We start from the raw sequence: 144,179 nt of genomic DNA, 5'->3' as shown, positions 1-144,179 counted from the left end.
CGTTTCACTTTTGTGACTGTTCCTTTCACTCTCTGTTTAACTAGTCTCCTCATTTTTGAGGTTAAAATGCTATTGTGGTGGGCTGCTTTGGTATTTTCCCTCCTACAAGGACATTAAATTTAATTACATTATGGTCATTATTACTCTTGGACCAGATCCTGTGTGCCACTTAGGAATAAATCAAGACTTGCATCTCCCTTTGTTGGTGCCAGAACATGCTGTCTAGAAATTTTCTCTCTTCATGCTGTCCTGAGGTGTTATGTTCCCAGTCAATATGGGGATAGTTGAAATCCCCCATTATCATTGGGTTTTCTGTTTTTGTGTCCTCTCTAATCTCCCTGTGCATTTCACAATCACCTTTACCATCTTGGACAGGTGGTCAGTGGTATATTTCTACCGCTATATTCTTATTATTCAAGCATGGGATTTCTATCCATAGAGATTCTATGATAGAGTTTCACTCATTTATGATTTTTACTATATTTGACTCTATGCTTTCTTTCACATATAGTGCTGCTGCCCTCCCCGCCCATGAATGCAATATACTAGGTCATTCCTATATATTTTATACTAAGTTATTACCAGGTCCCATTGATTATCACCATTCCACCAAGTTTCTGTGATGCCTATAGTATCAATATATTATTTGATACCAGGCACTCAAATTAACCCATCTTAGTATTTAGACTTCTTGCATTTGTATATAAGTGTTTCTAAATTTTGTCACTCTTTAGTTGTCTGCCTTTATGTGATGTAATTGAATGGGACTCTTTTTCATTATACTTTTTCTCTTTAGTTCCTACCTATATTTTATCAACTCCTATTCTCTCCTCTTTATTAGGATATAGAGTATCCCCTTTAATAAAGTTCCAGAGGGGTAGCCGTGTTAGTCTGTATACAGCAAAAACAATAAGAGTCCTGTAGCACCTTAAAGACTAACAAATTTCTGTGGGCATAAGCTTTCGTGGGCTGCAACCCTTTGTCAGATGCGTGAAGTGGAAATCACAGATAGGGGGTATATATATACACATCCAAGGGTAAGGAACATAACAATGGGGAGTGCTAGTGCTAACAAAGTCAATTCAGTAGGGTAGATGAGGCTTATTCACAACCTTGATTGGAAGGTGAGAATGTGTGAACAGTGACAATTACTTCTTGTAATGAGATAACCATTCCAAGTCCCTATTCAGACTCAGTCTGACTGTGTCAAGTTTGCATATGAGTTCCAGCTCTGCAGTTTCTCACTGAAGTCTGTTTCTGAAGTTTTTTTGTTGAAGTATGGCAACTTTCAAGTCAACTACAGGGTGTCCTGGGAGATTGAAGTGATTTATGGATGTTATCATTTTTTATGCCTGATTTGTGTACATTTATTCTTTTGCGTAGTGACAGTCTGGTTTGGCCAATGTACATGGCAGAGGGGCATTCCTTACCCTTGAATATATATATATATACCCCCATCTGTGGTTTCCACTTCATGCATCTGACGAAGTGGGTTGCAGCCCATGAAAATTTATGCCCGCAGAATTCCCCCCCGCCGCCGCCGCAACCCTCCCCCCCCCCCCCCCCGCCGAAAACGTGCAGCCTACCGCCGGCTTCCCCCCGTGCTGCCGCCGAAATTCGTCTCGCCGCAAACTCTGCCACCGAAAAGCAACCCGGCCGTCTCCGCATGTTAGAAACCCTGCCGCCGAAATGTGGTTAATGGCGGGCAGGATTCGGCGGAGGGTAGTTCCCCCCCTTTTTTTACTCGAGTACTACTCGGGTCAGGATCTGCGGTACTTGACCTGACCCGACTGGTACTTGGGAAAAAAAAGTTGAGAGCCGCTGGTCTAAATAATACTTAGTCCTGCCTCAGTAGGGGGGACTGGACTAGATGACCGATCAAGATCCCTTCCAGGCTTACATTTTTTTTTTTTGATTCTGTGCTGGCAGAGTAAAGTGAGATTTGGAAATACGATCCATGCAAGTGTGCATGTAAGGATGAAGGCTCCAAAAAAATGTTCAACCAATAAAGTCTCCTCCTAGCTCTTAATACATTTCCTGTGCTCTTTTCCCTTGCCAAGTATTTGCACATAATATTGTCATTGAGATGATGATCTGAAAGCTCCCCCTGCTAACGAGATTGAAGGGATAGAGGACTATCTCCTCCCCATTCTTCTGCCTGGTAAATATTGCTTGAGTAAAGAATGTCACAGGCCCAGACAATCAACTTGTATGAGAGGATGGAGATAATTCTTTTGGCAATGAGTCTTCCTTCAGCTGTACAAGATGCTCCTTTATTTTCTTCTGTGCTAAGTTCTACTTTGGTGCTTGTATTAAAACCCCTGGTTATAGTGTCTTCCTTTTTTCAGTCATAGCCCTTTAAATCATTCTGCGATACCTGTATAGCAATGTATTCTTGCATGGCTGTCCTAAAAATAAGATATTCAAGATGCTAAACATGTGATAGTCCTGCAAGAAGCTGCTGTTGCCCCTCACTTTCTACCTGAATTTCTACCATAGGTAATGGTTTCAGTCATTCAAGAACAGAATAATTTATTCTGATGTAAGTATCTTAGTGATCTCCCTGACCATATTTTAGCTGTATTTTTCTTCTGTTTTTAGAGGATAATTTCATTTACTTTTTCTTCTCCTTTGCGCCATTATCTGTTGGCATAATTTGTGTTTATGTGTTATTTAGCTTATAAATTCTTCAGAATAAGAACCCATCGTCTTATATTTTTGTCATTACCATGCACACCTGTGGCACTATGTAACTCTTCATCCTTAAAACAGGCTAATATAGAAAAGCCACAATTGAAAAAGCAAAATTAAAAAACCCTAGACAGACTGACTGAAATAATCTAGCAAATATACATTTTTAGACGTTATTATACAATTTGATGGATGCACTTTGTGACATTACTCTAGAACTCCAGCTATTGGTATTGAGCATGTTCATTCACTCCATTTGGTTATGTTAGAAGTTGGGGGTGGGAGGAGGGAACGGACGAGGTGAACATTTCCAGTGTGATGTGTGTAGATAAAGTTTTGCAGTGTCATACTCCATTAAAACCAATTTTTGAGAATGTATGTTGGGGCAATAATTTAACACACTGAGTCTTAATGTACTCAGAGGATCCTTGAGAATATTTCCCTTTCCTGTGTCAGTTAACAGAAAAGACCATAAATGTAATTAGTTACTTCTAAAACAAAAAAGAATTATTGATTTGGTGATCTTGCATCAGCCGTAATGAATGAAACAAGTTGCTTAAGGATTTGGCAGGCTCTCAGATGGACAGTGAAATCTTTTTAATGTCTGAAATGTTAAACACTTCAGTAAAGTCTGCTGAGATAGGTCAGATATTGCACATCACTAAAGTGACTAGTAAAAGTGCAATAAGTAAAATTACTGATTAATTTAAGTCTATCACTTGTTATATGATTTTTAGCAAGTTGTATACATTTCGGTGTAGCAGATAAAATGGCTAAAATATGACTAATCATCCTGTGTTGATAGGATCATAGTGTATGTCACGAAATATTCATATGCAATCATGACTGTTTTCACATACAGGATTTTTTTAAATGTCATATTGTTTGTATCTTACAAAGGGAATTAATAATTGTATATATCTGCAAAGGACTTTGAACATAGTCTATTAGTTATGTTAATATATATTCACACAATAAAACGTTTTGCATTCATGTATTAAGCATTTTGTTAACAAAATGTAATGAGAAAATTATAACTATTTTACTATAACTGTTTCTAAATAACATTTCATCTTTGCATAATATTGTATATATAATAATGTGTATTGCATTGAAATTAACCATATTGAATATTGCAACACTTCCGCTGCCATATCTTTCTTTATAAGTATGTGATATGAACCATGACATTACAATCTTAAAGCTGTAACAAGAATGAGTTATGTTTGTACTATTTCCCATTCTCATTATATTCTTTGTCACACAATGAATTAATGTTGTGCCATTTTCTATTCTCATTACAATCTTTTCTTTATGAATGGGATATCAGAATTTTAATGTCTTTTGTAATCTATGAGTTATAGAAGGGTATTACACTACTGTGACCTTGTTAATATTTTGCATTTTGATTGGCTGGCCTTTGCTGTGTGTAACCCAAGTGGTGAGGTTACAACGACCAACCAATCAAGCGGTTTTGACAATATCTGATCCAAACTGTTCAGGTGAACTGAAGTAAAGCTTACAAAGATGAATGTTTGGCTGCTCTTCCCAAAGAAGATTGAAACCTTTTCTACACAACAAAAAATGGTGATTTCAATGCCAAATATGATTCAGATGCTGGACAGTTCAGTTACTGCAAATTAGGAAAAGCATGAAGCAATGGTAATCTTTGGTGGTAGTGTTTGTTCAATGTCCTTTCCCTCTCCCTCAGATTTTATACTCTGAAACTTTTCAGACTCAATGATGGCTATAGGCATATAGAGTGATAGCTAAGCAGGGCTCAAATCACAGTGGATGCTAACCATGCTTTCTAGCTATTGTTTTCAATGAATCTATGCACAGAGTAACATACTGCTCGTGAGTATGAATGGGAGGACAGAATCCTAAATAAATTAACAAATACACAATTCACAAATGTCATCCAGCCAAAGAGACTGGGAAAATAATACACAACATTCTTAATTATATATCAGTATGCCCTCTTCCTTTTTTGTGTGGCCTTACTTGATGCAGCCTTTCTTTTTGTTCATGAGATTTTTTTTAAAACTCTCATTCTTTTTAATGCCTATTTAAATCTATCATTTGAACCATAGAGTGCAGTACAGAAGTTTGTATGCAACTATTACATGAAAAGGGAGAATATAAAGTATAAAACATTATTTCATAGTTATCAAATACATTTTTCATGGTAGCCAGCTCTTATGGTCATTTTCCATAGCTTATCCAACTTGAATTATGTTTCTTGAGATTAGATAGACAATGATAAGGTGTAGGTCTTCATTTACTTTTCTTTTACCACTCCACCAAATGATAAATAAATAGGTTTTTCATGGCACTGAGGAGATACTATTAAGACTTGATTTACAAGAATAGTTCCAATGCATTTAGGAAAATGTTAATATTGGTATATTTGAATATGTCTGACAAGGATATTGGCATGTACCAGTCAACAGTGTTTTGGAAAATTACCACATAATTCAGTCTTTTTTATTTTTAGAATAGGTATAATTCTCTATTCAATGGCAAAATAACTATAAACAACAAATAATGTCTCACTTAGTTGCTACTGAAACCCCTAAATACTGCCTCAAATCCATGTATCATTTTGAGCTGATTACAGAAGGTTTGTTTGATTTTGAACCAAATTGTGGCATTAAAGTGTGAAGAAACACCCCTCCTGTTGGACCTCTATGAGGGATTTTGCCTTGGGGAAACATGATTCTATCAGAGCTCCAAGAAATCCAAGTGCAGGATCATTCCTACAGTGGGTTTGTAGTGTGCACTTCCCTCCACACTGTCCAGTTCTGCTTTTTGGAGTGGAGGCTAGCCAACATATTAGGAACGCTAGGCAGGAACCGTTCTTGTACTCAGGGAGACCACAGTTTGTTTATTTATTGGCCTTTTTCTGGAACTCACCACCAAAGTATCTGAGCATCTCACAGATCTTAATCAATTTATCCTTGCAGTACCCCGAGTGAGGTAGAGAAGCATGGGTATCTGAACACAGATAAAATTACTTTCCTGAGTGTGACAGTTTCAGGATATGTCTGTGTCAGATTACGAATTCCATTTTGTTTTGAGAATGCCATTTGTAATTGTAACCTTCATTTTGGTTAAGAGCATCCACTTTGTTGCAAAAACTGGACACCTAGTTGACAGACTATGTCTGAGAAGCTGTGACAGAGCAATGAAGGGCCATCACCACTGAATGACTTTTCTCTACTGGAACAATGGGTTTTCTATGAAAAAGGCTATTGACTTTGAATGTCTCTTTGCACAGAAGCTGACCGAGAAGGAAAGTGGGGGTTCTGCTTGACCCTCCCTCCAGCATGCTGCACAGGGGGACCTAGGGGACAAAACTGGTTTTAAAAGAGGTGCTTCTCGAAGCAATGGAGGCCATTCTACCGACAGAAGACAGAAGATAGTTCAAGCAGACTGCCTGGCCTAAGGACTCAAACTAAACCCAAGGCTCAAAGGGGTTGTGAGATCAGTCTGAGGGGGATTGTTTTCAACAATTTGCTGTGTTCCAGAGATCTGTAATTCTCATGCTTTTTTAAGAGTGAAGTATTTGTGGATAAGAAATCTTTTTCCTAGGTCTGTATTTTCTGTCATGTCGTCCATAAGGGTATAACTAGAAAACCAGATCTCTCACTGGCAGATGGACTCTGGGGAGAACATGTCTAAGCAAACTGGAATCAGGAGGGTTGTTCCAGGGTCCAGGCAGCCAGACTGTGGAGACTCATTGCCCAAGAAGGGTATCAGACATGGGTCTGCATCTGGGGTGTGTTTGAGAAACCCAGAGCTAGGAGAAGTGACTAGTCAAAAACCAGACCCAGACAGTGAGATGGGACCAGGTTGTGACACTGAGATCACAAACGAAGTCTGTAACTGATTTAGGATGAGCGTTCCTTAGCCCATTCCTTCCTCTCTATTAACCACAGTTGTGGCTGGTCCCTATGAAGGGCAGTGCCTAGATAATACAGTGTGACTGATGCTAAATGAATACCTTAAGATGGGGTAAGGCACTCTCTACAGTCTCTTGCTCTATTGTGCACTGCACAATGGCCAGTTATAATCTGCTCTTTTCTGTGCATTTTCTAAACTGATTGTTCTTTTCATCAATTAATTGCTCTCAGCTCAACTACTGAAGGGAGAAACATATGTGAGGTCTTAACTTCATCACTGGAGACCTGACCTAATATGACTTGCATAAAGTAGTTAGATAATATGGAATGAGTTTGAGCAGGATGGTCTCCAACAATCCTCGTTCCTGGTTGCAGGAGATCCTTTTCAATGATTGTTTTGAGTGCTGAAGCAGCACCACTATGAAAATTCTGATGAGTCAAATCTGAGCATTAACTTTGTCCCTCTGAGACAAATATTTATCATGTGTATTGTGCTAAATGCATGAATCTTGAGGTTTACGTGTGAAAGCAATTTTGATGAGTAAAAACAGCCTCATTTAGGTAATTACAAACCTTTTCTTACTCAGGAACTAAGACTGGTTGCCATAGCAATCAACAAAGTATTCACATTTGATGACACTATTTTGCTTCCAAAGACTTTGTGTTTGAAATCTGTGATGAAGATTGCACACCTGCAATGCAACCTTGATAGATATTTTTTGCCAACAGGAGAGTGCACTTCTCTTCTTCTGGTGTAAGTGAGAAGGTGTCTGATCACCCTTCACCCATATATTTCCCTTACATTAACAACTAACTATTGCTGAATCAATTTCTGGCATTGCATGTTTTTCACTGACCTGGGGTGGAGAATTCAAAATTATCTTGAACTCAACACTGCTGCATGGCATGCAGCATCTCTGCCACAAGGATATTTACATTGTTGTTTCCTGCTTGTCCTTATATATCGTATCAATTCCCTGTATAGTTAACATGATTAAGACTAAGGATTTTACAAATGCATTGTGGATATGGTATTTCAGACAAAAACGTTAAAAGAAAGTTATTAAGACTGTGAAATCAAGCACTCAGAAGTTAGGAAATGCTAGAATTAAAGTTGTCTCTGCTTTAATTCTGCCCCCTTTAGCCTCCTTGGTCTTTAATTACAGGATCACATACTATTTTTCCCATTGAACCTTTACAGCAATTGGTGAATCATCCTCTGCCCCTTTTGAATTGGAGCAGCTGAGCCTGTAGTAAGTGGAAAACTGATTGGAGACCTTCTTCATCTGGGCCTCGTGGTTTGGATCTGTCAAAATCACACCTTATTTGTACATTCCTTAATTGGCCTGATTTGGCCCTGAACAATTCTGAAAATAGTTGTGTCACACCATTCTTCAAGGCCATGCCCAGTTTACTTTGTGTCCATTTTTATACATGCAGAGGCTCTAAGTGCACCCAGCCATCTTCCATGAAAATCCTATGTAGTCCCCAAGGTGCATAATCCTAATTGGGATTTGCATGAAAGAAAGCTTTGAAAAACGGATCCTATTCTCATAGAATTGAAAAATCATAGAAATGAAGGGTTGGAGGGAACCTCAAGGGCTTATCAAGTTCAGGCCCCTGGCTGAGACAAGACCAAACAAACCTGCACCTCTCTGTGCCTCTGTTGTTATTAACTATGAGGGTAATTGACCATTGGAACAATTTACATAGGGATGTGGTGGATTATCCATCACTTGAAGCCTTTAAATCAGGATTGAGCATTTTCAAGAAGATAACCTCAAACTAAACTAGAAGTTATGGGCTTGATGCAGGAATTACTGGATGAAATTCTACCATCTGTGTTATGCAGGAGGTCAGACCAAATTGCCATAATTGTCCCCTTCTAGCCTTAATCTATGAATCTCTGCTTTGTTGATTATATGAATTTTACAATTACACCCAAACTGTAATAATATACATCTCATATTATTTGTTATTTATAAAAAATGAAATGCTTTTCATTTTTAATTTTTTTCCTTCTCCTTAGAGATTGTTTTAAATATTTATGGTACAGTGTGGGGGTAAAATCTATAACTCCTAGATCTTGTAGAAAATAAACTCGGTTCAATACATTTCATAGATAACTTGCTGTTTCATCGTTTTTGAAGCAAAAGGAAGAAACTCATTCTTTACTCAGACATAACTTTAATTGAAGTTCTTTCCAATGCCAGATTTAGATCAGGTGTCCTAATGATTGCATTGTAGTCAATGACAGTTTTGCACAAGTTGCTGCAAGTCAAATCCTGCTCCTGTTGAAATCTATGTCAAAACTCTAGAGTTGCATGAAATTCAGAATTTCTATCCCATGGGAAATCTGAACATTTGCTTTAGTCTCACTGCATTGTGAGATATATAGTCCTCACGGGAGGTCAATCCACAGGAGAGAATGATGTCTATAATTCCCAGAAGGCAATGCGCCATGACAGAGGAATACTCGTTAATAGTAAATTCTAAACAAATGTTTTGGGTGAGTTCAACAAAACAAAGTATTCCACAGTGGGTAAAACCAACCCCAAGCAATCCTGTTAGTCCCAGAAGAAAAGCAACATTTTCCCATGGAAAATTTCAATTTTGTGGAATAGGCATTATCCATAAGAATTATTTGCTGATGGAAAATTCCTTACCAGCTCTACAAAGCTCCTGTAGGCTTCAATAGAAAAAGAAATCAAGCCTAGACTATAAATAATCATAGTCATTAATTCACCTTCAAAAAGCTACTGCAAATGACATTTGTTTGAAATAAACTTGTTGCTTAAAAATAAAAGAGAGAGAGACAGAGAGAAGGGGGATGGGCTCAATCCCACTTACACTGAAATTAATTCCTACTGATTTCAGTGGGAGCCTAACTAGGCCCAGAATTATAGATAATATAATTAGCATGATTACAGATCAAACATGGGTTTTGCATGCTTTATTTTTTACAGTTTGAACATAGATGTGAACATGTTCAATCTGACATATGTATAATACTGGAAAATTCTAAGCTCAATTAGATGCACACTGCCCCATTGACTTGAATAGGTCTGTACAAATGTAACTGAGGATATTTGGCCCTGTATGTTTCTCCAAAATGCTGTATTCTGTGATAATAGAAAATAAATTTCTATTGTATTTTTTTCTAGGTATTACTTTCCCATTTTGTCTTATTGTAATTAAATCTTTTAAGAATGCTCAACCTCTGTCTTTAATCCAGAGGCCAAGGGGCACTTTTAGCAGTTAAACTGAATGAGTAGAGGGGTTCTTTCTTTTACTTATACACATCAGCATTTTCGTTGCTTTGAATTTACCTGGAAATAATAAAATCTGCTCACACATTTATAAATTGAAAATTACAGGTTGATGTCAATAACTGTAGATCACCCTGTCTGCCAGCATACCATGACTTGAACATATTTCCACCCATTTTTAACAGCATCCTTTTTTTACATCCATGTAAGAGGTCAGAATTTTGAAATTTGAATTACAAAAATTCAACTCTGAATGGGTGTAAATATCTTTATTTTGAGGAACATATTTTGTCAAACATCTAAATTAATGAAAAGAAAGTTATTGTTTGCGATATGCATATTTTTAACATACAACATGTCTTGTGGCAGATTTGTTTTAGTATAAATAATCTGGTAAAATAATCTACCACTGTTTATTTTAATTTGATTTTCCTTCCATCACTATGTTTAAATTTGTAGTGCCTTTGTATTATCTAAAACAAGCTCTTTTTGTGGGTATGCATATATACCACAGATTGTGAATTCAAATTGGAGATTTGTTCCTAAATTATTTGGGCATTGACTTCAATCGAAGTTTTGCCTGAGTGAGAACTTCAGGATTTGGACATATATATTTATTTATGTATTGCTCTAACTTCCACAAAATGTGGTCATCTTAAAATAAACATCATCTTTAAAAATACTCTCTATTTTTGCTGTCTAATAGACACATTGGTTAGTTCCAAAGACATTTTCTTCTCTCCATTTTTTAAAGTTCTCCTTAAAATTTGTATATAGTAAAAATTCACACAGTGTGTGCTGAAACCTGAAATCCTATGTCCATCAGCTTGGAAGGATTAGATTTTTACTGGCAAATATCAGTAAATGTTGATTCCACCCAATGCACACAAATTGATTAAAAATACTTCCATCAATAATAAATGAAATTTACAGGTAGGCACAGTAAAAAAAAATGCTGCTTGAGAACTTATTAGAGTTTGACTTCAGGATATTTATTTTGTGTATTTTGACTCATGTTGACGATTTGTGTTTTAACAGTAGCAGTTATAAAGCTCTAAACTTTTTGAATCTCAGCATCTGACCCCATTCTCTGACTCTCCCATAATATCTGTAACTGTAAAAATTTAAATTGGCGAAAATAAAAAAGTTTAAAACCCATAATTTTCTGCAACTGTGAATATTTAAATTGATAGCAATAAAAATGCTTAAAATAAACATTAATATTAACCATCAAAACTTTGAAAAAATAAAATTCTGCCACACCTATATATAGCACCTATATAGCTGAAATGCAGCCATCTCTGGTTAAATGTGGCAGCGCTTTAACATTACACTTCAGACAGTTTAGGGTATGAAGTGAAGAAGTGGACAAATTTATTAAGCTGAAACTGTAAGAGGAATTTAGGTAAGTAGCATATAATTCTCCAAATTGAATTAGACCAGGACACAAAGGGTGACGCCCCCTACCAGGAAATATGCAGTCATGTTGCCTGATTTTTTGCAAGGAGCACTAGAAAGGGTGATGCTAATTTTCAGTGTTCTTGTGAACAGCATTTTGCTATTAACATTATTTTCAAGACCCCTGGAAAATTCTTCATAACTGCTTTTAAGACGTTTCCCCTCGTGAAGAGATTTTTTTTTTAAAGAACATGTTCAGAAAAGCACTGACAGCCTCTTCAGCAAAAGAGCCAGGATTGTCAGCCATTGATGGAAAAACCTGAATATGCTTTGACACCCCAGAATAAGCTTCTGGCAATGTTATGTCTTGCTTAGATGTTTGGATAAATCACACAGCTCAGAAACGGCATCATACATTATGCCTAAGTTATAAACAAATGCTGCTGAGGTAAGGATATTTCTCAGTCCACTGTGTTTTGCTCTGTGTTTTGAGTCTCTAGATGTCACTTGGATACATCAGTGAAATATTTGCTCAGGACTTGGATATGCATTACAAATGGCTTTTATAGATCTTTCATGAGAATCAACCAAACAGAAGTCTATATTACTACTACTGCTGCTCTTAAGTAGCTGCATTTTTCTACCTGCAGCACAGTCTTGGAACTGCTGTCTAGCCAGTGGAAATCCATTGTGGGAGAGAAGGGACAAAAATTCTTTACCAGTTGCTGCTGCCATGCTGTCCCTAATATCACTGAGTTCTACGAAAATTTCCCAATGGCTGTCGTTAGGTAAGACCTGACCAGTTTGATTTCTTGCTGAACTTGATTCATGATCATTAGAAATGAGCCAACACTGGAATAGAAGACTCACATAGATACGCGTCATGATATTGCTGAAATATCCACAGAGAATTGCCATAGCATGGTACCTCTCTGACTAATTGTTTGTTTTGCCCTTTCATTGAATTAGGGATTTACATTATTCAGACCAGTGGCACCAGTATTCCTCTAGTCATTTGCACCCTATCGGTGGGATTTGCATAAGTGACAAAGTGATTTAGGAACACGAGTCCTACTGAAATGTGATGTGTCTTGTGGTCTTAAATCACTTAGGTGCTTTTGAAAATCCCACCCTCAGTTTATGCATGCCACTGAAGTTTTGGCATGGCGCAATAGACTCCTAAGTTAACATAATAACGTTGCTTATAATCAGCATGTCAGCTATATTTCTCTTCCATACTTTTTAAATGTACATTTTAAAAATCAAGGTACAATTTTCAGGCGATACAATCATTTCTTTTCATTACTTCACTTAGTGTGCCTTTCAGATGCACTGATCTAATTGTAATGAAAGTAATTTAGTGCATATGAAATGAAATCAGACACTGTTTTCCAGTTTTGACCTTTATTTCCCACCCTTAGTCACTCCAGTATCCTCCTTTTCTCTCCCTCACATTTCTTCTGCTGCAGCCTCACACCTGCAGCTTTCATGCTGCTTCTCATACCTTTACCTCCCTTCCTCCCCCTTTCTTCTCTTCCCTGATGTGTCCTACACCAGTTTGCTTATTAACTTCCTTTCGCCACTATTCCATATTACCCCACTCTCCAAGGCTACCTCCACACTACGAGATAGGGGTGTGAGTCCTAGTTCACATACACATACTTGTGTTAGCCGTGCCTCCACTGACTCTGCCCATGCTACCATGGCTACACTGCTGTTTATACTCCCACTAACTTAATGAAAGCCAGTGCAAGTATATGCCCATGAGCTGGGACTCACACCCCTTGCTCGTTGTGTAGACATAGCCAAATAGAAAAAAAATGTTAGCATTTAAAAACAAAAAAAAAGAAACTTAGGGAACCAGCATGGCTTTTGTTAGCAGTAATCCTGATGGATCTGCTTATATGTCACCTCACTTTCCCTTCAACTGTCTTGTCTAGATAGAGTGTAAGCACTTTTTTTGAGGGAGGGAGGCAAAGAATGTCCCTTACTTTGTGTTTGCATGGCATCTAGCATATTAAAACCCAGAACTTGCCTTGAGGCCTTTAGGTGCTACTTTAATACAATAATAAATGGTATTAATCTTAACAAAACAAATTTCAGCCATTGTGTTAAGCAGTAAATACTACAAAATCATAAACCTTGTATAAAATAAGTATGCTTATTATCTCTGGCAATTCAAAACCGCCCTTACTCATGTTTGGGTAGACTTTGGTGGAAGAGTGAATTTGGGAAGATCTTTAAGTTTGGATGTTGGCTCAATTTGTATACTTTGGATCTATTGTTAGTGTTTTGGACAGGCATCCAGAATGTTGGATGGATGCATCTTAAATAAACCTAACTAAATAAATACAAATAAAACTAGATACAGTGGTGCCTTTAAAACATTCCACCTGTTTGAAAGATCCTACCAGTTCTAATAAAATGCCCATTTTCAAGATAGGATGTATGTCTCGAGCCAGCAAAAGCTTTCAAATTGTTGGAACTGTTTCAATGTGCCCACTGAATGAGCTTAACATATGACTATTGGGGGCCAGTGGAAGGGAACTATGTGAACTTGAGCTATATCTATGAAGATATAATAAAATTAATTAGAGGAAGTATTAATCCCTCTTTTATTACAAATCTATCAATGTTTGTTTCTAATAAGGCCCCCATGACTGTCATACTTGACTGTCTCACTATCTTTAAAGTATTTATCTCTCACAACATGCCTGGAGAGGTAGAGAAGTGCTGTTATTCCCATTTTACAGATAGGCAACTGAAGCACAGAGAGTCCAAATGGCTTGCCCAACCTATACAGAAAGTTTATGACAGAACAGGGAATTGAGTCCCAGGCTAGTGCCCTCACCTCTCAACCATCCATCCCCCACCAGTGTTGATTTTATTGGATTTAGAAAAGTGCTGGCAAAACTTATTCCAGGCCTTAGTCATCAGGTTTTCAAATAAAAAACATCACAACTGGCAGCCAATGACGCCCTTGTTTCCAATTTAAACTGAAATACCAAGGACTGAACAGCCCCAAAGACTGCATTGCCTTCTCACTTCCTAAAAAGAAACAAACTAAGGGTGTCCATGACTACATAATGCATATGTGGGGAAGCCACACATGTTGTGCTGGTCATACTTAACAAGTGAAAGCAAAATGCCAATTGACTGTTCACATCTAATACGTTCTATTTTTAACACCATATGCAGTATTTTTTTATCTGAATCAGTATCTGAAGTTTCCATTTTACTGCCAGAATGTCTTGCTTCCTGGCAGCAGTTTGTGTAGGTTGCAAGTGAAATGAGAGAGAGAATTGCGAAGGTGAGTTAATGAATGTTGATGTTCGTCTGGCAGTCAGCATCATGACTGTCTACTTTTAAAACATGTCAAGTGACTGACAGTAGATTTCAGAAGCACGAGAGGGACATATTTGTATCTCATCCTGTTGAATACATTTTGCATAATATCAACTTTTAGGAAAAATAGTAGATGTATCTACAATCTGGCTCCTGCTCTGGGAGGAAAGGTTGAGGGACATGAATGGTAGCTGAAGGCTCTAAGAAAAGCAAAGGAAGCCAAAACAAACAAAGACCAAATGGGATGATAATCACCCTGAAAGTCAAGGCGGGTTGAGATTGTGAATAAAAAGAGGTAAAAAATAAGGAATGATGGAAACAATACGTGGAAATGAAGACTAGAAGACATGGGAAACCAGAAAGAAAACATGTATGGAGTCATTTAAACTTGATAACTCTAACAGGTATTCCGTCATAGACAAGATAGGAGAGATTCATACTAAGATTATATCTACTTTGCAATCAGAGGTGTGGTTGCAGTACATGCTGGTATATCTGATCTAGATTTGATCAAGCTAGCTAAAATTAACAAGTAAAAAAAAAAAAGTAAACTAAAATAATAAAAAATAAAAGCAGTGAAACCACAGCAGCATGGATGGCAGCACAGGCTAGCCACGCAAGGACGTAACTAGGGTCCCAGGCAGGTTGTATAGTCCGTGCTGCCATAGCTTCCTTGCTATTGTTATTTGAGCTAGCTAGATTTAAGCTAGTTCAGTTATGTCTACACTTGCTGGTTGGGCTTCTGAGCTCCCGTGGAATCATCTCTGATTTCAGTGTACACATACCCTAAGATAACTCCACAGGAGATCAGAAGCCCAACCATTGATCAAGGGGCAATGGAAGGGAGCCAGCAGAAAAAGAAAAGAGATATGTATCCTGACTGGTGAATCTATGGTGAAGAAGGTGTGGCCCAGACAAGGAAATGATGGTATGCTGCCCCCAGAGATAACAAAATTATACTGCTAATAATGTCGTAATAAAAGTGCTGGATGTCCTAAATAATGCTGGTGAATTTCCACTGCTTCTAATCCACATGGAAACAAATGACTACAGTAAAGGAAGAGTCAATGTAATCAAGGAAGGCTTGAAAGAGAACTGAGAATATGAATGATCCAGGAGATCACAGATTTCCTTCCAGTGCCAAGTACAAGTGGAGAAATGGGAAGAACAGTCAATAGATGCAGTGAGATATACAGAAAAGACAAATGGATTGGATGAAAACCTATTTGTATTTCCAGGGTGTGACAACTTCTTTGGCTAAATACTGGTAAATATGTTTTGGTAGTCTATAAATTAGGCATGAATGTAATTAGGGACACTTCTGCTTAACTCAGATATTCTGACATGAACATTCAACATACAAAATAAGGCAGAAGATGGAGTTCTTCTGAAACAGAAGGTGAAGAACTAAAGTGTTAATTTATCAAAGTGCTTATAAACATGTAAGAAGTGTTGAAAACAAGCAAGAAGAACAAGACATTAATAAATTACGATACTGTGGACATTGCAGTGGCAGAATGATTCTCATAATGGGAAAGTAAATAAAAGTGCACTCTGTAGAGGAAAAATTAAAACAGAAGATGGGTAGGGTAGCATTATGTGCCAAAGTTATTTACAATGCCAGTGAGGTAATAAGACCAGGGGGACCATAGTGGCAGTGAAATTCTTTGCATAAAGATACAAGGAACAAAAAAATGAAAAGAAATGATAGTGAGCATCTGTTACAGACCATCAGCATGCGAAGAGAGAAAAAAAAAATTACTGACCTATCTCTTGTGCTGAACTTCTTGAAATGTACAGAAACATGAAAAGGAAGGAGACAACTAGACAAGAATATGGAGTTGGGTCAGGTCTGCAGTGAAAATGTAAGGACAGCTAAATACCCACAATATATTAATATTAGCCAGGGGCTTTCAAAGGGCATATGAAGGCCCTTTGCAAATATGTCAGGGAAAAAGTAAGTGCTAGAGATAAAATAGACCCATTAATACATGAGGATTCTTAGGCCCTCATGCCATCCTCCATTTATGTTTGTGCTGGCAACAATATAGCATTATGGGAATAAATATCTATACAAATAGACTTTAACAGAACCATGAACAGTGGCTATTTACTGCAATTTATAAAAGACCAACATTGTTAGACACATATTGCAATTCTACGATAGGGAAAGGAGTAGATGAAATACATTTGAATTTTCATTAAACATTTGATACGTCTCAAAAATATTATTCTCAGAATTAGTTCAGCTTGGTTTGGATATGAATGTTACCATGTGCATTGCAAACTGCTTGGAGGACTAAATATAAGGCAAATAAAAAATGTCAAATTTTCAAATTTGAGGATGATCTGGAAGAGGGAGTAAATGAGAATAAACAGGAAATGCTTAATTCAGAGGGGTAGTGATCACTTGCCAGGACAGAGGAATAATATAAAAGATTCTAAAAAAGTTAGGGATAGAGATGGAAACTAGCAAAATGAGATTCATCTTGTGAAAATGGAAATTAATATAGCCGAGGAAAAATAATCTGAAACACATACATTTAGTGGGAGACAGAAACCTATCAGCATTTATGCTTAGAGCAACAGCAAATTAGACATGATATATTATGGCTGCAAAAAAGGCCAATGCAATTTGGGACTGAGGCATCTCACCCACAGAGTACAGATGTAATAGTCCATCTCTGTAAGACACTGGTGTGACTCCACCTGTAATGCTGCATTTAGTACTGGGCACCTCATTATCAGAAATGTATTGACAGATTGGACAGAGATCAGAAAGAGCACCAAACATGATTAGGAGGGTTGAAAGTATTGACTTTGGAGAAAAGATTAAAAATGCTAAATATATATATAGCTTAGGTAGCAGTGATTAAAGGGAGAACATAGTAACAAGCTAAACATGTCTAGTAAATGTCAAGGACAGAGAAGAATTGGCTAGTACAAGGCATTATAACTACTAGAATGAAACTGAAAAAAGATAAATGTAGGTGGAATAGCGCCACTGATTTCCTTTTGGCTATCTTTCTAGGGAAGTTTCTTTGCTTGGGACATTAAAAATGGACAGACCGAAACTCCAGGAAATGTATTGTGCTAAATGCCATAGTATGTGTTTTCCATCACTAATATATATGGACCAAATTCTCCAGTTATGCACAAAAGTACTGCTAATTTCAGTCAGTATTAGACACACAAATACAAGCACATAATTTGTCCCTGTAATTCTTTTATGCTATTTATCAGTGACATTGCTCTCAGCTGCATCTGAACTTCAGAATGTTTTAAATATCACATTTACAATCTCATATAGACACTTCTCTTTGATCTTTCCAATGCCATGTAACAATGGCTACAGGAATCAGAGGATAGTAATAGTTATGTGTTGCTTAGTAAAATTTTTATGAGACTTTCTAAACGAAACAATACAATATACTGCATGTTTAACTTTGCACTATTTCCTTCTGAGTGGACTTACTAGATTGTTGTTGTGAATATTATTAATCCCTTCTGTTATTATTTTTATTCACTGCAGATACAGACCATGTGCCAAGAATAGCTTGAGAGGTCTAGTTTTCTTTTCTGATAGTTTAATAATTCTCTCTCGAAAAGGAGAACTTGCTTTCAGTAAGATTTATCAGGTTAAAAAAAAGGTTTTGATTTAATATTTGAAGATGGGGTTAACCTCCTGCTGTGCTTTAAGCATTTGGAAACCTGCTGCAAAGTGGCATTTCAAAGACAGCTTAATATTAAATTCAGTTTGTAATATTCATATCTAATTGTTGTAAGCCCCGTTGTTCTGTTAATAAGTGCCAGAATAACAATGTTATTATGTTTGGCTTTCACATGCATTTTTAGACCTTTGTTAAAGGACATTGTTCTTGCAAAGGCTTTCCTCAAAGCAAAGAGAAACATTTATATATACAGTAGATAAACTCCTACAGCTTCAGAGCAGTCTGGGTAGCTATTGTCTTGTGCAGAGCTGATTTGAGTGTTATTCTGCAAAGACATTCTCAGCCTACACATTGTGTTTTCCTTTCAACATTGGCTAGTTTTATTTTTCAAATCACTGCATTACAAAAACAAAATATCCAGGAATATGAGATGAGATGAAAAGGAAAATATGCCATTTTAACAAACAGCATGCATTCTAGTCCTTTGTGTTTTCCATTACAGCAGAGGTAATGTAATAAAGTGTTTTATATGATTTCAGCACTGATGTTATTGAGCGATTTAAAACCATTTTCCCATTGTAACTTGTCTATTCTGAATTTTTAGTGATTGTTTTCACCAATATTGCTGAAAATACCAGGAGAACAGTCATAGGAGTGACAGCGGCTACTTGCTTCTGTTGAACTGCTTTTATCTGGCATAAAACTATTAAGCATACAGTCATTATGAATCATTAATAGCATGACAGCAAAGTTGACTGCAGTGGGAAAATCAAGTCAGTTTTATTATTCATTAAGACATTCCTGAAGGAGCTAACTTTTCACAGAAAGAATAGACAATAGAATTATAATATTTCACACTTATGAATGTGGTCATGTGTTAAACTACTTTGCCTTCTTAGAATCAGATTTTTTCAGTTACTTATGTTAATCATTTTGGTAACATTTTTATTGCATGCCTTCTGCTTCATTCAAAACCTGTCTTCCAGGGTTTTTAAGTATTGACTGAGTTTCTCTATAATGGTAACATTATACACCCCTTCCTATATTACATTTGATTTCCTCAATGGAATTTTATTGCCTAAAATTAGGCCAAAAATGAGTTTGGGTCTGGTCCCACACACACCTCTCCACACACAGTTTCAGGAACTTTTTCTCATTTTCTTTATGCCTCTCCCACTGCCAAAAAAAAAAAAAAAAAAAAAAAAATGGGCGGTGGGGGAGGTGGAACTAAAAAAACCCCCAAGATTTTTAAAATACTTGTAGAATGAGGATGCAGGAGGAAAAAAGAAGGGATTAATTTTAGTGGCTAGCCATACAAATTCTAATAGTGAATGCAGCACTAAGACATTTCATAGATTCTAAAGCCAGAAAGGACTGTTATGATTATGTAGTCTGTCCTCCTGTATAACACAGGCAATAGAACTTCCCCAAAACAATTCTCAGAGCATATCTTTTAAAAAAAAATCATATCTTCCTTTAAAAATTGCCAATAATGGAAAATCCCCCATAACCCTTAGTAGATTGTTCCAATGGTTAATTACTCTTAGAACACAAGAGCATAAGAGTGGCCATACTGCATCAGATCAATAGTCTATCCGAGCCCAGTATCCTGTCTTCCAACAGTGGCCAGTGTCAAGTGCTTCAGAGGAAATGAACAGAACAGGTAATCAACAAGTGATCCATCCCCTGTCATCCATTCCCAGCTTCTGACAAACAGAGGCTAAGGACACTTCAGAGCATGGTTTTGCATCTCTGCCCATCCTGGCTAACAGCCACTGATGGACCTATCCTCCATGGACTTATCTAGTTCTATTTTGAACTCTTTTATAATCTTAGCCTTCACAATATCCTCTGGCAAAGAGTTCCACAAGTTGATTGTGCGCTGTGTGAAGAAATACTTCCTTTTGTGTGTTTTAAGCCTGCTGCTTATTAATTTCATTTGGTGCCCTCCCCACCCTCCAGTTCTTGTCTTCTGAGAAAGAGTAAATAACATTTCCTTATTTATTTTCTCCACACCAGTCATAATTTTATAGAACTCCATCAGATCTCCCTTAGTTGTTTCTTATCCAAGCTAAAAAGTCCCAGTCTTTTTAATTTCTCCTCATATGGAAGTTGTTCCATACCCCTAATCATTTTTGTTGCCCTTCTCTGTATCTTTTCCAATTCCAATACATCTTTTATGAGATTAATCCGCATGCAGTATTTAATATGTGGGCATACCATGAATTTATAAAGAGACAATATGATATTTTCTGCCTTATTATCTATCCCTTTCCTAATGATTCCCAACATTTTGTTAGCTTTTTTGACTGCCGCTGCACATTGAGTGAATGTTTTCAGAGAACTATCCACAATGACTCCAAGATCTCTTTCTTGAGTGGTAACAGCTAATTTATAACCCACCATTTTATATGTACAGTTCAGATTATGTTTTCCAGTGTGCATTACTTTGTATTTATCAACACTGAATTTAATCTGCCATTTTGTTGCCCGGTCACCCAGTTTTGTGAGATCCCTTTGTAAATTTTCGCAGTCTGATTTGGACTTAACTATCTTGGGTAGTTTTGTATCATCTGCAAATTTTGCCATCTCACTGTTTACCCCTTTTTCGAGATCATTTATGAATATGTTGAACAGTACTGGTCCCAGTATAGATCCCTGGGGGACACCACTATCTCTCTCCATTCTGAAAACTGACCATTTATTCCTAACCTTTTTTCCTTTAACCAGTTACTGATCCAGGAGAGGACTTTCCCTCTTATCCCATGACAACTTACTTTGATTAAGAGCCTTTGGTGAGGGACTTTGTCAGAAGACTTTCTGAAAATGTAAGTACACTATATTCAGTAGTAGTTCTCCAATTTCACATACGCGTTCATTCTGAACTTTTGGGTGAATACCATCTGGTCCTGGTGACTTATTACTGTTTAATTTATCAATTTGTTCCAAAAACTCCTCTAATGCCACCTCCATCTGGGACAGTTCCTCAGATTTGTCATCTAAAAAGAATGGTTCATTTTTGGGATTCTCCCTCACATCATCAGCCGTGAAGACCAATATAAAGAATTAATTTAGTTTCTCTGAGATGGTCTTATCTTCCTTGAATGCTCCTTTATCATCCTGATCATTCAGTGGTCCCATTAGTTGTTTAGAAGGCTTCCTTCTTCTGATGTATTTAAAAAAAATGTTGCTGTTACTTCTTGAGTGTTTGGCTAGCTGTTCTTCAAATTCTTTTTTGGGCTTCCTAATTATATTTTTATACTTCACTTGCCAGAGTTTATGCTCCTTTCTATTTTCCTTAATAGGATTTAACTTCCACTTTTTAAAGGATGCCTTTTTGCCTCTAACTGCTTCTTTTATTTTGTTGTTTAGCCACAGTGGCATTTTTTTGTCCTCCTGCTATGTTTTTTAAGTTGGGGTATACATTAAATTGAGCCTCTATTATGGTGTCTTTTAAAACTTTCCATGTAACTCGCAGAAATTTCACTTTTGGCACTGTACCTTTTAATTTCTGTTTAACTAACTTCCTCATTTTTATGTAGTTCTCCTATCTGAAATTAAATGTTACCATGGTGGGCTGCTTTGCTGTTTTCCCCAAATGTTAAATTTTCTTATGCTTTGGTCACTATTACCAAGCGGTTTAGCTATATTCACCTCTTGAACCAGATCCTCTTAGTGTTAAAAATGTATGCCTTATTTCCAATCTGAATTTGAATTTAAGTTCCAGCCATTGGATCATGTTTATACCCCTCTCTACTAGATTGAAAGCCCATTATTAAATACTCCCCATGTAGATACTTATAGACTGTAATCAAGTCACCCCTCCCTCATCTCCCTCTTGCCCAGTAGTCTATTCTTGTCTCACTTCTCCATTTCTCCCAACAACCTGCCCCTGCCACCCTTTTCTCAGCTTCCTGTGGGAGTTTGCCTTTTCACCCACATTTGTTCTTCCCTCTTTGGTCCATCTTGTAAGACCCAAACACAGTTCCTGGTTGTAAAAATATTTTTTTCAATGTGTGGTATGGCTGCAAAGAGAACTGCTCACTTTTAAACCAGGTTATTTTTCTTACCGTGGTTTAAAAGCATGTTCAGAGCCTAAATATCTAAGCCATGAAAAAAATGAGAGATACTAATATCATGATGTGGAGGAGAATTTAAAATCTCAGCACAGGATCCCTATTTTATTACTGATGTCATCAATAGCAGCTATAAATCTGAACTTTATATCAGCAGTATATAAGTAAAATCTGGCCGGTCCTTCTTTTTAACACACCTTCATTCTAACCATTCCTTCTACTAACTGCAAGAGTTTCAAATGTGACAGCTAGTTTAACACAAGACAACAATAGAATATTTGATTTCTGTTAGTTTGCTTATCTTGTTAAAATTCATATTTTCTTGTAAAATACTGGGAAAGTCTTTTAATCATTTGCTGTCAAAATGCCAGAAAGGGTTTTTTCATCAAAAATTGGTAAAGTCAGAGATTCAAGTGTGATTTCTTCACAAAAAAACAAGATACATTTTCATACTTGACTGAAGAAAACAGCCAAATATATAATCCCAAAATGACAACAAAAGGGTTAAACCTAAAGATCCCATTTGTTCCCTGCAGATTTTATTGCATGCAGTTGGTGTGTTTGCAGTGGGAGTGGGGTTAAGCAAAATAGACATTTGTCTTTTCAGGCCAAATGAGAGAGGAGAAGAAACTGAAGGGAGAAGCTGTTTGAGATCTTCTCCTGCAGGAATCACTTCAGAGAGAGAATGTAAGTGTAATGGAAACAAGATATTCCATGAGCTTCATGTGAGGATAAAGATGAAAGATCCATGTGAAGGATTGTGTGGGAAAAACAACTAACTAATACCTAGCCCTCTTTCCTGGTAAAACATTTTCTCCCCACTATTTCTTCAAGGCACTGAGAGTTTTGATTGTCCCTCAACCCATCAGTCTGTTTGCCAGTAATGTACAGAAACACTGGTGAAACTATTCCGCTGTATCTTTATTATTAACAATAATGTGGCATTCATTTGTATTTATAGGACACACATGCCCAGGGTCCTCTGGGCACCTAACAAACTATAACTAAAACATAGCTTAATTTTAAAAAAAGCAACATGGCCCAATTAATTCCCCAGTTAATTAATTTATTCTACATTGCTTTGAATTTTGGTTTTATGTAGGACAATTTTTTAAAAATGTGTTCTACCACAAGACAGATAATTATTTTATTCAATGATATTTCTGACTGCAAAGCTATTAGTAACCAAATGACTAGTTAGGACTAAATTGTGCCATTGGTTACAACTGGTGTAAATCCAGCACAACTCCACTGACTTCAAGGGAGTTACTTTTGTAACTGAAATCAGAATTTGGCATTAAAATTATATGTACTCAGTTACCCATATAACTATACTACTGGTAAGGGCCCACAGGTTCCCAGGGAGCCCTCAGACCCTGGCCAGGCCACCATTGGGCAGCTCACCTAAAACTACTGGAACTCAGGGGCTAGCAGTACTCTGATCCCTCCCAGAGGCACCACCCATCAGGATCCTGATTGGGGACGATGACCATCTGGACCATACTACTGAAGCCAGAAGGAGGCACAGGAAGTTGTGTGAGCATCTGAGAGACTTCCTGACTGGCTGCTACCCTGGACCTGACCCTCACTTGATCCCTGGTTTCTGATTCTGGCTGTGACCCCTGTCTTGGCTCCCGAGTGATGATTCCAGCTCTGACTTCTAGGCCTGACCACACTTTCTGTGACCACTAGGTCAGACCACCCACATCCTCTGAATAATTAGAAATTCTCTTTTCCTTTTTTAAGTGCATCAGTCACCCATTAAAGATAGGTATTTGCTTTGAATCTAACATCTTCATATATTATTAATTATTAATTATTATTATTATTGTAGTAGTGCCCAAAGGTCTCAACTGAGATCAGGGCCTCTTGTTGTTAAGTGCTGTGAAAACAGAGGTTGGCAAGGTCCCTCCCACAAATAGTTCACAGTCTCAAAAGACAATTGGGTGGGAGGGAGAAGGAAATGACAACATGTGTTGAATTTTCAGATTCAAATTTGTAATTTACCAATATACACTACCCCCTGCCCCTCATGTCACCCTGGCCTGCTCATCATTGTTACCAGACTTATTGTGAGCAGCACAGCAGTGGTGTTTCATGAAGTGTTCTGGTTATGTGTGTATTGATCAAAATTTGGAGGCCCTAAAGAGGGAAGGAAGTGGGATTCGACTCTCCTTCTGAGTCAGAGTTTGGCTGGGACAGACAGGTTTTGGGTAGGAAGATTTTGGACTAGTGTGTCTGAATCCTGCCAATCTGCTGATTGGCTCACCACTCCTCTGAGGAGGGGAGGAAAGATGCTGGGATTCAAAATATTTCTGCTCCTCATCTCAGAAAGGAACTTCTGCCCACACACCCTTTTCTATTTATACGGTCAGTTTTATGATTGATATTCTGGTGAGGACACATTGTTTGGTTAGCACGGTTGCTTTTGAAATTGTTTCTGTTCTGTCTATAGTTGTAGATTGCCTGGCATTTTTAGGCTAACACTGGTCAATTAATATGGGCTTGGAAGGGAATTTTCATCTCTATCCTTCCTCTCCAGATTGGTAGCACCCTTGATTATAAAGTGAAGGAGATTAAAAGGGGGAAGGGCTCTCTTCCCCCTAAAACATCTGTTTGGTTCTGCTAGTTTTCTATTTGTTAAGCAGAAAAGTTATGTGCCAACAGATATTATGAGACCTTTCTGTCCTCATTTTCATTTGGAATGGGGAATGCTCACAGCTTCTGGGTTCTCAACAGAACATCTCTGCTTCATTGTGTTTTACTTGGTTTCTGCTCAAGACATTCATGTTCCTCTGGGTTCCTTGAAACTAACCCTCTATATGCCTGGTGCATCTTGAGTTCTTAAAGCAAAGAGAGGTAGTGTGGTGCCACTATCAACACCTTAGGAGTTGGGGAAGTGTCCCAAGCATTTTTAAATAAATATCTGTCCTTTTCTCAAGAAACCACCTTGAAGCGGGAATGTTTGCAATTACTGTCCAGTCTCAGAGTAATCTGATGTCTTTTTAAAGTATCATCATTTGGCCTTCCAGTCAAGTTGAACCTTCCAGTAACTTTTGACTGGCCATGGTTTGTTGCTTTGGCAACTAGGAAATATTGCAGATGTTTGTGAAACTGCCCTCCAGTCCCTTCCTAGAAGTTAGGAATGAACTGGTGGATAGAGAACACTCAGTTTCATTCATGAGGAATATTTCATGATGTCACTCATAAGATACATCTCGAACAAGTTGTGCATTCAGTACATGAAGCATGAGGTGGGGATAATGTCTAAACATCAGTACATCAAACGGTGGTTGCAAATGTTCATGAACTTGTTTGTGCATACAGAAGAGAATATACATTTTGTGTTTATATTTGAGCACCTTGTAGAATTTGTTTTTCTGGAGGCAATTACACTGTAAGGACAATGTTCCCAGAAGTCAAAGGGAGGAGAACTTTTGAAAATTGGGTCACTTATTTAGGTGTCTTTGTATGGATATAAGATGCTCCTATTTTGAAAATCGTGGCATAGGTGTCTAAAAACTGCTGTTTACTTATGAATAAAGCAAATAAACCAGTCAGTTTTTCAAAATCACATAACAAATTATGTGGTGTTTCAAAACATACAGTATCTAATCAAGTACCTGATCAGGCAGTGTGTAGCTAAAGTTCAGGCTGAAGATAACTTCTGTGAGGTGCACATTCTGGGTGCAAAATATGTGGCTCTAAAACTTGAAGAACAAGTTTTCATTTTTTTATTTGTGAATAACAAAGAACTAATTCACCTTTAATTTTTGAAAGATGAAAAACAAACTATGTCACCAACTCACACTCGATAAATAGAGCACTAATGATAAATTATGAAATGGATAATTTTCATTCATGAATAACCAACAACAAATGTTGCAGAATTAACCATTTCATTTTATGTTGATAGAAAATCTAACAACGAACGAAATTGTTACCTTATTTGAACAGTATAAGATGAAAAAATTCATTTCTAACTTCAGCTTCCAAAGTAACACTGACTTCTGGTTAATTTGTAGTATTCTGTGCCTGTGAAATTTGAGAAGAGGTATATTTCATTGAACTTTCTAATGCCCTATCTGAACTTGTACATTACACTTTGTGTTTATGATCAAATATTTCTCATTAACTCTTTCAGTTCTGGATATGTACGCTATATTCTTTAGGAGGTATAAGTTTATGGGAAAATTAGAAAAATACTGCATCATTTTACTGACAGGAAAACCTGGAGAATATTACTGTATGAGGAAGGAGCTAAGGAAATGAATCATTACGTAACCTTCCATTGGTTTTGTTAATATAATTTTAATATAAATAGTTAAAGCAAAGATTGCCGCTTTGCTATTAGTCTCCCCTTATTGAACTAAGGGGAGAATGCACAAGATAGTTATAATAAGTAAAAATGTGCATGTGTGATTACGCAAAAGTGGTATGTGCCTCAGTTGATTTGGTGTTATGAAGTAACTGCAAACTGTGGGTTAGGAATTTGCCCCTCTTGAAGATTTTATTTTATTTTGCAACCTGGTGGGTTGCTATTCAGCTAAAACAGCTGTCATTACAATGACTCTTGTTTCCAGACAGTGTTTATTTCGGCTCATTGCAGCATTTTGTAGGTCAGTTTTGTCACCTCATACAGTGTGCTACTGTCATAAGTAATATAGCCTGATGATATGCAGCTTAAATTCAGCATATACATGTATCCATTTCAAAACAACGCTTTGTTCAGTGAAGGAGAACATTTCTATATACATTTATAGATTTTTTTTTGACATTTTTATAGTCTTTTTCTGTGATTAATTTACTATTTATATAAATTCCAGTGGTGGTACATCTGGGAAGAAAAGCATCCTCTTCAACTTCCACTGATGACAATGAGAGTTTAGTGGCTGGCTTCATTGGGAGGATAGGAACACTAAACTTTCCATGGTTCAGCTGGATAGCTTGGTTCTATTTTCTTACTGTGTGCTATTTTCATATTAACTGCACAAGTCCCTAAGATCTTGCATATATGGTCCCTAGTCTCGACCAGAGGAGTGTGTAAATTCTAGAACACAGTAGCCCGTTGTGCACTAAAGGCCTGTATATGCTCTGCTGAGGTGCACTAAAAGTACCCTAGTGAGCATTAATGTAATCCTATTTCAAACAGCACTATATTAATCTGTACAAGAGAATTCAGTGTGAGCCAGTAAGATCCACACAGGCCAGTTAGTGCATAATACACTAGTGCATTCTAGAATTTACACTCTTTGTAGTGCAGACTAAAGTACCGTGTAGACAAGTGCTAACTTTCACAGAGCAGCTCTGGTATAGTCTATATTATGTAATGGATGCCAGAGAAATTTGTCATTTCACAAAAACTTTTTAAAAAATGTTAAAAATGCCTAGAAGGATCACAAAGCATTTTTAAACAAGAAATCAGGAGGCCTTCTCCTAGTAAAGTTAATTGCAAAACTCCCAATGACTTATTTTCAAGCAAAACTAACATAAATAGCTGGATGAGCCTAGTGAGTTTTTGCCAGATGCCTGCGCAGGACAGGACCAAAGAAAAGATGCCTCTCTCATGTTTGAAAGCCTCTGGCAGCAAACTTTATTATTTATAACATATGAATAAAACCATAGACATCACCTGATACTCAGTGGCCTAAGCCTCTGCAGTTGTCTTAAACAAAGCAGACCCAGAAGACCCACTAGCACAGCACTTAAGAAACCCAGCCACTGAAGACATAAATTGAATGAAGGTTTTCAACACCCATCCTTTCCCTGTGGAAAGAATTGAGCAGCCTGGTGTCTGAGTCACAATTGGTGCATAGAAATGAGGCTTGATTCACCTTTACAGTTGTTACCAACATCAGTTTTGTTCCAGTTCTCTCTCCAATCCCAGATGTCACCAGCCTCCCTTTCCACAGAAATCTATACAAATCATGGACCCACCAGACTGAGTTTCCTAACTGATCTTACCTGCTAAAGTATATCACAAAGAGAGGTACTCTCTCAGATGCATAGGAACCAAATCACAGAGGGTTTCAGAAGTTAAAACCATCAACTTGAATTTCATCCAGTATCAAAGTAGCCCCATATGGCTCCCACTGAGTCAATGGGAATTTTGCCATATTTCATGGGAACAGACCGGGCTTTATATCTGAGAAAAAGAAAATATAATAATTTTAACAAATTAAACTGTATTTCCCAATTTAGTTGAGTTTTATTAAATAAATTCCTGCTGATGCTAAATGAATAGATGGAGCTGTTAAAATGATATAAGTCTTGATATAAAAAGGTCGTAGGTTTCCTTAATGTGTATACTGGTGAGCCCCTACACCCAATTCCCAGTGAGTGATACACACTCTATAATACTATAGAAATGGAGTAGGATCCTGCTAAATGACAGGATTTTTCTCTTTCTCACTGCTTTGTTTTAAAATTATCTGATATATTTTCATTTTCTTTCTTAATCAGACTTTCCCCAGGTGTATAGACATGCAGGCATGCACACACACACATATGCACACACATATGTCTCTTTCAGTGCTGAATGTTGGTTTTTCATGCTCTCCTAGCTCCAGCTATGTGTGCACTTTCATTCACAGCAGTGATAATGCAGTGCTTTAAAGATCCTCAGAGTGGAGCTCAGCCACAGCCAACCAAATATTTAGTGTGAGGCACTAGCACCTTGGTACAAGGTCACTCTAATTCCCTCCCTCTGTTTTTCTCTGTCTTTTTTTTTTTTCCCCAGTGGGAATTCAACAATACAATCTTGAGTGGAGTCTTCAGACTATACCATTAGCTTATTGAGTAACTGCACCTGCTTTTAAATTTTAATGATGCATTTTTAATATGATAAATGTATTATACTTCAATGGTTTTATATGCTGGTCGAATAAACTATGAGTTTTGTTACTCTTCAAATATTACTTTCCCAAGGATAATATAATAGCTTATATAGTTTCAGATGTTCCTGGTAGCCTAAAAATGAGTGTGGTTCTGTACCACTGAACAAAAGCTGCTTGTGATAGAGAATGGAAAGTTTAGCTATTTTGTAAATTGAGGTAATTATTGCCTGGAATAGGATTCATAAAGAATCTGTAATGTTGGCCTATCTGACCTTAATCTTTGTTTAAACTGAGGCTTCTTTTTTAAAAAGTTTACCCTTTTTTTGCATGAGGTGAGCCCTTAACCTAAGTTTTCTGACTTTCCAGATGTCAGTTTGTGCTTGTCAGATATTAAGTGGCAAGCTTGAAACCTGGCTAAAACAGCATGGCTATGAGCTCTACATAAAAGTCTACTTTTAAAAAATGTATCACAAGATTTGGGTAGCTGGTTTATGAACTTATAAAGATAGTCAGTAACTAGGATTGGCCACAAAAGTGAGAGGTACCAGGATATAGAATGAAGTAATTATTTTCTTACATTTTACAGAATTATTTTATTACATTTTAAAAATTAAAATGAGTACTGTACAGTTTTTGTGAAAGGTACCAGACTCACCGTTACTGAAAGAGTTCTCTTATTCACAGAACAGACAGAGCTCAGTACAACCTTTCCTACCCTGCATTGCTATTATTCCTCATCGCTGACCCAGAATACTTCTCTAGGGGTAAAATAGGTTGTTCATTCTTCAGGCCTTTTTAGGCCTCTCAGCCTCTCTACTGAGACTATCAATATATGTGCCAGAGGGATGAAGACTCTTGTTATTGGACACCTATCCTCAAGGAATTAGACGGAGACTAGCAATTTGTTTCTAGTTTAGTTGCATAAAGTTCTAAGGCTTCTATTTTTGTATATTTTGAATAAGCTAATTAAGAATAATTATCTTTTGCACAAATAATGGACTATATTCTCTCCTTCATTCCAATGACTCAAAGGGGTTGACTAGCTAATGGATATTCTGTGCCAGATATACTCCACCAGCACGTGACATTCCCCAGCTGGCAAAGAGTTGGCATAGATGGTTCCTACACCACTGGACATTGCAGCCTCCAGTGTAGGGAGGGTGGGGTAGTGAAGGTATTCATGTGCTGCTCTAAAGCATTCCAGGGTCACTGTAGAACTGTCTTCAGAATAAAAAAGCCACAACCAGTTCCCTTCAGGTTTCCCCCTCACTCTTGCTGTGCTCAGCGGATGTTAGGTGCAACAGAGAATCTAGCTCCCTATGTTGCTTCCACTCTAGTAGGAGGACCTCAGGGCTATTGTTTTGCAAATAAACGTTTTTGGGTTTTTTTTACACAAGATACGGACAAAACGCATGCCAGAAAATATTTCACATCACTCATAGCTCTCAAGTGGTTTCTCCTTTGGCAGAGATGACTAAATTGCATTTTACTTCCCTTAAAGTGCTACAGAATTAATAATCTCCAGACCTAAAACAAAAAGGGGGCTACAATACAGCCCATTTGGTCATTATCAAGTTCTTACTATGAATATGGTCAGATCGAAATGAGGAAACTACCTGCTTAAAGCATGAATGACAGCAAGATTTCACCAAGTGCCACTGATTCACTGTGTGACTTTGGCCACATCATTCTGTCTCTTTGTCCATTCTTCCATTTGGAATGATACTTTCCTACCTCAGTTGTGAGGCTTAATTCATTAATGTTTTGGCTCTTCACATGAATGGCACCATAAAATGTAAATATCATTAAGTTGTAGCCTCATTCTGAGACACAGATTGGGTAGCTTTGAATAGCAGTAGGCTCAAATTTTGCTGTATGATATTGCTCTGCTTCCTGTACTTATGAAGAACGCATGGAAGTTGTGAAACTGGAAGACACTACAAAGACCAGAATTAGGACCCATTTTAGTCCATGAGAATAAGAAGGTGGCATTTTTCTGAAATTCTGAAAATCTAATTCTGAAATTAGATTTTGCCAGTCACTACTCTTCAGTACAAACCAGCTCCTCATGGGGATGGAGTAAACTGAATAGGGGCTAGATCATAAGATTTGCTTTATTAGTCAAAAAGCAAAAAACCAACATTTAATTTTTAAAATCTTGATCATGATCTGTGTTTCTTCTCTTCACCTACCCTTTATATTATCACACATCTCCTACAACAGCATATCATTGCCTTGGTGCAACTGTGAAGCAGAATTTCTTATCAATGACAACTTTCATTCTTATTGTGTTCTCCAGCTCACTAATACAAGTTGTTGTTAAAAATAAATACATTTTAAAACAACCTGTTACATCAATTTAGTTTTAGATTTAGTTGGGCTTGTGCAGGGAGTTGGACTAGATGTCTTCCTAAGATCCCTTCCAATATAATCCCTAATATTCTATGATTCTATAATCAAGGAGGGGCTTAATGCCCCACTGAAGTCAAACAATTACCTTCAATTTAGGAAGACTGACAATGGATCCATACTGTATCTCCTGTAATATCTGTAGGAAATAACCAACTGTGATCAACCTAACTGGTTTCTGAATGTCAACATTTCTCCACAGAAATGGAGTTGAAATAAACTTTCTTTGCCATTAAGGAAGTCTGTTTTTTCCACCAGACAATTCAGAAATGCCACTTTGGAGTAATGGGGACAATTCTGTTTTTTTGTTTGTTTGTTTGTTTTTGGTTTCATGGAAACAAAAACTTTTTGCACAGATTTGTCCCTGCAGGTTTTTGCCTTGGATATTTAAAGCTAGAAAATTCATTTTAACTTTGATTTAAGACACATATGAAATACTCTATCTAACATAAGATACCTTAGTTCCCAACTAGATTCAAATTCATTATTACTATCTGTGTTATATCAACCTTCAAAGTCCTTGGCTGTCTGTACTGTTGTAATCCTCTGCTTATAATACTACAATCCTACAATCCTTCAGTCTGTCTTGAATACTACAATCCTTCAGTCTGTCTTGAATTCTAGGAGATATACAATGGGAGCAAGTTTCCTCCTTTTTTTCATATTTGGAACCAACAGCCAAGAAACTTAGGTCTCTTTTTAAAAAAATCTGTTGTGTGGTTTTACTGGTAGTTGTTTTATTCTTTTCAATTTCTTTCTTTCTTTCTTTCTTTTGGATTTAGGGTCTCTTTTTAGCATATCGTAGAAGACTGATTGTGAGTGTGTGATGTCCTTCATCATGTACATGGGTAGCCTGGTGGTGGTTTCCCAGCTTCCTTTCAATGGTCCTTTTAGCGTTCACTAAACCTCCAAGGTTAGTGAAAGAAAATAATTAGTCACCTATGGCCAGTTCTTCAAAGTCTACCTATACATTTCATCCCATTTGACTTTAGTGGTCTACACATGAGAGGAAGTGTTTGTGGGATAGGACTAATGTTCCAAATACATTGGTTTTAAAAAACTCTTCCTCCTTACCAGACAGATAACAACATCTAGGGTTTTAGTGTACACCAGGGTTTTTGTCTTCCAAAAAAAGTGAAATTTTATCTTCTGGACTGGGTATAGAACAGCTTGAAAACACAGTTATGGCCAAATTCTGCTATCAGTTTCACTGGGGTAAACGGCGAGTTATTCTGTGGAAGTGAAGAGTTAACCCAGATTTAATTGAGGGCAGAATTTGACAGCTTAAAAGTGCTAGGTACTTGGACAGAATTGATCTTTTTTCTCTATAGTTTTGCCTCTACAGCAATATAAAAATATACTCATGTACATCCAATTGCCATGTTTTTTTTTTTGTTTTTTTTCTTGAATATCAGAAAGGTTTGAAAAAGTAGGATGGACTTGTGGGGAGAGTAGAATGTTGAGGATCTATTGCAAGTTTTGTGATGAAAATAAATGGGATAATGGGTACATTTTCACTTGTTAGTCTACTGACTGATATACAAGTTATTTTGGTCTTACTGGGACTCCTGCTAGTCTATAAGATAATTCTCTTTAAGTAAAATACTTGCATCAGCTAGTACTACCCAAAACCAATAAAATATTATTTTCTTCTCTTCTTTTCCTTTAATTTCAAGAATGAAATCCTGACCTTGTTTAAGTCAATGGCAACTCTCTCGTTGATTTTAATAGGGCCAGGAATAAGAGGCAACATCACACAAAACAAAAGAAGTGAAGCATATTTAGTCTATGCTATATCCTAGAGGGTATAGTTTGAATTTAGATCTCTTAACAGAAATAACAGTAGTATCCTCCTATCCTTTTTTATTGGACAAAAAGATGGATTTCATAGAGCTGGCAGGACCACAATATCACATTCAAGCATAGAAATATTTGTTTATTTCTGCTCCTCAAATGTACGTTGTTTCTATCTATAAAGTCAAACATCTGCTTAAATGAGTAATTGATAGAATACTATGTCTCAGGAACTGTGTTCAAATTAGTTTTATTTATCATTGCAACCCAACAATGCCTCTTTCATTTGTATATTGTGCTCAGGATGAGGCATTGTCTCCCTGATCCCTATATATTGTGACAGTAGCATATGTTGAGGGCAGACACATCACATTCCTTCATTTGCTGTTCCTTATATAGCAGACATTTGTTTCTGCAGAAGCATTCCACCATTTTAAATAACACTTCCACATTAACATTCCTCAACTCTGAAAGACCATCTCTTGTGGTAAGTAGATAGTTCACTGTCTATACCCATTCAACACTTGGATCCTTTGCTGCTGTTGGAAATGATGGTTGTTTTCTGTCTGGATAAGGACTAGACTGAAAATACCAATTTGTTTCCTTGGACTACCAAAGAGCCAAGCAAGCTAAGGTTTATTCATTACTTAGGCCTTGACCTTACCAATATTTATATGCATAAGTCAATGTGAATAGACCTTCTGATGTCAATGGGAAAACTCAGTGGCATAAATACTGTGCACATGCTTAAATGTTTTCAGGATCAGGGGTTTAGTTGGTACTCTCTTTATCTTTCTTATTTGTACTTTGAATTTCAGAAGGTAATATCATTTTTTTCCAAATATGCAATACAATCTAGTTTACTAAGCAATAACTGTTTTTGCCTCTGACTGACAATATTGCTTATTCTTGGTTAAAAAACTACTAGAAGAAAAAAGGGCTATATAATTTTCACATGAATAAGACAGATCATTTAAGTGTTGGATGATGTTTCTGCTTTTTTAATTTTCCATTCTTAAGACTGAATCAATTAAGAGTTAACAGTTTGATATAATTGTTCATATAATTCTGTGATCCATGCCATACGGCAGCCAATGTAATTCCAAGAGTAAATTAACGGCATTCTCAATAGTTTCTCTCTATGTTGGGGGGGTGCATCTCACCCTTTATCTTACATTTTTTGAAATTATGCATTAGAACTAAATTAATAGATTTTAAGGCCAGAAAGGACCATTAGATCATCTAGTTGAACCCCTTATGTCACAGGCTGTTAATTTTTTACTCACTTACTTCCTGTATTGAGCCTGATGACTTGTGTTTGACCAAAGTATACCTTATAATAGGCATCCAGTCTTTGATTTGATGACATCAAGAGAATTCACCACTTCCCTTGGTAGTTTTTTTTCAATGGTTGATCACCCTCGCTGTTAAAAAATTTCTAATTTGAATGTGTCTGGCTTCAGCTTCCAGCCACTGGTTCTTGTGACATCTTTCTCTAGCAGACTAAAGAGTTCTTTAGTACCTGGTATTTTCTCCTTGTAAAAGTAGTTATAGACTGTAATCAAGTCTCAGTTTTCTGTTTAATAAGCTAAACTGATCAAGCTCTTTATGTTTCTCATTCTAAGGTATTTTCTGCAGCCTTCAAATCATTTTTGTGGTTCTTTTCTGTATCCTCTCCAATTTTTCAACATCCTTTTTAAAATGTGAACACCAGAACTGTGTGCAAGGATGCTAGTAACTGCTGGTGTGCTGAGACCATTACCTGTGATAGTGACCAATATTGTCTCATTGTTTCCTTGTCCTCTCCTGTCTGTTTGTATCCATTTGTGTCTCTGTGGTTATATTTATATTGCAGTCTCTCGGAGCAGGGACTGTTCTTTTTGTTCTGTGTCTATACAATGGATAGTATAATGGGGTCTTAGTATATGGCCAGGGCTCCTACCTACGATTGTAATGCAAATAATAAAATAAGAATAAGAATAGTATTGGTCTCACCCATGCTGTATACAGAGGTAAAATCACCTTTCTACTTACTCATAGACTCATAGACTCTAAGGTCAGAAGGAACCAATATGATCATCTAGTCTGACCTCCTGCACAGTGCAGGTCACAGAACATCACCCACCCACTCCTGTAATGAACCTCTAACCTATGAATGAGTTATTAAAGTCCCCAAATCATGGTTTAAAGATTTTAAGGTACACAGAATCCACCAGCAAGTGAGCCGTGCCCCATGCTACAGAAGAAGGCGAAAAAACCCCAGAACCTTGCCGATCTGCCCGGGAGGGTGGGGGCAGAAATTCCTTCCCGACCCCAAATATGGTGATCAGTTAAACCCTGAGCATGTGGGCAAGACTCTCCAGCCAGACACCCAAGAAGTAATTCAGAACTCAGAACCCACCCCATCTAACATCACTTCACAGGCCATTAGCATATCTACCACCAGTAGTCAAAGATCAGTCAACTGCCAAACTAGGCTGTCCCATCATACCATCCCCTCCATAAATTTATCAAGCTCAGTTTTGAAGCCCGCTAGGATTTTGCCCCCACTGCTCCCCTTGGAATGCTATTCCAGAACTTCACTCTTCTTATGGTTAGAAACCTGAGTCTAATTTCAAGTCTAAACTTCCTGATGACCAGTTTATAGCCATTAGTTCTTGTGTCCACATTGGCACTGAACTTAAATTATTCCTCTCTCTCCCTGGTATTTATCCCTCTGTTGTATTTATAGAGAGCAATCATATCTCTCTCAACCTTCTTTGGTTAGGTGAAACAAGCCAAGCTCTCATAAGGCAGGTTTTCCAATCCACGGATCATCCTAGTAGCCCTTCTCCACACCTGCTCCAGTTTGAATTCATCTTTCTTAAACATGGGGGACCAGAACTGCACACAGTATTCCAGATGAGGTCTCACCAGCGCCTTGTGTAACGGTACTAACACCTCCCTATCTCTACTGGAAATACCTCGCCTGATGCATCCTAGGACCGCCTTAGCTTTTTTCACTGCCACATAACATTGGCTGCTCATAGTCATCCTGTGATCAATCAATATGCCCAGGTCCTTCTCCTCCTCTGTCACTTCCAACTGATGCATCCCCACCTTATAGCAGAAATTCTTGTTATTAGTCCCTAAATGCATAACCTTGCACTTTCCACTATTAAATTTCATCCTATTTCTATTACTCGAGTTTACAAGGTCATCCAGATCTTCCTGTATGATATCCCGATCCTATGCTGTATTGACAATACTTCCCAACTTTGTGTCATCTGCAAACTTTATTAGCTCATTCCCATTTTTTGTGCCAAGGTCACTAATAAAAAGGTTAAATAAGATTGGTCCCAAGACTGATCCCTGAGGAACTTCACTAGTAACCTCTCTCCAGGCTGACAGGTCACCTTTCAGTATGATCCATTGTAGTCTCCCCTTTAACCATTTCTTTATCCCCCTTTCAATTTTCATATTAATCCCCATCTTTTCCAATTTAACTAATAATTCCCCATATGAAACCAAATGCCTGAAATATAGGTAAATTTGATCCACTGCATTCCTTTTGTCTAAAAAAATCTGTTATCGTCTCAAAAAAGGAGATCAGGTTGGTCTGGCACGATCTACCTTTTGTAAAGCCATGTTGTATTTTATCCCAATTTATCCCGTTAACCTCATTGTCCTTAACTACTTTCTCTTTCAAGAGTACTTCTATGCACTACTCCCCTGTTTATATGTACAAGGATCTGATTAACTCTTTTTTATACAGCATCACACCAAGAGCTCATGTTCAATTGCTTGTTCACTATAACTCTTAAATCCTTTCCCATGAAAGGAGCCATACAATTGAGCCATACAACATATCTGACATATGCTACTTTTTTGCCATTCATAATTTTCTGCTGAAAAATAAGAGATGAAAGAGTTTTTTTTGTCTGCCAGGGCAGCTGGTAGATGTAGCTTTCTTTCTCATTTGACTTATCATTTATATTTTACATTACAAGTCAAAAAAATTAGAAGTTATTGATTTTGCCATTTTATGTTTGCTGTACTTAAATAAGATTTTCTACTTATACGGTGTCTGTCATCAGAAAACCTCAGAGCAGATATTAATTATCTTCACAACATCCTTGTAACGTTCGGTGGGCATTTGCTATTATTTTAATATATAATTATAATACCTAACATTTAGATAGTTAAACCGAGGTATAGAAAAGTATAATGAATGGCCTGTGACTACACAGTGAGCCAGCAGAAGAGCTAGGAATAGAACCTAGGAGTCCTAGTTCCTTTGTCCCTTGCTCTAAGCAGTGCTTTCTGAGCTGAAGTGATAATGGAAATGTTGCAGGATATACTAGTTTTATTGATGTGTGCAAAGAAATGGCTTTAATGTTGGGAGTTATGAACGTATGTGGAGGGGAACATAATTATAATGCTGAGTTAGAAAACCCAAAATGAATTTTCAACTTGCGTAAGAGTCTAATTTAAACACTGCTTTCCCTCTGTATCACACTGCATTACTCTATAGCTTCCTTTTTTTGTCACCCTACAACTCCCTGCCATTGAGCGGAAGCGTGCTGTATTGGTTAAGAGAAGAGGACTTGGAATCAAGACTGCTGGGATCTTTTTTCTGTGTTTTCTGTGGACTGTTTTGCTGTGTGACCTTAGGCGAGTCTCTTATCCTTTCTGGGCTTCAGGATGCCCCCTATAAAATGCGGTAATAATAATTTTTTACCTCGCAGAGATAAATAAGATGGGATGCTCAATTTACAAAGTGTTTTGAAGGCTGCAAAAGTGCACAATTTTATTATTTACTGTCTTCTTCATCACATCACTAGCTTTATTGCCACATGCTTGCTCTTTCTCACTCACTACAACTGCATTATTATGTTCTCCTTTTTGCTCTCTCATAGCAGCTCATTTTTCATAACAAAGAGCCTTCCTCAGTAATGGTTCTGGCATTTGGGCACCTGGAGCACTGCCCCTTTCAGAAGTATAAGAAAATTAAATCAGAATAAAATGCTTCAACTCAGTTCTGGGTGCAATTCACAGGAGTTAATTTAATAGAATAGTGGATGATAGGCCTGATTCTCCTGTCACTTGTACCCGTTTTAACCCTTGTAACTCTATTGAAATTACTTCTATTTCACACCAGTGTTGGAAGAGAATCCACTCTGAAAGATCTAGGCAGGAGATCCCTGTGCTGTTGCCCTAGAACCATAAAATGCATATTCCAGGAGGAGACTTGGAAGTTACTGCACCACCATCACCATTTCCAGTAAAGTACCTATATTTAATTGTACTGCCCAGCAGCCTCATTAGAGAGAAGTAATATAGTACTTTCAAAAATTACCTTTATTTAAGGCACACCGAAATGCCCCACCTAAAATTTTAAAGACATCACCAGCCTTCCTCCCTCTCTGCTACATACTCCAAGTTACTTTTCCTAGATTTAAATGTGAAAGAAAATTTGGTTAAAAAATGTCCTGCTTTAAATACAAACTGATCCTTCTAGGGCAGAGAATAAAAGTATCACACAAAGAAATATTTGCATGCTCTGCATCATGTGAAACAGTACCTAACTGTGGGAAATGAATAATTTGAATTTCTTTTGTCAGATATTACAACCTTTTATGTTTGTTTCTTTCTCCAAGATTTTAGCCTGGTTACAAAACACTGATAATGTTAAATCCACACTACAGGTTGGAGAACCATATTTAAACCAGGTTGGGAGACAACTGCATTGTACCAGATTCTCTGACCGGATTGTATTTGTAGGGCAGACTGGTTTACTATTTTAATCACTTTGGAAGATACCACTTCTCAGCTACTTGGCAGATATGAAGTGCTGTAATCCAAGAAGACTGTTAGTTCCATGTCCTCCTTTGTTCAGACAGAGGGGAGTGGGAAGAGGAGGGGAAAAAAATGCACATATTGGGCCACCACCAAGCATCTAGAAATAAAGGCAGCTGTGTTAAAAGAAGATATATCATTAGAAGGTTAGGAATCAGCTACGTAAGTCCCATTCACAACTCCCAACACAACGGTGCTTCTTTGGGATGCTGTTGTATACAAAGCCCTGAATGAAGTACATAAGAACCAGATAAAGCATTCAGCTGGAATTAATTCTGGAGAACAGAACAAAGTTCCAGGGAATGTTGCAAGACCCTTCTTGTTGACAAAGCATTAACTGGCATGATGATTATCTATATACATTTCCTATCATTCCCTTATTCAGGGAATAGAAGAACAGAAAATTCCTGAAGTCAAATAGGGAACTCACAGAGCAGATCTAATTTATCTGTGCTTTTATACTATGCCAGTGGGCATTATAGAAGATCTTAAGATTATGTTTACACTGCAGTGTAAACCTGGGCTTAGATTCACTCTCAAGCCCTAACCCACTTTCATCTACACAAAAATCTCTCAGACTAAGGCTTGGACCTGTACCCAGGGTCATGGACCCCACAAGATTGTGGGGTCTAAGCCTGACTCAAGGCAGGACCCAGGATTAGAACTCTATAGTTCTGCAGTGTAGTCACAGCCGTCCTCCCTAAACTTGGTCCTTGGAGATAGGTTAAAGTATCCGATAAGGCTATGGGCCAACTTCTTGTGTCTTCTCTCTCCCAAGAATCGCCAATTGGCTACAGGAAAATGGAAGCACTCCCCCATGTTCTAGCGCAGCAGCTGGTCATTTGGCCCTTCCATTTTATTGTGGCCACTGAGCTGCAATCACACTTTAAGAGAACCTTTGATGTTTGCAATGGACACTGAGCAGTAGAAGTCCTTTACAAAGCACGTTGCATCGCGATCAGGGGAAAACAGACAGATTTTGGTTAATCTCTGGTGCAAGGCCAGCAAAGGAATTGATTTTAACAAGACTACCAGGAATGACCCCTCGTATCAGCAAATAGCAAAGAAGCTGGCAGGATTGGATATTTACTGGACCAGTAACCAAGCAGGGAAAGGATTACGTGGCTCGGGACTGAATACCGGAAAACTAGGGACCAGAACTGCATCTCTGGCAACTTGCCAACATCATGCCCATTTTATGATGAGTTTGACTGGATGCTGGGGACTTCACTGAGCACTGAGCCACCGGCAGTGCATGATGACCTGGTCAGCTGGGATGGCAACTGGCTGGCCCCAGAAGCCAGCATGGGAACCACTGGGAGTGCACAGCAGGTGTTGAATGAGACAAATGAAGCGACTGATGAAACAAGTCCCAGAGAAGGCTTTGCCACAGGAGCAGCTGCAGCATGGTACTTGGAAGAGCTTTTTTGATGTACCTGAGCCTGGTAAGTATATGGCTCCATTTCTGTGTTTACTGATATAGGAATGGGAGGGATTTCCACTCTATGAACCAATGCAAAAGATATTATAAGCACCAGGTAGCAGCCTATATCCATTCATGGCCAATTGCATGCCAGTGCCTTGACATCCCACCTACCCTCCCACACATGGAATTCAAAATGAAGATTGGGACACGCAAAACAGTAAAACAAGCATGTAAAAGGGAATCTTTACTGGAAAGGTGCACATTTATGCTAGTACATTCTGGTTTGTTAAAATAAGAACCTTGTTTTACCTTTCCTCTACATACTCCACTCAGTACTAACCTAACAGCGTAAGGTGCTGCCTATAAAGACTGAACTGGATCAGGATGGGTGTAAGGGAGGGGGAAGAGGTTCAAATATAGTCCAATTTCAAATGTAGTCCATTTCTGTTCAAAGTAGTTCATGCATTGAATTCAGTCCAGATATTTGTCAGGGCAGAAAGGGGAAGGCAGTGGCGTTCTGTGTGTTTGCATGAGGTCCTAAAAAGCTGTATTAGAAGCTGTGGGAAGCACTAAGCTATGCAAATGCTAAAACAGCTCCTTGTTGATTCCCTCATAAATTCCTCCCAAATCCCAGGTGCTGATAGCTGCAAACTTCTCCTGTACCAGGAACTCCAGATAGGTAGTCACATTTTGGGGAAGAGTGTATTTTTCATGGCCACTTTGGTAGCTCACCATCCCACTCCACTCCTAGAAGTACTGTTCAGTCACCATACATTTGAATACTTAGGTGGCATATGCGCCTGGTTTCTCACCAGCAGCTTGGAATGACACCACTCTTTGCCAATTGGCCACCACAAGAACTGTTAGGTCCTCAAAAAAGTGCAGTGTCTGAAATGATAGAGAAAGCTAATGATGCCAGTCACAGATCACCCCCCATACTCCATTTTTCTGAGGAAAATAAAAGGTCATGATTTTTAACTTACCATTCTCTCAGCACCTTTCACTACGTTTAACCTGACTGTATCCAGGGAGTTTTTTGTGATCTGAAGCAGCTCTCTGTCAATATGCAGAAGCTGAGTTTCAAAAAGTAACATTGTCTGTCCTTGAAATTCCAAAGCAATCTTTTTCTGTGCTTCTGCAGTGAACTATTTAAGACAGTGACCCTCTGTGTCTTGTCCTGTTCCAGGCCCCTCGACCTTTACAGGCTGCAATACCTCCCCAGTTTGCCCACACTGCCTGGCTCACCCTACCAAGAGGAAATATTTCCGTGATGAACTTATGGTTGAAGTTCTGGACAAAGCCAACAAGCTGGTCAAGGACCAAAGGCAAAGGGACTTGCGGCAAGAGGAAAGATATGCCAAGAGGAAGTGGAAAGGCTCAGGCTGGCTTTGCAGCTTGAGGACAGGGACTGGTGTGGGAGCAGGCACTTGTTATGCAGCTCCTGGGACAGGAACAGCAGTTAAGGGAGGAAACTAGAGCCAAAAGAAATAACTGTTTGAGCAGCTGCTGACTCTAATGGTCACAAGAATGCAGCCCACATCATGGGCTGCATCCCCTTCACAGTACCCTGACCCTCATTCCAGGATCAACTGGGAAACTTCATGGCTGGGTGGCCAAGCAGTTGGCCCATATGAGCAGCTGGAAAGGGCAAATGAACCTCATGGAGTCTTCAGTGTTGAACCCCTCTCACATGTCGGCCTCCATCTCTCTACCCTGGTGCCACTTGAACGACGAACATGGAAGGAAGGGAAAGGAGGTGGAGGTCCAAGGGATATGCAATAGTGGCAGGGGAGCAGTGTCTTATGCATAGATTCACTGTTTGCACTTGTTTAATCACTTTGTTGTTGGTGTTTGGGTGTGCTAATGGCAGCTGACCTGCCAGACGGCAGTTTAATATTGTACTTTTGCAATAAATGTGTAAAAATAAAGGTTTTTATTTTATAAAGAAATTTTATTGCCATCATTGCAACACATCACATAATGTATATTTCAAATAATAAAAGGAGACACGTGATCAGGGACAACTGGGAGGTTGTCAGACTACTTCTATGTACCAGGTCTCAGTACCTCTGTATACATCAATCCATATAATAGTTATTTACATCAATCCAGAGTGTTTTCCCCTCCCCAACCATTTCATAAGCAGTCCTGTCATTCAAAGGTACAATGCATAGCAATCAATTCCCCCCACAACACTCAATGAATGCCCCACCGCCCCAGCACATTCATAAAGGTACTATTCTTCCTCTGCCATTAGCCCATGTAAGTCCATGATGTGGGAGCACAAAGCATCCCTGATTTCTGTCGCCTGGGTGCATTCAGCTCCAGCTGTGGTAGGTGCACTTTCTAACTGAGTGTACTGGTTCACCGGCCCCTCAATGCCATCGGTTTATTTGATGGACATGCCTCAGCTTAGGCTTCTCAATTCTGATCCATTCTCTCAAAGCCATCGGTTACTTCAGGAATATCTTTATGCCTGCCGTCTTGGGGTAAACCACACACCTGATTGCTTCAGAAACTTCTGCCACCACTTTACCCACAGTCAACTTTCCAGCACCAAGGTGGGTGGTAACACACCTATAGTAGTCTGTGATAGACAGCTTCCAGGAGAGTATAGACCAGGGGTGTCAAACTCGCTGATGGTGACAGGCCAAATTCACACAACATGCCCTTCACAGGGGCCATGTGATACCCGCCGCCGAAAAATTCGGGCTATCTTCTATTTTCGGCAGCGCGGCATGGGCCCTTTTCAGCGCCGGGATTGCTCAGGGGACCCTGTTGCCGCTTTAAGGGATTTCTGCGGAGGATGGTATTGCTGCTTTAAGACTCTCTTAAAGTGGGTCCTCCGCCAACAAATCTCTTCAAGGGGCAATGCCATAAGCAGAGAAACTTTCGGCGGCAGCATGACTCACTGAAACACTGGCCGAACGCGGGCCAGATCAAAAAAGTTTGTGAGCCAAATGCAGCTCGCGGGCCGTATGTTTGATACCTCTGGCATAGACAATGCTTCTGGATCAGCATGGCCCACTTCATGGATGTGTCTTTTTGCTGGAGAGTCCGGGCAAGCTGTTCACAAAGCTCCTGAAGTTTAGCTTTCTTCATGTAAAAGTTCTGCACCCACTGCTGGTCATCCCAGGTCTGCATGATGATATGATCCCACCAGTCTGTGCTTGTGGCCCTGCTCCAGAAGCACCAGTCGATGCAGGGGGCAGCAGAGGCTACACCAAATGCCATGAGCAGCATCAGCCCATTCGAATCTGCCATGTCTGTGTCAACCTCCTTCTGCTCTGTCATTAGCTCTGTCAGGTGCCTTCAGTGAGTCAAAAACAATGCCCAACTGCCCACCAGTGTCTCCTGGAAGCTCCGCCTGCATTCTGAAACAGGAGCAAAAGCCCAAGTAAGAGAAGTTCTTGAAATGACAACTTCTCTGTGTTGCGGGCCCCAACTGGTAGGAGCATGCAGACCAAAATGGCTGCTCAGCAGGATCTGTTGGTGTGGACAGTCAAGTTTCAACTTCTCATAATGTGTGGCGTGGACAGTAAAGTTTTCCCACACTGCACCACAAACAAAAGGATAAAGCAACCCCATTTCAGGTGCTAGGAAGTCTGGGATGCTGTTGGTTAAACAGGGCTCTGTGTACTGCAGTGTGGATGCCAGACCCTCTGGTACAGGCCTGGTTTAAAAGTTCTTAACCTAGGGTTGGCAATCAGTGTAAACACTCAAGCCCTGGGTTCTCAAACCCAGGAGCTCCTGACGCAAGCCTGGGCTTACATTGCAATGTAGACATGCCCTAAGATAGCTAATTATGGTTAGTAGCAGATCATCTCTACAAACAGTTTCTGTATTTACTGAACATATGTACAATGTTTTTATTCATGCATCTAGTTAACTATGTTCACTATAATTCAGTTTAGCTCAAGATTCCTGAGGCTTGGACACAGACAGTTATAACTTCATTATTTTTTTTAAAGTGGGTCAAGATACAAACTAGGAAACAACTGAACAGTGAGTTTAACATCAGTTTGATCAAAATTTTGAACAGCACCTTACGGTATGTGATGAAAGCCCACCTTCCAGCAAAGCAGTTTGATTAAGAGTACCCAGCAAAGATTCAGGCAAGAGAGGTCATGCTTAACTAACTTACTGAATTTTTTTAAAGATATTACTGCCATGATATAGATAAGAAGAGTTAAGTGGATGTAATATACTTAGGTTTTCAAAAGGCCTCTGACAAGGGCCCATACCAGAGATTAATGAAACAGGAGAAATAATAGGGTGCTGGTATAAGAACTGATATAAGAACAGAACACAAAAGTACCTAGAGATGAACGCTTCCAATTACAAGGAAGTAACAAGTAGAGTAAGTTCACTGATGATACATTTTAGGAACACTGGCCCAGATCCCCCAATCAGACTGAACTATGCCGGAGACAGGAAGACAAAGACAGGATTAAGCCACTGTGACAGATATGGCAATTTCCTGCATATCCTTGGGAGATATTATTAATTTTAAGTATTTTTGGTGACCAGTGTATTAAATGCAAAGTTTATGTATTAAGTGTATTATTATGTAACCTCTCTAGAGGGAAGATGTAATGTGAGCCCTGCGGAATTGAAGGACTATATTGAAATTGTGACAGACAAGAATAGACTTTTGGGATGTAGGAAGGCGCTGTGGCCTCCTCCGGGGTCAGGACCCGAGGAAAGGCCGCAGCGACTGGGATGGACAGTGGATAGCCCCACAGAGCAGCCTGGATGACAACCAAACAGCTGGACTGTGAAGGGGCTGGCAACCCAATCTGCCCGGCAACTCAAAAGCCAGGCCATGATAGGAGCTGCCACCGGAGCTGCCCAATCGGCCAAAGCAGGGCGGAGCCTCTCAAGGCACCCGCAGTATAAGAGACAGGTCTCAGAGCTCAGTGAGGAGCAGACTGCCGCTGGAGGCACATGTGCTGCCCCACTGGCTGAGACCTAGGCCGGAGTTGAGACTCCAACCAACACCAGACCAAACCGGGCCTAGAGACTGGGTAGGGCCGTCTCGTAGCTGGACCATACAACCTGGCCAGAGAGACTGGGCCGAGACTCCTGAACTGCGGGACTGGACCAAGGCACCTGAACCCCGGGACTGGACCGAGCCCCCGGCGCACTCTGGGTTGGTAGCACCCCCTGAGGCCGGAAGGGACCTGGAGGAACTGCCGGATGCTGAGCCCCCAGAGTCGGGACCAGACTTGGACCAGCTGCCTGAGGCTGCACCCTTCCCGGAACCCTGTGACCTAGAGGAACTGTCCCTCGCAGACAAGCTCCCTGCATTGTAAATGTTTGTGTACTCGCCCTGCCTAAGGGCCAAAGCAATTAACTGTTGGTGTACTCGCCCTGCCTAGAGGCTAGAGCCATTCCTGGCTTGCTCGCCCAGCCTGCTGAGACCGGGGTGATAGACTGTTTGCTTGCCCACCCTGCTGGGGCCGGGCGATAGACTACTGGAGAGCAGGAAGGCGCTGTGGCTTCCACCGGGGTCAGGACCCGAGGAAGGGCCGCAGCGACTGGGCCGGTTTGAGGAGGCCTGCCGACATGGGACAATAAATGTGAAGTGGATTTCCTTGGGAATATCTAGGCAGGGTAAAGCAAATTCCCCACCTCTGGTTATGCAAAAACCCAGACTTTTGAAGCTACACCTAGAGGAGTGGGTCACTGTTGATGATCATTAGTTTCCAAAGTTTGGAATTCAAAGGGCCAAGCTCTATAAAGAAACAGGCTGATCTGCCCTGTCTGGGTTCTGGTTCTGAATCTGAGACAGTTATAAAAGTAACTACAGGGAAAACCCAGTTGTGGATTTTGAAGGACCTTCCAGAGCCCGTGGTTGGAGTTGGGGTGGCCCTGATAAGCTTTTTAGCATGTGTGCAGGTTTTTGTATTGTTTTTAATGTTTTATCTGTAATGTTTTCACTTTAAGAATAAATGTGCTTACATAGAAAGAGTAGTAACTTATAACTGTGGGTAATACACTGGGCATAGCCTCTGGAGAGAAAGCAAAGCACAGAAGCTGGCCTTTTCTGCAGTCTGGCTTGCAGGGGATATTACAGTGTAAATCCATGGAACTGTGAAGCCTTAACACCTGGGTAAGGAGGGAAACAGATGGGAGCTCTGCCCAAGAGAAGTGACAGGAAAACCTTTAAGTGAATGTGCTTGATAGGCCATGAAGAGGGAATACAGGTGCAGTTACTCTGAACTGTGAAAGACATTTTTACAGCTTACTCCAGTCTTCATGGGATGAGGGTGGTATAGAGCTTCCAGGTATGGCCAGTGGGGTGGAATCCTCAGGAGGCCAGATCTGCCAGCAGATGGCCAAGGACCTGACCCCTGTGTCCACAATTATATATAAACTTAAATTATTTAAATGATGGAAAAGCAGCTCCTCAAATTTGCAGCTATTTTAACATCAGACAAATAACAACTAGTGCATAGGATGAGCAGGAGGATTCCAAACCCACTGCATGGAACACAACAATGGTGAGCACCAGTTCTACTCCCAGTGGCACGGAACAAGTCTGAGGTGAAGTGCAGTGGGCCAAAGAAGTGCAGATACAGCCAGTAGGACTGCAACTAAATAAAAATTAAAAAATCCCACTTAGGTATTTGTACTTTGAGAGCCGTGTCCATGGCCTGGGTGGGAGATCATAGAAGAATCGGGTTGGAAGGGACCTCAGGAGGTCATTTAGTTCAACCCCCTGCACAAAGCAGAACCAACCCCAAATAAATCATCCCAGCCAGGGTTTTGTCAAGCTGCAGCTTAAAAACCTCTAAGGATGGGGATTCCACCACTTCCCTAGATAACCCATTCCAGTGCTTCACTACCCTCCTAGTGAAAAACATTTTCCTAATATCCAACCTAGACCTCCCCCACTGCAACTTGAGACCGTTGTTCCTTGTTCTGTCATCTGCCACCACTGAGAACAGCCTAGCTCCATCCTCCCTGGAACCCCCTTTCAGGTAGTTAAAGGCTGCTATCAAATCCCCCCTCATTCTTCTCTTTTGTAGACTGAACAAGCCTAGTTCCTTCAGCCTCTCCTAATAAGTCTTGTGCTCCAGCCCCCTAATCATTTTTGTTGCCCTCCGCTGGACTCTCTCCAATTTGTCCACATCCTTTCTGTAGTGGGGGGCCCAAAACTGGACACAATACTCCAAATGTGCCTCACCAGTGCCAATAAAGGTGAATAATCACTTCCCTCGATCTTCCTGGCAATGCTTCTACTAATGCAGCTCAATATGCCGTTAGTCTTCTTGGCAATAAGGGCACACTGTTGACTCATATCCAGCTTCTTGTCCACTGTAAGATTCCATTCCATTCTACCATCATGGATCTCTTCTATGCAATGTTCTTTTATTTAGCTTTTATGCTGAGGACCAGGATCTGATCTCCTAATACAACACATTTATTTCTAATAGATTTAAGTAAGTGCAGTAACGAAGTAATAAAAGCCAAAATTTAGAAACCGGGGTCCAGTTTCTGCGCAAAGTTAGATGGGTATAATGTCCATGGCATTACAACTGTGTTAAACCGGTGTGAGAGGGGAGTTGCCTCCTAGTTACAGAGAGGTAATTCAGGCTGCATTAGTTACACATTGGGTAATAAATAGGAAATAATATACTAGGGTAAGTGATTGAAGAAAAGAGTATACATGAGTTCAAGAGACAAGTAGACTTGTTTCTAAAGGAAGAAAGATTGAGCAGTATAATAGAAGTAAGGGCCAGATCCTCAAAGGGATCTGAATGTGTGTTAGATGCCTAAGTAATTTTAGAGGATCTGGGAGTAAGGGCCAAAAGAAAAGGACAGTCATGCTGGGCTGGATAAGACTCAATGGCTTTTTCCTGTTGCTAAGTGATTTTAGACTCATAAACTTTCAGGTCATAAGGGACCATCATGATCATCTAGTCTGACCTTCTACATGTTGCAGGTCACAGAACCTCACCCGCTCACTGCTGTACTAGACCCCTAACCTCTGGCTGAGTTACTGAAGTCGTCAAATCATGGTTTAAAGACTTCAAATTACAGAGAATCCATCATTTACACTACTTCAAACCTGAAAGTGACCCATGCCCCTTGCTGCAGAAAGCAGAAAAAAGCCTTGTTGCGCAAGGTCTGACTGCATGTGAGTAACAGTGAAAATCATTCAAGGGGTATTTTAAAAGGATAAATAAATAATATAATTATTATAGATAATATGCTCAAAATCTCACCTAAAATTTTAGTAAATGCAAAAAGTTACATTAATGCAACATTAAGGGTGAGATTTTAATTGTGCAAAATCAAAGTTAAGGTTTTTTTCATCAGCCCTATCTCTTTCCCCATGAGTGTCTGCATAACAAGATTCTCTTTCATAATGTACAGGGGTTTTGCATCAGTCAGTATAATAATAATTGTTGTCTACAGTAGTTTCACCTCAGCCTACCTAGAGTTACAATAGTTCGTAGCAGAGAGTTAATTTCAACTTTATGAAAAAGGTGGCTACCAGAATAGGCAGTGAGCTACCAGCTGCTAAGAGGATAGATAGAAACATGAGGGAGGGTTCAAACTGGTGTGTAGGAGAGAAGGCCAGATGTATGAGGAACTGTCAGAAATGAGGAAAGAAGCAGCTAAAAGAAGCAGATGGATGGACAAGGCAGCAACAATATCAAACAGTAAAACACACAACAGGAAACCTAGAGAGAGAAAAAGGAAAAAATGTTTGGAGAAAACAAACCCCGGTAAATATGTAAATAACTGAAAATAATGAGGTACTCATGGGTATTTCTAAGATGTGTGTATGCAAATACAAGAAGCATAGCAAAGATAAAATCAATAATGATAATAGTTAATGCTCTGATTTTACCTGGGCCTCAACCAGGCCTCTAATATTGTTGGCACTGTATAGTACCTACAGTAACATGGGTGCAAAATTACAAGTGCAAATAATTATACCTTCAGTTGCACCCAGTTAGACACCTAGATCTTGTCAACACAGAAAGTTGTATCTATTTAAAATTAAACCAATAAATTACATGCAACCTAAACTGCCATAAGACAGGTTCAAACAGATAGGAAAGTACTCCCACACAAAGTTGCACTAGTTTACCAACAATGAGTTAACATCAGACCATTAGTTAGACTGGCACAACTTCTTTGCATAGAAAACACTAGCATCAGTTAAATGGGTACAATTGCACCCACATTTTTGCACCCACATTTAACTGAAAGTGGAGGATTGCACCGACACTATAGCAATTTTTTGGAGGGGAAATGTAAGCATGAGGACATAATTATTTCCCCATCAGACTCCAAGCAGCACCAGGGAGAGGGGAGAAAGTGCACCAGCCTAGCAGTGTTGCATGGAGACATTGGTCCTGATTCCCAACTGTATTGCATCTGTATTGATTTACTCCTGAGCAATCTGGGCATAAAAAGCTACCATTCTGACTTAGTAGCATTTTTTATACTCACTTTGCACAGATTTTATTGAATGCACGAGATACAAAGCTGTGGAGAACCAAGCCTGTCATGTCTTTGGACAGCATTATGCCTTTGGGCAAGCAAAACAAAAATGTGCTGGCCAGTGGAAACTGCAGTAACCTGGAGTAGATGGAGGACTGGAACAATTACAGAAAGAAATACAGAGAAAAACTGTATGTAAGGCAAATGGAAAGAAAGACTAGAAAAAGTAAATGTTAGGGGCCTGATCATTCCCTTGCTTACATCAGTCCTATAGCAATATAAATCCATTAATTTTAATTAAGTTATTCCTGAGTTACACTGGTGAAAGAGAGAGAAGAAACAGATATTCGGTTAGGATAAATAGACTTATAAGAAAATTAAGTACTTAAAGAATAAATGATCAGTGAAAGACACAATAAGGCCTCAGAGATAATCAGAGTAATTTATTGATAGCACTGGTAGACATTGCTAAAATTTTGAATGAATTATTTGCCTCAATGTTCACAAAGGAGGATAGGGAGCAGATGCCAGAAACAGACATACATTTTACAGCAGAGATGGAAGGCATACTGGAGACAATCAGGATCATACCCGAAGAGGTGACCTAGAAATTGGAACATTTAAAGACTGACAAATCTAAAAGACCGGAAGGTACACATCTGATGAAGGGTCCCAGAAGAGACAAGGAAACCTTTAGCAAATTTTTTTATAATCTATTTAGAATAAAAAAGGACAATGTAACACAAATTTGAAAAGTGATCAAGGTAAGATGTAGAAAGCTACAGACTTGTCCGATTAAGGGTGAACTAAACTGCTTTTTGAAAAACATTAAGGCATCAATTTAAAAGAAACCAAACGCTGATGTTCCAAACCTTTAACAAGGCTACCTGTGTAAACTTTACATTTACACAGAAATATATATTAAAAGTCACCTGCATGGCTCATTACCTGTCCAGACCTTTGTTCAGAGCTCTTTGTTTCTTCTATAATAGCTTGTGACCACCACTAGCACATATAAGCAACGGAGGGCGCTAGATTATTTGTTAAAGAGTTAAACTTTAGTAATGAGATGATACTGGGAATGCTACATCATGCCATGAGCAAAAATATGTATGCAAGGTGGCAAACTATAGAATTACCACTAAACAGGACCAAAATTTGCAAGAGGGAGGTAGGTGGGGCCTAAGAAGAAAGTTGCTTCTCTCTTTATCCAAGGGAAGCCCCTCTATGTGACTGTGATTGTGGCAGATGCGGATAAGGAGGGAGACTGGAGTACAGCTTTGCAGCACCATTATGCCTCAGCAAACTCTTTAGGAATATACAGTGTCTTAGCGTGTGAGTAAACACTGGCAGAGTCAACATTAACTTATGCTGTTCTTTCTCCAGATGTCTATGGCTGCCTGAAGCTGGTCTTGCAGTTGTAGGAGTCATCAAGGTCCCTGTCTCTGACAATGCTGTTTCTTAGGGCTGAAATTCCTGGACAGTTTGACACTGTTTATGGTTCAGAACCTCTTTCCCTGCTCTACAGACCTGCAGGCTGCATTAAGTTTCTGCCGGTTCCAGTCTTCTTGCTCTCTTGCCTCACATTCATCGTCAGTATTGTAAACCATGCTCTTCAAATAATTTGCAACATTTCTGCAAATACAAACTCACTGAATTTTCCACTTAACTCTGGCCTTTCCAGAGCATAGTCCCACAAGATAGGCTTTGAGTACCACAACAATTAACATGGCATATCCAAAAGTATTCTTAGTTTGCAAAAGCAAGACTATATCTGACAAATGGATAAAAACAGAGAGAAACTGTAGACAAATTATTTCTTAAACTTCCAGACAGCTTTTTCTACAGAACCAAATAAAAGTTTGTTGCAAGGCTGAAGATGTACGGTAGAGGCAGCTGGTTACTTTAACCTACATCCGATTCTCTGTCCATTAGAGAGATTAGTTATAAATTTTAACAGTAGTGGATGAAGGAATGAGGCAACTATAAGGCCAAAGTATCAATATTAAGACTGATTTTGTTCTTTCTATATAGTCAGCCTGGAACATAGAATGTGCAGTGAAAGAGTGATCTGATGATTGTACAAAACTGCAGAATAAGTCAATATGAAGGAGTCAGACACTATAGTAGAGAACAAGTAGGAGAGGTTAGGATCAAGGACAGATAAATGGCTTATGGAATAACAGAAAAATGTAAGAGAAAGAAACTGAAGATGAAAAGAGATATACTCTCAATTGTCAAATGATTATACAGAAAATCTAGTGATGGTGGAATATAAATCTTACACCTTTGGCCCACTCCTTAAGAGCAATTCCTAATGCCATAATAAAATGTCCTAATGTCTAATCCCATAATAAAAAAACTAAAACTTGGGCTGTATCAATAGACATGGGAATTATGTGACTGTTGTATAAATTGGGTTGGGATAATGCTGTTTTAGCTCTTATCAAAAACAAGAAGAAGGATCTACAAATATAAACAAAGGGTGCATTAGAAACTAAGGGCTAAATTATGCCATGAAATTTTCCATTGAAATCAGTGGGGTTGTGCACATGTCTTCAACTCGGCCTCATAGAAATAAGATTGCAACCCCTTGGTAGGATTTGCATGTTTGTAACTGAGCCCAAAACTAGTCCCTGCATATCAAATTTCTTTTTTAAAAACCAATCTTGCTATTTTAGCTGCTGCCTGTGAGAGTTGATTGTATTAAACAGCTCCACATACTGAAAAGTGAAAAGAAGTTTTCCAGACTTTACCTTTGGGGGAGCAAATCTTGCCCCCATGGACAGTGGGAACATTTAGCTAACCCATTTAATCACTGTGTCACTGCAGTCCAAGCTTGTCCCTATTGGCCTCTCTGTAACTGTGCAGAAGATGTTTCTGCAGAGCTGGGTGCTCCATCATCCAGAGGGAATGCACAGCTTTGTGTCTATTTTCTGATAATGGCACCCGTCATCATAACATCTGAGATGTGAGTGTCCTGCCTCCAGTCTGTGCAAAAGAGCTGCAATAATTCTGCAGCAGCCAGAGCGTCCTTAAAGATTGTGGAAGGATTTGCCCCTTAGTCCCCAAATCTCCCTTCTTCCTGAAACTGACACTAGGTAATATAGCAGTGTAACATCCCTGCCTTCATTCCTTATAGAATTGTTGTTTTCCCAACAAATTATACTTTAGTATCTTACCCTGATTTGAATGAGAGATTTAGACTTCTGTATCATTTCACTTATGTTCTTCTGTGCTTTCAATGAGACTGCACAGTGTTACTGAAGGCACAGTTTGGATCATAATACACGATGAGACAAAAAGAAAAATATGAGGCAAATCTATCCAAGAATAGGGAATAGTTTGAGAAGGACTTCCAGGCCTCTCTGTCCATCCTAAAACTTCTTATGTACATCTAATGCACTCATTGAATTACATCAGAATATAAAGCAGTTGACAATCTTGGTTTAGTTCCAAAACAGCCTGACTTACCTGCATTTATCTCGCATTTAGAAGCACATGATTTACCAGCAGGTAGCTCAGTACATCTCAATGTAACCTAATGGACAACGCAATGTCATTAGAAGCACTGAGTATTTTTAATACTTTAACTCTAATTAATGAAAGTGGTTACCAGATTATTATGAAATGTTACAGTAGATATCTGTGGGCACTGGAGAGACAAGGAATCCAAACTTTTTGAGAGATCTGCTTTTTATAGTAATGGGGATATAAACACTTAAAAATCAGGATTTTATACTAAAAGGGCAAGCTAACCTTACTAAATGGTGATTACGCACTGTATAATAGAAAAGGAAATAAAAGCTTTTTAATAAAATGTATCAAATCCTAAGAGTGCAGTTAAACTCATTAAAGAAAAAATGAAGTTAGAGAAACTGGTCTTATTTTTTTTTCACTCCCAGTAGAGTTCATTTCTACTTCAACAACTAAGCCAAGGTCACATTTAACTCACTTCAATTTCACCCAGTGCACAAGCTAATGTCAATAGTACAGCTGCCATGCAGAGCTAAAGACTGATGGTTAGACAAAGCCATTTACACAGGGCTGGGTCTTTCATCTTCTCTCAGCTAGTGACATAAGAAAGCACTGGGGTTATTCTCAACTAGAGACTATAACTGGCATATTAGAAAAAATGTTATTCTCCTTAGCTGTCACACAAAGGATCTGAAGAAATGTAGAAATGTTTTTTTCCTTGGTCATCCAGGGAGATCACAAAGTGACTCTAATAGCCTTCACTCTGAAATTTTCACATGGTTTAAGTGATTGCCAAGTCTGATATTTTCCATTTACACTTCATTGCCATCAGAAAAAGAAAAAAATCAATATACCTACCTACTCAAGTGTGTCACAGGATGAGCTTATAAAAGAAGACATCAGTCTTTTTAGGGCATGAAAAATATACTTATTCAAATATATCTTATTTAAAATGACATAAATTGCAGTGGTTAGTCAAGATTCGATTTCCTCTAAAATATAAGACTTAAAATATTCCCTGACTTGCCAAGGAATAAGAATCCTTCAAATTGTTGATATATATAAATGTACTTGTTTTCGGTTGTAAGTTATCCCACCATAGTGTACTTCTATTAGGGTCTATTTTTATGAATTTCGCAGGGGAAATCAGAATCTAACTTATTATCACAATTTTTCTGTGTTTCCACAAATAAAGGGAATTTGCCAAGACATAGGAGCCATAACTTCTTTTCATTTCTATTTTACTATGTGTAGGACTTCCAGTTCCCTTATCTTATTGGCTCTGATAAAATATCAAGTAATGTTATGCAACTTTAACAAGCTTATATATACCATATATTCCCTAACTTGCTCTTGCTGATACATTTATTGGTATACATTAAAGATGTAATTATCTCTATGCAACAATGTAAATGTCTTTGTTTTAGTCCAAGATATTGGCTCTGCTGTCTGATGGGTCTCTCAATTAACATGTCAGATTGTCAATGTAATTATTTTAGCATTTGTTTTGGGTGGACTCCAGACAACCAGGAAGTCCATCCCACTTGATCCTCATCAGGGGCACATGCCAAGTGAAAGCCAATCATGTCTGTGGTTAGCCTAATCTGTGTGAAAGTTGCAAGGTCATTATTCACCTAAGGTGTCATTTTCCCGTAAATTTCCCTCCTCATCCTCAACACCTTTTGTGCCATGTCTCAGCACATCTCTCTGACTAAGAAGGTGGACAACTTACTTCAGAGCTGAGATAACACTCCAATCTACCTGCCAGTGGTTGCTAATAACAATAGAATTTGTTCCCTTTGCCTCTTGATGTCTAAAAGTAAGGGAACAAATCCATTATTACTTAACAACCATTGACAGGTGAACTGGAGTGTCATCTCAGTTCTAAAGTACGTCATCCATCCAGATGGTCAGAGGAGTGTGCTGAAACATGGCAGATCAGTTGGTCAGTCAGCTCGAAAGGCAGAATTTCTGTGGTCACTCCTGGACCTGGGTCCCCCATGTGGTAACATAGCCCACTAGCCGTAAAGCTACTAGGCCATCCCCCATAGTTACAAGTATTTCAAGGTCAATTTATCAATTTAACAGCTTCATCTTCTTAATCACTAAACTTCTGTCTCTTTGAGCTTGTGCTGAAAGACTGTGGCTGCTAATTAAAATGGAGCTTTACTAGCAAGTACACAAATTAGATCCTGTCAGTAAGTTTATTCTAACTATTGGTCATTTCTAAATGCCTTTTTAATCCCCTAATTTTTACATTAAAATTCAAAAGCCTAACAATCTTAATCACCCCTACATCAAATTCATCATTAAGAACAGGAAGCCAGATGGTATAATTTTGATTTACCGGACTTCAGCGTGAATTAATGTACTGAGTGCCGATAATGAATACATCAAACCTGATATTGCAGAAACCTATGAATCTGGCATGTTAAATTAATAACACACTTTGCACAATGAAAGCATGTAAGCTCATATAAAACTGAGGAGTAATGGTCCCTTTTATTTTAAATGGTCTTTATTAGCCTTCCGTTTTGACTCTTAGCAAAAGATGAACATTTTGTTAAGAAAAGTTCTGTCCATCTCACAGCTACTCTTTCTAATGTAACTTCGAAACTAAAATCAAAATGAAGATGAAAATCCTTCTAATTATAGACTTTTTTAGATATGCAGATATATTTCTCGGAAAACCTACATTGAAGGGACACAGTGACACGACTGGAGTTATGCTTAGATTTATGTTGCAAATATGTGTATGAAGTCTGAATGACACCCGGAAACTCATCCACATCGAAACTTCATATCACATATTTGTTTATTATGTAGAGCATTTACTTATTGTATACATACCATAGATCTACACCTAATTATACACTGATCTTTTATTTGGCTTTTAATTCCTATAATTTTTTTTGTTTCTCATTTCACTGTGGCATCTATTGCATATTGTTCAGGGAAACTGAATAACTTTGGGTTATGGATGAGGTGGGAGTGGTTCAGCTACAATAAAGAGAATAATCATTTGTGTCATTCATGCTTTTGGGAAAGACTTTTTTCCAGGGCAATACTTAATGGATCTGACCCATGTCCACAGTATATTATAATTATGTAAATATTGTATTGTATATACCATAGTGATAGGCACCTTGGAAACACATTAGATATATAAGAATTAAAATAACAGAATATTTGAGCCAATAGCAAGCCTGTGTGCTAGCATTAAACCATTGCATAGGGCTGAATCACCTTAAATTCCTAATTTTTTAGGTTACAAACTTTTCATACACCTAGTGAGATATAAAAAGATAAATGAGACATTACAGTAATACAGAGCTCACAATAGTCTAGTCGTGCCTTTGAAAACAATGGCCCAATCCTACTTCCAGTAAAGTCAATGACAAAACTACCCATTGCCTTTGGTTAGAGCAGGATCAGGTCCAAAATACTTACGTAGAGATTTCCACCTTAAGAATCGATAGTGACTTTTTCATATACACAGTACCAACATAAATAGAAGTAGACTATTCAATGTGAGTTGTTGCTCTAAAACATTCCTATGTTATGCACCTTCCAAATGAAATACAGTTCGGAATGGTTTTGCACTGAATAACCTTATACATATAAATATAGACTCACAGGCCAAGAAGTCAGGACGAGAGCAGTCTCTGCTTTTGAAACCACAGACTATTTGCAATAAAAGCATTTAGAAAGGTAGAAAATGACTCGTCCAGCTGAGCAGCCTATAGATGCCTGAATAGGTTAACATGAGCATAAACATTTCCCCATTTTTACTCTGTCTCTCAATGTGTGTACAGTAAGTGAATATTTCAACAGTCTCGGTGTAGCTATAATAAATATAGCCAATATAATGTGGATAGGTTAATACCAGGACAAATGTTGCAAACCCTGAATTAGGTGTTACTTTCCAAATAGCTTTGCTCATTGGATCAGTGTGTCCTTGCACTTGTAAATAGAACATATAATTTGTATTGCTGAGAGATACATTGCTAAGAATGATTGCTAAACAATCCAAGAGATGCATTAGGGTTTATCTTGAGGCGATATAAAAAGCCTCTTATGCTTCTATTTTTTATATTGTAATGTTTTTATCCTTCAAAGAACTAGGGCTTGGGTTTGGCGTTCCTTTCCCCATCCTCCACATCCTCCCCCCCCCCCCAAAAAAAAAAAATGAGAAAGAAAGAAAGAATAGACCACTAAACTGTTCTAGCAACTTGAACAGAATAAGTCAGTTGTTCCTGGTGGAAAATATTTCTTACTCTTAAATCTCCAGCTGAAGCTCATTTGACAAACCTATTATAAAATGAATAAATGCAACTCTGTGTGATTTGTCCATTGTCAACATGTTAACACACTTTATTTGAAGGTAGATTGATGAAGGGTGGCTGAAGGAGTTTACCCTCCTGAGTTAAAGAATAGAAAACCCTTTTTTCTTAGCATTTTTCTTTTTTTCTTAGAAGTTCACAAGAGTAGATATACAATTATCCTCGACTTGCTGATGCAAAGGAACAGAGCATTTAGTTTCTGTCACTGTCTCTGAAATTCCTAAAGGTACAATTAGCATTTCATTTGACATAATGTTGAAAGGTTCATAGATTGATCTTCCCTAAAATGCAGCAAGAATTTTTTGAAATGCAAATTTTGACATTTATTAACTTTTATTCCAGATCTGTTTATAGACTGTAAAACTGTGCATACATTTAACTCGAAGAAGCTAAAAGGACAATGTTTAGGTGGATACTCTGTGTTATAATAAAAGTGTATTTTATTGTTTCAACAATGAAATTTTTATTATCAGAGATTTATGATATCAGCACAGCAGTTTTTACTGCATGATTCACAGTGTTTTTATAGATGTATATTCAACAAAACAAGAAGAGAAATTGTACTGCAGTGCTCTCTCTCTCAGGAGTGCATTTCCCCATTGAAATAATGTCAGCAGTTTTCTACCTTCAAAGCCCTATGTTTTCAAATCAATTAACAATTCTAATTGTGCAGGAACAGTTGTTCACTTAGCTTGGCAAATGGGACAGGAAACATTATTTCCTTTCTTTGCCTAAAACGAAGACTTTAATCTTCTGAACCATATTTAACATATAAAAAGCACACAACTGAAAAGTTAGACAGTTTTGGAACTCAGTCAGTTGTGACTGTTGTTTTTCTCAATATGGACTGCGTTTATTTTTTCAGCACATCTTATTTTCAAGCTTTGGAGGAAGGGTGAAGCAACAGTATTACAGAGTCCCATGTGTATGCCAGCAAACTACCTTAGAATTCATTTTGGTTTGTTTTTTTTTAAATCAGATTTTTATCTATCTGGATGGCTGTAAGAGTTATTGCTTTTGCAAGATGGTAAACCAAACAGTAGTACTGACATACCTAATGATACCAGAATGCAGATCTCTATCTGGCAAGCTAGTCAGAGCTGACATAGAGTAATATAATAATGTACTCAAATCAAGTCTGTTGTGTTCTCTTAAAGGTCAAATCTACATTCTACAATGTTTATTGTATGTGAATGCACATATGAACATATGCAAATATATATATGATTACTTTAACTCTATACAGTGCCTAACAGATAATTAAAACAAGAATGTCTTACACTTTTATAGGACTTTTCCTCTGTAGATCTCAATGCAGTTTGCAAAGAAAGGCAAATATTATTAACCGATTTTACAAATGGAGCACCTGAGTAATCATATACAAAATCAGAGAGTAATTCCTTAGCATAGTCAAGAATAGAACCCCATAGCCCCTCCTGCCCAATCTACTACACCACAATTGCTCTAGTTTATACTCACCAAAAACACAAAACAAAACCTGTGTGCCAAAAAACCTGTAAGGGCAAAATTTCAAGCCCATAACACAGATGCTCTTAAAACAATCGCACACATCCTGTATGTTTCAAAAACAGCACTAATGTCACTCATATGCATATCAGGAAAACTCTTCGTTACAAATAATCTGTGTAGGTGTGTAGGTCACACCCTCTGATCTCTGGGCTCCATCTCAGAACACACCTCCACAGCTCCTATCACAGAGAGTCTGCAGGGTGACATCTGCAGGTTTTGATAGAAATCTTGATTGGGACAGAAGACGGCTATTTGCTGTGCCTCACTTTTCTGATAGACACTTACATGAAGAACCTTACAAGATTTTGGCCCTACAGGAGAGGTGTACTTTGGCAATACCTGTAAATCATGGTTCATTAATTTGCATCTGTCTCCTGTTAAGGACAGATGTCCATAAGTTTGACCTTAGTCTGGGGCTGGAACTGGATATTTAGATGGTCAGAATATCATTTTTGCTTTACACAAGCAAGAGAGAACCCAAACTCCTTACGGCTGGGTGGGTAGATTGTGATGATTCTCTCTAGGAAGGTGCTGGCCTGAAATAATTTCTAACAGAAAATTAGAGAAGATTTCTTACACTGACTGTTGGTTTATTCTTGTGATGAAATGCTGGAAGAACATACTCATGTTTTCCACCATTGGTTTACTGATGAGCTGCAGGAACTGAAGCATTTGGGCAGGACGTTGGAGTGTTGATGATAGACAACCCGCTCAGAATTAGATTGGGTATAATATTTAGGGCTTGTCTAACCTGAGAAGTTAATTCAGATTGAAGGAGAGTATGAATTTAAAGCAGAACAGTTATTCCTGATTAACTCCCAGTATGGATTCTCTAACCTCTGTCATGAAAAGTCTAGGTGTACTTAATCTTTCCTCAGCATGGGGGATGGACTGGATGGCCTCTTGAGGCCCCTCCCAGTTCTCCAATTAGATGATTCTACTGCAAAATAAATATGCCTTCTTCTGAATTAGTTAAATCCACAGCTAATTTGGAATGAAGTGCTCTTATACTGGAATAAGAGCATTCACACAGGGAGTTAATCAGGAATAACTCACCATGTGGTTAAGCTCTTAGAGTCCATATTCAGATTTACTTGGAAATGCATGCCGGAGTAGAGAGTTTCTTCCACCTTTTTCATTGTGTACCACTGGCAGAACTGATTCGATTTTTTTACAGTCCTCCTATATCTGCATTGCTTATGGCTGAGAGAGACAACACGTTTTTATTGCAACATCTTTTCATTATCCATTGATGAAGAAACGTTCCATTTTTGTGTCAGTCAAAATGAGTGAATCATACAGAGATATGGGTTACAGCATCATCAGTATACTGCTGATACATAGTTTAGCCCCTGCTTCTTGGTGAATTCAATAGATAGAGAGCAGGCTGAAACTCAGACCACACAAGGATGATGCTGGTGCATAGGGAGTGATATGAAGGACTGATTGGTGGTCAGTACATATCTGCTATTCAAGAAGTAATAATTGTACTTGTCATTTATCTAGACCTTTTCATTTACCTCAATGTTACAAAGCACTTTAGATCAGTGGGCAACATTTTCCCATTTTACAGATGAGAAACTGATGGTATGTCTACACTGCAACCGGGAAGTGTGATTCTCAGTGCAGGTAGAAAGACTTGTGCTAGCTCTGCTTGAGCTAGTGCGCTAAAAATAGCAGTGTCAGTGTTGTAGCATGGGTGGAAGCTGTAAGCTTGGACCGAGAGGGCTGGGCAAGTCTGTACTTGGGCTGCTAGCCCAAGCTGCTGCCTGTGCCACAATGTCCACATTGCCATTTTTAGTGCGCTAGCTCAGGCAGAGCTAGTGTAAGTCTGTCTAGCCACACTGGGAATCATATCTCCCAGCTGTAATGTAGCACACCCAGAGCCAGAAGGGGAATGTGATTTACCCTGTCTGATGGGGTGTATCAACCCTGCAGTGGGCCAGCAAGGGCTGACCAATCACTGTGGGCCCAGGAGCTCACGCCCCCCTCAACCCTACTGCACATGCTCCTGAATGGAGGAGACAGATAAAAGGAGATAGCCAAGCTCAGTCAGGGCTGGTGAAGGAGGAGGAGGAACTGTTGGAGAAATGAGACAGGGCAGAGAAATAACAGATCCCAACACCTTCCCAGAACCGTTGGGCCTGCAACCCTCTCCACCCAAAACAAACAACAGATCCAAAATGTATATTATGATCCCCCACAGACACTTGCCTATTTTGGCATCTATCTACCAGGATTCACCTCAGAAGTAAGCAATACAGATAAAATAAACCATAAACCATGTATTAAGAAAATTAACACAGAACCAGAAATACACAGAGAGTATTAAGCTCAGGACCCAAAGGTTGGCAGTTCTGGTTAATAACAAATAATAACAGTCTTTAATTCATGCCTTCCGGCTATCTATGGTGGGGTAAAGTGAGTACACAAGGATCAGGTGAGACAAGAGATTCTGGAACAGGAACATGGGAGACAGGATAGGAATCGATGACCAGGACCACAGCAACCGATGAGGAAACCAACGATCAGGAACACAACACAGGAACCGATGAGGACAATGCAGGAGACAGGGAACCACATCAAAGACAAAGATACTAGAACCTGGGCTGAAACCATGATGAGGAGGAACAACAAAAGGTAAGTCTTTAACACGGCAAAGGAGAACACATACAGATTTCTGTGGGCTGCCACCTGGGAGGACCAAGATCACCAAAAGCCTTAAGTATGAGTTCAGCCAGAGTGTTTTCTCTTCCTGTTTTTGCACACAGCACTCTGTTTCTGTGCGCACAATACTGCAGTGTTTTCCATAAGCTACCAAACTTTGTGCACATGTCACATTACTTACTCAAAGATTCAGCTATTGCACGTAAGGCCTATTAAATTGTTAGATCATACTTACATGTGTCAATTTCAAATCAGTGGTCCACCAAACTCAGAGAGAAGGGGAAATCCTTAAAATGGGAGCTCAGGTAACAGAAGGATGTGTGCTGCAGGCTCCTGCAGAGAGACCATTGACTTTCCAGGCTGTAGGGACCATGGACCTGGACTACACAGCATCAACCAGCCAACTACAGAGACTGACTGGGACACCGAGCCACTGCCAGCTGAGGAGATTCCAGAGATGGGGTTTTTGGTAGGAAGTGACCCAAGGGATGTGTTAGGAGCCAATGCCTGAATATTTAACAGGGGTTTACCAGCTCCATCGGGCCCTGTGTCAGAACTTGATGGAGTAGGTTGGGCCCAGGTTCCCCTACCTGCCCTCTGCACTTGCCACTAGGTGTGGCTACTGGGGGCTCCAGCATTAGACTGACTGTTTGCTCTGCCCTGCCTCAAGGTCTACAGACTGGTTGTTTGCTCTACCCTGCCCAGAATTTCAAAGCCTCCTAACTGCTATTGTCTACCCCAACCAGAAGGCTAAGGGGTCATAGACTGAGTGTTTGCTCTGCCCTGCCTCAGGGTCTACAGACTAGCTGTTTGCTCTGCTCTGCCCTGAGGGTCAAAGCCCCACCTGCTATTATTTGCCCCAGCCAGGAGGCTGAGAGTTTACAGACTGATTGTTTACTCTGTCCTGCCCAGAGTGTCCAGAGTCCCCTCAACTGTTTTTGTCTGCCCCAGCCAGGAGACTCAGGGGCCACAGACTGCGTGTTTGCCTTGTTCTGCCCCGCTCTAGGGCCTATGGACCTAACTGATTGGTTGTTCTGCCCCATCAGGGATCCTGAGTCCCCCCTAATTGTGATTGTTTGACTTAACAGGGAATCCTGACAACTTTGTGATAGGGAGTATTAATCCCTCACTAGGCAAACTGGGGTGGCCTTGCTCAACACGCCGAGCCCCAATGACACCCAAGTCTTAGAGTGAGCCAAAACTGAGACTAGACTGCCACTGCAGATACAAATGCAAAATTTGTGGGTCACCCTGGGCTGTATTGAAGATCATTTTGCAACAGTGTGGCTATTACCATTTCCAGCGTATTCAGAAAGTCCATCCATTTCTCTCAGACATGCACTTCATTGTGGTCATCCAGGTCTTTGTCCCATTCACACTAGACAACTGTAATTTGCCTCCAAAATGCCCTTCTCTTGATGCTTACTAGATGCTGCAACAGTTGCAGAATGTGACTGATTTGCTCCTTCAGAGAACAAGGGATTCAGTTACTGCCACCTCTCAAGAACTGCCTAGTTTCCTATATGTCAAAGGATACAATTCAAAATCTTATTGGCATATAAAGCATTTCATAATCTAAATTCTAGGTACTTGAGTTAGCTTTGTCCCTATAAATCAGGTATAGTTAGCTGGAGAAAGCATGCTTTTGTTCAGGACTGGGCTTGGGGTAGGAGTTGGCCATTCTTAGCCATAGATCCTTAATTGTGTAATTCACTCCTGGAGGAGTGAGGTGGAAGAGTCTGCCTTTTGGGTGACATGAGAGTATGCTGCAAGGCCTATGAATTATAGTTAGAAGCTTCTTGGTGGAGAGTTGTTTTTATTTGTGTCTAAAGCACCTGTGTGTCTTGACAAGACTGTATGTGACTTGACTTTGTGGTCAGAACATGAGTCAGGTGTTAGGAGGCAGGCAGGTGACTAGGAGATCAGAGTCGGGCAGTAGGAGCAGGTATTGCAAGGGAAGCAGTCCTAAGCAGGAGAAAGCCAGTTCCACAGACAACCAGACAACTTCCTGTTCTTCTGTTTGGTTTAATAGAAATAAGGAGCTAATCAGGACCCTGGGAGTTCCACCATTCAGATTCCAGGACTGGAGTCCTTGTCCAATATAGAGCTTGTTTTTAGGCAGCTGTTAATAGGTTGCTGGGTAGCAGGTTAGAACTTAGTGTCACCTAAGTGCCTATAGAGTGAGGTTCAAGACCCATAGTCCCTGATGTCACCACCCAGAGTGATGCCTGCTGAACAATATTGGATCAGATATTTGGAGGTGATTCCTATGGAATGGTCATGCAGGGACACCTACATTTTCCATTGGCTCCCAGTGAAATACAAATGAACAAAATAGGCACATTTTCCTTGTGGCCTTTTACATGTGCTAGTAGAGGAGGGAAAGGGTTTTCCGGCTAGGGTTTAAAAAATGATACATGAAACACTGGGTGAATCTTCAGCTGAAGTTCAAAAGATACTGGGTTAACCTGTCACAGGATACTAAAAGGGCCAAGCCACTGAAAGTCCAGCTTGCAAGCAGGTCTGTCTGTGCGGAGAGTTGCATGAAGAGCCATGCCTTTTGTTCTACTAAGTAGGTCAGGCCCTGTGTAGTCCGGGGTCCTGTACGGCCTGTTCGTCGTGGCCCTTCCTCAGGCCCAGGTTCTGAGGAAGGCCACTGCACCTTCCTAAAAGGGGAATGTTAGCATCTCTGTAGGAGTCGTAGTCCGGGCTCTCAGGCAGGGCGGACTGCCAAGTAGTCTATTGCCTGGCCCTCAGGCAGGGCGGGCGAGCAAGCAGTCTATCGCCCCAGCCCTCAGGCAGGGTGGGCAAGCAAGCAGTGTATCACCCCGGCTCTCAGGCAGGGTGGGCGAGCAAGCAGTCGATAGCCCCGGCCCTTAGGCAGGGTGGGCGAGCAGTGGGTCCGCTGTTGGTAGTGGCAGGGGGGAACACGTGCTCCCCGGGGTGGCTAGGGAAGGGGAATGTAGGCCCACCCATCTCCACTGCGTCCCAGCCCAGGCCCCTAGCAGTGGTAAAGGTGTTTGCCACTGCGTCAGTGGGGCTCCCGCCTCAACATGCTGACAGTGGGGTTTCACCCTGTCTCAGCCACTGGCTATGGCTGTCCCTGGGCCACTTCCTCCCCATATCCCCAGGTACCTGTATCGTCAGGGTCCTCGGGGTTGCTGGGATACACGGCCCGCAGCAGGCTCACCAGTCCTTCCTCGTCAACTGGCAGCAAAGTGGGGAGCTCCTCTGCAGAGGCTAGCTCCTCTAGGTCACAGGGTTCCTGGGGTTCCTCTGCAGAGGGCAACTCCTCCAGATCTGGGCCGGCCTCCGAGGGTATCTCCCAGCCCTCTGGCTCAGGGAGCTCGATCCAGTCAATGGAGCCCAGAGGCCCTATCCAGTCCTTGGGGCCTGGTGGCCCAGTCCAGTCCTTGGGACCCAGAGGCCCGATCCAGTCTGTAGGACCTGTTCGCTTGGACCGTTCCCGGTGCCTCTGCTCCGGAAGGCTCTTGCTCAGGGGTCAGGTCTATGCGGCAGTCAGCGGGACGGCACATCTGCCTCCGGCGGCAGTCTGTCCCCCACTGAGCTGCTGGGCCTGTCTTTTATACCTCCTGCCCTGTCGGAAGCTTTCCCCCCACTCTGCTGCCGGATAGGCTGGTTGGGTGAACCCATCCCTGTCCGACTCCCCGGTTGCCGGGCAGACTGGTCTCCCGGCCCTTTCACTGTCTGGCCTGGTCGTCGTGGCCCTTCCTCGGGCCCAGGCTCTGAGGAAGGCCACCGCACCTTCCTACACCCTGCTGTTGATGCTTGTCTGCATACTTTTTATAGTCTGCTCTTGCCTTTTCAAGGTGATCCATCACTTTTTCTGGGGCCTAATGGATCCACTGTACTAGTCTGAGGCAGCCAGTTTGGGAGAGGATGAGGGTAATTCCATGGGGAATTGAGGTTGGTACCCATAGTTGGTAAAAAAAATGATCTTGGCTCATGGACACATGGTCTGCATCGTTGAATGTGAACTCCGCATAACGGAGGAGTGAAGACCAGTTATCCTGATGATTACTTGATGTAACATTGCAGATACTGCTCAAGGATTTGGTTGGCCCTTTCCGTTTGGCTGTTGGGTGTGGGATGGTAAGCAGAGGAAAGACGTGGGCAGACCCCTGCAGGTGCAGGGTCTCACACCAGAACCGGGCCATGAACTGAGGCCCCCGATTGGAGATGATGCGCTCCAGAAGGCCATGGAAATGGATTACGTGGTTAATATATAGCTGGGTCATCTCTTCAGCAAAAAAGAGGGGCTATCACGACCAGGACATGGGTGGTCTGACCTAATTTTCAGAGTTGGAAGCCAAGCCTGGTCAGATACCAGGACATCAAAGTCTGACATATGCCAGAGGGCAGACCGAGCGTCAGGTGTCAAAAGGCCAGTTATTGGATTATCAGGAGGTCAGAGTCAGGCAGGAGAAGCAGCAGCACAGGGGACGTAGCTGCATGGACAACGTCCTGTTGCTCTGCTTGGTTTAAATAGAAGCAGGGAACCAGTTGAAATCCCTGGAGTTCCACCAATCAGTTCCCAGGACTGGAGTCCTCTGTCAAAGTTGAGCTTGTCATTCTGGCAATCGTTAACAGGTTTGCGTGGCAGGTTGGAACTTACTGGTTCTTAATTGTCTTAGGGGCTGGGCTTTCAGACCCACAGTCCCTAATGTTATGGTCCTGTGAAAATAATAATGATTTTGCATGGTTAATTTTTGGCCTCTCCTGTGTGTGAGATAACTGCTATTCCTTTTTTCCTCATTCTTTCCCAATTCAGTGATGAAATGATCTCTTTCATGTTGGAAACAATTGATGTTGTCTTAGGGTTTGTTTACACTTACCTCGGAGATTCGGTGGCAGTTGACCAGAGTTATGCAAACTACACAAAAAACTTGCGTAACTCCCATCAACTTCTGTGCTTCTGTTCTGCGTGCCGTCTTCACTGCACTGTGCCGACAGGAACCGTGTTCCCGTCAATGCAGTGCTACGCCATATGAGAAGGTGGTGTTAATACATCGATTTCTGGATCGACTGAGCGGGTCTTCACTGACCGCTCAGTTGATCAAGATAAGTCTATCTGACAGTGGGGAATTTGCCGCCGTCAGTGAAGACATAGCCTTAGCTGGATATTTAAGCTTGTTGACTTTTATTTCACCATTTTAAATACTTTGTACTGTGGTAATTGTATGGCACTCAAATACCTTGCTACAGGTGCCTTAAAAAAAGATTAAATAAATAAAATTAAATGTGGTATGAAATGTTATATTTTCTATTTTGGGATTTATTTAATGAAAAGCTTGCATTTTACTAATAACTGATATCTATTATGAGTTCACAATAATAAATTGTGAATTTGTTTTCTAAATGTTTTAAATTTTTCTACCAATTGTAGCATGAAGCTTATTCCAACAAAGTTGATTATTTCCCCCCTCAGTTATTTGTTATGGCTTAGTGTAAGTGAAATGTGCTTTATAATGATAACATGCTTATTGATCTTATATTAATCCTAGGGTTTTATTTTAAAATGTAAGGTTAGAAAAATGATGGTTTCCCCTCTGGTACCATAGTTTATTGCCAATGAGTCTCATTTAATGAAAATCTTATATCTTGGTTTTCCACAATTTTAGACATCTCACATCAGTTTAATGATGGAATTTCTGGACCTTATGCACAAAAATGTAAGTAGCCTTTGTGCTCTGATAAAAAAAAATAGATTTGCAGGGAAATGATGCATGAAGCTTTATAGAACCTGGCCACCTTTCTGCAGAGGTTGTTCTCTCAAAGAAACTACAGTAGCTACTTGAGTGAGGGATACGTTAATTATTAGGCTGGAAATTAAGATCTAACCAACAAGAATAGAAATATCAGATTTTGCTTAGTTTTTGCTTTGATTACAATTAAAGTTAATTTGTGAAAGTCCCTAACTCAAATAGATGTGTGTAATAAACAAAGTAATGATTAAGATAGAAAATATGCTTTATAATTTATCCACGTATTGTGCCATCATGCTAGGAAAACAAGTAATAAGGCAAGTGATTTTCATATATGTATCATTGTAAGAATCTTCATATTGTATAAATGCTGCATAACCAGTTCATCAGTGCAACAAAATAGATATTCTAGTGTAGCACAGTGAATCAGGAATCGAAGCCAGAAGACCTAGATTCCAGACCTTACCTTACCCACTAAGTCTCACTGCTTCAACGTGTAACATTACGTTCAATAATTGAACATCATCTGTACAAAAATGCAATAAACAGTGCCATGTAATATTTTCATAACCTCCATTTTGCAGATGGAGAAACAGGGCCAGATTGTAGCTCTTCTGCTGTCTCAGAGGAAGTTCCTAGAGACAACAATGCCTCAGATTTGATAGCAACACATTTTCAGCAAAAATCTTTCTATTCTCCTGGGGGTTATCTCTGTATGAATCTGTCCATCTCAGAACCACAATGTGAAAGGTTTGCTCTGTGAAATAGGGATAAAATAAAAACTCCACTAACTGGTACATTCCCTCTCGTGGGTTGTTTGTAAACACCAAAGATGTTGGCCCTGTTGAAATCAATGGAAGTTTATCCTTACAGTCACTGGTAATTTGTGCATATTAGCAGATCTACTCAAATAATTTAGGATGAAACTAATGTTTTCACTGTGGGCCAAATCCTTCCTTCATTGCTGAGGCGGAGGGGTTTGACTGAATGCTGGGGAATTCTGGGAGGAATCATTATTCACAGATTGTGGAGTGGCAGGGAAGATATTTTATGTCCCCTGCTCCAGCCTGATCATTGGAATAGCTTCTATGGCTCTGACAGTCCATGTCCCTCTGTAAGGAAGGACTGCAGGGTCTACGTGATGGCAGAGTCCCACCCCTTACATAAAAGTACACAGAGAAAGCCATACAACTGAGCTCTCTGCTGCTCTGAAGGTGGAACATTTGGGCTTTAGATGAAGTTAATGACATGCTCCCAATAACTTTTTGGCATATACATGTACATTATTTTGTGATGGATCTGCAAATCAGGTGATTACACCTCTCCTGAGCCCCTCCCTACTCTACATTCCCTTCATCCTGGCTTAGCTTGCGACTACATTTCCCATCAGCCCCCTTCCCAGTGCACTTCCCCTTCATCTCTCCAGGTAAGGGGAAATATCCTAAACCAGCAGGAAGTGGCATGGTTCTGTTTGGGAGTGAGAGCTGCATGGCAGCAGGGAGCTGGAAAGAAGCCCTAGGAACTGTGGAATAGAGCCGTGTGTACAACAGGTTGTGATTGCTAGACAGCACAGCTGGGTGCAGGTCTGTGTGGGACTGCTGGGGGAGCAGCAGCAGTTTGGTAGGGAGCCAGTGCAAAGGGTCCCCAGTGAGAAACACTAACCGAGCCTGGCCTGAAAACCCACAAATGCTTATTTGCTTGAATACAGACTGGACTGGAAAGGGCACCCCAGGCTCAAGGGATGAAGAACCCTGACTCTCAACTGGACAGTAACTGTTTAAGCCTCTGTACCTAGGGTATTTGCAACCTTTCCTTTTCCTGCCAGTCCTAGTTAAAACCTTTGCCTTAGCCATGTGTCCAAGTGGTTATTGGCACCCACCAACACCTGGTCTACATTGCACGCTGGGTCGACTAGAGTATCTCACATCGACATACTTACATCTACGCAGCGCAGCATCTTTATGACGCTGTCAAGGCTGCTTTCCGCCTTTCGGGGAAGTGGACTAATTCAGTTGACGGGAGATCGCTCTCCCATCAACTGAGCGGGTCTACACAGACCACTTAATCGATGCCTCTGCATAGATGCCTGCCACCACTGCAGTGTAGACATGCCCCAAGGCTAGTGCCTAGAAGGTCTTCTAGCTGATGAAGCACTTACAGTGCTTGCTACCGAGACCCAGTACACTGGATATGGCTACTGTTACCCTAGGAATTTGAGGTACAGAGTAACCTCAATAATTACAGTGTGCATTGGAGAAAGATAGTTCCCATGGATGCATGGGCTTTCAAAAATTCCAAATGCTCACGAGGTCTGTCACGGCACCAAATGGACATAATGCACAGTCAGTATCTGAAAATAACCTGATAGTCTCTGCACACACCAGAAGCTCAGGTATCAGTCAGAGAAATTCAGATGCTGGCTTAAAATTCAGTGACCATAGCCTTATGAAATCAGTGCTCATTTAAACATACGTAGCACTGCAAATGCATATCTTTGTGCAGCAAGGGTCACTGCTTGAAGGCTGACGGATGTTTCCACATCGTAACAGTCCATGGACCACCTGTAAATGTTCTACAGATCACAGTCAAGAACTATTAATTTAGGATTAAACCCTGGGTGGCCCCCATTTTAGATCCATAAAGGGACACACCAAGGATTCCCATGACCTCCGTTCTCTATCCTTTTTTTTTTTTTTTTTGGCTATTGAACCCTCAGTCTTTGTGTTACACCAGAGTAATAAACGTAAGGAGAATAAATCTGGAGACAATTGGTGATACCATGGTCCCATTGAAGTCAATGGCAAAAATCCCATTGATTTCAGTGTGGCCAAGGTTTCACCTAGTGTTAAGAGAGATTTGGTGAATGAATTACATTTTGTTATTCGGTCCAGAAGGTGCTGAGTGCCTCCTGCAAGGTCGCAAGCACCCTGAACTCCAGTTGAAGACACCCAGGTGCTTTTCATAGAGCAAAGCATCTGCCTTCCCTGCTTGCCATAGATATGTGCAACATGGATCTAGAAGATCAAAAGTCTGTGGCGGGGGGAACAATGGACTATGTCCATTACTCACCCCAAACCCTTGTTGTCTGAGGCCCACATACATGTCAGCTACTGAAGGATATGGCTGATGATTCAGTTTCTTACATCTTTTGAGTGCATCTTACTAAGTGTCCAGCCTGTCTACTTGGTCTGTGCTCTGATTTTTAGGATGTGGGCCTGGTTTTGCTTCTCCTTATATCAAGTTGTTTTACTGAAAAAAAATTGTCATTTTCTGTAAAACTCTCAATCTTTCCCATGTGAAAAAGAGAAAATGTATTCCTAATAAAGAGAGAGACAATTATTCCATATGCAGTGAATTGTAGAATATTTTAATGGTGTTAAAAGTGTAGTGCTGAGTTATTGAATTGTGGTCTAGACTGAAATAATACAATATATGTCATCAGTCTCACTTAAAGACTGTGTATAAGAACTCCCTCTTGAAGACATTTGCTGATTAGAACTGACTTGGTTTTCTATGTCACTGCAAAGACAAAGCAAATGCTGATTAAAGCAATTAAAACTTTCCTTTGTTTGCAGAAGGAGATGTATTCATATACGGCTTTTTTGTTTGTAGACATCTTAATAAGCTCTAGCAGATTGAAATGAAATCTGTCATCAGTTATATTTTCTCTTAGACTAACTGTCTACTTCACATACATATTAAGGAAGATTTGTTACCAAAGCATCTTTATATGTTTTCTATTTGTTGTTGTAAAATGGTAACTGTAGAAATAACACTAGATCTATCAATGTGATAATATGCAATACATCTGACACAGAACACAGGAAAAAATGTAATGACTTCTACAGTATTTGGAGTAGTGCATTTTGTTGTTGTTATGGTTTTCTTCAGAACACAATTGTGCTGTTTGGTGTATGCTACCATGGAGAAATATAAAAGCATTATTGAGGATGGAGCATTCAGCTTCTGTAGAATATAAATTGACTTCTATGTAAATATAAACATCAATTAAGTTCTGTCACTTGTTAAATATTTATTTACCAAAATGATTTAAACAGGAAAGCTTGCTGAGAAGAAAATTGTTTGCTTCTATCTATATACCACCGGTACCTCTTTTGTCTCTGCGTCAGCCTGCTCTGTGTAAAGGGGCCTTCACTGCATAGATTGCCCCTTTTAAATGCTTCCACTCATCCGGATTCCAGGGGATGAGTCAGTGTTTCTCCTTACCCCCCCGCCCTTGCAACAGTTTGACCTCTCTCCCTACTCTTCCACCAGCCACCCTTCATTTGGCCAGCCAGCCAAATTCTGTCCCCTCCCCCCACCCATTTATAGGTGTGGTGCGGTCATTGTCTTACAGGCAGTAGTGTAGGTTGCTGCTTCAAGCAGCTGAAATTTTAAGGTGCATTTCCAACCGATGTGCAGGGGAATTAGGCATGTAATTCCCATTAATGTTAATGGGAATTAAGCAGATAAACACTCTCTAACATTAGTGGATAAATAGACTTCCATTTTCCAATATGACACAGATTTCATCTATACAACCAGAAGCTAGGTAATGATGCCATGATCAGAGAAATGCCTAGATACAAAGCAGAGCAACAAAACACATGCACCACATATAGCATTTTTGTTCTGATTATCTACTCGGAATTCTTAACAGCTTGCAATCGGAGGCCAGGTGAAACAAACTTACTTGGAAGATGATGAGTTATGTGGACTTTTCCCTCTCTGGATAGCTAATACTAAGGTATTCTTATACCTTTCAATTGTCCCTTGTTTTAGTCCCAAAATTAACAATGTTCCACAAAAATTGGGTGTTCCCTCACTTTTATTGTTGTAAAATATTTCCATCAGAAATAAAGAATCATGCAATTGCAGATGTAGTTATTTATACTAAGGAAATTAATTCCACATCACTTCTAGTTTCCTGAATGAATAATTTTTGTTCCCCTTAATTTAGGTCTTTGAGTCCCAGAATCCTTTGGGCCTCGCCAGGTGTATTATATCAAATATTTACCAGGTATTTTTTAAGGAATGGCCATAGAAATAAGCCTGGATAGCAAATCCACACCTCCCCAGCCTCCATTTTGGAAATCCAGATTGACAGCAAGACAACATGGTCCCAGGCAGAAAGCTTCTGGTTTACAGATTGATTTAGTTTGTGTCCTGCCACATTTACCAATTGCAAAATGCAGAATTGCTTCATCTATCCTCTAGAAATCGAGTGATATTATGTGCATTGATGCAAATAGGCATTTATAAGTATTAAAAACACTTTTCTAGTCAGGTGGAAGTTTTCAAAGACAAACTAAGTTTGTTAAGCCTTCATTGATTTCAAAAGAACTCAGGTAGCTGCCTCTAGATTTACTTTGGAGAAGGCTAGCTGGATCATTTTAAATATAATTAACCATAACTACAGTGATCCAAACAAGAAATAAGAAACCATAGTGTATACCTTAAGTCTGGGATTTGCAAACGGTAGCCAACTCCTATTGATATTGGCATCCCAACCTGAATCCTCAGTAATGGTATGAATCAAACAAACTGTTTCAAAGATCTAATCAAATACCTTTTCCATGTGCCCTCATATAATTATATGCTGACATAGTGCCTTCCATTTAACTGAGATACATTTAAACTGGGAAGTCCGCTTAATCAGGACGCCTGCTAGGTAACAATTTAAATCCAATGATAGTTAAAGGCAATGACTGCTGCTTAATAGGGATAGTGTTGCTACTTAATTTCAAATTCCTTCCAATGACTTAGTGGTTCATAACCACGCCATCTTAACAAAATTGGCACAGTGACTAATTGTGTTATATTTTATATATTACTAAATGTATTTTAAATAAATATGATAAATTTCATGGAATAGCACTTGAAAGATGTATAAGCTGTACTAGCTGTATGAAAACAGAGTATATACAATAGAAAAATCTATTCAGGGCAAACTATAAGAGGCAAAAGGAGATGTTGACAGAAAATAAGCATGCTATCTGAGACCTGGTAGGGCCAAGCAGAAGGAAAGTTTGTTATTTTCTATTTGTTTATGAGATGCAAGATTTATTTGACCACAGAAAAATAACCTAGAGCAGTTTTCTGCTCTGATCTGTATCATGACAGTTTTTGGTAGAGATAGGGCTACAGTGCAAAATACAGATCTGGATTCATTTTTTAAAAACTTTGGACATGATAATAATATTTATTTGTCCCAGTCATGGACCAGGGCCCCATTGTGCCAGGTTATATATGATATGCTATAAACAAATAAAAAGTCGGCAGTCCATGCCCTAAAGAGCTTAAAATCTCAAGAAAATACAAGAGACAAAAGGTGAATGCAGCAACAGTGAAACAATATCAGTAATCATGACAGGCAGTGGATATCATATTACCGCTGCCTAACCATTGACAAGATTTCTGGAAGCATCATGGTTTTCAGGGGGGATTTAAAGAAGGATAATGAGATGTTTTGGAGAGTGTTTATGCAGAGTTCCTCACATATGTGAGGAGCAGCATGACATAAAGCATGAAGCTGCTTGTCTGGAAATTTGACAAATAGGCAGTGAAGACTGGCATCATTGTGGAGTGAAGGTGAGGATCAATATTTCAACAGCAGATAAGAGAGGATAGGTTGGGTGTGGATAAACCAAGATGGATATTCAGATATGGGGTTCATCTGTAACCTAAAGAAAATCAAAAAATTTTAATGTGAACCTGGAGGTTTTGGTTCAAGACCAAGCTCACCTCTAAGCAAATGGAAGTAAAATGGGACATAACAAATCTATCAATATTACCAATCTAGGAGCTCTGTGGAGTGGTCCACAAGATGTATGATTGTGTCTGCATGAAATGCCTACCCATCTACATTCACTATATTAATGAAAAGGCAAGTCAGATTATCAGTGATGTGGAAATAGTTTTAGGACCTAAACCATTAATCCCTGAATAGATTAAGTTGCCTAGATAACAGTAGGTTCTCTCTGACTTTTGTACTCTATAGATTTGAGAAGTAGGGGAGTTCTAGACTCAAAGTCACATGGCATGGAATGTGAATAAGTGGAGCTTTGTTAATGAAGCTCAGATATAGCGATGCATTTGTAAAACAGGAAAGTTCAGAATGATGATTATATGAAGAAACAGACTGTTATTATGCAAGGGAATGCTGAATGGAATACAGTGCTGAAGGAGGGCTTCTGCTATGAGGAACAACTGGAGCTAAAAGTTTCAGGGAAAGATGCTCATTGTGAAAAGTCCTTTGTCCACAGTGGATTCTGTGTGTGGGGAAAATATCACACGTTTGATCCTCAGTAAGTATAATCATCTTCTCCATGTGACCTGCTTAATCCTTTTTAAAAATTTGAAAATAAATGTAGTGTTGATGAGAGCACTGGACTGACCATTAGAGGCTTGAAGAAGACTTCTTTGAAATCATTGTAATGTCAGGTTTCTTGCCAGTTTCTCTGCACACCTCTGTCCATAGAGCTCACTTCTGATCTTCAGCACCTTTGCTGGTCCAACCTCTCTTGAGCAGAAATCACTAGTCATGCCAAATTTTATGTGGTGTCTTTGTGATGTGTATTATAATAAAGAAAATTACTGTTCTCTTTTTAAAATATAGTATTATGTTTTGCTTAATGATAAAATGCCTTTTGCTACTTCCCCTTTGATAGCCACAGCACAAACTTTGAGGTGGAATTTAAAACGTGACACTCTGTCAAGGCTTGAAAAATCCTCAATAATCAGCACCAAATCAACAACTTCCATATCATCAGCAAGGGAAGGTGGTTCAGACTTGCTGAACCCTAGTTATTATAGGCTTGAACAACTCCTGATATAGAAGAGAGATATGCATGATTATGCAGGCAAGCACAAGTTAAGTAAGGTTGACTCCTGCTCACTGCAAATCTAATTGACAATTTTGTTGCCCTTCTCTGGCTATTTAAGAAGAGTAGTGAGGTCAATGATAATGACACATCTCAGGGTTAGAAAATGCCACCCACTTGGTCCCGACTGTGAATATTTTTACAAGGTGTAGATTTCAAACTTTCTAAACTGAGCTTTTTTACAGGGAAGAGAAGACTTTAAAAAAAAAAAAAAAAACAACCAAACCATGGAGTAAGCTTAGTGCTTGCAAAAAGTGACAGATTGAAAAAACTGAAGAACTCTATTTTTCCCCAGAGGTGGTATTGTGCTTTCTTGTACCACTGTGCTAGCTGCTTCTATACTCTGCCCCACCCACGTCTCAACCTTGACCTCACAGGGTCACTCCTAGAGGTAAGAGTCTCCATGTTGCCATTTGCAGTGGTATTTTTTGTGGTTTGGACATTGATCTGTTAGGAACCGAGCTGAGACAACAAGGGAGAAAGAGAGTCTGATAACATTGCTCATTCTTTAAGAAACAGAAATATAATCATTCTTTCATTAACTTCACTTGTGGATTAATAGAAACACAAGAAATAAAGTTGTCAAGTCTTCAATCTGTGCAAAGAGTTCTCAAAACCACTGCACTTCAGTGAATGAGTCTCTTCAGTCCCACAATCTGAGCAAGCTCCTGAAATAAATAAATATCAAAGTACTCATACTAAACAGGAAAAGAGACTTAAACAGCAACAGTTTCTTTGATGTCAGGAAACAAAAAACTGTACATGAGTCATTCTTCCCTCGCTGATAAAAGTGTTTGGAGAGTATACCTAAACTGATATCTGCAGGGATTTAATTAATCTTATTTACAAGTAGTTGGCTGAATTTTTTTAATCACAGGAATCAGACCATGATCAGAGAGGTATAGATGATTCCTAGTTTATTGGAAGCAAGAAGGCATATATAGGGCTAGCTCAGATGTTTGTTGCTTGTGCCACATTGTACTGTCATGTGACTGATCAGAGTTCCAGCCTAATTTAGATGCTCATACATCAGCTCCAGTAGAGATTAGGAGTGTCTAAACATGATGTACTCAGACTCCTGGAAGGCCCACAAAACTAATTAGAAAGTAGCTGTACAGACTTGTAAGAGAATATCTTGGAAGAGATTTCTACCATACATAAATATTAGAGGTGGAAAAGGCCTATTAATTCATCACGTCTGCACAGCATAGTTCTCTAAATCCTATGCCAAAATGTGTGTTGAGAGCAATGTTGGGGAAGTATGAAAGAGGACTAACTGGTGGAAAGGCATTAATGGCACAACATTAAACCTTCAAATTCATACATCCTGCTTACCCCAGACATAATTTTGGAGTCAACTGTGGGGATGTAAAAACCCCTTAGAAACACCTTTGCTGGAGGCAGGTGTATTGAGAGAGTCCAAGAACAAGTGCTTTGGATTCAACTGGTGCTGCAAGCATTAGTGAAACTTGCTGTTTAAGATCCTATTTTGAGCATTTACTGCAATTGGGTGCATAATGCTACAGTCAGTGTCATCCTGTAGCAGAGGACCCAAGTGAGTGCCAGCAGTGATGATGAAATCTTTATTTTGTTTCTCCAAGTCCATGTTTTGGATACATGGCATTTATACAATCTATCCCCTTCCTTAAACCTTTTCCTATTTGGTGGATAATTTGGAGAACATCAATAATGACAAATTAGATAAGGAGAAACCAACTTTCTGGAACTCTTGTGAATTGAATCTTGCTGATAATGGAACACCATGCATAGGGACTAACAGTGTGCATGTGCTCTTGGTAGCAATCATCAACATTTGGCAAATACCTTTATGGAACGTAGGTTGGGATGATGGTCAAGTAGCACTTTTATATTTAAATCCAGTCAAGTTCCCAAACTGAAATTTCTTCTTACTCTTTTCTTAAGATTATCCATGTAAACGAAGCTCCATGGAGCAGGAGATGTACAGTTCTCTCTGTCTAAAGTACTTAATATGACCTTCATTGTTGTATCCGAGGCCCGGCTGCACAAAAGGAGTGAGATATGGAGCAGGGATCCTGGGCTTCTTACAGCTAGGGTGAACACAAAGCACAAGGCTACAGTCATCCTCATAAACGTGCTTACTCTTGCTCTATTTCTCTTAAAGTGTAATTTGGGTGATAGACCAAGAAAGGGTACAAGAATGGGAATGATTCTGTAGCCTTGTGTGTAGAGCATATCCCAGGGTTTGAGAGACCAGTGTCCAGTCCCCCTGCTCCAATTATTCTTTCATTATTTATTCAAAATTCAACGGGTGAGATTGAGGGCCCCTTGTATCAGAATATCCCATAGCCCAATGGTTGGACAAATCACCTGAGGGGTAGTAGATCCCTATTCAAATCAGTTGTCCCCTCAAGAGAAGGGAGGTCTTGATCCAGGGGTCTCCCACATCCTAGGTAAGCACCTTAGCCACTTGGCTAAAAGTTCTAAGGGAGGTCCTCCTCCTGTCCTCACATCTTGACTATTTGCTGTGTACTTGGAAGAGAGGCAAGAGGATAGGGTAGCCTCTGGGTATGTCTACTGGATCAGGTTACGTAGGTAGCCAATGCCTGTCTTCCCTTGGTTTATGCATCACTCTAGGACTTAGGAGGGAGATAAGCACCTGGACACCTAGAGTGAGCCAGCTAGCTGTGCACATATGCAGGCACAGAAACATAGGTGCCTAGGAACTTTTACTGCAAAAATTTAGGTGCTGGGTGAACTGAGGCACTCAGCGGGAGTGCATTGCAGTGAAACCTAAAACTGGGACTTAGGTCTAGATGCATAAAAGGAGTTAAGCACCTGAGTGCCTTATGATCATTATTGTATTTTGTAGACCATGAAATTTCAGCTAGGCTGGGCCTACTTATAATATTAAACTACCAAATATTAATAAGATGCATATTGCAGAGTATGTGAAATGGTGGCTGGAGTTCCTTTTGAAAAGGGGTGATTGTTTCTCATTGCAACACACCCATGCTGTCTTTCCATTCTCAAAATACGTCTGGTATTTCATTAAGATAACTGTTTATTAATTGCATCTCTTGTCTGGACCATCTTCCCTAATGAATTTATCCTCTGGGAGTAACTCATCTATACAGTTAACAGAAATGTGTTAAATGCAGGGTGTGCTAGACCTCCATGGCTCCAGACATCTCAAAATACCTTATGATCAAAGCCCATGACTGGATGCCACCCCAGGTATTGCTCAGTTTAATCACAACAACCCCAATACCCCTTTGTTTGAAGGGTGGAACACTGAAACTAAACAACAAAGCTAGGTGGCTAGCACATTTTAACTAAGAAAAGCACATGGGTCTCTCCCTCTTGCATTCTTTTCTGAAATTCCTGTGTTTACTCATGTAAATTACCAAAATGCTTTGAAAAACATTGAATTTAAGAATATAAAAGAGAAGCAATGGAACTGGAAAAAGGCAAGCTTCAAGAGTGAAGAATCACTCTGGACAAGAAACTGACAAGACCTGCCATCTTGCCCAGCTGTCTTCTGAGAGCACGGATCCAGGCTCTCAGGGGAAGCTGCAAAGAAACCATCGCCATCTCTTGCTTGCATTGGTGAGGATAATTGCTTTTGCAGCTAAAATATACTAGACTTTTGGTTTGGGAGCTCATTTTATATGTTTATAAGTGTAGTAATTAAAACCTTTCTGTCATTATCGAATAAGAGTCGTGTCAATTCCTTAGCACACTAATAGCAGATCCCAGTCTGTGAGTTAACATATTTATCCATCACAATATCCCCATGAGGAAAGGAAGTGCTATTGTCCCAGTCTTACACGTGGAGAACTGAGGCAGGCAGTAAACAACACATCCAAGGCCATATATGAAACCTGTGAAGAAGCAGGGAAATTAAACCCCTGTCTAATGACTCCTAGGCAAGGACCTTAATTACTGACCCATCCTTCCTGTTCTGGGCATCTCTCAGCACACAACTACAAAGCAAATAGTAGTTGCAAACCACCACCTGAAATGAATAAAAGGCTAAACTGTGAATTTACTTCTTACCTTGCATAAAGATAGTTGCACTGCCCCATAAAAAATCCTGGGAAAGAACCTTGACTCTGAGTGGCACAATTGCTTCCCTGGATCCCTGACTTTGCTACTGCCTTTTACAGAGCATGGCATACTTCCCAGCTCACACTCAACCAGCTTCACCTGCTAGCAAAGCGAGGAGATGGAGTCAAGACTCCGTGCATTCCCTTTTGGTACCGACCCTGTCTGAATATTTGTGAGAGGGAGTATTAGCTCTGAGAAACCTGCTGATCCTTTTACACTCAAAAACCCAATCTCTCAGCAAGGTGCAAAGGCATTTATTCCCCATTACTTGCCTTTGCGGTGACATTAGGATCAGCAGAAATCTGGCTCACAACTGACAATATTAAAAAAAAATATATTGAACAAGGATTTTCACCCAGTTTTAGTTTTGCCTCTTAACACTGATGAAGATACTGTTTTGTGGGTATTTTTAATTGAAAGATTGCTTGGAAAGGGAAAGTGCTTATTCCAGATCTACAGCTCTGCCAATTCTTGTAGTTTTATCATGAGTCTTGTGATATTTGGTGTTTCACTTAATGCCTCCAGTTCCTTCAGTCATGTGCTTACATGCTCAGCTTTCATTTTAAAAAGTAAAAGGAAGTTTCTAGCCCTTATAGTTGAGATTAAACCTTGAAAATATGAACCATAATGGCACAAAACCCAAAACATAAATTAAAAGAACCCAAAATTTCCACTGAAAACCAATTTAAAAAAAAAATCTCATGATTATTAAACCAAACTCAAGATTTTTGTGGCCCATCTCAAGATGTTTTAATGCTTATGTAACCCATGCCTGCGTGGTGTGGCACTCTGTCCCCCTCTAGTGACATCTAGGGCATGATGAGTCTGCTATAGCTTTAGCTAATGGGGCGGGGAAGGGCTTTTAGTTCATGCAGTAGAGGCTCATATATTAAGCTTCAGAGGTTCCCAGGTTCAATCCTACCTGTTGACCCTACACTTAGGATTGACAAAACTATAGCTAGCCATTTTATTTTTTGGTATTGACTGATAAGTAGATATAATATTGCTATTCCTTGACTGATGTGCTTCTATACAAACAACAATTAAATGTTATTTTTAAAAGACTGGGAAAGTAGCCATCAAAACTGAATTTTCTAGACATTTTACATGTATTTTTTTGGTTTTACTGATATGAACATCAAAGCCTACAGGATTACCAGTATTATAAAAATAAGTTAGTTCTGAATTTCCTCTTTGGAGTCTCCTAAGAACATCATCTAACTTCAGCATATAAAACCTAGCCTGTGTATTTACTAAAATGAAAAAATATATAGTCTACACACATTATTTTATTGTTTAAATGGTTCTCATTCATGTTTCATTTCAATAATATTTCCCCAGCTTGTAAAGCTTATGTTACGTTGAGCTCCTCTTTAAATTCACAATGCATAAAACTGCCAGGTGGCCTAATAACAGAGTGCATTAACAGATTGAACTATAAATCAGATGGTTGTGTTCACATACTGTAAAAATACCACCATTTTCTTTCAGATAAGAGTTTGCATGCTGATTCCTCAGAGAGTGTGATTGCTCTCAAAGATTAGAAAAAAGAAAAAAAAACCATATACCCCAGTTTTAGGATTGGGATTGATTTTTATATTTCAAACATAAAACTGTTTTCTTTAACCCCACCAAAATGTACGAAGTCTGAACTAGTTCTGAGGCTGTTGTGTAAGAATAATAAATATACAATAAACAATAAATATAAAATAAATATTTCCATGCTAAGGTGTGTGACACCTATTAAGAATGAAAATGTTTAGAGAAATAAAGGAGTCATAATCAAGTTTAGTAAAAGAAAATAACTTATCTAGAAAGTGCAAACTATAAACCTTTACCCTAGAGACTGTCATCAAGCTGGGCTGCTTGTCAGAAGTAGGACACCAGGAAATAAATAACACTAGCTAGCTAGCTATGAAACAGAAAATCAACTAAAGGTGTTAATGTAGAGACTGATCTTGTTGAATGTGATGAGGGATCATGTTTAACTATATATTTGTGCAGGGCTTAGCACATTTTAGATGCTAATGAAATGTAAGTTAACAACAATGATTCTTGGAGAAATAGTATTTGCGGGTTTAAAAAAATGTATAGTCTCTGAGTGAAGAAGTTTGGCTACAAGTTCCCAAAGCACTCAGATGATTTAGGCTCCTAAGTCCATTTTCAAAAGTGCCTAAGTCACTCAAGCCTAAATCCCATTGACTTTCAATGACACCTAATGATTAAAGATGTCTCTTCGCATTACTGGCCGGAGAAGGGCATAGGGAGAAAGGGACAATCTTAGACTGCAAGCTTTTGGATCAGGGATTGTCTTTTTATACTGTGTTTATACAGAATCTAGCACAGTGGGGTACTGGTCCACGACTGGGACTCCTAGGTGCTACCACAACACAAATCATAAACAACAATAACAATCTTCTGACTGTGAAGTAATAACTGGAGCGCTTGTGAACAATGAATGGCACAGTATATAGGCCAATCCTATACTTCTGTAAAGCTAGAGAGATTTGTAAACCACACTGACATCACAAGCACAAGTCCGGAAGAGACATTGGGCCTGATTCACTACTCCATTACTCCAATTTCATACCAGTGTAACTCCATAGATTTCAATAGAATTTTATTAGTGTAGAACAGGAGTAATTTAGCAGCGAAGCAAGCCCAGTCCTATAATGGTCATCAATAAAAGTCAAGTTTATGAATTGTTGCAACACTGTTATTTCACTGACATATTGCATTTAATACAAAAATGCTAAGAAATAACTGCATTATCTCTGATACCATATGTGGTAAATTTTGGTAAATGTTGCCTTTTTAATGGCAAATCCATATTATTAGAAAAAGTGCCTTTATTGTTTAAAAAGGGAGAATTCCTTTGTAGGTTAAAAATGAGGATTACAAACAGCTTGCAACTCTAGATTCAACCTATGTATAGGGGGCAGCATGGAATTCCTTTCTTCTTCATAGGAGGAGAGAGCGAACTAGATGACAAGGCTGACATAATAGGCTTAGTGGATGACGATGCAAAATGATGACAAGATTGGCTGTAGAGAGGGGCAGAGTTGAGCAGGAATTTGAAGGGCTTCCCAAGAAGCTTAAACTTGATGAAGTGGAAAAGAGGGAACTAGTAAAAGTATTCAGTGTGTGGGGATGATATAGTCAATTGATGTAGTAAGAGGACTAGTGGGAAAAAACAATAACAGAAAATGTGGAAATGGCAGAAGTGGTAAATGACTTATTTGTTTCAGTTTTCACAAAAAAGTTTAGTAGCAATTGGACTTATGAACGTCAATGAAAATGAGGTAGGATCAGAGCCAAAATTGGGAAAGAACAAGTTAAAAATTATTTAGACAAGTCAGATGTCTTCAAGTCATCAAGGCCTGATGAAATACATCCTAGAATACTCAAGGAGTTGACTGAGGAGATATCTGAGCCATTAGCGATTATCTTTGAAAAGTCATGGAAGACCGGTGAGATTCCAGAGGACTGGAAAAGGCCAAATATAGCACTAATCCTTGTGACTACTCATGTCTGAGTAGTGGGCCAAACATTTTTTTAAAAGTTTTTGTAGCAACATTTTTAAAATGAATGTACTCAATTCCCTTTGTAATTTTTGGCATTGCATAAATGCACATTACAGTGCCAAAGATGGAACCTAAAAAAAAACCACACCATAAAACTACAATATTGGAAACCTCGGTGTTCCCACTATGGCAAGCTATTCCAAACAAAAGAAAATTGTTGTTTACCCTTCTTCAGAAATTGGATTACACATCAAATGTGAATAACAATTTAAAGATTGTACATTGGTTTGCCTCAGCATACACCAAACTGATTTACCCAAGAACCCATTGATGTATAAGATGAGAAAATATTGTATAATTATTTATTTAAATTACACAAATGCTTAGGAACAAGGGGGAGAGGATAGCAGGAAATAATTAAAATGAGGAGAAATAATGTGAAGGGCCAGAAAGGTTGATGTTAGGACTAGTCTTGCAACAAACTGATGATTTCTACTCTCCAAGCTCTTGAGTTTTATTTAATCAGAACTTGACAGTTCACCTAGTCCTGTATCATGTCTCTACCAGTGACTTCTTACAGCTAAGTGTGTCCAAAATCCAGTCTGATTTTAAACAAGTATTTTTAATTCCACTGTGCTGTCCCTGTTTCCACAAGTACACCAGTTTATCTAGGACAGAGGTTTTCAACTGGGGGTACGCATACCCCTGGGGTACTTCAGAGCATTGTTGGGAGTACGCAAGAGGATCAGGGTGACTGCCCCGGGCCCCACGCTTTGGGGGGCCTCATGCTTTGGGGGGACCCACTCCAGATCCAGCAGGAGGCGGGCGGCTGCAGCCTGCCTCCTGGCTGCGTGTCAGACCGGGTGGGAGGTCACATACCGAGGGGGCCAGGCTCTCAGGTGCCAGCCTGCGGGGGTGCCAGGCCAGCCCTTCATGACGCACAGCTGGGAGCCTTCTGTGCCTGCCTTCCCCACTTCACGTTGTAAAGGGCTGGCCCAGTGCTCCCTACCAAGCTGGAGGGTGAGGCTACCCCATCCGAGCCAGTGCCAAGCTGCAGGTCTGGAGCAGGAGAGCCAGGTACTGCGTGGCAGGTAAATGCGGGGGGTGGGGGAATGGCGGAGGTAAGTGGTATGTCCCACCCCGCAGATACAGCAGGTACCTCCTCTCTCCAGGGCAGCTGGGAGGTGGTGCCATCTTGTGGGAGCCGGGGACCCCTCCTGCCGTGCGTCGGGGTGGGGCGCGTGAAGCCGGGGGGGCAAATGCAGGCTTGGCCCCTTGGCGCCAGAGACCCAGAGTATGCCACTGGAGCCAGGTGGGAAAACCACGGGGTACTTCAGGTGAAACCTTGAGACTGTAGGGGTACAGTTTCTAAAAAAGATTGAAAACCTCTGATCTAGGACATTTTGCCAGTCACAGAAATTCTCAATGGCTGAGAAGAAAGAAGACATGGAGCAGAGGTTCAGTTGGATACAGGCATGTGAAGAGCAGACTATGATGTAGAAGCAGTATAGATGCAATGACATTGTTGTTAAAGTAAAAAAATCTTCATTGTCCAAGGAGGCAAATGCTAAGAGGAGGGGAAAAGACAGGTTTATTTAAGAAATAAATGCACTTGTATTGTATCCATAAATCTATTATAATAATTGAGCCTTTTTCTCTTTCCTTTCATGTATATAATTATTTGTATGTGGGACTTTTTTAAACACACAATTCAGTGGAAAAAAATGAAAGAATCCCAGTAAATGATCCCAAAGCTTGAAAATAGAATTTTGACTCAGAGTCACTGTCTCAGGTCTGGGATCTTCAATGGCTTCACACCTTAGGACCAGATTTATACCGCGTACCAGAGGGTTGTGATTTACTGTCTTTTACACTTGCAGGGTCAATTATGGTAACTTTTGCTGCTGGGGTCCTGCAGCATGGATTGGAACAGCACAAGTGAATCAGGCCCATGATACGCACACTTCAATTCTTTACCCTGATTTTTTCATTTAACAGCAAGCTGTAAGCTTTCCTCCTTGGTTTTTAACAGAGAACAATACTGACTTGCTTAATTGTCTCTAAACATTTGGGTGAAAAAGCCTAAATATAAGCAGTATATCTTAAAATGAGTGCCTTGTAGTACCAGAACTCTCTCTCTCTCTCTCACACACACACACACACACAGACCCTTTAACAACAATATTCTCCTACTTGTGTAACATTCTGTACACCTGTAGCTTTTGGTTATGATGCGGGAAACTCCCAGCTTCAAAACTAGCTCTCTAAAAATTAATTTTTTTATGTCATAACAATTCGAAAGTGAAGCCCTTTAGCCCTGCTTAAAATAATTTAAACAATTATAATAATAAAAAAAGATTAAAACAAGAAAACATCAAAGAAAAAAGTTGAGAATGAGACTCAACTGGCTAGTCAGCTGCCAGTTGCACATTATAACTTCTCCTTCTTCAACAGAGTTTTATTTATTTTAATTGCAATTCTACAATAAGAAGAGGTGCCTAACTCAGCACTCCCTGTGCCTTTGGCAATTACTTGAAAATATAGTAGATCAACAATCAAAATAAATCACCTTACACAACATATAGTACGGGATAACCATAAAACACAAAAATGAAACGAATCCACATTTTCCCTGTACATCACCCCAAGAAATAATCATTTAGTATAACCCTGTCCCTGACCTTGTCCTGTCCCTGGCGAGTCTAATGCTACTCTCTGACATAGGCAAGATCAGAGGACTTGGGACTAGGGCTTTCTCTGAATATCAGACTCTCTCTCACACACACACACAAACAGGTGTGTTTGGTTTCTTTTCAGTTAAGCATGGGATACCTGGGAATGTAGCATGCCAATCAATAAATGAGTGGCAAGTGGCTGAGTGGGTTAATCTATACCGGCTAAATCAGGGGCACCTGGCTATGCCGATAGGCGGTACCCCTGAACTCTTTTGAAAGTGCCAAATGAACAGGCTGTCCTTTAATCCCACTCCTGATCTGCCCTCTTTGAGTGCTCCGCCACCAGAGTTCATGGAACTTGAGTATAACTAACAAGCTGTTCTGAAAACATGCTGAGCCCCAAAACATATGTGGGGCACCTTTATGAGCAAGCTGATTGAATCCACACAAGCTTATAAAAATTATAACTGTATTTGGAGTGTCTATTGTTTTTTTAAAGGGATAAATGTGAATGCACAAACTCACTACATAAATAAGCACAGACTGTGTATGAAAAAATACTTATGGGTCTTGTGCAAGCCAATATCTCTCTTCATGTTTTATACTGCAGCACACGAGCCGCATAAGTAACAATACATCACTAAAAGCACATAGGGACTTCTACTGAAATATGTCTTCGCTTCTTTAGGTTATTGTTTTCAACTAATGTATTTTTGATGTCTAACATTGAATGTGGTTCTTTATTCAGCTTCATTTAATTTCTTATTATGTCCAGTGCTTTTGTCAATAGTGCATTTGGAGAGCATATTTTCAATGCTTTGCACAATAAATTTCTTATTGCTGAAGTCTTGACAGAAACTGGGATATTGATGTCAAATTGTGGGTATTGATCTGAGTTTGTTTCTTGGCTATATTCAGCCACACAGAAAGATAGCATACATGATTCTATTATTAACATTGTCTTTTGCTAAATAGGGTTGGGGCAGAGTGGCAATCTTTAGCTACTGTACCACAGCCCTAATGATCTTCTAAGACTGTCAGGAGCCAATCAGAGTTTTCATCATCCAAAATCATTTTCCTTTGGTTTAATAATGTGGTAGAAGGTCACCAATGGTAATTTCTTGAATATGTTCTGTGTTCTGTATAGCTAATACTTCCTGCATTGTTGTTATTAATATTCTGTGATTGTTTTTAAATTCCGTTGTAGCAATGATACATTGAACTCTACCTAACCATATTGCTGCCTTATTTTTATATACAAATTACTGCAGACAAAGGGTAAAATCCTCACCCCATTGGAGTCAATTGGAGTTTTGCCACTGACTTCAGCGGGACAAAGAATTCACCTAGTATTTTTTTGTCCATATTGAGACTACTTGACTTGTTCTAAGAAGCATAACACAATACTTCATTTCAGAAATATGGCATTCTATAGTCACAAAGTATATACAGGATTATCCCTGGTGGAATATCAGAATCCATATACGCTCATGACTAGCAAAGGCAAAAGTAAATTAAGAATGCCTTACATTTAAAAGTTCTTGAAAACAACAATAAGATTTCTTATAGTTCAGGTTCTGATGGAGACAGTATTGATGTGTATGACAGACAGTCTTCTTCAACTGGGAGTTAGAAGACAGCTTTCCAATTCCATCTGGGTAACATTTCTCAGCTGCATTGGATAGCCTTTGCCAACTGCAGGAACTTGCGAGTGTGGACAGTATGGCGTTTGGAACACTAGAAACATGTACCACTTTGGCTATTTAAGTGGGTTTCTATGCCAAAATAGCAACACCAAACATGACTTCATTCTCCATTACAATATAATGGATCTGGAGCAGGTATCATAGGAAGACATCTTTGTGATAAATGTCTCTTTAAATATTATTAGTTTTAGTTAAAGGAAGTGGAGAACCTAGGTAAATATAGGAAGAAGGACAGAGACAAAGGAAGCAATGGACTATATGGGATGACCACAGCCATTATAAGAAACAATTATAATTGTACTAAAATTTACATGCATGCACTAGTGTTCTCAAAGAGCTGAACAGGGTAGAGGGAATCGCTTTAGAGTATACCTCTTTATGTATCTCAGAAAGATATGAATCTGTGGTGTTAGGTAATCATTGATCTCCGGCAAATGCTCTGTGGACTACCATGAAAAATCAGCGTTAGAGCATCACGAGCCTACCCTTTGCAGAGTACCCCCTTCAGGAGCTATATGGAAAGTGCAAATGTGTGAGTCCAATTGCCCCCACCCCGACAAGCACCGCAGAGTTTGTCAGTCCATGTGAGCCAGCATTCTACCCTCCTGCCAAGGCCTTCTAATAGTTTCTTCCCTTCTCAGGGTTCCCGGTGAAAAACAAAACAATACACAGTCAGCAAACAAGGTTAAATAAAAGTATAAAGGGAAAAGAAAGAAACTCTGCAATCAGGGTCACACAGGATATTGGCATCTCTTGCTTTGGAAGGCCTTGGAAGTGTCAATGCATCCTGGAGTCCACTGGGTCTTCAGCATAATTCTTAGTCTCTTTCTCCTTCATAGTTCAGGGGATTAGTGTTCTTGCTGCAAGGGCAGTGACTTGGTTGGCTGTCAGACTCTATCTGGGAGCTCAGGAGCTCACTGGCTTGTTCCCTTTCCAGGGTTGCCCCCATCTACCCCTTTTATCACCTCCTGCAGGCCAGACATGATTGCATGCGTGGGAGGTGGGGAGCTACTCAAGCCCAAAGCAGCTCCATAGCCCAATCAGTGTTGGTGTAGCATATCTATACCCCATCACAAGCTCTTTGTATCTATGAAGTTCTTGGAGGTTTGATTTGGCTGTACACTCTGGGTTATCAATATGCTGGTGTTATTCAGCTCTATATTGTTGTCTGTCCCAATGATATTGATTCCATCCTCTCATTGTCATGCTGCTTGGCCAGTGCATATAAAACAGCTGACTGAGGTAAACCCAGGGCAAGAGGGAAGTGCTGTTGTGGACTATGGGAAAATTACAGGATTTTGTTTCTAGGTTGACAGTCCTCTCTATTGAAATGATTGCCCCAAATAGGTTAACATTAAGAAGTTTGGTATCATTTTGACTGTCAGTTGAACAGGGTAGATCATATTTCATTGTTGGTCAAATGTGGATTTTTTCTCTCTTTAATATTTTTAAATTGTGATTTAAATTGCATTATGGTAGTGGGGTAGGGCCTCATTGTGCAGGACTCTGTAAAAACATTTGACTTTGCCAACGACATTGCTTTACTAAGTAGGAAGTGGAATGGAATGACTGTCCTTACAACAAAGTTAGAATAGGAAGCAGTAACAATGAATATGAAAGTAAATGCAAAGAAGGCCAAGAGTATGAAGATAGGAAACTGGACAACAAATTCAAAGGTGGATGAAAAGTAGGTCAAGCAAGTAGAAGAGTGTTGCAACCTGGGAAGTGTGATGACATTTGAAGGTAGCAGTAATAAAAATATTTATGAGATGAGGAAAAGCAAACACCACTTTTGGAACATTGAACAACATCTGGCCAAACAGAGGTCTCCACACCATACTAAAGGTCAAATTATACCATGCACTTGTACTGAGCACACTATTGTATGGAACAGAGACTTGGCTGATGACAGAGGCTAATAAAAAGAGGTGGCCAAGGAAGATATTACACATCTCATGAAAAGACAAAACAAATGTGAGAGCAGGATGTTAGAAAATATCACCAAAGAAAGAATGCTTGGGTGGCTGGGACATGTACACAGTATGGAAGATCGGAGACATGGTAAACAAACATTAAATCGGATACATAAGGGAGGAAAGAGAAAGCAATGAAGGCCAAGGAAGAACTGGCAGAACACGGTGACAGAGGATATTTTTTGTACCGTCATCACCTGGGAAGAAGCACTACAACTATCAAGCAACCATAATCAGTGGAGGAACTGGACTTCCCAGTGTATCAGTGGCACAGGAGGAACTAAGACCTAAGGTAAGGCCCCATTGTCCTAGTAATAGTAGGCATCCTTTGGTCTCAAGAGACCATGGGCATGAACCCCTGAGAGATAAAACGTTGCCTCCTGTGTTGCGTCGACGTGCAAGGCGAAGCAGGCGTACCTCTCCAGGGCACAAGCCTAGGCAGATAATGTGGAGGTCCTGAGTTGCCCATGCATCAGGGCCCCCCTCTCCGCATTACCAGTAATGTCCAGAGGAGAGGAAGAACCAATATATCTGATACTGATCCACTGCAGGAGTGGCCAGAAAGATACTAAACTGTTAGTACCTAACCACCTTAGGGGTGACACTCCAGATTTCCTATCTGAGTTTACTCTCATAGCCCAAATTCTCCCAAATTCACCCACAAGGCAATGGAGCTTTTCTGTTGGAGGTTGCTCCCTTAGCCTTTCACCCTCTTGGGCTACCCACAAGTGTCAGGTCAGGATATGCCTGATACCATGAGAGTAGATGGTACTATCTGCAGCTCACCAAACCCTCTGCCTTGTGGGTAGCCCTAGCGTGCATAAGACTAAGGAAGCAACCCCTAACAAAAAAAGCCCACTGCCTTCTGGGTAGCCCAAGAGGGTGAAAGGCTAAGGGAGCAACCCCATTGTGCTAGACACTGTAAAAACACATAAAGACACAGTCCCTCTGCTAAAGTGTTTGCGATCTAAGATTAAGACAGGTCGATGCAATAGACAGAGAAACACAAGGTAACAATGAGGCAGAATTAGCATGAGAAGCAGCAGTCACAGAACACCAGCTGCCTAACTTGTCAAATCCTTTTTGTAGGCATTGTGGCAGCAGAGTTTTAAGGAGGTATTTGAAGGAGATTGTTTGGGTATCTTTGTGGAAGTTTACACGGACCTCCTCCCGTGCACGATAGGCAGCATGGGAGAAAGCCTAAATGTGATTGTTTGAAAATGTAACAAGTGGACAATGAAGGCTGGTATCATTTGCAGAGTAGAGGTGGGAGCCAGCATCTAGATAACACATAAGAAATAATAGATAGGATAGGGATAGGCCATGATAAGCCTTTAGTCTTTAAAGATAAGGTTTTTTGTGTTTTATGCGGTGGAGAAGGGGAGCCAATGGAGGGATGCAAAGAGAAGGGATCCCTGGAAAAAGCAGAAAGCCAGGTTGATGATCTTTGTAACAGTGTTCTGAATGGCTGAGGAGGAGGAGAATACAGTAGCTGAGACACAAAGTGCTGAACACCTGGACATGTGTTTTATGTGCTTTTCTCACCCTGAGGCTAGGCCCCTGTAATTATCTGTATTTAGATCTATCCTTGGGTCTGCAAGCAAGAGTTTATGTAGAATATGAAAATATAACCACTCAAGGGCTTATGGTTATGCTTTGAGCATTGCAATAGCTATTTGTTATACATCAAACTTGGTTCTTTTGGTATATAAATAATTTCACACCATGCTAAGGGATTGTCTCCTGCCCTAGCCATGTTATATTTGGTAGGATTAGAACCGCTAACAGAAATATCACTGCATAATATTGAGAGGACAAGAAGCAGGTCTGTAGTTTTTAGAGAAACTGAGCACCCACAACTCCCATTTGGTGATGTTAAAAAAAAAATTAACTATCTTTTCAATCTGTTTATGTTTGTGGATGTATTTATTGGTTTCCAGTGAGATGAGTAATGAGGTTTTCCCAGTATTTGTTCAATTAAGTATTTTTGTTTGTCCCTCTTGCTTGTTTCAACATGTGTGTATTTTTGTCATGTACAGTAATGTTTGCTTTACTTTTAATCTACGTTGTTTGTTTAGTTATTCTCTATATTAATGTACCGATAGTGCAATCTGTAGCATTCCATGTAGCCGTTTGGGCTACAGATTGCATGCCATTAAAAAACACTAAAATAGTACTATAAATATGTCTTACCTATGTCAGTGTGGCTGAGTTACCAATCTTTGATCTGGTAGAAGTCTAGATATAATTCTGCACAGTGGTGTTTTTCACAGCCGTCAGCTGATAGAGCGCTCTACCATACATTAGAGGCTTCCTTCGAAAGGGAGACACTAAAGTGATGAGTGTTCTGAATACACCTACATACTGTTGTTATAGAAGAAAGAATTACTGCTTTCTTAGTTAACATTCTTTCTCTATCTTTCACATAGTGTATTACAGCCATAAATAAATTAACTCTAATGCAAATGTCTATAAGAGATTGCTGAGTGTATGTTACCAACCATTATGGCCCATACTATCACATCAGTACAAGTATTTCTTCCTTTCAAAGACACTGTTAGAGAATAAAACAAAATACACTCCCTCTGAGAAAGGTCAATGCAGTGGAAAGTCACAGGAGTCAGACTAGAATAACTGCATAAACCAACCTGGCCGGACTTGTTTTGTTTGAGAGCTAATCAAATATGTATCATCATATAAACTTTTCTACTTGTTTAGCCTTGTTTTAAAAACAATACCTTCCAGCATTTGGGATCAAGTCCAATTTTGCCCAAATTAAAGATGAACTTTATAAATATTACTTAGCATGAAGATGACAAGTAGAATTACATTTCTAACACTGAGCATTTATTCCAGAATATTGCTCAATAACCTAACTGTAACGGTAATCATTTTAATTAAACATATTTTTAATCTCTGTGTTTTAGAGGAAACAGAGAAAAATCTTTTGCCACAAATATAGATGAGTGCGGAGAATAATAACTGTCTTTAGAAAGAGGATAATGCTGCTTGTTGCTGGTTATCCATGGAATTTAAGGTGTAGTGAACACCAGACTGAAACCAATTTGTTTTAATCACTTTTTAATAATTGCAATGGTCAAGATTTGCAAAAGTGCCTAGTGAGTTTAGAAGACTCCATTTTTGGATACCCAATGTTAGACAACTTAAAGGACTGATTTTCTGTCAGTCAGTACTGAGCAGACGTCTTCTGAAAATCAGATGCTTTTTCTGTCAGGTTGGACAAACAAAATCACTGGTCACTTGAAAAAATCTGGGATCCTGTCCAGAAGGTTCAGATCTGCACTATGTAGCTCAGACTCGATACATATATTTTTAAAAATATATTCTGTTAACACCATGCAGTGCAAGTTATTGTATCTTATTCTCATCAAGTCAGAATTTACATCATTCACAAATAAAATTGGGTGAAACTCCTCACACTTCATGTGAAACCACTGAAGGTTAAAAAAAAAAAAAAAAAAAAAAAAAAAAAAAACACCATAGAAATCAATTATTAAAACAGTGACCAGAATGCAAAGAACAAGTATTGGCCTGTTAGAATGGAAAGGGAAAGTAACTCTGAGTGTCTTGTCTTCCTTATTAATAATACTGAATTTAGTTCCTTTTTACCTGACCTCTTCTGAGTGTTTTACATACAGGACAAATATTTGCTCAGTCAGCCACTAAATCTGAGCTGTGATGTCAGCAGGTCAGGACTTAAAAGTCCTTCAGCTCATGAATGGAGGCCATCAGAAAAGTAATCAAGTACTAGGATGTTTGAATGGACAGTGGAAACGATTGGATTTGTACATACATCTCTATGACAGGGACTACTGCTCAGTCTTGCTGGAGCTAAATATTGTGGGCCAGATTCTACCAAAGTATTTACATTGAGTGTACTACCTTACCCCACGAGTATTCCCATATGATTTCAGTACTGCTTGGGTAAAGCACAGCTGGCTTGACCTGAAATTATGAAAGACTGAAGTGATACTGGGAGAAAGAGGAAAATATTCTGAGAAGCTAGCCGAACCTCTTTTCTCAACAAAGTATGGAAGCTTGAGGTCTTGCTGTACTCCCTAATGATGGTAGTTTAGTAGCAACAGTGTGCAGCATTTTTCCACCTCTATCTTGACCTGAAATATGCAACTTACTCTCAAATGAGGATCTGCACAGTCAGGTTGATCAGTGCATTTACCACCATTCATCTGGACTACTGTAAGTCACTATGTCTGAGGCTAAAGGTGGAGGCAATACATAAAGATAAAGGAGTGAGGAGTGCCTGGAAAAGTTTTTCAAGAACTGGCGATAAGGCATTCACCAGCAAAGTTAATGCTGAACCCAAGCCTAACCATTTTCAGATCATGTGGCAAGACCCACTTTATGCTGAAATCTTCTTGAAAATAACCAAAGACAAGGAATTACAGTAAATTTGAGAGGAACACCAAATAGTGAGCAAAGTTAACACATATAGGAGAGGCAAAGAACTGAGTCCACTCTGAGCAGCTCTGTTCAAACCTTCCTGTAGTTGCCAGATATGCTGAAGAATACTTGGGTACTATGGTGATGGATGTCCCAGAAATACCAAGATAGGGAACAATGTTCTTTCTCAGTGCCAGCCAGATGTTCTCAGATTCTAATCTGATGGCAGCATTCTACAGAAGCTCTGCAAGATTGAGAAAAACAGAGACCAGAAAATAAGAATTTACAATAATCCTGCTGGCATATGATGAAGTTTGTGATTCTGTATGGATTGCAATGATTTGAGGAGAGGGCGGGGGGGGAACAGGCAAACTGATATGGTGAGAGTTTCACAATCAGATATAGCAGCATTAGTCAATGCAAAGAATTGGTTGTACTGGTTGTTGTCCTTGTTCTTAGTTACAGTGCAACCCCAATGACTTCACTAAGGTTGAAGAAATGCAGAACAGAATTTGGTCATTGTCTTGAAGATGTTTTTTTTCTGCACCAGTCTGCTCTCTGTTGTTTTGCTTGGAGGAATGTAAAATATTTTGTTCTCCTCAACTCCCACAAGCCAATGTCTCAGAGCCAGTGTCATGTTACATAACACAGTAGCACCTTTGGAGGCAAACTGGCTAATTGCACTCACTTCCAAAACACACAACGAATACAATACAATAGGTTGAGAAAAAATGTAAAAGGAAACTAAATAAAGTATATGAAAAAAATGAAAGCCTCACACTTAAAATGAAGAACTCCAGCTTCTAGGAACCCTGAAGGAGAAACTGTTGCTCTTCCTAAGTATTCATTAGAGCTTTGTTGTTCCATAGTACATTACTTCTTTCTTATCACCTGAGAGACATGAAGTAATATCTTTTATTGGACCAACTTCTGTTGGTGGAAGATAACAAGCTTCACAGAGCTCTCTTGGTTTTTAGAGGCGTGGAGCACCTGCAATTCCCATTGAATGGGAGTTGTGGATGCTCAGCTTCTCTAAAAGTCAAGCCATTAATTTTTAAGGAGTGCCTTGCATCTTGCCTCTTCATTTGGGTAATGTCTCCACATCAATTTGCCAATGAACATGCAGGTTCCTATGTAAAACTCTGTTATCAGTGAAGGGATGGATATATAACTAGAAAAAAATCCAAGCTATTAACATATGTAGATGCCTCACATGCTTTTGTCCTTCTCTTATCTAGTTATGGCCCTTACTAATTCTGTCATGTTACTTTTAGATGCTATGCTGCTATGCTCCTTGGACCTAAGAAAATGTCATTATCTCACTCATTTAAGCACTCAAAAGCCAAATAATAATCAGCTAATGGATAGCTAATATTGTTTGTTTGTGTATGAGCAGTTCTAAGGCATGTGTGGAAGATATACTTGTAATTGTAGTTTGGTGTATGTGAGGAATGGGTCCTTGGTTTTGGCTTGCCAGTGGCTCTTGTGTTACTTCTTAGGTTCTGTTGTCTTTAGTCAACAGTTTCAAAAGTAACTAGTAATTTTTGGGTACCCCATTTTTGGAGTGTCCAGACTAAGACACCTTAAAATGGGTTGATTTTTAGACAGTGCTGAGCATCCATTCTCTGAAAACTAGGCCCCTTTAAAGTGTCAGGTTGGGCACCCAAAGTCAGTCACTTTTGACGAATGTAGACTTTGTTTTTCCAAGATCAGTTCCTACATTCAGTTTTGTGAGATGCTCCAGGAGTCTGCAGGCATGCGATGCCATAAAAATTAAAAGTAATCATTTCAAATGCCCAACACACCTCTTTGCACCAAAAAGATATAATCTGAAAAGTCGCTATTTTATATGCAATTTGTTTTTAGTTTATTTTTAATGTTTCTCTAATGATCCTTCCTATCATTGTGTGCTGCTCTGTCATCAGGTCTTGACATAATTAAATGTAACATATCCAACATTAAAAAATTCTGTTTAAACAATGATTAATCATTAATGCATGACATCACATAATTTGGTTTAATGTGATGTATCCTAATTTAATCTCTTCTGGATTCAATTAACCTGATTGAGAATTTGTCTAGTTCTACACACCAAGGGTCTGGACATATTTTTTATTATAGAGGTGTCACAATACTTGAATCTAATATTTATCCCACCCTAATGTTCTTTTTCTGATCAATTTCTAAAACAATTTAAGATGTCCTCCATCTCATAAGGTCACAAGGCCCTATTTTATCTTCAGTGTAGGGTTAGCTTTCTTTTTTAAGTTCTCCTTGATTCTTATAATACTAATAGTTTGTTTCACTCTGTAGTCCCTGGAATTCATAAAACAGCTATATTACATAGCTGCAGTGTAAGTTCTAAACCTAAGTCTCTATGTATGTTTTTGTTTTCTATGTATGATGTGTGGCATTTGTTTATGTGTGTGGGATGGATTAATCGACCCAATATTTCTCCTCCATCTCTAAAAACTTCGTGTCATTCTGTGCTTTACTTCACACTCATTTTGTTCGTCATTTTGCCATCCTACCAACCTCATCCTGAGTTATTTCAATACTATTTATATGTGTGTGTGTAGGCCTTCCTGGAGCCCTAGGCCTGGCTAATGGCACAAACCAAAGACAGTTAATCAAAGTAGGCCTGTTAGAATAGCACATCTAGGTGTCTCCTAACCAACTAAGCACTTTCCTGACCAGAGAGGTTGGTACAAGTACACCCAGAGTTCTCAAGTAACTATGTAAACAAATTCCCAGGAGATGGTACAGGAACACACCAACCCCTCAGAAGACAAGGATAGATTGACAGGTCAATGGATGAGGATGTTTTGTTTGAATTAGCAGGTACACGATAATAACAAAAAGCGTATGGAATGTAATACATAACCTATGTATCAATGTATAAAAGGAGAAAGAGATGAGGAGCATCTTTCTACTAGTATATGGGACAGCATCAAGTTATGTTGATTGAGCTGGTACCCTACTGTGGTCATACGTGTGTTAGTGTACCTTTAACAGTTTAGCCGAGGCACTAATACCATGATTTATCAACAATAAACTTGGCTGAGCACCTTCAGGACCAGACTAAGCCTGTGGTCTTTCTTTATGGATAACATCAAGGCCTGCTGAATCACCAAGATGCAAGCTACTCTGGTGCAGCTAACACCAGAGCTCCACAAACAACATAGGAGCCATGCAAAGACACACCTGACACTACTAACAACAATATATAATATTAACTTATTGAAATAAATATTACTGGTTAAATTCTGGATACTCCTCTGATTAACCATCATAAATCTTCTAGAATTACAAATAGTTTGTTCTTCTCTTAGGTTGTTATTTCTGGTAAGACGTAACAAGCAATCCTGTTCTGATAATATTGTGAATCTTAAACTTTTGATGCAGATTTCATACCCAACGAGATGCTAGCTCTGTTCTTTTTTCACATTAAAATTTGAGTCTTAATAGATTCCATTTGTTCTTTTCTCAATCTGTCACGGCTCTTCCTTGATCTTTATCAAAATTGGGTAAGAATCTCCCTCAGCTGGGCATGTGTCTATAGCCACTTCAGAGTGGGCAACTGATGAACTGGTGACTTATAAACTGGGTTGCTGCAATGTATTATTTGATTAATATGCCTTATATTTATGTACCATATTTTATCTAAAAGGATCAGAAAACATTTTACAAATCCTATAATTATTCCCTTCCAAGAAAAGTTGAGAATGTTAAAAGTGCACCATTAATCCTTCAAAAATCAGGAAATGCTGACGTTCATGCAAGCCACCCATCAGTATGGAAGAGACAGTCTTAAATTACATGATTACCCTTCTATATTTAAAGTAATATATATGACTTGTTTTTCTATAGCCTTATAGATGAATGTGTAGAATTTTCTAATAATTTTTCATTCTTTTATTAAACTTATTTTCATTATTATAACAGACCAGCACAATTTAGTGGAGGACCAAATTCTCAACTAGTGTAAATGGACATAATTCCATCTAAACCAGCTAGAAATCTGGACCATTCTTTTAAAGATAAGTTCTCTTCTCTCTACAATATTTATTGTATTAATTTATGATTCATTTCTGCAACACTTACTCAGTTCAGGAGCACTTACCCATGCTATTAGTCCCGTTGATGTCAGTGACTAAGTGCTCCTCAAAGTGAGTAAAAGTTGCAAAATCAGCCCCTTTGTTCTTGTACATACTATGTGTAAAATACAATATATATTTTCCTTTAAACCACCAGAACAACCATTTTTAGAAGAAATTCAGAGTATGAAGCAGTTAGCTAAAAATTTAACTTAGGGCTTGATATTTTCCGCACCCTTAATACACTGAGTAATAGGTCTACTTGTGCACTGAAATAGAATTGTACATGAGAAAGGCTGGCAGAATCTGGCCCTTAGTTATGAATGTAGGGGGCCTGCATGTGCTATCAAATGTTCACCATTTTTTTGTGATGGGCTCTTAATCAGCAGTATGTTGTGTGAGTAGAGTTTTCTGTGTGTTTTCCATATAAATGACTTTCATGAAGTCTTTCTCTGGCATAAGTACCCAGATAAGTACACAGTACTATAGGATGCTAAACATGTAAAACTAAGATTGTAGAAAAAAATTGTTTGCTATTACATTGACATGGGATCATGCAATTAGAAACTGTTTTGCAGCGCATACATGTAAGGGAGTTTAGTTTCTATTGCGTACACCATCTTTCACTTTTCTTATGCTTAAGTAATTAACCATGAAGTTTTTTTAACACAGGGCTGGATTCTGTCATCCTTACCTTGAGTAGCTAGGGTCAGCAACTGGGATATGGGATCAGGACCTAGCAGTTCAAGCTAGGAACCAGGAGTTAGAGCCAAGACTCAGAAGCAGAGCAAGGGAGCAGGGCAGGCACAGGTGCAATCAAAGGCGGAGGCATAAACAGTGAGCAACAAGCAACCTGCTGCTGCTGGGCTTAAGAGCAATTCTGCTGTACCTCTCCTGTATTCATTAGTCTACCTGGAGTGTGAGCTAGCTAGTTCCAGGCTCAACTGCTAGTTCCTAACTGCTGCTAGTAACTCTGTGATTAATCCCATTGATTTTTGTGGGATTACTCAAATTGTCTCAACATGAGGGAGAGGAAAAATATGGCTCTGTGTTTTGTAAGGCATTCCTTAGGTTTCTTTTTTTTAGGAGGGGAAAGCACTGATACTTTAGAGGCCAACTTTTTTGTACTAGTCTTAAAATGTGTGGCTAGATGTGATAGAAATAAAATATCTTTTTCCATTCATTGCTCCTACATGATCATCTTGACTCTTAGTAGGATGAATTACCCCACCCTATCGGAAACTCATATATGAATGAATGAAAGTTTAGTTTTGCTTCTAGATTAGACCAGACTTCTGATAGCACCAATTATCAGCATCAATTATCTGTGAATATCTATAATATGTGGACCCTAACCATGGAAGGAATAAATACTTAGCAGCAAAAGAAGGGGAGATAAATTTTATGAGGAAAAATGGGCAACATACCTGACTAACCACTTCAATTTAGAGCTATGTAAGGTCAGATTGTGATCCCCCTATGTTGCTACATCTCCCCAGGGGCTACTCTCAGAGAACAGTACTACTCAGTGTGGGTAGAACAATCACAATCCAGTAATTAATGAAGGCCATGTGATAAAGTAGAATCACATCAAAATAAATTAGGAATCTACTTCACAACACAAACATGGAATAAAATTGGACATAATACAAAAAAGCATCCATTGTTCTCCATCTAATACTCCAGAAGGTTATTTTTTGCATTCTTTGGTCTCCAAACTATGTGCTAGATTGTGCCATCTTGTTATGAAGTCATGCAGAGGAATAATCCTGATGAAATGTTTGTTTCCTTTTTTAACCTGTTTCCACTGGAATAAAAAGAAAACATCGTAACCTTTTTAGATTTTAGATATTGTAAAAGTTTATTCTTACAAAACCTACAATTCTGGACCATATTTTATCTGTAATTATCCCTTTAAGATACAAGTCATTTCTAAAGTTGTATCCAATTCAATAAGATTCTTTCTTTATTAATTTTTCAGTGTACTGTAAATCACATTGGGGTACATTCTATGAAAAGTGCTATATAAGCATAGATTTTATTGCAACGTAAGTTAGAGCAAACCCTTTTTTGGATTCAAGCAAATATTTCCATCACTCATAAATTAACAGTGTTCCTATATCACAGCTAAAGCACAGTATCTTGGATATTTTCACATATTGTGTGTGTGAAATTTCCATGAAAGAGATATTCCCTATCAATTATGACAATCCAATAATCAACAAAACTTAAATGTAGCATCAATGTAGCTCATAAACAGTTCTGAGAGATCAGGTTTGTTTTACAAAGCAAATATAAATATGTAAATTAACATGTTGGACATTCCCAGTTTGGTGCATGTATTTGTGGTAGTGCCTAAAAATGGCTTAGACTAGAATATCATCCATCAGAATATGTATTCTCAAGTATTCAGTAATTTATGTATAAATAGTCAGATTGAAAATATTCTCCTGGTATTGAGTTGTTAAAATGATACTCCAATACAGGTTGCTTTTGATTTCTCAAATAACTTTAACTGATCTTATATGATTCTTGGCTGGCATAATATTTCTCAATTATTACCAAGACATTTTCCCCGCATAATGTCACAATCTTTGCCACACATAACCTATGCTTATGAAAAGTAATTAGTCGTTAATGAAAACAACTGGTTCATTAAAGAAGGAGAAACTCCCATGAAAGGAGTTTTGAGAGCACAGTAAGACTCAAAAGTCTGTTAAGTCAATGGTGAAGTCTTATGCTAGCTACACTATACTACTTTGTGGATTACAGGTAAATGTATGATTTAATAAGTAGAATCTAGGTGTTTCTAATGCACTCATCACTTATCTTAAGCAGTACTTTCACACTGACTTAACGTGTTATAAAAAAGAACATATACATAGATATGATCAATTGTCTTTTATTATACCCCATTTTCTCTTAATATTGATCAATGAAACATTTGCTATCTGAATATTAGAACTGCAGAATAATTTAAATATGTGAAAGACAAGCTATTCTTAAGCAGTTCTCAAAATATTTGCTTTCTCTATCTGGTTCGAGTCAACACATACACAAATGAGTTGTGTCTGTTACATTACAGCAGTAATCTAAGGATATGTCTAGCACTAGCACTTTTGTCGGTAAAACTTTTGTCGGTCAGAGGGCTGAAAAAAACGACACCCCTGACCAACATAAATTTTACCGACAGATGTTCCAGTGAGGACAGGGGTATGTCAATGGGAGAGCTCTCTCTCATTAGCATAGAATGGCTACATGGGAGACTTTATAGAGGCACAGCTGTAGCAGTACATCTTTGCTGCTGTAAGATCTCTAATATAGACATAGCCTAAACCTGCTTTCTGGAGTTCCCCTCCGAATCAATAATGGACTCTCTCCAATCTGGTTTACATCCCCAGCACTCAACAGAAACAGCTCTCCTCAAAGACCCTAACGACTTCTTCCTGGCCAAAGCAGTACTCCATCTTCCTCATCCCTGCCTTATTGAATTTCTTCAGTATTTCAAACCTTGAAATCTTGTCTACCTTTGGCCTTCATGACTCAGGAGAACCAGGGAAGGACTTTCTCTCTTCAGAGTTTCATTTCAAGGATCCTCCTCATCTTCCATCCAACCTTCTGTGGAAGTCTCATAGGACTCGATCTTTGACTTGCTCCTCTTCTTCCTCTATATCCCATCTTTGGATGATCTCTTTTGAAAACATGATTTCAACTCTATATGGACTCCTCACAGATTTCTCTCTTCTCCTGACTTGATTCCTTATGTCAAACTAAAATTTAAGGATGTCTTTCTGATGTCACTCATGGATGTCAAGTTATTGGCTTGAGCTCAACATGTCCAGATTTTTCATCTTTCCTGCCCAAGCCACTTTCACCTTTCTGAGTCCCCCTTTCCATTGCTTCTTCCTTGACCTTCCTTCCCTTCTTGCCAAGGTCTTTATGGAAGTAACCTCAAATCTTCTACCTGTTTAGATCCCAAGATGTGTGGAATAACTGACAATGCAATTTCTCTTGATTACTTGACATCAGCCCACATCCAAAGGATTTATGGACTGATACAAAGCCCACTGAAGTCAATGGTAGGCTTTCTGTTGACTTTCAATGGGCATTGGATCTGGCCTTTTATGAGCAGTAATAAGTATTTTGAACCCTTATGCTTACTGTGTCCTTTTTTACATTATCAAATTTATTAACTGTATTCTTGTAACACTAATTCTTTATGCATTTCTCCAATTTTTACTCAGTCTTATTCAGCCACTGTTTTCTGGTTTTAATTTTCCTGAGTTTGTAATTTTTTTTTATTCATTTCTCTTTTATTCCTTCTGTGCTAAAATATTCTGTGTATATCTATGTTTCCACTCTTTTTCAGCTGGCTTATGACTAATTTACTTCTAGGTGCTAGAGCAGTGACAGAAGAAGATGGAGTGGTGCCTAAATACATGCCAAAAAGTACTGGAATGTCATTATTCTTGCTTGTTTTTTGTGGGATGAAGACAAAAGTGAAGTATGTATGGATTTACCTGAAGCAATTTGGAGAAATATCAATTTTATGTGCAAATGGTCTTTGTTTATAGTTAAGTTGAAATAACTTTCTATTCATTTTCTTCCATTTTTAAAAATCATGTCCATCCTATTAGTGAGTCTCCTTGCTGTGGAACTTATTCCTCAGACATTTTCAGTGGTTTGCCATTAGAGATTGTCTGTCAGGGTGGGACTGTCTTGTCCTGCTCCACATGGGAATCCCTATAATTTTTTTTAACATTAAAAAAAAACTTTTTATTAAGGCAAATTTACAATAAACTACTACATCGTACATAACTTATTTATTAATTCAGGATCAGATTAATATGCAGAAACCTGGCTAAAGAAAACATGAACTATGTACATTAAATATGGTAATAATTATTTTGAAAGTCTAGATTTTATTTTCACTTGATCAGTGTGCCCTAAAGTGGGTTGGGCGGAACAAGTTTGGATACAACAAAATATTACTGAAACCTATACCCAACACTTGAACCAAGTTTCCAGAAGGTTTGGGTGTTTCTCTTTCTCTCCAATATTTTCAGCCTCACCTGGAATGGATGCAGAAACACCAAAATACCACAAGAATGGCTGTCTTTATGTTATTTCTGGTCCAACTAGAATCTAAAAATCCCAAGAGAGTCTGTTCTCATGAGATTTCAGCTCAATTTTTCAGATCCAAAGTTTTTAGATAAACATCCTAAAATTTGTCTGCTTATCAGAACTGCTAAATCACTTGAAGTTAACCCACCACTGACAGCCAAACCCTGCAGACCTTTCTTAGTCACATTTCCCAATGGGAGATTCACCTGAGTGCACTTGGTCTTATGCATGCAAGGCTTGAAGGAAGAAGGAAATGACGAAGAAGGAGAGTACCATCAATTAGCTCATAATGGGAAAGGAATGTGTATTAATAAGTGAACAGCATCACAAACGAAATGATCATCTTGGTCTGTCATATGAAGTATCTCCAAAACACTAATGGAGGTTTTTGACACCTGGCTTCAAACTGCTATAATGAGAGAGGGCAGTCTCATGCAGATAATGTCTGCATATAGACAATTTGACTCTCAGAAGTTGTCACTAGAGATGGACACAAATTTTCCAGTTCAGCAGCTTTCTTTTGGAAAATGCTGATTTGACAGAATCAAAATATTCTGCAGGAATGCATCAGTTCCATTAAAAATTCCAATACAAACCTGGGAGGCTGGCTTGGTATGGTTTCCTGCCAGGCAGCTGGCTGGGTTGCAAGCACGCTCCCTGGGCTGCCAGGCTACCTGGGATCCCTGGCTCCTTGGTCACATACCAAGCAGCTGCAGAGCCTAGCAGCCTGGGTCCCAAGTATCCCAGACAGTCAACTCCCTGGCAGGTAAGCTTCCAAGCTGGCTGACTACCTGGGCTGCCCACGGGGCAATGGGTGGGCAGGCTACTCACTCCCTAGGTGGCCAGCTTGCCAGACAGCCTGGAATTCTTCAAAACTTTCCTTCCCATGGAAAACGTTGTATTTTTAAGTGTTTTGTTCTGATTCAGAATATGGTTTTTGGAGGGAGGGGCAATGCACAGTTTTCTGTGGAGAGGAAAGTCCAGCTCTAGTTGTCATATTGCTATCTGACAGCCACCAGAGAGAAGAACAAGCCAATACCATGCTGCAGCATCCTGGCAAATGTTTCAATATTTTATAACTCAATTAGAACCAACCTGCATTTCTGCAGTACTCAGCTAGACAAGTTTATTTTTATACCTACCTTTTATTTAATGATTTTCTAGCTCTTTAAAATTTCCATTTTAAGATGACCTGCACTGGACTCAGAACTTCTAGCTGGGGTGATTTTGGAGGAGCATGTCAAAGAGAAACTGTCTTCTCGGGAGGCAGACAAGCAGTAGACAATGGCTTAAGTACATGATCTCAGGTATGGAGAAGGCTATAACTTGCTGCTGACAAGAAACCTGAGAAGCACAAGGTGTGGTTATAACTCTCAAAGCAAGGCACTTGAAATTGACACATGGTTTAGGTTTACGGAAATCCTGGTTAGGAATGCTGCTTTTGAAAAGTATGTTATGACAGCTGTAGCAGCATGTATTTCCATTATAAGGCCCTGTGTTCAGTGGCTTATAACTTTGCTATATTTAAACCAGCCATTCAGAAATTTCCATGCTGGGTGTCTGACATAGGCTGAACTATTTTTAAGTTTCAGTTGAAGTGGTTCAGCTGTTTCCAAAATGAGATTAGGGAAAATACATTGTTTTGCCCATGTTAAAATTCTTGCAACCATTAAAGTGAGAAGCTTTAGCACCTCCGTGCTTTGGAACAGCAGGGAAGATAGGTGAAGGAAGGCCTGCAAAGGAGGGACAGGAATGGAGGGTGATAAGCTGGGGAGCACAGGGGCAGGGGACTTTATAACCACTCAAGTACAATCCCCTGAAGAACCTGGAGTTGAATCCATTATTATGGAATCACAATACTCCTTTGCTATGTAGCAAATAGCTGTGAAACTCACTAGTAAAGTGTAAGTCTCTATCTCCCTCTTGTGCAATGTCAACATAAAAATAACAGACTTTTACTGCTACCAGTTCCTCATTTAGATCAGTTAGTTAGTGGACTGGGCTGTGGATCTGCAGGTCCCAACCCAGCTAATGGTCGATATAGAGGACAACAGTATTCCATATGATAGAATTTCTGGTTTTTAAGTTTGCTTGTTAAAACATTAGGAAATTATATTAAAACAAACAAACAAACCAAAAATCTATATAAAAAGACTGTCAAGGTTGCAAAATCAAGCACTCAAAAATTAGAAAATGTCAAGCTTAAGGTTATTTGTGCACCTTGTACATGTGCATTATGATGCAGACTTTAATACATGATCATACAGTGACTTTGCAAACAGGTTTTTTTTTCTATTTATTTTTCTATTTATAGTGATCTTACTAAATATCTGGAAGAATGCATTTATCATAAATAGCATGCAAACTTTATTACAAGCTTGTGTACACATGCAAATTAATCCAGAACAAAGTCAGGTAAGATTTTATTAAAGTAGGTTAACTATTTCTGATAAATTGCACGTGTGGACGCATTTATTCTAGAATAAGCATGCCTTATTCTGAATTAGATTAATCCACTTCCAAAGAATAAACCACAATTATTCCAAAATAAGAGCATGCACACATGCAATTTATAAGGAATAGTTAACCAGGAATAACTATTCCAGAATAACTCCCCATGTAAACAAGCCCTTGTGTACAAGCAGGAAAATACCTGTCTGCTGGATATTATTAATAAATATTATTTGAATGGTGACAACAATCTGCTTGGCATTGTATAAACATAATAATAGACTGTCTCGGCTCTGTAAGAGTCAAAGAAAGATATATTAAAGACAGGAAATATAGTATTGGATAGTGCTTAGAGTATTTTCCCTTTCACTTCATTTCTTACAGGCATCATGGCAGAAATGTTTTTGTTAATTTAGGAAGTATTTGGGAATGGCAGTTAGAATGTTTTAGGGGCTAATTCTTCATGACTTTGAAACATAGAAAAGGCAAGTTTCTTTCTCCTTCTTACCCTATTAATATAAAACTATGCATAAGGCAAGGTTTCCTTTTGTATTTTGAAAGTTACATCTTGACAATTCTTAGTTTATGGTAAATATAATACAAATTTGTAAACTGAAATATAGACATGTCATAAGTGAAGAAAGAAGTTGGAGTGATATTTGAAAGAGAATAACTAGAAAAGGAAATGCCTAGCCAGGCAGACATTGGTAGCAGCTGATGAGCTCTACTGGGAAATGAATGCACATAGCAGTGAAATAATTGTACATGCACAAAGGGCCAAATTCCCAACCTTGTCTGGCTTCCAACTTTGTCCATGAAAATGCACATAATCCCTTTTATGTACATAAAATATGTATTTCCTGATACAGATTGCCAATGAGATGCACAAGTGCAGGTGGTACACATGATAAAATAGTATCCTTAAATGAGTTTGGAGGACAGTTTGACATCACCTGAAAATGTGGCCTGAAAAGTCCGAGTGCATGTTTATTTTATCTTTCACCTATTGTTTTACAAAATAGAAAACTACAGTTAAATTCAGCTAATGTACTTCAAATTCTTTATTCTTATTATCTTAGTTCTTTTAGGAAGATGTTTATTCTTCATACTGGAGTAAGAAACTTTTATTCTCATATTACACTGGGCAGTGTTGCTTTTTTAATATTGCCCTGCAAAATTCAGTTCCCTTTTTGAGGTCACTTGAGTTCAGCTTTGACTTTAGCACTGTTCCAGGTACAGTAGCCTCACCTTCTCTGAGGTAGGAGTCATCTCATTGATTGTCTTCAGTAAAAGGAAATGGCTCATGCATCTTTTGTCCATTATAACAAATGTCCTTTTGCATTATAATTGAACGGTGATTGTTGTGTTCAATCAATGAGAAAGGTTAAAGGAGCTTCTCTGCCAGCATTTTTAATGGAGAAGTCGATTAAGATTCAGTTTAATCATTCTGGCTGCCTCAGAATTAAAGCAACAAAGCCCATCAATGGCACTATAATTACCAGTCTTTCTGTAAGTTTACACTGCTATTTATGCAGCCATAAATTTTGTTATAATGCACAGCGTGACCAGGTTAACTTGCTTTGTTTGTAATGCAAAATATTTCCCTTAATTGTATTGCAGATAAGAAATTGTTATGATGAAGTATATATAATTCAGTCTAATAAGAAAAAAACTGTGTAGACTCTGACTGAGGTGAATCAGCATGATAGTTTGTGTTAAATAGTTTAAAGTCATGGCCTTAACCTTGGGACACTGGAGACATATTTCATTTTATTGAACATGGGGACTAGCATCTCTCCCAGGTGACTATAAAGGGTCAAATATATTATTCTAATCCCTGTTCCAAACAGAAAAAAGGTCATGATATAGTACCTACTGTGTGCTGCAAGGAATAAAAAATTCACATCAGGGACATAGGCGCAAATCTATTTTAGACATGGCCTTTAAAATGTTTCTAAAATTGAATGATTAAGTGGTTATGAATAAGAAAAATTTTATTTAAATTGATCTCATTTATTAATTAGTTTCAGCATATAAAGGTCTTACTATAAATATCTAAAAGACAAGAAAAATTGCTCTTGTCAAATGGGAGAGGCTATCAAATCAACTTGTTTTCTTATAATATTGATACTTGTAAGCATGTTCACCATTATTTTCCCCCATTTCATTTGTGATTGCTAAATATAGAGTGACTAGTTGTCCCAGCTTCATGAGAGGGTCCTGCTGTTCCAGCAAATTACCTAGAAATGAAGGTGTTGTCCTGGTATTTTTTTCTTCATGTGAATTTAGTTCTCATGAAAAGTACCGTTAAACAGATATCCATTGATGCTGAAGCATTTTTTTTTATCCATAGAATAGGTATAGCACAAGCAGCAGTAGATCCAGCTAGCCTATATTGCTACACCAACTTGTTTCAAACTAAACTGAAGGGCATAATCTCCAGAGATGACAAAGAGAGTCTGTTCTCTGCACTCTGCACTAGAAAGGAGATAGAAGAGATGAAGTAATAGGCCTTTTCCAAACCTAACTTCTTTGAATACTTGGCCTCTCTGAGACTGTTGACAAAGGTGTAATTTTATTCTACATGTGGTTATGACTTTTTTTGTGATATCCAGCCAAAACTATAGAAGCAGATTTGATCTCGAAGTCACCACAGAAATATGTCTTTGGAGAAGTAGGTGCAGATTTGAGGTTTCTTTTCAGGCCTACCTCTCATTACTGAGTAAAATAGGGTATGTTCTTTCCTTATAACTGTGATGTTCAGAGAACTAAATCCTAGGCCATCACAAAAACAAAGCACATGCGCCCTTTTTTCCACCAGAGATAATGTTATATGTTAATTTCTATTTGTGTATATGAAATAAAGTGGGATTATACTGTCCCTGTGGCAATTAGTTTACTAGTCATGTGACTCGTTAGAACAATCCTTCCTTTCCAGCAGATCTCAATCAGGTGATCAGCAATCTAATAGGAATTTATGAAAGGGAAGTAAAAATCATATACTACTAAAATTCCATTGATACAGAACTCTTGAATACAACACTTGCTATCATTTAGGAAATATATGAATTTAATGGAAAAACTGAAGTGAGAGATATCAGGTGTAATATAGGGGACCTGTGCATTCAAATTTTTGTCTCCTCCTGCCTGTGAATCAGACATTGCTGTGGTAGCAATACATTCAACGAAACATCTTTCATATATCAAGTTAGTTCTTTCAGTAGCAGGAAATTATGAAAACCAATAAAGCAGACATCTTAAGAATGTAATTCCCTAAATCCATCTCCAAAAAGGTAAAGAAAAACATGTGAATCAGCTATTTATAAAACATTCACATTTTAATTTATCAGGCGTATCCATATACACTGAACATAATTGATATTAAAGTCATGAGCTTAATTCTCTAAAGAAAACAAAACACATACAGTAAGCAATTTGGCATAGCTTCTTCAGATTTTAGACATAAAAGTTAAGGTGGGGAAGCTACATTTAATTTAAAAATAAGATTGACTAATCTATTGAGTGCTTACTGGCTTGTAAGCAGAGAAGAGATGAGTGTGCCAGAATGAAAATCATATGGGCCGGGAATTCCCCGTCTGTGGTCAACAGAAGGTATAGGCATAATCCATCAAGAACAGAATGCATGCCATACTTTGTTCATTAGCATTTAAAGAGGCTGTTTGGCATCAGACAACAAATACAATTCTTGCAAGAACTTGGCAGCAGAATGTTTGTCAGTTAATGACAATCCACAGCATTTTCAAGAAAATACTGAACATTCACAGTGCTACATATGAAATCATTCTACCTTTTTCCATGCAGTCTGATTCTGGGCTACCAGGCTTGCATAATGGCAACTGACAAACAGAGAAAACACATACTCACACAGAACAAAAAATTGGAACAGGCTTGTTGGCATCTTATCAACAAATTGGGGACTGATTTACAGGATTCATGAGTGTCACTTAAAATGTCTTTATGATTACATATTTCCTGAAGAACACTAGAGTGTTCATCATTTCTATAAGCTAGATTCTTGGAACAAAAGAAGCGGAACACTGAGATTATGGCAAGAGAGATAGAAACCAAATCAAAGATTCCTACTTTGTGGCTGCAAGATAATCACCAACAATTGTCCCTTATTAATGACTCTTTCACCAGAAGAGTTCTAAATCCTCTTACCTTCCCTGCATACTTCATGTGCCTTAATTTCAAATTTTAACAGTGCTCCTGATCTTTTATTAAGGAAAACGATGTAAATACTGAAAATTTTGATAAATTCTAAAATAAGACCTTCACTGCTCTAAAATCCTTTTTTCTCCCCTGCTACATTATTCTTCTGCAATTTTCTGAATATTCCTTAGTGATGCTTCATTGTTTCTGATTATAGGAGAGATGCTTGGTTTCTATGTTGAAACTGTTACACTTATGTGTTGATTAAAGATAGAACCAAGCTGTAAAGTCCAGATCCAGGGCTGAACCTGGTTTTCAAACATTCCAAAGTTTAAGGGTCTTTGGATCTGGCAGGGAAGGCAGGTTGGCTCATCCCATTATAAAAACAGGGACTATTTGCTACATTTACAACTGGATTTGGAATTTCAACCTTCCATCCTCAACATACACACACACACACACACACACCCCTCCTGCCAAATAAAAACCAACCATGGTTACTTACCATATTGGTTGGTTCTTTGAGAGTGTCACTTTGTATATTTGCACTTATAGGCTATGCAATGCTCCCAGCAATGACCTTCAAGAACCTTTTGCAAAGCACTGCTCATTGGGGCCACCCTTTCATGGCACCAGCTGATAAATCCAAGAGGCCTATGAGAGTAGAACTGTCTGGAAGAGGGGAAGATAAGGTAAGTACTTCGATTACACAGAGAATCATTTAAGTAACCATTTTTTATTTTTTTAAAGTGGCTTTTGCATGTTCCCATTTTTGGGAGTTTAGTGAGAAATAGATTCCTCAGGAAGGCTGGGCAGAGGGATTTCTAATTAAGCAAGGACTGCTCAACTGTTCTTCCAATGTGAATACCAGATGTAGATGCCAAGTTGAGAGTGTAGTGTAGTGCAAATTTGTGTACAGAATTTCAGGTAGCAGTCCTGAAGATTTCTATGATAGAAAGTTTTCAGAGGCAGGCCATTGATAAATTACATTTACATCCACTTTAATGCAACTTTACACTGTGAGAGTCATGTAAAGGGATCTTAGTGTAAATGAGGATCAGATCCAGAATCACTAAGACCTTCTATCACACGCTTCATGAAGTATGGAGATGAGTTAATAATCACATTCTAGGAACCATTATATAACCTCTGATCCTCCTTACCTAGAAAGAGAGAAAGAATATATCATCCCACTAAATCCATTCTTCTACCTACTTTTCCTCATATACTCCCTGCAATTTAAATATTGACGAGATACTGTTAGATTTAACCTTTGGAGTGACTGCAGAGTTAGCATAGATGAAAGTCTAATAAGAACTATAAGCTCCCCATTTTGCCCTCACCTCAGAATCTAAATCTGTTCAAAAGATATCAGAACAATATTGCTAACATATGAAACTCTAGTCCATTCATCAGCAAAACAGCAATAAATACAAAATGGAGCAACAATGTATTTTATAGAATTAAGACATTATATAGAGTCCATAAGTCAGTTGTCATAGAAAAAGGGAATAGTGATGAGGCATGCTGGTTTCCCAGACAGCATGAAAATATGGGGCAAGACCTGGAGGGCAGTCTGCACCCCAAAATGCCCTGTTGCAGCATTCAGCCAATGGGGCGCTTCCTTTAGGAGGATGCTCTCATTGGGCTGTCCTAGTCCCTACAACAGTCGTGGCTGAGACACAGGGAAGTTGATAATAGCAAGCAAAGCAGAAGAAGGCCCCTTCCTGCTCTGATCTCCACTGCAAAGTCCACCCTTCCTCCCCTACCTGGGTAGTTATTGGTTGACAACATTACTGAGTTGGCAGTTTGGTTTGCACGTTGTGTTTTGGGTTTCATAGGACACTGCAGTTCCAGCTGGCAATTCCCATCGTTAACCTGGCCTGCAGCTGTTATGTGGATATGTGTCCAGGTACAGACGGACTTCATCATTGATGACATGGAGATTGATAGCCCTGGAAGAATTTCATGGGCTTCCTATTGACTTTGAGGACTTCTGCAGTCAGTTGGCACAGGCATTTTGAGGTCTGTTTTAGCTATACTGTTTGTTGCATTGATATATGTTGTATTGTATGTACTGGTATGTTGTTTATTTCACAGGATCACAACTTTAGGTAGCAGGGGTGTCAAACTCCTCTCTTTAGCAGGGTAGATATTGGTGTAGTGGTTAATTCTTCCAAAACCACAGAAGGCAGATGGTTGTGAGAAAGCCCTCACCATCTTTTCTCAGAGAATTAGGCATCAACGCACCTTTCTCGGGAAAAGGGTTTGGATCCGTGGTGAAGCATGAGCCATTCTGCAATGGCAGGGGGTCTCCTAGGCAGGAGGCTCTTTGGGTTGCAGGCAATGATCAGCCTTTGTTAGTCATATGAGCTCTGGTAGGCCCTTGGTTTTAAACAGCTGTTAATACTCTGAAACTGTATTGCTCTGAATCTGAGCATCAAAACCAAGGAAGGCAGGTGATAGAAGAAGCATCTATGGCCTCTCCCCTTTCACTGTTGTCAGTAAAAGTTGTGCTGAGAAGTTATATTGGATCTCTGCAAGGGTGCTGGGGCCTTTGCTAGTGATTGCTTTGCAGGATCAGTGCCTAAGGCTGTAACTCTCTGACCTACTTGGATAGTGTGCAGGTATATTTAATCTTTTTCATTCATGCTACATATCTTAGAATAGGGTTCACATAATCCGTTCTGTTTTCATGAACAGTAGATAAAGATTCACTACTTTAAAACTTCATTAGAATGTTATTCTAATGATATCAAAGGTATAGTATAATTCAAACATCAGTTCTGGGTCTGTCTTTTGTATTTTATGTGGTTTTCTATTAATGTTTAATGTGGTTCATTACCTTATTTATTGTGTGTTGTTTCAAAAAATTCAAAGATGGTGGTATTGTGTTAACGTAAGAGTCTTCTCACACAGAAACAGGGCCTAAATATGATGCATGCACAATAATGTTGGGACTTTGTTTATAATAAACATTTTAAATGACTGGTTTTTTTCCTCGTAAATACTCTAAGTAGGATGATCTATGAGATTTCTAATTTATTCTTGTTTAAAATTTAACCATGCTTTTTTAAAGCATATCAATTTTGTTAATACCATGTAATTAAAACATGTCAGTGCACAGCAAGTTTTAGTCTAAATTAATGACTATGAGAATTATTTTAATTAAATAACCAATTATAGAAAAATCGCAAGCATGAGAGCTGACATTTAAATGAATTTCATTTAAATTGCTTCTTAACATTGTCCCATCTAGGACACTAATGCAAAATGAACTATTGTATCAACATAGATTATCACTATTTTTGTATGCACATAATGTATTCATATTCAATCACTGGAACAGAGCTGAATATTTCGTATTGATCTGAAACTTCTATTAACAAAATACAACAGAAAGATCTGAAGTACAAACAAGAAACCTTGTAGTTCTGCCACACAAAACTGCTGTATTTCCCTTGCTTAAATATGTATTTTAATGTTTCACTTAGTGTCTCATTTTTAAACTTCATCTTCAAATGGTTAAATTGTGAATTGCTAAAGCTTTTTGTAATTGAAGAGTTTTCTGTCCCTTGTTTAATTTGAGTTTACATGAAACACCAGGATGGGAAATACAATTTTCTTATATCAATCTACAAAAGATTAACTTCATTTCCTTAATTTGATACATGTGTTAAGAGAGATTTTGCTCAGTTTTAACTACAAATAGAGCCAACATGTGTAGTTAACTCAACAACTCTTCTTGCCGCATGCACAGCATTATTGTGTTTGGTATAACAGTCACGTTCAATCTTGTCGGATTCATAGTAAAAAAAAGTGCCAGGAAATTCTAAAGCTATTATCAACACAGAATAATCATATAACCCTTTTCAGAACTATCCTTCTCTATGGTAGCTTTAAAGATGAAGAAAAAGAAAAAAAGGCTCCTGCATTTTTGTTCATTGATTAACCCAGTAATGTTATGTATAAATAATGTATCTGACAGTATGGCAGCCCACTTGGGACATTATGCCATTTACTACAAAATAGGATGCAACATGCAACTGAGCAGCAAGAACAAATTAAACATCTTTTCTTGGTAACTTTAGCATTTTTATTAGGTGATAAACATCACAGTGAGGGGAAAAGCAGATGTAGATATTTCAACAATATTAACCTCAATCTAAAACTATCTGCAGAGACAACATAATATTTATATAATCTTAAGCCACACTTAATGCTATTTCCTCAAAACATTGTCCTGCTCTCCTTTTACTTTGTGGGATTTCCAAGGAGATCAATCAGTGCAAGGACTGATGTCAGGATATGGCTCTCTGTTTAGTAAATATTTCTAAATATGAAAATTAAATTTTGCCCTAATACACTGTAACTAATGTCTATGAACTATTAGACTCAATCTTGTTCTTCTACTTTGCAACACTGAGATACTGTATTGTGAAGCAATTACAATGTTAATACAGACATGTATTTAAAAGCTATTGCTTATGTGCAGTGCCTATTTTGTAACATTAATTAAATGACTAATAGATAAAGCCTCACTAAAGATTAATAGCATACAAAATTTTATTTTAAGCTGTTTTTGTTTAAGTACAAAGCTGTTTCTGAATCTGTCTCTTTTCCCCTTCCTATGAAATAGAAACAAATTATTTGTAATGTTTAATTTTTAATTTTAATAAAAATGTTCCAATGTTAAAATTATTTATCCAAGCTAAAACCCCAAATGTCTCAGTTATAGACCATTGATGATTGGTGTTTTTAATGGCCTACTGTGAGTCCCTTAATTATGCCAGTACTGGGGAAATAATTAAATGGCTGATTCTTGTTTAAAAGAGAGGAAAAGAAATTCAAATTAGTAATAAGAGAAATACTACGTTTGATCAAGGCTTTTGAAATATATTACTTATCTGCTTTACTTTGAATGACTCCAAACTACTCTCAACATTTGACTTATGATTCCTACACAAGGGATTACCTATAGGCATTGATTGCAATGTAGCAAATAGTATACATTGTTCAACCAAAGAGACATTTCCACCAATATTTACATTTTGCATAATTTACACCAATAAGAACATAACCATAAGGCTGGGATTTCTAAAGGAGTTAGGTGCCCAGATCCCATTGAAATTCAGTGGAAGTCAGGTGCCTAGCTCCCATAAACTGCTTTGCAAATCCTAGTCTGTTTTAAACTAATTAAATACTATTCTACATAATTAACTACAATACATATCGTATCTTGGTAACTTTTATCATCTCATATATGACCTTTGCTATCTCAAAAGATCTTTATGCCTGTGGAATAAAACAAGCTAAATGCACATTTAGACACTCTGTTCCTTTACATCTTGAAAAAACTACAGATTATTTCACATCTAAAGAATAATTAATCTAATATTCCCTTATATTTAATAGTTATAATGGTTAATGTTTATACCTAAGGTAATTCCCATTGCACAGTGGAGAGGATTATCCACTTGATTAAAAATAAATCTTTCCACCCCTGCACTTGATTCTGTAACTCCACTGGGGATTCTGACCCTAATTTCCTTTTCATTGACCCTCAAACTAAAGATAAGAAGCCCATTTTGTGTGTCCAAAACTGAACATAACATCCTGGTAGAGGCAGACCAACAATATGTTTGTTCTCCTACACCAAACCTAACTGGAAACCAATTTCAGTTATTTACCTTGTGCATACTATGGTAGCAATTAAAACCCAATAGTTATGAGCAGTTTCCACATCACAGCCTCGGAGACAATTGAGTTATTTCCTATTATGAGCAGAGGAAATAACAAGGAATCTGAGACATTAGCATGGTAGCAATTGGACAATGAACACCTGTATATTAAATATTTAAGCTTATATATTGCTAGGATATAATTGCTAGCCCATATAAAATGGACAAACATTAATAATATGGTTCTTCTCTGAAAAGTGACTCTAAATAGCACATTTTCTCAACAGCTAGGTTCCCAGTGTGTATTCAGAGTCATATCTGTTTGCTTCAGTGGCAAAAGTGTACAGGTATTTGAGCTGAATTCTACTCAGGCTGATGTGTTATCAACAGAGCTTTTCTAGTTCCAAAGTTCCCATTGCAATGCCAAAATTTGCCCTGATCTCATCTAGTCCTCCAGCATTATATAGATTGCAGAATTTCAGTCAGTTATTCCTGAATCCAGTTCAAAACTTCTGGTTGAACTGCTACAAATTGTCTTTTAGAAAGAGATCCATTCTTAATTTAAAGATATAAGTGATGGAGAATATAACACATCCTTAAGAAGGTTAATTATTCTTGCTGTTGAAAATGTATGCTTTATTTTTAGTCTGATTTTGTCTATCTTTAGCTTCCAATCACTGGATCTTGCTATGCATTTGTCTGCTATGCTAAAAAGCCCTCTATTACCAGGAATCTTCTCCCCACATAGATACTTGGACAGATGATCAAGTCACCTTTTAACCTTCTCTTGGAGAAATAATACAGATTGACCTTCTTAAGTGTCCCATACTTCTGAGGCAGGAGATTCCCAGACTCAAATAATTCTTGTAGCTCCTTTCTTATCCTTTTCTAATTTATCAGCACTCTTTATAAAGTGTGGACAGCAGAACAGTATTCCATAATGGTCTCACTAATGCTGGATACATAAGTAAGATCACCACCAGCCTAGTCCTACTCAGTATTCCCTCGCTTACACATCCAAGGAGCATGTTAGACACCCTAGTCAAAGTATCACACTGGGAGTTCATATTTAGCTGGGTATCCACCACAATCCCAAGTCCTTTTCAAAGTGCTGCATTCCAGGATATAGCATCCCATGTTTTAACTGTGACCTGCATTCTTTCTTTGTAGATGCTATGACCTTGCATTTTGTTATATTAAAATGCATGTTGTGTAAGAAATGATAAAATAATAATTTTAGGATGGTAACTATAGCAGATATTTATCACTAAGATAAACAATGGGAAAAGACAATGGCACAGATTTAGGATTGTACTAGTGAAACTGAGAGTGCAATTTGACCCAGTAGGTCTTTTTATTGTCCCAAAATGTTATTTTATAACTCCCACATTTATGCTAGGCCCTTCACAAGAAAGAAAAAAATACAAGTCTCTGTCCCCAAGTGCTTACAGCCAAAGAGCCGGATTCTCATACACTTATTCACATCAAACAACACCTTGATAAAGGGTGATTTCAGTGAAACTACACACAGAGCAAATTACTACTCACATTGGTCCTAAATAGCAGCCTTAACAAGAAGTGAGAATAAAAATACATCAGGAAGGACACATGGGAAGAAAATATGATTGAGGGTTTAAACATTTTAAGTATGTCCATGTAGTTCCAAAAAAAGAGTTTTACTGAGGTTTTTTTTAATTTCTTAATAAACAAATATCCTGAAATTTGATCCTGTATTTGAAAGGAAGTGACAAATATTATTTAGTAATATGAGACCAATCTTGGATGCACAAGGTAGTGCAGTTCCTGGCTTCAGTAAATAAAGTGCCCAAAATATCCACAAGATGCTGTAAGCTTCTGTTATCAATGATTTTTGACGTTCAAGATACTTGCCATATATGCAAAGCAATAAATCAGAGTTACAGTTCTTCTCATTGGTAATAAATTGTTACATAAATAATGAACGTTCATTCTATTTCCTTAGTAAAATTACCTTTTCTACTTAGATTTTTTCCAGTCAACCTGTTCTAAACCTTTTTGGAGGAAAATACAAAATGCTTCCTATGAACAAGGTAAGACTTGCAGTATCTAAAGACACTACATCTAACAGCTGAAGACTCAAGAATTGCAATATAAAGTTGTCAATTAATTTTGTTGTAACTGTATGCACCTGCGAACAACTGCTTAATTAAAGAGGCAAACAGAAATCTCTCACAATAATGCTTCAAATTACTTTCATTTATGTGACTCAATTAGTTGCAGTGGATAAATACAATTGGAAGTCTGCCATTTGGATTTCTGGAAAGAAAGAACTAGAGAAAAACAAAAGCAAAGGGGAGGATACAGGCAGATAAATAAGATAATTCTCTGTTGTTCATAGATCTACACAAACAGAGAAGATGTAAACAAAAGATTCTATGTAGATGTATATATATACAAAAGCAAACCAGTAAAAATAGGAGGTGTATGCAATCTAGGCAGCATCTCTGGAGGCACAGGTTAATTTTAAGTGCTTATTTTATGGACCAAAATTTGCCTTCAGGTATAAGCCTGCAGCTCCCTTTGACTTCGATACAGAATACATGTGCATATCTGAGGATAGAATTTGGCCCTATATGTGTGTTTTGTCATTGCTGAAAATGGTTTTGTCCCATCTGTATGGGTAGTCATACAATTTTCAGTATCTGTTGAGGAAGTCACACTGCTGGCAACAATCATCAGCAATGGGTCATTTTATAATAGCATAGAGCGAGCTGTATTGAGGATCCAGCTAAACAAGCAGGGAGGTTCTTCTTCTTTAAAGTATGTGGACTAGGGATGGCAGAACGGGGTGAAGGAAAGAGGTACTCAGAATGAAGAAGCTGTCCTTTTAAAAATGCATCCAACTGTAGTGAAAACTTCTATTTCAGCTATTATATTTCATTAAAGCTATTATGTCTCTCTGTGTGAAATCCTACACCTATGAAACAATCATACGTTTTTCAATACTTTACAACAAGTAACAAATTACCTCTCTTAATTATTGAAACCATGAATAATGCTAGGCCATATCATTAACAATAAAGATTCCTGAATGTTTATTTCTATTATCAGTTGTTGCAGATAGTTATTTAAATGATTTATTGAGCCTGCTCTTAAGTCAATTTTAATTTGTTGAACTGCAAGAGAAATCCATGGATAAGAATTAGATTTTATTTGTCGGATGTGTGCATGTAATTTACAGAGCATAGAATCACCTACATGGAAAATATCCTGTGGTATAGTTGAGATTGGGTTTTTTTTGTTTATTTGGTTTTGGTTTTTGTTGTTGTTCATCTTCCAATTTTACTTATTTTAGAGGATTAAGACTATGTGTGTGAAATATTTTCATCACCATTTTATTTTTATAACTGCAGCCTGCCGACATAATGTTCTACTTACTAAAACTACTCATTTTGGTAGCACATTAATCTTATAACTTGTGCTTGAAAAAAATTTATATAATGAGTGATACACTGCTGAGTACCACTGCCACATGCCTCCCCAGTAAGGAAACCATGCGGGAAAGGACCTAGGATGATATTCATTTCAATCTGTGAATAAAACATCTTAACCAGACATTAACCCGAACTGTGACCTGGTGGACAAAGTTCCTTGCAGTTTCCAAATAACAGCAATCATCCAGCTGACAGGCACATCTCCTTTGGAAATGGACCATTCCCTTATTCCTGAGGTGAGGGCCTGTTGTGGGTACTTCCACTGAGGACCTTGAAAATAAAAAACTTAGCCTAGTATTCAACTTGGAGCCAATGCAGTATGATACATACACGTGAGATGGGCATTTGGTAACCTGTGTTGATCTGGAAGCAGGCTGTCACCTTCTGCATCAGCTGCAGTTCTTTCAAGACTGATCATTTGCATTGCAGTAATCCAGCATGGAGGTAATGGAGGCATGAACAATCAAAGTCAAGTTGTCATAGGAAAGGATGGAACACAGCATCCTAGTTAGCTATAGATGGTAGATTCCATCTTTTTTGCAACCCATGCCATGTGGGTTTCCAGTGTCAGTAAGGAATCTAAGCTTCTAGAATGTGATCCATCTTAACACCTTTAAAGTGTTCATCTCTGCCTGTCAATATAAAAACTGATGTGCGGGGGCTTAGGTTCAGCCAACTCCTCCTGATCCATTTGGAATGTCATGGAGTTCCTCTTCTCACTGCTGGGACACCTCTTTGAGGCTGCATCATGGGAATAGCTCTGCCCTGTCTGATGTCCCACTCTCTCTCTCATTCATGCTGTGGCCCAGGAGTCACAGTGCTTCCTCTTTGTGAGTTGGGATGATCCCTCTTCATGGCCTGGCCCTCCAGCCAGGTCACTATAATTTTCTCTTTCTGGGGTATCCAAGTCACTGGACTGGTTGACCAGGTATTGTTCCTGGCAGTCCTCCAATTCAAAAGCTATGCCATTTCCCCAGTGGCTGGTGGGACCTGCCCTCTACTCCAAGTTCCAGCTCAGGGACACCAAATGTCTGCATGATCCGAAACCTTGCTGCCATTTTCCTGAGCTTTTTCCTACTATGCCTTTATCAGGCTTCTGCATCAACACACTTCTGGGAAACCCTTCGTTCATGCCCTGGGTCCCAGGGCTTCTCCTCTCCCCCTGGAGATACGTCTATACTGCAGTGAGAAACCTGATGCTGGCCTATGTCAGCTGACTTGCCTCATGGACTCAGGCTCAGGGGCTGTTTAACCACAATGTAGACATTTGGGCTCAGGCTGGAGCCTGGGCTCTGGGATCCCAGGAGTGGGGAGGATCCAAGAGTTCAGGCTCCAGCTCAAACCTGAACATTTACACCATTAAACAACCCTGTAGCCTGAACCCAACTGAGGCAGGTCAGCCGCAGGTGTTTAACCCTCACTGCCTGGCCTTATCCTGCTCCCGCCCAGCTGGGATCCATCCTCAACCAGAGCTTGCCTGTCAAACCTAACTCTCCCTCAGGTGTGGCTTATGAGGTTACTTAATCCCTTCCAAGTCACATTAACCCTTTTCAGGGTAGTGTAGGGTGAGCACCCCATCACAGGGAATAGCTGAGTGATGTTGGAGTTTGCACGTTACACTTATACACTTTTCGCCCCAGGTTCTTTAGGTGACATGCGGTATGAAATAGTGTTGTCATTGGCATATTCTTGGTATTTGAGACCACGCAATTTCACAATTTCTCACAGTGGTTACATGTAGATATTGAATGGTACCAGAGAGAGCATTGAACCTTTTAGTACTCTTTATGTGATGGCACTCATGATAGAAGAGAGAAGATAGTAGAAGCTCATCACCATTCTCAAGGCATAGCCCTCAGGGAAGTACTAAAACCAGTTCACGCACTTCCCTTGATGCCTGCCATGTCTTTTCAGCTGGATATCGGCACCCTATCATTGACCATCTACAGGAATTCTGCTGAGTGGGTTCAGTATGAATAAAGAGGCATGCCTTTTGTCCTTATGCCTGTGCTCCATTCAAGGGTTTTAAAACCTATAGGTTTCAACTCTTCTTTCCTCTGTTTTCCCAGTATATGGATCACATTTTTCCATCAGCTATATCCATATAATATACTGAAACCAAGAAGAACTATGCACACCTACTGACTACAGGATTTGGCACTAGTTAACTTTGTGGCTGTCATGGCAATCTCCAATATATCAAAAAATGACAGAAAAACTTCAGGATCTTGAATGTTCATGTCTGTGTCAGATCAACATCTAAAAATATGGATGCTTATCTGTGTCATTGAAATCTGCTAGAGTGGGTTGAAAATCTCATAACAGCAAGTTTTTTCTTGAGACTTTAAGCATTCCCACTTTTGGTAGTGATGGCAAAACTACTAGAAGATCTTTCCTGCCAGTGTTTTCGCATTTCTAGTCCTACCTGCAATCAGATAGGGACAGAAACAAGAAAAAACATTACCCCAAACCTTTCCATTCTTCCAAAGATAGCTCTATTCAGGTTCATTTGAAGTTTTGACTGACGATCCTAATTTGGGTGCACTGGGCAGTGAGATGTTATTTTATTCAAATCAGTTTGTTCATCCTAATGGCAGTGCCAATTTCTTATTTCTTACATTGTATAACTCCTTTTTACATTGTATAACTCCATTCTAAATTGTGAAATAGAGAATGGGATTTGTCAGATGGCTAGGTCAGGTCAATTGTTTATACGCTGTTCTGTGTCCAGAACACATTCATACCACAAAGACTCTTCACTATTAGTCTCACTGACTTCTTTATCTGAAAACAAACAAACAAACAAAAAGGCAAAAACTTTGATGCATTGACATGCTGTGATGGGATGTGGGTTTTGATGTCTTGCATTGCTTTATTGGTCTTTATTATTTAAATGCCTGGTTTAAATTTATATGATGAATTGAAGTCTGGGGGATATACCTGCACTTCCTGTAATCCATCCAGCGCTTTGGAGTTTGCTGCTATCCTTATTACTTTTTGATTTGTGTGGCAAACCTCCAGGTTTGAAGTTTCATTACAAGTGCCTGAAATCGGAGTAGGATGAACGTTATTTTCATTGTTTGGAAAACAAAAATGTACCTCTGATAATTTTTGTCTTTGATTACTGCTTCTTCAAAGGATTTAAAACAGAATGAAAGCCTTTGAAAATTTTAGAGATGAAGAGACATGAGAGTTATTCTGTATGCACCAGATAAACAGATGTCTTAGCTTTCAAACTAAACTCAGAAAATATAATCACAAGCTTCATCAGAAAGAGTAACAATCGAAGCGCACAGTACTTTACATTTTACTAATGTGCAAGGAAAGAAATAATAATACTACTTCCTTCACTTGTCTAAATATTTGGTTCAGACGAACAGCTCAAAAAACATGTTGGTTACAGCAAACAAAATACGATAAATTCCTTTGAGGGGAAAATATCCTTAGAATAATGTCATTATAGGCACAAGTAAACACACTTAGAAATGTATTGATAAATAACTAAGACATTTATAACACCTGAGTTCTTAAATTCTGAATTCTGAAATTCATAAATGTCAGATGTCATCAGTGCTTTTAATGAGTCTCAACCTGTAATGGGTCCACACTCAAAAGTCCCAAGAGACTTAAGTGGAAGTACTACACAAAGAACAGTTGAAAGACTGGGCCCACTGTTAATATGTGGGGAAATATCTATTTGAAAATACATGGCAAAGCTTGAGAGCAGCTGGTGGTATGAGTTACTAGACCATTCTCTTCTGCATTGTTCTCCAGCCCTATGCCTGATAAAAGATCCCGAGACAAAAATAAGATGGACTCTGAATGCTGATGTAAGTGGATGGTGGAGTGGCAACACCAGCAGGCCAACCAGCAGCAGCAATGCTAGCAGCAGATGTTGCAGCAATGGATGATCCAACAGCAGGCCCAAGCAGTGCAGCAGCAGCTGCTGAAGGAGATTGTTTCCCAGTAACAAGAACTCCAGACAGATTGCTGCCACAGCTAAGACCTCTGACCACCTCCACAGGGACTCCCAGAATGGCCCAGTTCACCATCATCTGTGCTGGTGAAGCTAACCAAGAAGGGCCACAACGACAATTTGGAGGCATTCCTCCCCACCTTTGAGGCGCCCTGGACATTCAATGGCCTCCAGAGCATTAGGTGTTGGTTTTAGCGCCATACTTGACAGGGTGGTACAGTTGGCTTACCATGCCATTGATGGGCAGGGCAGGCTAGGAACTAGAATCAGTGAAAGCTGCTATTCTAGATTACCTGGATATCAGCAAAGAGATGCATCTAAAGCTACACTTAGAACTGAGACATACCCCAAAGGGGCATGGCCCTGGGTGGTGGCACATTGCTGGAGGTGGCTTTTCCTGGAGGAGCACACTGGGCCCCAAGTAGCAGAGTTGGTCCTAAAGGACTAGTTTGTATCCATACCATCAAAAGAGGGTGGGAATGAGTGCTTGTCATTGCTCCAAGTCATTGTTGGATGCAATGCAGCTGATGGAGAATTTTCTCACAGCTGATGGGTCAGTAGAGATGGGACCCACATAGCCTATGCCTACCTGTCATCTAGAGCCACCAACATAATCAGATGCCTGCCAGCAAACATTGAGCTGTGGGCACAATGGTAAGTGTGTACAGACCCCACTCCAGGGACCCAGGCCATCTGCACAGAAGGGAGAAGATCTTGGGAAGATCAAGCTTGCATGAGCTATCAATTCGATATCCATCCAAGCTGGAGTCCTGGAGCCCAGACATGGGTCCCACACATGAATCAAACCCACTCCCCATTTGGAAGAAGCCTGGTGGAATGAGCCTTGTAACTTGCTACTCCTGTGGGCAACAGGAGCTTATGAAGACAGACTGTCCATTGATGGAATACAACTATGCCTGGGCTTGGATGGCAGAAGAGAAGGCCCACCAGCCTGGTCCCAAGTTGACAGTCCCAGTATGGATCCAAGGGAAGGAGATATTGAGACTTGTAGATTCAGCATGTAGCCAAATGGTGATGGAAGCTGCCCTAGCAGATGAAATGATCACCACAGAGAGAATGGTTGACTTGCAGTGTATACATGTAAATGTAAAGCCCTATGCCAGTAGACTAACGAAACTAACAGTGAGGATCCACACTGATTTAATTACAGCAGTGTTAGCTGGTAAATTAGCACACCCTGTGATAATTGGCTGAGATTGGCCCTCCTTTTAGCCAATTTTTAAACTGAACAATGCCACAGCTGAGAGCTATGACAGGACCTATGACAGGCTAAGGGTTTAATTGCGGTTCAGATGTTTGGGCTCAGGCTGCAGCCCAAGCTCTGGGACCCTTTCACCTTCCAGGATCCTAAAGCCTGGGCTCCAGTCCAAGCCCAACATCTACATTGTAATTAAACAGCCCCTTAGCCCAAGCCCCACAATCCTGAATTAGTTGACATGGGCCAGACGGGAGTTTTTAATTACAGTGTAGACATACCCATAGGGGTAGACTACACCACTTGCTACCCTGAAGCCATCTAGCTAAGGTAACAGGAATCACTCCCAAGCTGATGAGACTCTTTGCCCAGATAGGTTTCCCGTGGGATGTACTGACTGATCAGGGTTCCAACTTTACCTTGACAGTGATGTGTGATCTATGCTCCCTCCTTAACATCAAGGTGCTGAGAACATCAGTGTACCATCTGCAAACAGATGGCCTTTGTGGAAAGATGTAACAAGACATTGAAAGAGATTTTGAAGCAGTTTGTTGGGACTGACCCTAGGCCCTGGAACCAACTCCAGCCCTGGGGAATCTTGGATGTGTTGGGAGGATCAAGATGCAAACACACTCAACACGCCAATATATCATACACCTATGAGAAGCTCTTAAGACATTAGCACATTTGCAGAAAAAGAACTTTGTCTGATCTCAACAGAGGCAAAACTAAGGGTATCCTTGAGTACTTTCCACCTTGCAGACAAGGTTCTGTTATTACCATTCTCGGAGTCAAAATAGATGGTCTGCTTTCAGAGCCTATTCATGGTGCTTAGACAAACAGGTCCACTAGGCTATGAGATCAAACTACCCATCAGGAAGAAGAAGCAAGGTTTACTGTGTAAACTTTCTCAAGCCATGGACAACCCAGTAGGCTCTCCTGATAGACTCTCGGGCAGTGAGCCCTGAGCTAGCACCCAAGGTAGCTGCTTGACAAAAACCTGGACCCATATAGTTGAAGAAAACATTTTCATCAGATCAGAAAATCCAGTTGGAGGAAATAATCAGAGACTTTGTTCTGGTATTTTCCACAAGTCCAGGAAGAATGCACATGATACAGTATCATCTGGAAATAGTAACGAGGCAACTCTTTAGGGAGAATCCATGACCCTTACCAAAAGGGACATGGAACACAGTAAGAAGAGAAGTGCAGCAAAGCTGAGAATGAGAGTCACTGAGGAGCTAAAGAGCAACAGGAGCAGCCCTACTGTCCTAGTCCCCGAAGTAGAGGGCTCCATCCAGCAACTTGTGGTGGGACCTGGGGAGCACTGCCAGGAACCAGAGACACGTGAACTGTAATTAGACTCTAAAAGAATCCCACAACTGAGCTGAACTCCCACTGGAAACAGTGAGATTGCCCAGGAGTAGGTGCTCCCAAAGGGAAGGCGGGGGCAAGAGACACAAGGATATTTTGGCTGACTACAGTGCTGCACATATAGACATACCCAAACTAGCTTTGATCGAGCTAGCTTGAATAATAATAATAGTGAAGCTGCAGCAGCACACGTTAGTCGTTTGAGTACATACCCAAGGTATCTGGCAGGTTGTACAGGTTATTAATAGTAATAAATAAAGTGTTATAACCACACTGGTTCCTGGGACAACACAATAACAAGAATTTAAGAACATAAGAATGGCCATATTGGGTTAGACCAATGGTCCATCTAGCCCAGTATCCTGTCTTCTGACAGTAGCAAGTGCCAGATGCTTCAGAGAGTATGAACAAAACAGGGTAATTATTGAGTGATCCATCCCGTGTCATCCAGTCAGAGGTTTAGGGACATGCAGAACATGGAGTTGCGTCACTCCCATCTTGGCTATTAGTGATCAATAGACCTATCCTTTGAATTTATCTAATTCTTTTTATACCCCAGTTATAGTCTTCATAACGTGCTCTGACAAGGAGTTTCTGAGATCGGGTAATCAGAACTGTACAACGTGCATTACTTATCAATGTTGAATTTCATTTCCCATTTTTTTGCAAAGTCACCCAGTTTAGTGAGATCCCTTTGTTACACATTGCAGTCAGCTTTGGAATTAACTATCTTGAGTAATTTTGTATCCTCTTCAGATTTGCCACCTCATTGTTTACCCCCTTTTCCAGATCATTTATGAATATATTGAACAGGATTGGTCCCAATACAGATCCTTGGGGGGACTTGACTATTTACCTCTCTATATTGAGAAAACTGACCATTTTCCTACCCTTTGTTTCCTATTTTATTACTAATTATTGATCCAGGAGAGGAGCTTCCCTCTTATTCCATAACTTCTTAGTTTGCTTAAGAGCCTTTGGAGTGGGACTTATCAAAGGTTTTCTGAAAGTCCAGGTACACTCTTTCAACTGGATCACCCTTGTCCACATGCTTGTTGACTCCCTCAAAGATTTCTAATAGACTGGTGAGGCATGATTTCTCTTTACAAAAGACATGTTGACTCTTCCACAACATATCATGTTCATCTATGTCTGATCATTCTGGTTTTTTTACTATAGTTTACAATACAGTCAGACTGGAAACAATGCAACATAGCCAAAACCCACAGCACAAAGGTTTGTGAAAGTAATGAGAATCAAGGAAAGTTAACCAAACTTTTTAGAACTTTCACAAATGTTCATTTTGGGGTCAATTCTACTAATAGGCAAAAATTCAGATTCTAATTTAGCTTCTAATTTATTTCCAAATACCTTTGCCAACCCATGCTTACCACCCTGCAGGCATGGTGCAACCATGTTTTCAATTAGGCCTTTACAGGGAATCTCTTTTTGTGCTTATTAGATGTGTATCTGACCTCAGTTTACACTGCTGTACGTTAATAGAGTTACAAAGGGGTAAAATAGCCAGTGTGAGATGAGAATCAGACCTGATGTGGGCACATTATGTCTGGACCACTAAGAACCCGATTTAGACTATGGCTTTACTACAGAGCTTACAGCGATGCAGCTGCACTGATGCAGCTGTACGCTTTAGTTCTGCTAGTGCAGATGCTCTAAGTCAATGGGAGAGAGCTCTCCTGTCAACTTAATTACTCCAGCCCCCCACGAGCAGTGGTAGCTATGTCAGTGGGAGAAGCTCGCCTGCCAACATAGCACTTTGCACACCGACACTTATGTTGGTGTAACTTATGTCGCTCAGTGGGGTGGCTTATTCACACTCCTGAGCGACATATCTTATGCCAACATAAGATGTAGTGTGTACATAGCCTTAGACTCAGGATAGGAGTCAGATAATTAGATGACCAAGTTATATTTGGTGCAGGCGCAAAACTGAACGTTAAAGACCAGGTTATACTATCTCCTTGTTACATCTTTACTATATGCTCAATATTGTTTATTCCACTTTCTGTGGTTTGATGTGTTCTGATATGTTTCTGCATCCCTAAAGACACTGCTGTCCAGTTCCCTTTGACATTACTCTGGCCTAATGCCAGTTGAATATAAAACTGAAAACTTATGCAAGATCTGTTCCAGCTCTGGCAGCTCTAGAATGGCTAAACTTCATTTTGAGACTGCTTCCCCCACCCCCCAAACAAATATACAACCTCCATGTAGAGAGGAATGGAACCAAACAACCATGCATATAAATTCCTATTTATCGAAAATGAAACTATTATAGCAACATAAAAATCAATGTTTGTCCAATTATTTTCCGCAGGCAGTACAGTACATTGCAACATAGTTTCTCATTAGATTAAATCAAAACTGTTCTTAAATACCATTTTACCAGCTGTTACTGGATAAAGGGTGAAATGAACAGTTTGTAGTAGCAAATGTGTAGCATTTTTGGCACACATCTCTGCCAACATTACTACAGCTGTATATAATGTTTATAAGAAACAAATGCCCTCAGTGATTATTCTTCAGTTTTATTGAAATTTATCGTTTTCCAAAGTAATGTCCTATATCTGTGCTAGAATAAATGGTCCCATGCCAACAAAAACTCATGAAAAATCATAAACTGATTCATAGTTTCTTTGTATTTAATTATCAGTGAAATATGATGAAAATATTCCTGGCAAATGGATAAACAGTTACATTTCCTGAACTGACAAACTCTTAGAAGAATATGATGATGGTTTTCTCGCTTCCCATAGACAAATAGAACAACAGTACACACTCTCACTCACAGTATTTTTATACATATTTACATATATCTTGACTTTAGTAAGGCTTTTGTTACTATCTCGCATGACCTTCTCATAAACAAACTATGGAAATGCAACCTAAATGGAGCTACTATAAGCTGGATGCATAACTGGTTCACAGTCAAGTTGGAAGGGCATATTGAGTGGGGAGCCGCAGGGATCAGTTCAGGTCCAGTTCTGTTCAATATCTTCAATGATTTGGATAATGGCATAGAGAATACACTTATAAAGTTTGCGGATGATATCAAGCTGAGAGGGGTTGCAAGTGCTTTGGAGGGTAGGATTAAAATTCAAAATGATCAGGGTAAATTGGAGAAATGGTCTGAAGTAAACAGGATGAAATTCAATAAGGACAAAAGCAAAGTACTCCACTTAGAAAGGAACAATTAGTTGCACACTTGCAAAATGGGAAATGACTGCCTTGGAAGGAGCACTGAAGAAAACGGATCTGGGGATTATAGCAGATCAAAAACTAAATATGAGTCAACAATGTAATACGGTTGCAAAAAAACCAATCATTCTGGGATGTATTAGAAAGAATGTTGTAAGCAAGACATGAGAAATAGTTATTCTGCCTACTGCGCATGGATTAGGCTTCAGCTGGAGTATCATGTCCAGTTCCGGGCTCCACATTTCAGGAAAGATGTGGACAAATCAGAGAAAATCTAGAGAAGAGCAACAAAAATGATTAAAGGTCTAGAAAACATGAATTATGAGGGAAGTTTGAAAAAATTGGGTTTGTTTAGTCTGGAGAACAGTAGACTGAGGAGGTACATGATAAGTTTTCAAGTACATAAAAGGTTGTTACAAGGAGGAGGGAGAAAAATTGTTCTCTTTATCCTCTGAAGATAGGACAAAAATCAATGGGCTTAAATTGCAGCAAGGGCAGTTAGGTGGACATTAGGAAAAACTTCCTTACAATCAGGGTAGTTAAGCACTGCAATAATTTGCCTAGGGAGGCTATGCAATCTCCATCATTGGAGATTTTTAAGGGCAGGTTAGACAAAAACTTGTCAGAGATACTCTAGATAATGCTTGATCATGCCATAAGTGCAGGGGACTAGACCAGATGACCTTGCAAGGTGTCTTCCAGTCCTACAATTCTATGATTCTATGATACTGTACCTCTATGTACCTACCTTCTGGGCACTGTTAAGCCTGTGGCCTTGGGAGGGGAGGAAAATGCAAGAGACTATTAATTTGGGAAGAAACAAGAGTATGAACAATAGATTGGGTGAACATTAAGGAGCAGGAATGAAAGGAAAAGAGAGGCTGCTTCTCAAAGAAAGCAGCAACATTGAACAGAAAAGGGGAAGCAGTAGGCAGAAGGGAGAGAAATGAAAAAAATGATATGGAGTAGGGTAGAAAGTATTGGACATAGGAAAATGAATAAAGAAATGGAAGAAGGATATAAACAAGAAAAGACGTAACTTATGTTAGTGAGTTTATTTTATGCTCCTTATTTTACTGTATTTCTCTGGCAGACAGCCTGTGTAAGTTTGGGACAGGGCGGAAGAGAGGCATAACTACTTGGACCATTTATTTCACATTAATATTTCACCTAAAATTAACCAGAATTCACACACCACCTTTGGTGGATGGGGACCTGGAGGATTCCAGGTTTCTAGAAGCCTGATTGTGGATCTCCTTTCAGAATTACTTGGAAGGCTTAGATATTGTCTTTAACTGTAAATTTAAACCTACTCTTCCCTCCCCTGGGAGGGAGGATGGTCTGAGACAGCAGAAAGGTACGTTTCATAAGTAGAATTAGCTGTGTCGTTTTACCTTATGGTCTTCGGTAGTGTCGGAGTTAAAAAAAAGAATTCTTGAAATATTTTATATGCCTATAAATGTGTTCTGACTTGTCTTAAAGTTAATAACAAATAAAATATATATAATAAATTATTCCCACAGAAAAATCTTTATATTTTAAAAGCTTATTAATTATTCCATGGTTCATATCTACTGGAATTAGATATCGCCTCGTGATCAGGTCAAACACCACACTACAGCACTGAAACTAGGTCTCTGGCAGAACTTTCATTGACATCAATGGAGCTAAGATTTCACCCTATAAACGTAAAAATATTCATCGGAAAAACAGCTGGTTAAGATAAACCAGAGGAAATGAAACATTCAGCAGGCAAAGGGTAGGTTTTTGAATATTCATGAAAAGAAAAAATATTCAATTTGGCATCAAGGCCAGGATCATGATGTGAGTTTATAGTGTGATTTGTGTATCATTCATGTTCACCCTTATAATGTAACTGTGTATTGTCTAATGCAAAGGATGTCATTTAAGGTGTTTTTGGAATGCTCATGCCATATTGAACATTATTGTTGAGGTAGAATGTTTCCTGTCATATATATGTAAAGATATGAAACTCTGCTATGTCATATCCCCAAATGTGTGTCTCACAGGGCTTGAATAGATACAGACAAACACAAAGCTGTGGTTCCACACCCAGCAGAGGCATGCATACAGGAACAATGGACTGGCCTAAGCATCTGTGAGCACTTTGGCTCAGGTGGAAGAAATCATGCCAATTGCCGGACATGCTCGATCACCTGACCCCAGGGGGTGTTGGCGGAAACTTGTTAAAAGCTAAAATGTCTTTGTCTCAGGAATCTCTCTTGGAATCTATCTTCCAAGCAACATCAAAAACTGGCAACTACCAATGGAGGGGCGACTCTGGTTGCAAGACGCATGTTAACCAGCCTGTGTGGTAAGCTAACGTCATAGATTGAAAGTCACTGAAAGATTAATTTTAGTTTAGGATACGAGTTCTCTTTTAGTTAATTGTAATTAACTCTTTATCTCATTATTTATCTTTTGATTTATATTAATCTGACTTAAATTCACTTAAAATTTTGCTGTAGTCAATAAACTTTTTGTTTGTTGTATTTAAAACAGTGCATGTGGATTGAGTGTGTGCAGAGACCACACTTAGAGTGACAGAGCTGGTGCATATCAATTTCTTTGATAAATTGACAGACAAATGTACATGAGCTTGCAGGGTGCAGCGTATAGCACTGAACCCTGCAAGACGGCAATTCCCAGGGTTGCATCTGGAACTGGAGGTGTTTGCTGGAGGTCTATCTCACGAGTGGCTGGCCAGAAGCGCTCCTTCAATAGGTCAGGGACCGATTACTTGCAGGAAGCTGGGCATGGACTGACCCAGGATTGGGAGCTTCACACAGAAAAGCAGGGTAAGTCGGGGCCCAGGAGTGAGGAATTGAGGTGACACAGTTACACACCAGTCCAGATTGCAGGGGGGGGGGGAACATCACACATGATAAACAAAAATTCACTGTGAACCTCAAAATCAGCCTTGATAGGGAAGAATTATTGTTTTAAAATTAAAATAATTTACATAGCACTGTAATTTTAGGCAGGGTTTTGTAAAACTAAAAATAAAAAGCCCTCCAAGTTCCCTAAACTGGAGAGATTTCATTCTAACTAAGACATGACAAACAAACACAAGACAAGTTAAAACAGGTAGTGGATTAGCAAAATAGCAAAATAGAAGGTATCTGAAGAAAAATACTTTAAGTGGCAGAAAGAATAGAATAATGTGTTTGTTTCTGGTATAATTTGGTAAACATATTAAGTTACAAGCAAAATAGATTTTGATCACGGCACTGAAAATCTACACTTTACACAAGTTGTTCAAGAAACACAAGTACATTTGTACTTGTGTTTCTTGAACCACTCGAATGTATTAATTTTTTCCTGAATCTGAATTTAACCAGAAAGTTAAATTACTACTTTAAATGGTGTCTGGTTTGGCCAAATGACCAAAATCTGAACACTTGTCCTAACATCTGAGATTTCTAGAGCAGCCATTCTCTTTCTTTTTACTCTGCAAGCATTGCTGAAATGTGTCCTGCTGCACCTCTGCTCAGTATGGAGGAGCTGTGGAGAGACTGCATGGCAGTCAGAATCCCCAGAAGAAATTCTGGTAGAGTCATCCTGAATACCTCTTGCACATGACATTCTGCAGCAGCAGCTCCACCACCTTTAGAAAGCTTCTGCGTCCTGTAGTTTGGTGGCTGACTAATCAGGGAGCAACACAATTTAGGCTTTGGCCTAAACCAGAACATGGCTGCCTAAGTGCATCTAAACCTCAAACTGAAAGATGAGCGAAGATATAGGAGAAACAACCTAGAAAATCCTGAAAATGAGACATGAGGGGTTGGGGGGGGAGGAGGAGGAAGAGGAGAATAGAATGATGGACCTGTTGATACTATGGGGCAGGTTTAGTTTAGAAGAAAGGCAAGAAGATCTTAGTTTTATTAAATCAATGTTTCATCAAGTGGAAGACAGCTGAGACATGTAGGCAAGTTTTGTAATCATGAGGGTCTGGCATAGGCATTTCCTTTCAAAACACATCCTGATTTCACTTAGCTTGCAGACTGTTTAGGTGATGAGCCTATGCACCTTCTGCTATATCTCTCTATTTACACCCCTTTTCCTGACTTGTGTTTTCTGGGTTTGGGTCTCTGTGTGATTAAACCTGTATGATTTCTGTGTGATGCCAAATATTTTATTTTTAAAATCACTGCACATAATGAAATACTGTTTTTAAGGAGCAGCATCAGTAACTTCAGGCATTTGTTGAATATTCAGCATACATACAGCATTCCTAAAAAGTCAGTGCACATTTTAAAAATTTGATTGCGCATTCATGCTTAACAGATTTTTTTTTTTTTTTTGGGGGGGGGGGGGGGTTAAAAGCCTACTTGATACCTCAAAATTCTTCTCTAGAACTAAAACATTAAATCTCACATTCTCGGCTCCTAGAGTTTAAGGTGATGATGCTGTCATTTTACAATATGGCCCTTCAGGACCTAACTGCACTGGAAAATTGTTACTCTTCTGAAACACTGTTCTAAAACTGGTCTTAAAAATTATTTTATTTGAAATGGTTTTTGCCACTGTTGTGGACAGCATATAATTTTAGAATAACAAAACTCTTTTGAAATTGTTTCTGAAGATATAAAGGGACTGTTCAGTATAAACTAACTTTTCTTTTCTTTAAAAAAAAAAACTTCTCAAGACCAGTTTTCAAAAACAATGTTCTATAATTTCCCTGTCCACACTGGCAAAACCTTATTAGTTTAAAACAGTTTTAAGGTCATATTTGGAAACAGTTTTCAGAACTCAATCAACTTTCCTGTTTAGACCGGGCCTATAGGGCCACATCCTAAAATGGAAGAGTGGTTCATTACATCCTCTGGCTAGAAAAAAACCTTTGTTTCAACAAGTTTATCTTCCCAAGGTAATATTGTTATATGTGTATGTTGAAAAACAACATTGCACCCTGCCTTTAGTCTACCTATGCATTACACTTGGTCATTAACCAAATTCTTTGTCTGCTTTCTCCCCCTTGTTTGTCTGCCTTTTTCAGTCTGTTCCCTAGGCTCGGAACACTTTCCTTCCCTATCCCTGTGCCACATCCTTGAGGACAGAGGAATGGTGTCAAAGGAGCTCACAAAAGCAAAGAAATTCAAAGTTAAGCCTATGACTGTTATTAATATGTCCCACTGCACCTCGTATAGGCAGGGCCCAAGCATAATTTTTTCGGGCCCAGTACAAACTTGTAACATGGGACCCCTCCCACAAACATTCCACAATCCCTCATCCCATATACACAATCTCATGAGCCATGAAAAATCTTTTCCTCATGGTAATAGGGGTTGTAGCCTGGGTCTTCATTAATAGGTTTGTTTGAGATAGGTGATTAACGTTGCAGGCATACAATACGTGCATTTGCCATTCTGGACAGCAGGATATACCTTTATTAAAGGGAAAAGGATAGCATGTAACTGGCAAATTCTATGTATGTATCTATGCACAATAGCCTATCATGCTGACCAATATTGTCTCATGGTTTCCTTGTACTCCTCCATCGGTCTGTCTGTATCTATCATCTCTTGTCTTATACTTAGGTTGTATGCTCTTTAGGGCAGGGGGCTGTCTTTTTGTTCTGTATTTTTTGGCACCAAGCACAATGGGGTCCTGGCACATGACTGGGGCTCTTAGAAGCTATGATAATACAGATAAGTAACATAGTAATATGCATATGTATAGCACAGCCCTGAATTAAGCATAATTATTACCATAACTCTGCAACAAGAGTATTTCTGTACTGCTCAGTTATTCAGCTTTTCAGAAAGCTATTCTGCCATGGCAGAGAAGGCTGCTTCTAATATTGAGCTTCCTTTTCTTGACTGTGAGAATAACTTTTTAGCTTGTTGTCTAATTAGGCACTCCCAAAGATCAAGAATCAGAGAGTTTGCTTCATCTTTAAGCAGCTGTGCTCCCAGCTGGGTTTGCGTAATGACTTCACTAATTTCCTTTCTTTTAATGTGTTTGTTTTCTATTGGCTAGATGCATTGTTTAGTGTTAGTATAAAGTTCCTTTGCAAACAGTACTGTTTCCGCTGTTTTAGTTATCCTGGAGTAGATTCTGTAATCCTGATTTATGAGCTAAACTGTTTTATCCAAGTCTGCTTTATTGTATCTGTGATGCTTTTAGAGGCTCTCTTGTTTTTCAGGTGCTATTAAGTTTTCAGGATTTTGAAAGTGCTCTTCCAAGATATCATTATAGATTAGCAGAATGCTTTCATATGTAATAAAGTGAATTTTAACATCTGCATCTTCTGTTTGTGTGCAAGTCGACACATTTATCCATATCCTTATTGGAATATTTAGTGTTGTTCACATACATTATCAGTTGATTTAGGGGTTTTGAAACATGGTGGTTTTAGCTTTCTGTGAAAATCTCACAGTCCAAATGAAATATGTTGAAGATTTCCCAAAATGTCATTAAAAGTGCCCTAATGTATTGTGTAGTTTTGTTCTTTGTTTCCAAACAGCTGCTGTGCTGCACCCTAGAACTAGCTGCATTTTATTGACTGATGGAGCAGTGTGGAGTATGTACAGTTTGAATATTAGTTTGCAAAGTATTTTGGAGTCTGTGGGATCAAAGATGCTGTATAATAATAATGCTTAGCACTATGCTTTGCACATTCAAACATTGTACAAATCTGAACTAATCCTTACAATGCCTGTGAAGTGTTGTCACCCCTATTCACAGAAAGGGAAATCGAAACAAAGCCAAGCCACACAGCAAATAAGTAGCAGAGCTCCATTTGTTCTTCTTCCCAATCATATGCTCAGGCCATTAGATCATACTGCCCCCCCCTCCCTCCAAATCAAATGCAGCATGTTAAAGTTCACACATTTTCCTTCACGGTAACTTGTACTATTAGGTTTGCCAAACAGCTAGTTTTTTGCTTAGGGCAGAGAAGGCAGATCAGTGGAGAAACAAGGTAGTTTAGCGATCCATTATTGCTTTACACAAAGTACATGACCCAGCTGATGAGAGTTATGTTTTGATAATTCCTTGTCTGATAACAGAGTGTATTTCATAACAACAAAGGAACTATCCCCATTTACCACTCAGCCTACCCCATGTAAAGAAGACATGTCATCATTTGAAACTTGAATTTTCCTAATATTTATTCTTTCTGGGGGTGAGGTTTCCCACCCCCTAGCCACTTCTGCAAAAAAGCTGGGTTCCACCTCCTTAACTAAGAGACGTCCCCTGCCTCTGCTGTCAGGCCCCACCAGTGCCTGTTGACTTCTTGCCAGCACAGTCAATACCAAACATGTGAAAAACGTGTTACCTGAACTTTTTCAAAGGTGAAAAATTGTTTTGAATGAAAGTACATCTAGGTTCTTTTTATGGCCAAATCAGTTTGTTCATCCATGCTTCAGAGTGAATGAAACGCCAACCTCACTTTGAACTTCAGCTGCCCTTGTTACTTCTTCACTCGCGCCCCACCATGCTGACACTCTTGTATTCAATTTTGGTCTGTGAAAAGCAGTTTTCACCTGTAAAAGCCATGTTTGACTGGCCACAAGCAAAGCTGGGGAAAGTCCCAAGTCAAATAAAAAATGGTTTTATCCTTTTGTGGAACTCGCACAAAGGGCAATGTTTTGTACTGCCTTAATTTACATGCTATGGACCAAGGGCATTCAGAATTTCATGAGTCATGCCAATAACTTGACTGCTTTCTCATATTTATTGTTTATATAATTAACTGTAACACCAACTTTTTAGAGATCTCTTACAGCAATATAATGGGATATTCTGTAAAATAGTTTATCCAGAGGTTATCCAAAAACCCAGAAAAAAGCATCAAGATCCTTAATAGACTGTACAGCTAAAACCACTTAAAATTTAGAAATATTTTTCCTTGTACATAAATCATTGTGTGATGTTGTAACTGATACATAAACATAGCAGCTATTATAAAAGATGCAATTTTATTAGATACTGATGTTTTGTTTGTAATTGATTATCTTAGATGTACAATACTAATTAAGTTTGTCATCATTTCTACTAAGAAAGCACGGGTTGTCTGTTTCAGGTTTGTATGTTTTTTCTGGGGGTTTTCTTTGTTTTTTTGGGTTGGTTTTATTTATTTATTTATGTATTTATTTTTGCAGGGGATGGGTGTTGGTTTTTTTCAGTTAGAATGCAGCTAGTAGACTAATTCTCCAATATAAGGCCTCATCCTGCAAACCCATCTTCACACAACTATTCCCACTTAAGTCAAAGAAACTACTTGCTTGAGTAAATATCAGGCTCATGGGGATAGGATCAGAAATGGCAAGTATCGACTAGAGAAGTATTATTCATCTTATGTGCATCATACATGAATATAGTACTTGACTCATTTATGGAGTACGTCCCTGTTTCTTCACTCCTTTTAATTCCACATTATGTGACTTTTCGATCTGATAATCACATTTATTTGCAGTCATTGGGCAATGCTGAGTGAATTATTTCAATTTCATGCATTGTTTCCATAGCCACTGTTTACAATACCTCTGTCTATTTAGATGCCCACATTTGAAAATAATGCACATTTATTTTTCAACATAGCACATTCCCCTCCCTGCTCAGCTTGCTAGGCCTTTGGCTCTGATCCTGCAAACATGCAGTCATGTAACTAATCCACACTCATACAAATCATTACATTGACTTGAAGTATGATCCTGAGAAATGCTGAACACTTTCAACTCCTCTGTGAGTCAGAAACAGTTGTGAATTTTTGGAAACTCTCAAGACTTGGCTCTTTCAGAATTTTCTCTCACTACTGCAGCCAAAATGCAATTTAAGTTCTCTCCCCTGTAAAGTTCTAGGGTCTGGCTGCTGACTGCAGTGGCCAGACACAGCTGATGGAGAATTCCCCTTGGGTTTGGGTTGTCTCTGCCTGGCCCACAGCGATGGCACGACAAAGGCGCTGAACAGCCAAGAATCAGGGTATCAAAACTGGCTTCCTGTGGCTGCCACTTTTCAGGCCCAATAATTTAGCACTTGTTTAGTGCCTTCAAGGCAAGGATGTCAAAGTACTAATTGGTTAAACCTTCTCACACCCCTGTGAAGTAGATAAGTGTCGTAATCTCATTTTTTCAGATGGGAAAGCCAAGAACCTGAGAGTTTAAGTGAGTTGCTCAAAGGCACACATTGTTAACGTAATTGTCATTTATTGTTTGTATTGCAGGAGTGTCTAAGAGCCCTTGTCAGAGATCAGGGACCCATTGTGCTAGGTGCTGAACACATACAGTATAACAAAGTTGGTCCCTAACAAAGGAGCTCAGAACAAGGATTGCAATCCAGATCTCCTGACCCTTGGTATCAAGCTCTAACCAGAGGACTGTACTGCCTCTTTAATTTTGCTATTTTGGCACAAACAATCAAGATTAAAAATGAAAAACAGATTGTTTCTCTTTTTTTAAATCATGGACTATCTTGAATGACGTTCTCAAATAATACGGCTGTATGTAAAGCTTAAACACTACTGACTATTCCACCTCCTAAAAGCTCCCTGGTAGAGCTATATTAGGACTACATCCACCTCCTCCATGTTCTCCCATTGCAGTTCTCCCGTGACATTTCTTGTATCTGACATATTGCATTTCTAGTATAAATTATGACTGTCATCATGGCCCTGTGACTTCTCAAGGCCAGCTTGAAACTGATCTAATAATTTTTTATTATTATTTTTTGCTGCCCTGCACTTTTTGTTGTTGCTCCTCTTAGACTTTCTATTAGCTTTAATTACACTTGTGGGAGACTCACGAGCCTAGTAAACTTGGATAACTTTAGAAAAAAGTGATTGTCTGCCAGGTTGGGTTTTCCCTGATTCCTCCAAACCTAATAACATTATCTCTTGCATATTTTAAATTTCAAAACAGAAACAGCTTATCATTCATTTTCTCACCAAGGCATGTGACTATTCTGAGACAACCACACCTCAGAAGTCATTTTATTAACACACTAAAAAAGCTATTGCAATGAAAAATTAGAAGAAATTAAACTGACAGCTTAGACCAGGGAACAGTTTAACAATGCTTAAATTCAGCTTTGTGAGTCATACCGAATAATCTATCCTTTTAACATATTGAGTAACTAATAATAACGATCTGTAGGGGGCCAATCTACACAGAAATAACATTTTATAACATGGTTCCACTATCAAAGCCCATCTATGGGTTAGCACCCAGAGACTCCATCAACCTCATCTCCATTCATGATCCATCAAGATAGCTGCACTCCTCAGGGACAATGCAGCACACTCAACCCAAGATGAAGCTCAGAAGAGCTGCAGATAAAGCATTTGTCACTGACTGGGTTCAGCTGATTGAGTTCAGCTCTATTTCCAGATAGTCTCAACAGTTCAGAGTCACAATAGTCCAGAGTCTGAGTACCTCCAGAGCACAGTGCAAGACCCCTCCCTTGGAGAAGGCTAACCCTCCATAATTAGAAGAAAGAAAGAAGTATCCCTATCAATAAGGACAGGAGGAGAGAATCAACTCCATATAGACAACTCCCTCTAGGGACCTCACCTTGCAGATTTAATCTACCTGACAAGTGTTTAGATATTATGATAATGGATTCTATGGAAAGTTCTTAGAATGATGGAAAACATAAATAACGCCTAATTGTGTGTTAACCATGTACCAGAAATATGCTAGAAGCCCTGCTCTGTCAAAAGTCGTAGCACAGGATCAGGAACATAGCTAAAACTTGGTACGGTCTCCTCTACACAATAAGATAACTGGGTCATGAGACATGTTGTAACCAAGTCCCCCAACATGAATTTAAATCTACATCTATCTACTTTTGATTGATTTATTTAGGTTTATTAACATGTTAAAAGCTGTACCTATCAATATACTTATTGAAGTTGATGATGCTACGCCAATTTAATTCAGCTGAGAATCTGGCCTATTAAGTGATTTTCCCAAGGCTACCCAGTGCTTTATTAGCAGAGCCAAAACTAGACTCCTTCCTCCCAGCTCCCAATCCTATGCTTGATATACTTCTCTCCAAATGAAATTGTAGTTACAGCCATTATCTCTGCAAAATACAAGTACAGTTTAAATCTAGTCAGTCTTGAAGGAAGTTCCAAAGCATTTTACTAGTCTCCTAACTATAGGTTTACCAGAAATATTGTTGAATGTAGCCATGTAATATCTTTGGGCACGTGCTTTATGTTACAGCATACAGGGTACCACATCTTTCACTGTTCTATGTTAAATCATGCATTCTGTTGTTTCCATTTATACTGCATCAAAGCAGTTGAAATCCAATTGAAAAGTTTCTTTAGACAGCCATTGTGTAGGAACATGATGTCAATATTAATAAAGGCTGAATTTCCCCTTGGCTCACTTCTTACAGATAAGCTTTTCAATAATACACTCCTTGCACCAAAGGTCTGATGGGACTGGGAATAGTAAAAAAACACTAATAAAAGAATGTTGAATGTTTTTATATTAAATTTCCCCACAGGCAAACTGAAAAGCCTACTTAGAGTACGCCAATCAACATGGCACTTATTAAATGTAACAAGAGTCCTGTTACAACAGATCTTTAAAGCCCCTAAAAGTGAATTAGAAAATAAAGACAAAAGACAATTACAAATGCATTTTTAGATGCAAACCCTGGACACCTCACCTGATACTCACTAATTTGACACTATCTTGTTTGATCTTCAAAAAGTCTCCTTTTTATCAACCTACAGATATATATATTTTTAGTTAGGCTTTTCTATAGTAGTAGAGAATTTTATCCCTTTCATTTCCATGCTTTTTAAAAGTGAGTTTTATGTTTGAGAAAAATAAGGTATTTATTTAGACATGTGGTTTTCAAAAAGTTGGTAAATATGATACAATGCCTAAATAGCTTTGGATTGAGCAAAATAACAAAAGTGGGAATATTTGAACAAACAAAGTACCTATCACAGTTGAAGTAATTAGAAACAAACATTGAAATATTATTATAATAAAAGAGGATTGGGTTCCTGAATGCCATCTTTTTGTGGGGATTACATCTGATTCACAATAGCCCATCTCTTACACCTGCATGTAAGTAATATTTTTTACCCTGTCAAGGTGGTGACAAATATATTAAATCTGTCTGTCTTCTGAGAATGCGAACCCCAATCTGAGACTTTGCCTTGGGCACAGCAATAAAAAGTAAACTCAGTTGTTAAACATTGGGTTTATATTCTGCAGAGGGACAGAAGAAGAGGGGGAAAAAAGACTGAAAGACCTACTGTATTGTAGTCTGCCTGCAAAAATGTGACTTAGGTGAATCTCAATAGTTGGCCAAGTAATTAATACTTTCCATGTAACAGAACTCATTGTATTAATATTTCATATTAATGAGAATTTATTAATTAAAAACCAATTTCTACATTACTAGAAAAATGAAATTGTGGATACCTGACTAAAGTAACCAACTAACTCATTTATGTATGCACGCTAATCTTGAATATTTGTTTAGAAATGCTCCATAACATAAATCAATACATATAGCTTAGGGCAGTGTTTCTTAGACTGTGGCTCACAGGTCATTTGTGGTCTGCAAAGAGCTGGCCAGTCACATGATCTGCAGTTTTCCTCCTTATTTCCAGACGCTAAATTAAGAAAGCTAACATCACATTAAGTACATTCATAATATCATTTTTCTAAGGTCCTGCACCAAAGTCCCTTGAAGTCAACAGGAGTCTTTCAGTTGACTTCAGTGTCTTTGGATCAGGCCTTGTGTAAGTAACTGCTGAAGTTGCCACAAAGATGTTATACAGTTACTAATGGAAGGAGAGGTGGCCTGAGAGACATTCTTTGTATTAAAAATGTAATCCATACTATGAAAACAGCTTGAGAACCCCTAGCTTAGAGTATCTTTCCATGCCCCAGTTCCCACAACTGTACAATGTTAATATCTACCTCATGTAGGTGCTATGAGGCTTAGTACTATAATGCTGAGGCTATAAATTGGATTAATGATTGATAAACAATTTGAAGTATTTAGATGGAAGGTGATATTATAGGGCAAAGTATTATTTGTTTACTTTTATCATATTATCAGATAAGAGTACCCTAGGTTCATAGATTTTTAAGACCAGAAGGGATCATTATGATCATCTAGTCTGAGCTCCTGCATAACACAAGCCATAGAACCTCACCTAGAAATTTATGCAAGAAGCCTACAACTTCTGCTTGATCTGCAGCAAATCTTTTAGAAATCTTGCAGAAATCTTTTAGATATCCAATTTTGATTTGAAATCTTCAAGTGATGAAGAATCCACCACATCCCTAAGTAAGTCATCTTATGGGTGATATTGTTTTCTTAAGCATCAACCAAATCTAATCATTTGTGGTATTTAATTTCAGAGTGTTGCAAGAATAAGTGGGTGTTATCACTTCATCTTCCTTGTTTAAGAACTGTTAAAAGAAAATACATTAAACTATTTATAGAGTTTGTGACGTGCTCAGTGTGAAAATAGATAAGCTGTGATTTCAGTTCAGTTGCCAAAGTATATCTGCAAATGTAGCCAGAGACATTTCCTGCCCTGAATTTTGCCAACCCTCTTTTCCCACATATATGTGTTCTCTGTGAAGCGGGAAAGATATCAAAGTTTTCAGATAAGCTAACTAGTGTTTAGATTGAATAAACACTTTAAAGATGCTTTTCTTTTTTGCTTTGTCCTAGCAGAAACAGGGGTTAAAAGTTAAGTTCAGTTTCCTGTGGGGAAGTTGATGAAATGTTCCATTATCTGTGCAGGGAAGCAGAGAACTTCCAGTAAGTATCACTTACTTAGCATGACATCTTTAAACCAAGTATCATCTCACCCAGTGAAGCCATAGGAACACATAATAAGAGAGATTTCAAAGCAAAATTAAAAATCCTGGAGGTTAATTTCTAAAGGGAGCACTATTTTCTTGCCTTATATATAGTAAGAGCCCAGCATGGAACAGATGGGCCTCTGGCCTCTTTTCTAGATGAGAGAATCTTATTACTCTGTGGCATCCAATAGAGATGGGATAATTAATTATTTTAAGCTGGCAAACAGCATAGATGTTGGATCTTTTCAGCATGCCAAATATGACCAAATCTTTTCAGCCAATAATCAAGTTAATTTGGGTTTTACGTAACTGATGGCATTGGAGAGGAGCCAGAGTGCTTTCTTCCACTTCCCCAACAACAACCCAGGATGGGGAAAGTCGCCTCTCTGATGATTTCAGGGAGAGAGAGTATATAAGATCATTTGGCTATTCCTCTCTTCCAAAGGAGGATCCAGAGCCTGGGAGTGGGTAGGAAAAGATAGGCTTCCCAGTCAGGGTTTCTCTTTCATCTGCCTCTCCTTTAATGGGTTCCCTGGTGAGGAACTCGCAGCAAGATCACTTTCTTTACCCATATCTGAGGAATGCTCTCCTATACCAGTGAAAAATTAATAATTATTTGCATTTATATAGCACCTTTGATTAGATAATCTCAAAGTTCTTCATGAATATCTGATTAAGCTTCACAACACTGCCTGTTGCATAAACCCATGGTATTATCCCAGTTTTACACATGAGAAAACTGAGCAAAGGGAGTTTAAATGATTTGTCCAAAGTCATAAATGATTTGTCCAAAGTTCCAACCTCTGGGTGAATAAATTCTGATATTCCCATTTAGAGATCCTTAATTATTTTCTGATTTTTGAGACCTTGAATATCACCCAAATCTATATGTTTAACTAGGACTTGTTCTTCTACACCTGATAACTAAGTATGGTTTTAGGTGTCTTTAATCAATTTAACTTTGTTCTCTCCAATATAATTAAAGTTTATTAAAGGTGACAAGGGAAAATAATTGGGTTTGTGTCTTCTGTGTTTCTTTATGATTTATGAATAAGGCCTGAAGGTTGGCAGAGTTTTTGTTGTTTGTTTTAAAAATGTAGGCCCTGTCTAGCTCAGAAGATACTACGATGCTGGAGAGCCATTAAAATTGTGACATCACAAGACCCAAGAAGTGAAAATTGAGCAATGGAGGAAGGAAGGGATTTTTCAAATTTTTAGGCAGACTGTTTAAAACACTTTGCTTTTTTGTTAATATCTCTCAAACTGAGATAACTAAATAACATTTTGAAGATAGGAAGTCTTTGTTAAAGATTCAGAACCCTCAGCCTTTCAATTAAGGTGCAACAGCTGACAATATTTATCTTGTGAGACTGTTTTCTCAGATCCCTGTAGCAAAAACAGCAAAGACCAAAATTGTCATTCCTGATAGGGAACATT

The sequence above is a fragment of the Emydura macquarii genome, unplaced genomic scaffold (assembly GCF_026122565.2).
Source record: "Emydura macquarii macquarii isolate MOO-44397 ecotype Brisbane River unplaced genomic scaffold, CSIRO-AGI_Emac_v2 contig_2473, whole genome shotgun sequence".
NCBI lineage: Eukaryota > Metazoa > Chordata > Testudines > Chelidae > Emydura > Emydura macquarii.
Note: the sequence above shows the minus strand (reverse complement) of the source record.